This window comes from Pogona vitticeps, chromosome 6 (genome assembly GCF_051106095.1).
Source record: "Pogona vitticeps strain Pit_001003342236 chromosome 6, PviZW2.1, whole genome shotgun sequence".
In the NCBI taxonomy this organism is placed as follows: domain Eukaryota; kingdom Metazoa; phylum Chordata; class Lepidosauria; order Squamata; family Agamidae; genus Pogona; species Pogona vitticeps.
The window spans coordinates 19,248,910-19,393,088 of record NC_135788.1 but is presented as its reverse complement, the minus strand read 5'-3'; the positions used below and the strand labels follow the sequence as shown (position 1 = coordinate 19,393,088).

General features: G+C 40.1%; 1 protein-coding gene across 4 annotated transcripts; it reads left to right on the top strand.

The window, feature by feature from the left end:
• Positions 1-22,571: 22,571 nt before the first annotated feature.
• ARMC3 (armadillo repeat containing 3) lies at positions 22,572-101,895 on the top strand. 4 transcript variants are annotated; one of them, XM_073003058.2, is made up of 20 exons: positions 22,572-27,336; positions 29,614-29,677; positions 35,603-35,651; positions 43,953-44,070; positions 46,583-46,708; positions 47,982-48,050; positions 48,303-48,472; positions 50,746-50,940; positions 51,731-51,914; positions 61,885-62,037; positions 62,158-62,263; positions 72,218-72,467; positions 72,936-73,072; positions 74,225-74,393; positions 77,127-77,227; positions 79,895-80,011; positions 83,405-83,482; positions 88,739-88,939; positions 95,741-95,903; positions 98,014-101,895. In XM_073003058.2, exons 3-20 carry the CDS (start codon positions 35,604-35,606, stop codon positions 98,221-98,223), a joined length of 2,595 nt encoding a protein of 864 aa, XP_072859159.2. In that variant the 5' UTR covers positions 22,572-27,336; positions 29,614-29,677; position 35,603; the 3' UTR covers positions 98,224-101,895. The 4 variants fall into 4 exon arrangements, with proteins under 4 accessions (XP_072859159.2, XP_072859157.2, XP_020657344.3 ...); XM_073003056.2 differs by having other exon boundaries at positions 48,303-48,478; XM_020801685.3 differs by lacking the exon at positions 29,614-29,677 and having other exon boundaries at positions 48,303-48,478.
• Positions 101,896-144,179: the final 42,284 nt, after the last annotated feature.

Below are 144,179 nucleotides of genomic sequence, written 5' to 3'. Positions count from 1 at the left end.
GTCCTACATGTTCTTTATCAGCTTATAATGTGGTGACTGTCACCTGAGTCTAATAAATTGACTACTGTGCAACCATTCTGCGGGGCAGGGTATAAAACTGTCTGCACGCTTACCATGGCTATAGGGGCTGCCATGATAAGCATCTGCTTTTCAAAACTGTTGCCATGTCACCAATGGTAGCAGTAGCTAGAAGAAAATGGTGGGAAGAAAATTTAGATTCTAAACATTTTTTTTATTTGTCTGGAGAATATGTTGGCAATAGTTAGTGAGAGTTATTTGCAACAGTCAATCCAGTCTTTGCACCTGCTGAGATATGTTGTACACACATTGCAAGAGTTCACAGGGACACACAAGAGAGAAAGAAACACCCATTCCAGGGCCAAGACTGGAAAGCAGGCACTAATACAGACAAAGAAGTAGAAGGGGTTGACAGAAAGAATGAGAGGTGAAAAACACAGCGGGGTTGGGGAGAGGAAAGTAAAGGTGTTCCATTATTCTCTTTTTATACTTACTATGTGACAAGCAAATTACTATGCAGAGTTACGGATTCTGTAAGCACAAAGAGGGAGCTATCAGCCAAAACATATGACTCACTTCACAAAAATATCCATATTGGCACCATCTCCCAAGGCAAATCCCTAAACCAGGAATAAAGGTCTTGCATGTGCTTCTTTCTGCTGTTGCATCCAAGTAACTCACCCTTGCAGGTGGAGAATTGAAATTGGGGTTCCCCCTATTATGAATTGGAAAACCAATATACGTAGTACACTCATTTTGATAATGTGCCTCACAGCTTTTCTGCATAATCTGAACTCTGTTGTTTGTATTGAAATGCAGTTTTGTCTCCCATTTCATCCAAAATCCTCTTGGATAACTTAGGCCAGAGTAGGGGAAATGATATCACTATCAATGGCAAATTGTCACTAATTAAAGACTCCCTACTTTGAGGCTTCATTGTTTCAACTTTGTCTCATTGTGCATGAATTGGGCCTGGCCTGGAACTGAAGCAGGGACCCTTTTATTAGCAGCAAGCTGCCATCAGTGGTGACATAATTTCCCCTGTGCTTGTGTGTGTTACCCAAAAGGATTTTGGACATATATTTCAGGTTGCCTTGATCCAACTGAACTTAGCTGCAGGGTACACATTATCTGGGTTGGGGATGGGAAATGGAAGTAATATATCAGTGTGAATTAAGGAGTGGGGAGTGACTTGACTTTGAGCATGCAGCTAAGATCCACTAGCTTTCTTTCTTTCTTTCTTTCTTTCTTTCTTTCTTTCTTTCTTTCTTTCTTTCTTTCTTTCTTTCTTTCTTTCTTTCTTTCTTTCTTTCTTTCTTTCTTTCTTTCTTTCTTTTTATACCCCGCCTATCTGCTCATTGCGACCACTCTAGGCGCACTTACAAAAGACTTGTTCCTGGACAAGATGAGAACTTCTGAAATCAAGATTGTAGAAATTGAATTAAATTTTTCCCCTTGTGCTAGAAAATAATAACCCCTTGACAAATCTTGAACTGTGTGTGTATTGATAGAGACCTAATTAATAAAAACGCAAAAAAGATACCCATACTATGGATCAGTTCAATAACCTGTATTTTTGTACTCTTTTCGGGTTTATGGCTGCAAGATTTCTGTCACGATGAACATCTGCATGTCAACATTTACCACTGGCACTTCCATCCCTCTCCTGTTAGTACATGCTGGGACTTACAGGAGTTTTCCCACAAAAGATAAGATGGGAAACTGTGGAAGCTAGTACTCTGACTGTTTATGGGAAAACAAGAGACATTAAAATATCTTAAATTGTATCCACACAATCCTCCCTGCTTGGACACAGTTCTGTTAGATGAAGGCACTTCTCATACCTGTGCAAGGTATAAGCATGCTGAAACCCAACATCTGCCATTCTCCAAAAAAACCATTGCCTCTAACTGTTTTGAGGATCTTTCATGCAAACATAGTAAGAGAAAGTCATACTTCTGTCTATTATTAATCCATATACTCCAATGCATACTTGCCTAACTGGCTTCCCTACATATGCTTTCGGCTACAACTCTCATCATCCCCCAGACAGCTTGGCCACATAGGATGATGAGAATTGTAGTTCAGGAGATCTGGAAGGCATTGTGTTGGGGAAGGCTACTTTAGCCCAATGCCAAGACAAAGCACAGATAGTATTTCCACAGCTACCCATTAATGAATTCTGCCTCTGATTAAAGCCTGCCATTTTCTCTGCTCAAATTTACACTTCCACCTGCCATTTTACATCTTATACCTCAATATTCATCTTCCACTCTACCCTTCTTTCTTCTCCTTCTAGGTTTCTAAATCTATTTCTTTCCAGACTATTTCCCAACTAGATATTTTTGTACATGCACTTTATTCATTTATTTTTCTTCCAGCTATGTTTTGTGTGAACTAGTTTTTGATTTTTCCACATGGCAATATATAATAAGTGCTATTTTCACACCAGCTCATTTATACACTAGAGACAACCCCAGAACCGTCTAAACTAATCAAATGGCAACTGAAAATAACAGAACAGAGCCTGAATCATTGCTGCTTTGTTAGTGATTCACAGAAATGCAACACCACAGCAATCTGGAAACTCATGTATGGTTCCATAACACTCAATGGGCAGAGGAAGATTCAGCTTTAGATCACGAAGCTGAATGGGAGGTTTAGGGTTAGGAAAGTCTTACAGTTTTGCTGCTCCTGCATTGAATTTTGTTTTGAAAACCTTAAATGCTTTCCATCCCAAATAGGAGGCATTTGAGGATATGACTACACTGAAAAAAGTGGGAAATACTATGATTTTGGGGAAGGCCGATTTGCATTTTTCCCCTTTTGACCGCATGACACACAGGAAAAAACAAATCAACTTTACGTTCCCCCAGTCTGTAGTTTTCCTCCTCTACCACTGGGGCTTCTGCTTTTTTGAAAAGGATTTATTTGCATTGATTCAGAGATGTGATCACTTGAACAGATGCAGAAGAGCCACCATGCAAGTACAGTTACACACTCAGCTGGGGACAATCTGGGATAGTCTCTAGGACCCATGTGTGAAAACAGCCTCTTGTTTAAAACATGGAAAAACAAATACTGATTATCATACAAGGAAAATAATATTTACTGTTTATTCTTGAGTTTGACAAGGGAATTAAGTCTAAACTCCTTGGGACTTGCTGTGGTGAAAAAACATACACATGATGAGGTTGTTAATTTAACATAAAGTTGGAAAAGGTGCCACAAGGGGCAATCAAAATACACAAGGACAACAGTTCCTTTATTGTGATGTCCTTGTGTCTGAAGAAGTGGACTGTAATTCCCAAAAGCTCAAACTGAAAATAAATGTGTTCATCCTAAAGTTCCTACAGTACTTTTCCTTTTTAACAGCAAATGTTAAGATTGTAGAGGTTTAAAATTAAGCTGTTATTTTGTGCACACTTTCTTGAAGTAACCACAGAACAGAGTGGGACTTTGAGTTACCAAGTCAGCTGTTTCCCATATCCTGGGATGTCAGGGTGAAAAGCTAAGATTTCACAAGGACAGGGCCTATGTGATGTCACAGAATGTTCTACAAAAAGCTTTGCAAATTTCAGTGATGGTGCTCCACTCCCTGTCTTGCTCTCAATGATACCAAATGTACACACTTACCAGTCTCCTTCCTTCCTTCCTTCCTTCCTTCCTTCCTTCCTTCCTTCCTTCCTTCCTTCCTTCCTTCCTTCCTTCCTTCCTTCCTTCCTTCCTTCCTTCCTTCCTTCCACTTAGCACACATACAAACATATTCATATGAGACATGGCACCAACTGGGAATGAGTGCAGATGTGTGCCCAGTTGCTTCACATAAAGAAACTAAACTTTCAACTCACTCTGAGATTTGTCTCCCTACCTAGAGAAACAGAAGCATAACAATTCCGCCTGGTTCCCTGAGATGGTGCAAATGACAACCTTATGTGGGAGAGATTTGTGAGGAAACAAGCGCTGGGGCCAGGAGTTTGAATCCCCTCTCCTGGGAGAGGTGCCTGCTGAGATCACCAAAGCTTGTGGGGCTGATGTGATTGCATGCCCTGCCACTTGTGGCATTTACCACAAACAATCTACTGGGTGCTTTCATTTCTGAACCCCTTTACTCAGTCCCTATGGCATCACCATTTTTACATGGTGCTCACATTGAGAATTCAACAATCATATGGGAAACAGTGAGTGTCGTGCCTCATGCTACTGCTTCATTCCTTGTTGTGGGAGCGGAAGTCACAATGAGGCATGAGGGAAGCAAGTGTGTTTTGTACACAGGCCAGGAATTTGTAGCATTCAGTATTCTTTAAAACTGAAAGGCAAATATTTTATTTCTTTTTAAGAAATGGGGAAATTTTAAAGGGCTGTTTTTAATTTGTTAAAAACTACAGCTATAATAGTGACTAATTACTTGGAGGCTGCTTGAAGTGTAATAATTTTACTTTCATGTACCAAAATAATTTGTCTAGCCTTCAGTACTAACTCTGCAGCTTGGTTTCAAGGGAGAAGATACTGGTATTTGCTACTGTGCCTCAGGCAGCAATATGTCTTGCACTGCTCCTGCTCATGGTTATTTGGCACTTAAGCCAAGCAGTAAATAACAACAACTGAGTTCTGTTAGATCACAGAAGTATGTGCTAAATATAGACCGTGGATGAATTTGGCTGCTGGAAAATGCAGCTTGAGTTTTGCTCCCAGGTGTGTTATTGCTTCGCTCTCCAAATTGCACTAGAGATGTTTACCACAATCTCAATGCCAACAACAGATGGTGGTGTAATATTCTTCCTCATCCTGTCAATTTGTTATTCAAGTAAACCTCAGAGATAACTTTTAATGCTTTAGAACTGAATGGGCAAGAAACACAGACAAACCTTTTTCTACATCAGTTCTCATAGCAGATTATTTTAACAGATTCAGATCTATAAATACATATATAAGAAGTCGAGAAAGAAAGACATTCAAAAGCACTGCAGATTTAAAGGCTGTTTAGAGCTGGTATAGCTTAGTGGATTGTAATGCCAGGGGCTAGGAGTTTGAATTCACTCTTGGGAGCAGCACCTGCAGAGAACACCAAAATTTGTGGGGCTGATGGGGTTGCCTGCTGTGCCACTTGTACAGCCTTAAGCAAGCTGCAAAGCTCCAGAGAGCTACCAGAAGGAGCAAGTGGTAAAACTTCATGTCTAGAAAAACTACTGGGAAGGTCACCATAAATCAGAATTGACTTCGTGGCACATAATTATTTTTGCAGAATTTCACCCCTAAAAAGTGGGATATTGCATTTTAAATTTGGTTTCACATCCAAGTGGAAATAGTCTAAAACAGCTGGGTTTGCCCATATCACCTAGCACTGGAAACAACTCCTGAAGGCAACTATTTCCCTCTTATTGATGGATTTTGTGTATTGTTTTCTCTCCACCCTGAATCCACATTTCAGGTTAAACTGTGTCAGCCTTACATTTGTTAGGATTTTTTATTAAGTTTTCATCTTTCACGTTGTACATTGGTGCAAGACAAGATTTCAAATACATCCATCTGGTCTTTGTCAATTTATCTGTCTGCCTTTTGCATAGAACTGAGCTGGCCCAACGTAAACAGTTAAACTGGTTGTCTGCAAGGAGGGAATACTCTGTATTACCGTGTCTTTGCAGAGGCAATAGGACCAAATGGCTATAGAAATATTTTACTAGTATAGAACACACTGAAATATATCTGCAAGGAAGAATAGCTGATGAAACTGCTATTTGATAGGATAGTTAATCTGAATTTTGACTTGATGGAAATTATGGGCAAGACATATTTGATGTCTGGATGCAAAGGTACTACCTACTGAAAAGCTAAGGTGTACAATGGTGCTGTAATTGTAGTTCTAGCTGACCATATTTGTTAATACTCTGTCTTATTTTTAGTCAACTCAATTCTTTTAAAACGCAGAAGCTGGTAAGGCAGAGAAGTATGGGAGAAAAAACCAAGAAAGGAATAAAAGTGGTGTATCCTAATTTACACAATAATCTTATGCATATTTACTCAAAAGTCTGACTATATTAAGTAGGGCTTATTCTCTAGTAAGGGATGCAGAACCTTTTGCTCTCCACATGTGTTGAATTACAAGCCCCCTAATCCCTCAGCTTTGGCATGCTGAGCAGGACTAATGGGAGTTATAGATTGCAAATATGGGAAATGAAGAGTTCCCTTCCCTGGATCTGATCAGAGTGTTTAACACTGGAGCTTCAGCATACCATTCAGCTTTTCCTGATTAGCTGAGAATTTTGAAGCCCAGAAGCCAAATTATAACATTTACATTCCTCCAGATGAGCGAATCTTGGAGACCTACAGCATCTTTGCAATCTTTATTTATGAATGTACAAGCAGAGTACTTTGGGTGTAAACAGATTTCTAAGGCGTGCAACATTACATTCTGGTCCAGAGGCATTTTCTCAGAGATGGCGACAGAACCCCAAGGTATTGCTCAGCCATTTCAGAAATGTTCCCCACTTTCTCTGCTCAATTTAAAATTGCAGTAATTTTTTAAACATGAGAAATATCACACACATAAGGGTGTGCATACTCATGCACGCACACAGAAAGACATTCTTTTTTCCACCCAACCTAAGCTTCCCTGCAGTCCTTGGGGGCTTTATCTTTTGATGCTAGAGCAGTGGTTCCCAACCTTTGGTAACCCAGGCAGTCCTGGACTGCAATTCCCAGAAACCTTCACAACCAGTCATGCTGTAGCCATCAACCCTTTAATGTTGTAGAACTGAATGGGCAAGAAATACAGACAAATCTTTTCCAGTTCAGTTATTATTGCACGTTATTTGAATAGATTCAGATATATGAATACAGACATGAGAAGTCAAGAAACAAAGACCTCTCAGAAGCATCAACCCTTTAGTTTATTATCTGACAGAGATGTGAAAATCTGTCAGTTTCATTTTTGTTTTGATTTTTCCCCTCAGAATTCCACTGGGATTCTCACCCAATTCAAGTTCCTTTTTGGGTTGGAAGATGTTTTCTCCTCTCTCTCTCTCTCTCTCTCTCTCTCTCTCTCTATGAAATTTGTTCATATTTTCAGTACACACGTTTCTTAATGCACACATTTTATGCACTTGTCCCATTGATTAAAGAGTGTTTGTGTGTTACTTCTCCAACGTATACATCTTGAGTTGCACATCCAGCATTTGTCCGTACAGAATTCAAAAAACAAAACAAAAAACATCCTGCTAATGACGTTTCCCTCCCAATTATAAGAAATTGAAAGATACCCACACACTTACAGAAAAAAGTGTGACCTTCCAAGGCTTAAAACATCTAGACCATGTGTTTTTTTCCTTCCACATTTTTCCCTTCCTCAACTGTTTACCATTTAGCTAGACAAAGGCTTTTGGAGAATTTGAAAGCTTGCATATTTTGTTACAGACAATTCTAATATGTGTATAACGCTATTCTGTGGATTTTGTATTTTGTTTTATTCCCATGAGCCAACAAATCTATATATCTGTCTATCTACTTGGAAAGTATTCATGAATGGGAGATTGGGGCTATGCTATCCCTTTAGCTAAAAAAAAAAAAACATATACTTGATCATCCTCTCATCCCTTCTCATATTTTATAAGTGATGGTCTCATGCACACAGTTCCTTGGAGTAAGCTCTCCCATTTATTGTAATGGATAAAGAGGCAGGGCTGTTGCTATATGCAGCTCTTGCAGAAAAATAACCACCTATAATTATTTCTTCCAAAGAAACTGTTTCTGTTATAATTTAACATCTTGGGCCAAATGTGTCAGCACAGCAAAAATATCACCATCCCTACTGTCAAATGCAATGTAATTTTATGCCAACAGACTCCAGCAATCCTGCAGCAGAGCTAATTGGTTCTTAATTTGTTCTATTTGCTTCTTCTAATTGTCTTTTGCTGCAGCAAACGTGAATGTAAGAAGAAAACATACTATCTTTGCTCAGCATATAATGTAAGGAAAATGAGGAGAAGAGTGACTATTACTTGCTTTTGCATTGCATGGATGACACAGAGGAAGAAGAGGAACAAGAGGCGGCATTTTCATTATAGGTCAAATATATTGGATGTCTCCAGTGTTCCAATATGTAAAATATATTTTGGATCAAAGATTTTTCTGGGCAAGTTGCAAAACTACTTTCTTTAATTCAGAAAGAGTAAAGAAAGTTATGATCCTTAAAGAACATTTCATAATAAGCTTAGAACTGCAGAGTTGGAAGGGACCCTATGGATCATTGAGTCCAGCCCCTGTTAAGGAGGTGCAGTGGGAAATCAAAGTCCCAACCTCTAGCTCCACAGCCAGAAATATAAATCATTGAACTATCCAGCGTTTAAACTTGCAATACGTAGCTGTATCAAATCCATTTTCTCCTTGTCCTTTTCTAACAGATAAATCTGAGGACATCTGAGTGTAACAGCTCTTGCCAACATTGTCAATGGTGAGGAATTCTGGGAGTTGCAGTCCAATGATGACTGGAAGGCTATACTTTATCCATCTGTAGGCTAGATGGACTAGCAAGCTGGCCTAAGTTACAGATGTTTCCTATGTTGTTATAATAATTCTACCAAGATATTTGCCTACGCCTAGAAGATAACTCATATTAGAGCAAGCCATCATATGCAAAGAAACATGGGGGAAAGGCTACACTGGGATGGGAGAATCTATGGCCCTTTGGATGTTGGACTCCCATTTTCATCAACTCCCGCCAACTTTACCATGGCTTACAGGAGTTATTGTTCAACCACATCCAGAGGGACTCAGATTTCCAATCCCTGATCTTCACAGGTTCAGTTACCTGCCATCCCCTTCCAAGGTAAAGTTTTCAAAGGAGGATCCTTAGCTTTCAGGGCCAGATGGCATGGAGATGTGGACTATCTCTGAAGACCCTCTTGAACAGGCAGGGGACGCACATCCAAAGTCAACAGATGAGATAAGACCTCTTCCCAGGCCAAGACAGCAGCACAGAAATAAGGCACAAGAAAGGATGGAAATGACATCAGGAGCACGGGCTTTGTCATGAGGTTGGCTTTCCTCCTACAGAGTGGTTATGCCGAAGAACCTACATCTGAGATCTGGGTACATCCTAAGTTAGCTTGGGAAACATGTTGGAAACATTGTATGACCTTGCTTTCCTTATTCTTGTTAAAACCTTGCCTTATAGACCTGAAGCTTTACTTGATTTCTGGCTTTAACATGTGCTGTACCTTTGGCCATATCTTTGGACTGCCCTTTTCTGGACTGGAGACTGAATTGGTTGTTCAGCTTTTTTCTAAGTGATGGTCTTATGCATACTTCCTTGGAGTATGCTCTACTGAACATAGTAGAACTAGGGTTTCCAGGCTGGCAGCATCACATACCGTGAGATTTCAGGACCAAAACCTGAGATAAGAGGAAGGCCCTTATAAAATCAGAGAGGATGGGAAGACAAAGGTTAAGAGGAAAGCGAGCATAAAATACATGCAGATACCTTTCTGCTGATCTTGTCACCATCTGGCAATGGACCAAAATGGGTCTCCAGTCTTTAAACATACTTCATATAAACAAGAAATGAATGTTAGCTTCTACCAGTTATATTCTCTCTGAGATTCATCTTCTAGCCTGGAGACCTGGAGATGTTCTGCAGTCCCACAAGACTTAAAGTGACCCCCCCCCCAAGACCTGGCAACATTACTTTGGACCCCATATGGGACAGACAAAAACAAGAGTTTCACCTGGTAGGAAAAGGATGTCTCCCCTGTTTGCCAAGATCTACCCTTTATACATTGCATGGTACAGATTTTCATGTAAACTGGATATGAATGGATTATTAAAGAACGTATCAGCAGCACTTAAAAAAAAAAAGAACCCTGTTTTCCGGATCAGACTAGAAGCCTATCTGGCCCAGTGTTTTGCTCACACAGTGTCAAATCAGTCATCTATAAAGAGCCTGCCAAGAGAACATTATGCCAAATGCAACTGCAGCCTCTTTCTCAGGTTCCCCTAAAACAGATGCACAAAGACATCCTGCCTGCAGTACTAGACATGACATAGAATCATCCTAACTAGTAAATAAGTGACACCATTGACCAAGTCTAATTCTCCCAAGACGTTTTGATTTTTTTGGCTTGTTTGTCATCAGGGCCATTGGACCAGTAGGCTGACATTGCTGCCCCTCTTAGTCCTGCGGCCAGATAGGATGTTTCAGATGGAAATCTTTTGAAGCATTAGATGCATTTTGAATGGTTTATTATCCATTCCAAACAGCCCAGTGTCACACGGCGAAATGTAAACAAGCTTCCCCACTGGTAGCATCTGTATTCCATTTCTTTCTGCTCTTACAGATAAGGTTTACTTAAAAGAGTATCAAGAAAACGAGACACAATTAAGGAAAGAAAGAAAAACATGTTAACAAATATGCAATGTGGATCAGTTTTCAGACAGCACTGTGGACGTTTTTTGTATAACATGTCTGGATATAACTTTATTTCCAGACTTATGAGGAAAGTGTGTGGGAGGAACTGAAAATAAGCTCTCATATGGTTGTTTCAATTGTGACATCCAGCGCACTGAAAAAACAAGCCTGCTCTTCTCATAATTTTGTAATGCTGCTAACTGAAGGTAAAGCTTATGTCTCTCCTCCAAAAAGGTTCATTAGCTTATTTCTGCACATCAGTCTCCACAAGAACAAGCAAACCCATTTTTGTGGTCAAACTGGCAATGCTTTTCAATTACTGAAACAACAGAATTTAACTGAAATATACTAGTGGAAACAGTTTGGTTTGCTAGAAGAGATGCTGGAAGATAAATTTGAATTAAGCTTGGATCAACAAAAGAAATTAATAATTAAACTGAATCAATTCTGCTGCTACCTAGTTTAGGCTTTCCCCAACGAGGTGCTCTCTATGGATTGTAAACTACAGCTTCCATTTTCCTCAAAACAACACCTTTCGCTGGTGATGTGACTATGGAGGTTGGCTGACCAACCAGACACAGAACTTTTGTTGCTTAATTTATTAAACTGTATAGGAGCCTCTGGAAGAACGATGACTCCCAAGATGCACTGTGACTGGAAGGGAGGAAAAGGTGGAGGAAATGGAAGGTAGAGGAAATGAAGTCAGCATAGGAGATAAATAACTGGAAAGCTCTTCTTTAAGAGACTGAAATCTAGAGGTCCACAAATCGGTGTTTGTGAGGTGCAAGTTCTAGTATTCTGCCTGCTAAATTCTTGGCAAATTTTGGCAGTTGTAATCCCAAAATATGACAAACCTTGACAGCATCTTAAAAAGCAGAGACATCACCTTGCCAACAAAAGTCCGAATAGTCAAAGTTATGGTTTTTCCTGTAGTGATGTATGGAAGTGAGAGCTGGACCATAAAGAAAGCTGACCGCCAAAGAATTGATGTCTTTTAATTGTGGTGCTGGAGGAGGCTCTTGAGAGTCCCCTGGACTGCAAGGAGAACAAATCTATCCATTCTAAAGGAAATCAACCCCGAATGCTCACTGGAAGGACAGATCCTGAAACTGAGGCTCCAGTACTTTGGCCATCTCATGAGAAGAAAAGACTCCTTGGAAAAGACCTTGATGTTGGGAAAGAGTGAAGGCAAGAGGAGAAGGGGACGACAGAGGATGAGATGGTTGGACATTGTCATCAAAGCAACCAACATGAATTTGACCAAACTCCGGGAGGCAGTGGAAGACAGGAGGGCCTGGCATGCTCTGGTCCATGGAGTCACGAAGAGTCAGACACGACTAAATGACTAAACAACTAAACGACAATGACAGCGCTGCGGGTTAAACCACAGAAGCCTCTGTGCTGCAAGGTCAGAAGACCAGCCATCGTAAGATCGAATTCACGCGACCGAGTGAGCTCCCGTCACTTGTCCCAGCTCCCGCCAACCTAGCAGTTCGAAAGCATGTAAAAATGCGAATAGATAAATAGGTACCACCATGCTGGGAAGGTAACGGTGTTCTGTGTCTAGTCATGCTGCCCACATGAGCACGGAAACTGTCTTCAGACAAATGCTGGCTCTACGGCTTGGAAACTGGGATGAGCGCTGTGCCATAGAGTCAGACACAACTTGACTAAATGTCAAGGGGAACCTTTACCTTTACCTAATCCCCAAATAAGAAAGAGCATACCTCTGTGCTTGAATCTTTCCTTCCCACACATTGTTGTCCTAATCTAAATTAGGGCTTTACAAATTCACTGGGAAGTAAGAATGCTAGTAAGTCCTCCATACCTATGATGTATTTACTGAAGTATCTAGTTAACTCTGAAAACAAGGAGTAACATAGGGTTACCTTTCACATAACACCAATCGTTACATTATAGTAGGAAAGCCAATACCTCTCAGCCTTCATACTATAGCATTTTTAACATCATCATTAATCTGCTCTGTCTGGAAACACTGTGCTACAAACTCTGTGACTAACACCATTGCTCAATGTGACGGACTCATTTAGATCAGCTATAAATTATTAATTGGCACTGTGTTGTCAGTGTGAACATATTGTGCTGCATAATAATAACAGCACCAACAGCAGAGGAGCTGCGCTGAATCTGCATTATTGATAAATAGAGAAGAATGTTCCCTTATAATTACGCATTACATTCTAAACAACAATCTGGGAGATTCTTTGTTGCAGCCAGTCTTCGCAGGAACTAAAAGAAAAGTGACTTAATGGCATATAAAAACAATATATTAGAGAAAAGTAGCCACAGACTCTACTTTAGAAAGAACAGTCTCCTCTTGGAAGGATCCCCAATCCTCTGTTTGGAGGGCTACTCAGTTAAAGGTCAGTTTATAGATAAAGGAACAGAAAACAGGACAGCATCAGGAACTGTGAAGCTGCCTATCAACAGTCAGCACCTAGACAGGAGGCTGGACAATAGATAGCACATCATTAAGAGCAAGGTGGGATTTTCTTTAGTTCTGAGAGACATCTGTTTGTCCTAGTATTCTGCCCTGGAATTTACAATCCAGTGGTCTTTCCTTTTTGTTTGATCATCGGAAGGTAGTCTGATTACTCTGGCTTACACGGTTGAAGAAAATCATGCTGCAGAAGTTTAGAAAACAGACCATCTGCTTCTAAATGCAAGCGGAACATTTCTCACTTATTTTGAGTAAGCACATAGGTTATTTTCTTAGGTCTTGACTTACTACAGTAGAGTATTTCCAGTTAAACAATAGAAATTATCCTCAAATTTGCATGTGTACATATACTTTATCCCATGCATACTGTATTCAAATCTGCGTCATTTTTTGTGTTATTTTTTTTCCCCTGAAAGTGATGTGTAAATGGCCACTCTACATTGTAATGTAATGAGCACTGGTTCTAAAATTATGTAAGATGAAGATTTCTGAAATTTATCTGATACCAAGCTGAACATTGCATCTTCATTGGTCTTGTCCAAAAAAGGCAGCAGAGAGGCTTAATCCAAATCTTAAGTATTGTAAAAAGGCCAATGTATCAACAGGAACTTAAGCTCTTGTTCCTAGTGACTTCTACCACATGATTTTACTTTGTCAAAGAATTAACCTAGTAAAGAAACTAAATTGTACTTAGATGGCAGATTAAGAGTTCTGCACACATAACAGTAACTGTGCCATCTGTTTGGTATTGCAGAAAATTATTTTAAAACTGATGTTTATTAATGAATGTGTCAGTGCTTTATGTATGTACATATGCGCATGTGCACATGCACTCACACATATACATGGTGTGCCTAAACTGTACTGATGTAAATGTTGCTAATATCTCTCGGGGGCAGTAATCAACTTTCAGAACTTGCTGTTTTCAGAATGAAATGTTCTTAATATGCAGAATTACAGCTGTAAAAGACATTTCCATAAATGTTGCTTACAAATGTTGCAAAGCCACTGGAATACTGTCTATTGTTTTATGACATATTCATTGCAAATGGCAGAGGGGAAACTTTACAAGCAAAATTTTTGTGTTCTGTAGTTGCTTTCACCATTGTAGAGGTTGGCTTTTTTAAAAAAAAGATTAAGGGTAATGTGTGTATCTAGATCGATACTCTTGAAAGGATGATAGCACGCTGAACATGCATTTCAAAATACTGTACAACCTCTTGTTTTGATTATGAACTTTAATAAAGTTTTATATAAGGCAATCTCCTGGGGCAGCTAAAGTGGCCATTCCCAATCTTGGAGATGCTTGTAAAGTGTCCAAAAGCAACTCCTGGCAGCAATAATTTTGAGGAGAAACAGGGAAATATAGCAAGATTATACAGTTACTACTTGTTCCACTCTAGAAGCTCTGGAACAGACAAAGAGACAGACAGGATGGGACCTAACATCCCATTTTCCTTTTTCCATCCTCTTTAGTCCAAAGAATCACAGCAGGATATTTTCAAAGCGATGCATCTTAATAATAGTAAATGTGTCCTGTCAAGTCAGTTCTGTCTTACAGTGGCCTTTTCTAGGGTTTTCTAGGTAAACAATACCCATAAGTGGTTTTCCATTCCCTTCTTCTGGGGATGCCCTGGGACTGTGCAGCTTGCCCATGACCACACAGGCTGGCTCTACACATGAGAGGCACAGCGGGGAATCAAACTCCTAACCTCTAGCTCCACAGTCAGCTACCTAAACCACTGAGATATCCGGCCAGCTATATTTTTTTTAAAAAAAGGCTCATGAAAATATTAAAAATAATAAATCATCATTTAAAATATTAATATAACAGTTTGAAAGGCCAAGCTGAAGAGGTGTGTCTTGGCACTTACTGCAGGAATGACCATTTGTAGTTCCTAGCAATATACTGTACGTGTTACACGCTGTTCGGGAGGAATACAAGGAAATTCATCACACTAAAGTGTTGCTGTCACAGATCTTATCAATAGGATAGCCAGAAGTTGTTTGTTTGTTTGTTTGTTTGTTTGTTTTCTACTACTTCCAGAATTTCCCAGCCAGGATGCCCACTTCAGTGGCAAAGAAAGGACCTTGTGCTTCTGAAGGGTTTGCAGAGACATTGTGCTTTCAGCACTAGGAAGACATCTACTCCTGTTACATATTTATTTTCTTGGAATCAGTATCATATTGGGTGGTGTTTTCTTCTAGGAAAGTGTGAACAGTAATGTATTCTCCCCTGATTCACTGAAACAACCTCCCCTGATTTACTGAATTAAAAGGTAGCCATGTGGTCCAAAAATAGGCAATACTGTACCTTTATTTAGGTTAGGTTAGGCATCCTTCAGTCTCGAAAGACTATGGTAACGTGCTCTGTATGGAGGACTTGGAACAGTGTCTAGTGTGGCTGAGAAGGCCAATTCGAGAGTGACAATCCGTTCCACACTGAAGACAAATCCAATCTGTCCCCTGTCCAGCTCCCTGGTTTTGCTCGTTTCAGGACTGCCTCTTTGCCTCAGCCTGCTGTACAAGTGTCTCTTCAAATTGGGAGAGGCCGTGATACAACGCCTGCCTCCAGGCTGAACGCTCAGAGGTCAAGGTTTCCCATCTGTTTAGGTCTATTCCTAAGGCCTTCAGATCCCATTTGCAGATATCCTTGTATCGCAGCTGTAGTCTCCCTCTGGGGTGATTTCCCTGCACTAATTCTCCATACAGGAGATCCTTTGGAATCCGACCATCAGCCATTCTCACGACATGCCCAAGTCAACGTAGACGTCGCTGTTTCAGTAATGTATACATGCTGAAAATACTAAAAAATCATCATACGCCACACACATCTCTCTTAGATGGAGAACTGGGTTGTTACACTCAATCCACAGCTGCTTCAGCTGTAACCATAAAACAGCAACCATACTATTTCCTGACTTATGCCTAAGAGCGACATGCCTGGCGAATTCCATCTTACCAGGAACTTTTGGACTTTGCATCTAAGAGTAACTTTCCTGGCAAAATCCATCTTGTCATGAACTTTTGGACTTAAAGTCCTTCACACCGGTACAAACCTAATGAAGTGGTTTTTTAATCCATGAAAGCTCGGGGACTGTATGATGATTTTTTTTTTTACTGGTCATAAAGATATTGCTTAGTTTTGCATTTATATTTCCCCAGATCCAGTGGTTTCCTGACATACTGATCAGCCATGAGCCCACTCTGGCTGGAGATGATGAGAGCTGCAGCCAACACAGCTAGTGGATGCACCTTTAACTAACACTGTCATTGTGCACAACTGTAGTCTGAGCTATACACAGGCAGGGATATGTAGGTACCAACTAATCCATTCCCATTTCTTTTATCTTTCATCCCCCTCACCCCCACCCATGATTCTAAACCATTCATGAAACAGAAACAAAAACTGTCGAAAGAAAAAACAATTACAAGATTTCTAGATCAGTGGGTTGACATATTTAAGAATAAAAGAGCCAAAGCATGACCCATACTTGATCCAATTAGGTTTTCACAATAACTATAATGATGATGATGATGATAAAAGGGAAAAAGCAATGTTTATGATTACCTGCTTTTTGCATTTCTGGCATAATGGGAGGGGGGGAACAAACCCTAGTAATCATCTCAATTGGCTCCCAACAATAGCAAATTATATGGAGGGTTAAGCCATGGTTCTTTTAAGCACATCCCATCAGCTTGATTATCAGCAGCAAACTGCACATAAGCAATGCTTTCCGGGCTTATGAGCACATATTAAAAATGAACAATATAATTTTTAAAGGAGATTAAAGAATAACTGCACAGAACACAAGTGTTTTGTTTACTCCAGGTACTTATAATGGGTCCCAGCAACTAAAAAGGAAATAATTCATAGCTAACAGCATACAAATTACTACAGCTGAGCACAGTTTTCATCATATTTGTGAGACTGGCCTGTGGCTGCTTTGCAGGAAGAAAGTGGAACAGAATTCCCCTATTATTGAGGCACGAAGGCCTATTCTGTTAGCTTTTACACCTAGTCTTTTTTGCACCATTTTGTCCTTACGCCAGGAGCGATTTGATGCCACTTTGCTTACATTGCTGGAAATTTAGCTGCTGATCTGGTTTTGTTCTTCCTTCCAAAGGCTCCAACATTCTTATTGAGATAGGCCTCAAGAGGATCCACATTGCAGATGACTACATGTAGAAGCAATATATACTTAGCTAGAAATAGTCTTTACCACAGTGCCAGTGCAACAAAGCATCCAAAATCATGTAGACTCTTGCATAGAAGTTGAGCTCTGAAAAGCTATGTCTTGGACTACAGTTCCTATAATTCCCCAACTAGCATGGGCATGTTGAGGGGGACAGTTTGGGAGATGTAGTCCAAATCCACCCCCTACTTTCCCAAGGTATGTACAGAGCCAGTGATAATGAAGACATAAGACATGCATACTGCGGGCAGCTGTCTCCAAGTCTAGAAGGTAGTAGGTAAAGTTAGAGCTTACGATGCAGAAAGTTCAGGGCTTGGAAAAGGGTTCCAAGTTTAGATCATTTAAGCAAAAGATGGAAGATCTGCATTCATTATATCAGGAAAACCTGAGATGATGCAGTAGAAAAAATTTCGGACTTGGTTAAGGTTACTTGTAGCATGTTTTCATGTATATTACTTTCAACAGCCGGTCCTTCAATTTGGCTTTGACTGTCTTTGTGAATACTTCACTTCAGTCCTTTAGTGATCCTAGTGGAAGCACAATCCTATGCAGGAGTACGTATTTGGGAGTCTTATAGCATAGAGTAGATGAAAAGCTACATATTGTGTGTGTGTGTGTGTGTGTGTGTGTGTGTGTGTGTGTGTGTGTGTGTGTGTGTGTGTGTGTGTGTGTGTCCGTGTTCACATTATCTTTGCACAAAGATAATGTTAATGATATTCATGAAAATGCACAACAAGGGGGTTGTACATTTCTTCCTATTAGGTTCTTTATTACCAATCTTTTCAAGGTTTTATTATGCAAGGTGAATGAGGAAATGTTAGTATGATATGTTAGTAGATCATATTCATAACTTACAGCTGATCATGAAACAAAGTGATTGATGTCTCTGGAACAAATATATACAAAACTTCTCTCAAGTGCACAGTCTGGCAAATAATAATGCCAGCCCTGATTGTTCAGGAAATGAAAGATGGCTTTGTGAGCAGGGTGCTTTGTGCTTACGAAAGATTATTTTAGAAAGGAAAAAACACAGACACTTCACGCATCTTGTTATCTCTGAGGTATAGAGGGTTTTTCAATGTTCAAGCACATGTTGCTTTTTCAATTCTTTTGCAAAATAGTGACAAAAGTGGGTGTTCCTAAAAGTCACACTTGATTTCTTGCACATGAGTCCAAGCTTAATAAACTCATTTTAATGCTTGCTCTCACCAATTAACACATGCTTTGTTTTTGGAGAGTAAAAATACAGAGTATCATTAATTTGCAGGTTTAGCCCTAGAAACCTGGAAGGATTGCCTGCACACACTTTCCCTTTTGTAAAAGAGCCACATCTATACTTCTAAGAAAATTAGTATGTTTATTAGAGAAGTACACTTGTGAAAGGGAAAGTGACAGAAGTCCTAGTTCTAACTAACTCAGACTATGACTACCCTAAGGTTTGTGGGACAATGCCATGTCGCTTCCTGTTCCAAGTGTTGGAAAACCTTGAGTTGCCCCTGGTTATTATGTCTTGAAATAATGCTTGGCGATAAAATAATCAATAGATAGGATTCTGCAGATGATTTAGGGGCAAATGCACGTCAGTCTCTACCAACACATCCTAGGTAGGATTCCTTTTGCTCTTGCCGTGCATGCCAGCATGATAAACAGGAATTCCTATCAGTTGGCTATTTGTTTTCAAACATCACTTTACACTGCAAATAAATTGTTTTCTCATAGCACTCAGTGGTGATCCATGAAGACATTCCAAAAATAAATTGCTTTTAAAGGGTCAGACAGAAGGCCTTGCTCAAAATAACACTGGGAGAGAAACCACACTATGCATGCTTTTTAAAAAAAATAAGTTTCTGTAAATGGTAGCCTATTTATGTCACCCAGGATCTGATGTTACTTTATTTGCTGCCTACAAGAACTGAATAGCATTTCTATTCAAATGGAAACATTATTATTTTTCAAAAAGCACTTTCATCTTTTTACCTTGCATTCTGCTGGGAAAAAAATGTTGATGTTTCCAGTGAAAATTCATCCTCATAGACTTTTCATTTAATATGGTGATGATACCCCCACATACCTGCTCTTGTGTGATAGTCTACTTTTTGTTGTTTTCAAAGCAGGTGGGAGTTCTAAGGAAATGAATTCTGCCGGCACTTTTCTCAGCAGGGGAAATGCTGAAGCTAGATCTATAATAACCTCTTTCCCAGCATTTCTATGATGATGCAAATAAAATGTGAAAATGGATGGGTAAATGAAAATCAGGGACAGAATGGAGAATAAAGTTTTTCCCCATCATCCAGCTATGAACGGTTTCCTTACTAATTGGCTAGTCCTCAAGAGTGATGGTGGCCAGTGGCATTCAGAGCAATGAAAATATGTTTGGTGGGCCTGGCTCAAAGGTTTGTACGTTTCTAGATGAGGAGGCTAAAGGATGTGAACTATCGGCTGGATGCAGATTTAGAGAACATCCATTGAAATAAATGAGGCTTTAGTTAGTCATGACACTGGCGGGCTAGTTCAGTGAGTTAGGGCTGTCCTGCGAGTACAGCCAGCATGGGTGGCCCTGGGCAAGCTGCACAGTCCCAGGGGTTCCCCAAAAGAAGGGAATGGTAACTCACATCTGAATATTATCTGGAAAACCCTCAAAAGGGTTGCCGTGTCAAAACTGACTTGATCACAGGTTGTTGTTGAAGAACTGCCGAGCTAGAAGGGACCCTATGCACTATTGAGTCCAGCCCGTCAAGGAGGCTCAGGGGAGAACTAAGCTCCCAACCGCAGCCAGATACCTAAACCGCTGAGCTGTCCAGCAGTTTGACTATTTAGTTATTACTACATCCGTGTCCACTGTGGCATAGTTGATCAAGTGTTAGCTTAAATCTCTGCTTAGTCACAGAAACTCAGGGAAAAAAGGACTGGTAAAGCCACTCCTTATAAATCTCCCATATCTTGCATTAGATTGACTTAATTTGGATGTGACTTCATAGTAAGTAACAACATTTGGCTCTAACTTAATGGCTATTCCCTGGACTTTGAGCTCCATAAAGAGCCATTCCCCTCTTCAATTTTAAGAAAAAATAAAGGTATACAGTAGGACTCCCATATCCGTGGGATCATTATCTGCAGGCTCTTCTGGATGAAACCAATGCCCTGGATCGATTCCAGTCGGGCTTCAGGCCGCGCCACAGCACGGAAACGGCACTGGTTACCGAGGGAGGCCGACAGGGGCAAAATGTCTCTGCTGGTCCTCCTCGATATCTCAGCTGCCTTTGATACCGTCAACCACGGTATTCTCCTGGGGAGGCTCTCTGAGTTGGGAATCGGTGGCCTGGCTCTTTCCCGGCTCCATTCCTTCTTGGACGACCATCCCTAGAGAGTGCAGATTGGAGAGAGCTTCTCGGCCCGTGGAGCCTCAATTGTGGGGTTCAGCAGGGTTCAATTATCTCTCCAATGCTATTTAGCATCCATATGAGGCCACTGGAAGGGGTCATCAGGGGATGTGGGGCTTTGTGTCATAAGTACGCTGATGATACTCAGTTCTACATCTCCTTTTTTCCAACAACAGTGGATGCTGTCTCGTCCCTTGAGTGCTGCCTGGAGGCTGTTCAGCAATGGATGCAGGTGAATGGACTGAGGCTGAATCCGGGTAAGACGGAGGTCCTTTGGGTGGGTGTCCCAGACATCAGTGGTCTGGGAAACTCCCTTTCCTTTGGGGGGGTGTGACTCTTACCACAAAGAGTGAGGTTCGCAGTTTGGGTATACATCTGGACCCGGCGCTCACCATGGAGACCCAGGTGCCAGTGGTCCGTACAAAATGCAGCAGCCAGACTTCTTACAGGGGTGAAAAGGTACCAACATATTTGCCCAATGCTGGATGCCTTGCATTGGCTGCCCATTCGTTTCTGCGTTGATGTCAAAGTTCTTAAGATTACATATAAAGCCCTAAACAGTTTAGGACCTCGATATCTAGCAGAGCGCTTTCTCCCACCCAGTTCTGCCAGAGTCACTCATTCCAGCCAGGCTGGCCGGCTGAGGGACCGAATGCCAAGGGAGGTCCAGAAAAAAAGAACGAGGAACAGAGCCATCTCAGCAGTGGCCCCTCGCCTTTGGAACAACTTGCCAGTGGAGATCTGCTTGGCTAACTCTCTGGGTGTTTTCAGGAATAAACTTAAAACCTGGTTATTTGGGCAGGCTTTCCCTCCTGCCATATCTTAATTTCTTATGCTTTAGCCACCTTGGATCTATTATATAAAATATATGTTTTTGGTTTTACTGTTTTTAAATTTGTAAACCGCCCAGAGTAGAACTTTGGTCTAGATGGGTGGGACAGAAATCAAATCAAATCAAATCAAGTCAATAAATAAATTCGCTTATCCACAATCTGAAAATATTAAAAAATTTAAAAGAAACAAAAACCAGAAAAACTGTTTTCACGTGCATTACCAGAACTGGCCATTAGAGGGAGCCAGATGACTTATTGAAGAATACATCGCATGTACTGTATCTGGCCTGCCTTCGTGGTAAGTTCTGGTTATGCATGTGAAAATATTTTTCCCCTTTTACCATGTTGTATATAAAGACAGTGCTTGCTATTACCCACAGTTTTCAGTATCTCCGATGGGGCTTGGAACCTATTGCCAGTGGATATGGTGGTCCTACTGTATATTAAAAACACAGCAATGAAGAATTTCTAGAAGCAATTTCAAATACAGTATTACTATAGTATCTACATGGTACTAATTATGTAGTGCCATTGGTACATAACATTCTCACATTAATATTAACATTATGCTTTTGCTTCCCAGTGTCAAAAAACGTACGCTTTAAATTGTCAGTCATGGCATTTTGGATAATCTCATCATAAGGTTTTCAGAGAAAAGAACAAGATTTAGCTTAAACATCACTGCTGTTATTACAGTGTCTTCTTCTACTATTCCTGCTGCCAATGGCGGTCTTTCAGGATCTTCTCTGTGCCCATCAGCTTGGAACTATGAATTATCTTCTGCTGATGTAGGCAGCAGCTTCCACTGCTGACAGAAACCAGTAATTATTTGAAGTGGCTGCTGATGTGGGTCTTTGTGCTCCACTTCTCCCACCCAGGGCCGAGGTGGCAGGGGAGAGTTAGGTAGATATGACTTTCATAAGCTTGGGACTCTTGATATGTTGCAAAGAAGACTATTATGGAGCCGGATGCTTGAAGCACAGGGTCTTCTTCTCCCTCCTTTATTATATTTCCAGGATCAGTTTTAGTCACTAGCCCAGTCTTTCCCATTGTCTTGGAGGTTCCTTGTTAACTCCACTGGGGCTGGCACAAAGTTCCAAGATCCAATTGGATCAAATCATACACTTCAATGATAGCTTCTACCGTCAGGTGGCCATCATGCTGACGGTTTCCCCAAGATCTCTTTCTGGCACTGGCGTCAAAGCATCTCTTCTGTATTAGAGTAGAAGCTGGTTATGGGGATGTAAGCTGCTGCTTTTAAAGGCACTGTGCGGAGGCTGGAAAGAGGTAATGTAAAGCCCCTGCCATGGCACCTCCTTTGTGGGAGACAAATCTTGATGAGTACATTGATCCAGGGGGCTTCAGTAAGAGTGTAATTGTAGACTTCTTTCCTAATCAAGGCCTCTTCCTGCTCCTCTACTACTTTTCCTCAAAGCTGGTAGGACCTGGTCCTCATCCCTTGCCTCTGGCTGCCTCCAGCTCTTCCATCTTGCCAAACCCTTCCTAGTTCCTTGCCCTCTACCTTTATCCTTGCTAGCTGGGTGCGGAGATCTGCCCACTTCATTGCTTGAGTGGCTCTCATTAACCAGTTTTGCTTCCCAGTCTTGGGCCAGCCAAGTGGCACTTGTTGGGCATCTAGCAGAAGGCACGCCAACAGTGAGAGTACACCTCGCCAGGAGTGTCAGAGGTGACTGCTTCGCAGGGTCACAGAAGAAAGTCCAAAAACAGGATTATAGTTGAACATTAAGAAGACAAAAATAAGGGGTACAGAAAAATTATCGAACTTTGATGCTGACAATAAATAAATTAAATAGTTTTAAGATTTTCTATACCTTGTTGCAACCTGACAATAAATTAATTAAATAGTTTTAAGATTTTCTGTACCTTGTTGCAACCTGGAGCTAAGACTTGGAAAGACAGCTAGAAAGAAATTGAACAAGATTAGAGATGGGACTTTTGTGTTTTAGCAAAAGGGGGAAAAACAGGAAAGAGGCTTTTTTTAAAAGTTGTTTCTAGTTGATTCCCGAGAGCCTCAAAAACATAAATGGTGTGTCTTAAGAAAAGAGGTGTATAGTTAAGTTTACTGTTATTTCATATTTCTTTTGTTTAACCTTTCTTTCACCCTGTCAAATCACCTAATAATTGTTCCATCCACTGTCATCATGAGGGGCACTGCAAAGACATGGTGGTATGACCAATGAGTGTGTCAATCCCCAATCAGAATGCCTGGGGGGAATGCTGAATGTAGAAAGGTCTGGAACACAGGGAAGAACTTTTGTTTTGTTTTTTGCTTCACCATTTTGGATTCTTTCCTTGATTTTTGGGAGATTCCCCCTCCTCCCATTTCTTTGGATTATTGTTGTTACCAGGCAGGCTGCCTGTGTCTCGGGAGTTTTTGAATTTCAGATTTCCTTGAGGATTCCTCCCCACCACTTTTTGTCTTTTCTTGAATTAATTTTGCTGATGCCTTCTGGACTCCAAGAGAAGTCAGTAAGTTCTATATGAACCAGGTTGAGACTAAAGGTCCTATTCTGACTTCTACAACTAGAAGTGCAATGGAACCAGGGTGGAACTTTCCCCTTGCAGATTAAATTTTGGGAAGTCTTCAACACGGAGGATTAATTTATCCTATCATCAATCATCTTCAAGCACGAATTTAACAGTCTTTTTATTTCAAGAAGCATATGGTTCTATGAATTAAAAGCTAGTTTTGTCATCTTGCCTTTTAATAATTTTGTTAAGTCATTTTAATGAACTTTCAGATGGACTAGAATGATATAAAATATTTAAATAAGTATATTGAAATTAAATAATAGGCTAGTGATGTTCTGGTACTGCTGCTTGTGTGTAGTCTATGTGACAAAATCAGTTATACGGGATTGTTTATTTTTGTTTTCTAAAAACGTGTTGGTACACAGAGTATATAGGATTTCTATGATGAGAAAATGCCATTAATCCTTTAGTACATATTGTCAAAAGCTAGTGACTTGTTGACAGCATAATATGAAAATGATATTCTGGTAAATGATTTAGGAATGAGATGTGAACCAGGATGTTTTCCTTTTCAGTCCTATTTACTCAGTAGATTTAGCCTTTTAAAAAATTGCCTATTTCACAACATCTCCTCACCCCCAAAATAAAGAGGTGAAGAAAGAGATTCTCACTCAAGGAATTTGAACAAGGCTGTGTTACAAGAAGTTAAAAAAGTTCCTTCCAAATATCAGTTTTCTAACATTCCCATGATGATATTTATTTTGACAACTAAACCCACCCCCAGATGAATGATAGGCTTAAAGCTGTAGACATTCTCATACACAACATGCATACCTATTGACAACAGGGTGAACTAATATTCAGAAAGCTCTCCTGAGGCCATTTTCATGTAAATACATAATACTGAGTTCCCACTCACATAAATGCTTACTCCAATGTGATATTTTACCTCTTAGATCAGTCATCAGAAGCACTGATATTCTCCAGATTATGTCAACTGGCTTGCTTTACATGAGCAGTATTCTGGCCAAGTTGTCAAACCTTAGAGGGCTCATGGTAATTATTTTTATTTCATCTTTTCTGGATTTATTTTCTTCACAGAATATTGGAGCAGTAAACATTTCCAAAGGGTCTGATGCAGCACCATAGTATCTGCCCATTTAATAGCTGGGAAGCAAACAATCTGTGAAGTAATGTGGACCGATTCCATCTTTTTTCATGTTCATTTGATGATTTTGTTCAACATGGAGATACAGTATACACTTGGAATTATCTGTAATTATTTATGCATTTACATTATTTAAATGTTATCTTTCAAGACAAAATCCTCCTATGGTGGCTTATAAAAGACAATTACTGTAGTTGATTCTGGTGGGACTGGTAGTGGTGATTTTCAGACATTAAAGGCTCCCCCACCAGTCCAAGTACTTCTTCAGGTCAAAAGGGATCTTTAAAGAATCTAGAAAATTGAGTGGGTGTGTAGAAAGTTTTTACTTTAAAAAAAGCTGTGACTTATGACTATCAACCTCACATTCATGGCTTTGCCTCAACAGGATTCTGGCCCTAGCCTGTTTCAGCTAAAAGCAAAGGAACCTAGTTTGTCTTCTAATCCTATTACAGAATTTTCTATATAACAGTATACACAGTAGGGCCGTAATAAAGGAAAACATTTATGGAGCCTCAGATCCTCTTACCTAGTTTTCTTGTATAGCACAAACAGAGTAACTTTGGGAGGCAAACTGCTCCAAGTTAAGAAACCACCAAATATACTGTTAGTCAGTGGTCCCCAACCTTGGGCCTCCAGATGTTCTTGGACTTCAACTCCCAGAAACCCTGGCCAGTAGTGATGGTGGTGAAGGCTTCTAGGAGTTGTAGTCCAAGAACATCTGGAGGCCCAAGGTTGGGGACCACTGCTGTTAGTTGAATGTTGAGTCAAACAACTCGGTATCCAACTGATAACATCTATGGTGATTTCTTAACTTGGAGCAGTTGACCCCTAAAGGTTACTAGTTCTGTTACTCCAGCACAACTAGGTAAGAGGATTTGGATCGTATTGAAATTTTAAAAAACAAAACCACATTACCTTCACCTAAGGCAATGAGGGATTTCTTTCAGTTTGAGTTTTGTGAACTGCTGTACATTTCTTCAAACTGATTTCTTTCAGTTCCCTTTTGTAGGTAACCCAATGTGCTTGAAAAAATGGATTGCAGTCTCTGAAAGGTCACACTGAAATAAATATGTCAGTCTTAAGACAGCTACTTCTTTGAAAATTAGCATGTTAATGGCATGGAAGCCTTGTTCTCTATTATGCCCCATGCCTCTGGAGCAGTGAGCTAAAATTCCACAAAAATGCACACCAAATAAAGGTTGCTACAAATCCCTTTGTATTTGATAGTACAGTTCCCTTCTTGTGTTGTTTTCCAGATGAAGAATCCCTTCCTTTTTTGGACAAAAGGTACTGTGAATGTTAACAACTAACATTCTATCACATTTCTTCATAACCCCTATACTATTATTTTCAGAGAAGTAGTTGTGTTAAGAGTGTCTCTGCATACTGACAAAATTAAAGGGAGAAAAACGAAGACAAAATATTGTGGCACTTTAACAGACATTAGAGGTCCACTTGTATTATCTAAATAAGAAAATATGATCCAGTGTTAATTCTTAACACATTTTTGCACCAAATAGGAATATATTCTTTTTCCCCCGATCGTGTTTGTATTTCTACAATGCAACAATATACACAACCAACTCAGGGACCCATTGATATATTATATTACGTTTTATGCGCCATAATGTAATGAAACCGGTTTCCAAACCGAGATGCGAGGGGAGAGCTCAAAGCTTTGGAAACCGCCAGCCTGTAGAACCACTGCAAATGCGCCAATAAAAACATAATTAACTACACAGAGATAAAATCGGAGAAGAACAGCTATAATACAAAACAACGGGATACTGTACGATTATATTTCCATCCAAAACCCAATAAATAAAACACCTTTTAAATTCAGGACACTAAGTACTAGTTTGCAAAAGCTTTGTACTGAAAGCATTGCATTGCAAGCAGACCTGAGCTCTTAAATGTTTTGAAAATAAAATCATTAAATGATAATCATTAAAATCGTAGCGCACAGGAGTCGTCTGCCCCGCAACGTTTTATTATTACGAGTGGAAGCTATTGAGAAATCAGAGGCGGGACACAATCCTGCTGTTTTCTATTGTTCTCTTCTGAGAAGTCTCTGTTTCCATCGCTGGGAGCGGGAAAATGGCGTCCAAAATACACCCGGAAGTTTGTCTTATAGATATAGGAGGGTTTCTTTTTTTTTTCCCCAATGGTCCGATAATCGGCTTTGCCCGATTCTCCCTCCGATGAGCGGCTTGTCTTCCAAATGGCGCAGGAAGCTCCTCCGACGCATGCGCTCTGCGGTCTCGGACGCGCTGGTGTTGCCTAGCAACAGGGAAAGCGAAAACGTGCGAACGGGGAAAGTGAGAAGCAGGATGGGGGTCTTGTGAATGTAACTGTTCGTAGACAGTCAAGTGCAAGTCTCGCAGAGTGAGTGACGTTTTCCGGGGGGCCTTGAGGTTTGGGAAGCCGTCTGAAGAAGAGTGTTTCTGGCTGTTTGTGTTCTGCCTCCGGCTGGGTGCAAAATATTTATTTATTTATTTATTTATTTATTTATTTATTTATTTATTTATTTATTTATTTATTTAAACATTCCTAGCCCGCATTTCTCCTCAAAAGGACCCAAGGAGGCTTACAGTATTTCAGCAAACAATTTAAACACTGGTAGGCGAGGGAGAAAAAAAACCCTAGCCTTTCCTGTTTTATTGCCTTCTGTTGGATCTGAGATGAGATGAGCAGAAATCTTAGTTAATGACTTCCTTGAGTGTTTATTGATTCTTATGTAACTTCATCGGCAGAAGTTTCATATGGATAAAATAACAGTTCGGAGTTCTAAGGACTGAGATGGAGTTTCATTGTTTTTAGAAATGCATGCACTTCATTTGTCACAGCAAAGCACCTCAGGATAGTCCTCTTGTAAGAAAGTGTCTTTGCGGCAGGTGGAACCACAAGTACAGTACTTGGACTGCAAAATAATTAAAAGATTTCTTAAGAAAAAACCTCTCTGTCAGGTGTTTAGTTTGTGAAAGAAGTTTAACTGATCAAGTAATCTACTAAATGCTGCCATCTTAATTATTGCATAATTATCATTATTTATGTAATAATATTGAAGATGAAACATTTATGTAATAATAATCAAAGGTGAAATATTTAATAAATAAGTATGTTTCTGCTGGAATATTAGTGCCTGTTGGAATCTTGCTGTTAGGGTATGCACAGATTTATGATCCAGCTTTAGATAATTAAAACTGCAAATTAAAAGATACAATATATATGGCTATATTCCAGGGGAAATTTGCTCATGTGCGCACTTCCACCCTCCTTTCTGTAATAAACTTGTAATCTAAATCCCACATTGTCCCAGTTTTATTTTGATCACAGCTTGTTTTGTGCAGTAAACTTATGGGACATTTTGCTGATTGCAATAGAGTTTTATGTTTTGTCTTTTAGGATTTCATTTTGGTGATTATGCTGGCAATTCACTTATCTTTTGACAAAGGAAGTGGTCATCTGGCAGATTGTTTGGCAAATTATATTTAAAAAGCTGCAGTGATTCTTACCTAACATAAAAATAAGTGTGCAAATACCAGTTTGACTCATACCCATGATTATTCAGATATAAGAAACAAAGCAGGAACTCTAGCAACAACAATTTTTGGGGACCATCCAGAATCAGAAAAGCAAAATGAATAGAAACTAGTTTTGGAATCAAAGGGGGACACCGGGATTGAATAAAATGTAACCCTTCCTGTTAATTCATTGAGTTATGTCCCTTGATGAAGAAGGGTTTTGCCAGCAGAATACAATGCTGGCTGAGAGCCAGAAAAGAGGTGGAGAATAAGCTGAATTATGTTAGATCTACCTAAATTTCCACAGACCAGGGACACAATCACTATGCCAGCACAAAGACAGGCCCAGGTGAGACCCAACATTCCTGGGCTGGAAGAGGTTTGGATTCAGCAGAAAGAACCAAGGTGGTCAGCTGGAACTTGACCACCTTGGATGTTTTGTGCCCTAAGGGTATTGCACTCCCTGGTAAAATACATAACAGTCTCCAAAATTTTTATTAATGCTCCTTTAGATTCTGCAGATGGATTAGACAGAACAGAGGGGCATTAGTATCAGTAAACAAATGAAGATATTTTGACTGCATATTTTATTCAGTGGAAAGAATAATGTTAGAAATGTTTACCCTCACATTGAAACTGAACAACTGGAGAATTAATGGTGCAGAATGTTGGTCCCGTATAACACTGATCCCCTCCCCTTAATAAAATCTGCCTGCCTCTGGGCAGCAGTGTGTGATTTCAGTATTGTTCCTCTGTGAGCAGCTCAAATAGTTTTGTTTTTGCTTGAATTCAAAAGGCTGTGTCATATTTTAAAAATATGCTATACTCACTTGGCTTTTTATGCACATCTCTATCTTTTTATATTCAAAAATGAGCACTGTCCTTGCCAACATCATGAATAAGGGATAATGCCGTCTTTCTGAGAACACCACCAGCAGCATGATGAGCCTTGGTTTAATGAACAGCAGCTTAGCCAGTACTATATGGGGACAGAAGCAAGGAAGATACCGACATGGAGGAGGATTTCAGGGGATTTAGAAAGTAATGCCTTTCTGAAGTGTACATTTTTCTAGTTCCTAACAAATCAGTTGAGGTCAGCAATTGGCTATAATTTCTTGTTCTCATCTTTGCTCCTTAGGGCTGCCTTAATATTTTGAAAGGACACCCAAAGAGGAGAAGACTGTGTTGTTGTTTTTTGAAAGGTGAGATTGAGCATAGGCATGAATATATGCAGAAGAAAATATGCACAAGAGTCATTTTTTGCCTGAGTAGGGATGCCATATCAGAGACAATCTCAGGTCTCACTTGTGAAAGCCAATTTGTATATGTCGATTGCCATTGTACACTGCCTGTTATCACTGAATCAGAGGTCTGGGGGAAAAATTAAATCTAGAGACAAAAATATCAAGCAACAAAACATATAGAGCTGTTTTATCCACAGAATTATTAGCAATCAATCTACCTCAGCTCTTTCTATTCTGATTAGTAGAGCTTGTCCAGAGCAACAGGCAGAGAAGGATCTTTGCCAGCCCTGCAATCTGAATCCATTTGAAGGGATTGAACCCAAGACCTTTGGAATGCATAATATATGTTCTACCACTGCGCTATGGCTCCAGACAAAGACACATATCCCTTGGTGTTGCTCTGATTACCTGAACATACTTGTTGCCATGCCAGTGTCCTCCTTGTTAGCAGGAACTGATGTTTGACCCTTTAACAGGCATCTGCCCCAGTTACATTGAATATAACACACACATGTGTGTGTGCATGCATATGTTCCAAAACAGTGCTGTTAATGTATATGATACTTTATAAAGCAACATAAGGACATCTCTGCCTTGACAGTAGGGAAGAAAACAGGGGGAAGAAGGGGAGAGGTTAGTGTGATAAAGGAAGTCCATGCACAGTGGATCTCAAGGTTTTTATTAGATAATTACTAATTCCATATCTGTTAGGGTTGACAAGTCAATTCAAAGTCAAGCAGAGGACTTTATTTTTCAATGTACAGTGTTTTCCAAAAAATAAGAAAGGAACCTCACGTGTTTTTTGGAGCAAAAATTGATATTGGGGCTTATTTTCAGGGGATGTTTCATTTTTTTATGTACAACAATCTACATTTATTCAAATGCTGTCATGTCTCTCCTGGTTGCTGCACAATGGTGGAGGTCGGGGTTTGACTTATGTAACTGGGGCTTATTTTTGGGGTAGGGCTTATATTACGAGCATCCTGAAAAATCATACTAGGGCTTATTTTTCATTTAGGTCTTATTTTTAGGGAAACAGCTAGTGCATGGGGTTTTATACTTCCTCAACCTCTGGAAACTAACTATATGAGGCTTTCCTTTCACACTGTTTTAGCTGAGTGTGGTTGTCTGTGTTTTGTTTAGTTTTGTATCCAACCTCTGCTGAAGTTGTTGATGCATGTTAGATGGATATTAATAACAAATACAAACACTCTTCTATGGTTGATGACTTCTCTTCCTTTTTAATTTCTTGATTCCTCATTCTTCTGCTCGGTATTTTGAGCAACTTTGGCACTTACACCAAAATTGTAAGTGCCAGAGTTGTAGACTTTTAAAAAGAAGTCCTGTTGATAATAAGCTGGAGAAGCCTGCTAATTTCTAGTTTGTGGAAATGGATTTACACTTCAATGATTGAGGAGTGGGAGAAAGCACTGCCTATTTTTATGTATTCTTATACAGTACCTAATTGCATCAAATTTTAGTTACATGCTGCCTAACATAAGAGTCTGTGCTTTAAAAAACAAAATGGTGAATTCTTTTTTAATATCAGTCATATCGTAAAACAACTAACCCATAAGTTCCTACATTATCCCACCTTTTAAGATTCATCTGGAATAGGTACGATTCTGCTTGTTACTGCAGTAAATATGAACCAAAACTCACAATTAGAACACAGACATTTTTGACTTGAGAGATGGAAAACAGGGCTTAATCTAATTACACTGACACTTCTTCAAACGCTTTTTAGTTTATGTGACCCTTTAATATGATTTGCTTTTAAGGCAGGCTTTCCTAATTTTCTTGATAAAATTGCCCTGCTGTTAATTTAAAATAACTGATTGAATAGCTGCCATGTTCCATTTCTTTAAGGTTCGTACTAAAGCACTTTTTCTTAAAGCCTTTCCCTCTTGGGAGGAAAGATTTCGCTGTGCTGCTCAGCAAGACATTTGAAGTCTCACACATCATTTTTATATTCAGATTGTTTGTCACAGCTTGTGTGCTCCTCAATAACTGTTGTATGGCTTCTTCTAGAAATCTGGAATCTGCCCTAAGTACCCTGTGACTGTAGAGTTTAGGATATACTTTACCACACACTGTCATTTATCTCCATTAAATTTATTTCACAAATGAATATTAGTACTGTATATTTAGAGCTGTATCAAAATACAATGAGAATATATTTCCTTTTTGAAGTTGCTTACAATAAACACAAGACTTATTTTCATACTTTTCAACAAAGGACTAGTGTCACAGCCTTTGTGGCTTCACTTCAGATGAAAGATGGAATGTCTAGGATTTAATGGTAAATTGAAGCATGATTAAAAGTCTGAGAGTGAAGTGCTGAGATTATGACTATATGCTCTATCCGCACAAACCACTATGTCTCTGATGTGACATTACCTTGCTGGCCATGGCCACTGTTAACCGCTGGAGACCTCATGTGGTGTAGTGGTTAAGAATGCTGGATTGGGATATGGGTGATATATGTTCTACAGTGGGGTCTTGACTTGAGAACTTAATCCGTATTGGAAGGCGGTTCTCAAGTCAAAAAGTTCTCAGGTCAAATCTGCATTTCCCATAGGAATGCATTGAAAACCATTTGATCCGTATCTGCTCTTTTCCGTCCATAGAAACTAATGGGAAGCGGCTATTCCGCCTTTGACCACTAGAGGGGGATATTTTGTTTCTTTTTTTCTTAGGTCAAGAAAGGTTCAGGGAAGGCAGGGAAAATACAGTCCAGGCAGTACAGTACCAGGCAGTCCGAAGACTGTCTCCCAATCCACTCTCTAAACGCTGGGAGGAGTGAGGAAGCAGACAGGCACCCTTTTCACTGGCCAACAGTTAACTGAAAGTTCAAATTTTGCACTTTCCCTGCCTCCCACGTGGTTTTTTTCAGTTCTTAACTCAAATCTAAGTATGTAAATCAAGTCAATATTTTCCTATGAGAGTGGTTCTTAAGTCAAAATGTTCTTAACTCAAGCCGTTCTTAAGTCAAGACCCCACTGTAGTCCCATCTGAGCCACATACTGGATGATCTTCAACTAGATGCTCTTATCAGCCTGACCTATCTCACAGGGTCATTGGGAGGATAAAGTGAGGAGAATTATGCTGCTGTCTGCATTACCTCTTAGAGGAAAGGCAGGATATAGGTGTAGCTAACAGTATATGAATAAATAATAACATTGAGTGTGTTTAATACTAACCAGAATTTGAAATCACTGAAGAAATTTGAAGAACAATTAAACTGATAATCTATCTGGCAGAACAATTAATATCACTGTGGTTGCATGAAGCATATTAGTGTCCCATGATCCCTCCGTAATAAAATGCTAATTATTAAAACAGAAAGGTAAGAAAGGGTAGTGGGAATTATATTATCCCATCAAAATATTACATTGAAAGGTTTTGGGAAAATGCATCTTTTTAAAAGAGAAGCATTAATAACAATTAGGTGCTGTCAAGCCAATTCCGACTCATGGTGACCTTTCCAGGGTTTTCTAGGTAGAGAGTAGTCAGAAGTGGTTTACCATTTTTTCTGTGAAGCTTGCCCAAGGCTACAAGGCTGGCTGTTCTCTGAGAACCACAATGGGGAAATGGATTCCCAACCTCTAGTTTGTGACCAGGTATCCAACTCATTGAGCTGCCATGCCAATAGAAGCATTACCTTATGTGAAAACATCTAGATCATCATAGTAAAGTAATAAATGAGCTAATTTAAGGAAAAGCTTTGTGATTTTTTTGATGAAATGTTGAAAAGAGCTGCACTGTACTGGACCAGAGGGTTATCTAGTCTGGCATTCTGTAAGTAAAGTGGTCAGGATAAAATAAATCCAATCTTGTCATAGATCTAGTTGAGAAAAAGGTAGTGAGATGAAAAAATTGAAACCAGTTAGCCATTGGTGCTGATATTTCCTTTGCCAAAGAAATTTTAATACTTCCTGAAAACAATCAAAGGTTCTAAAAATACAACTGTGATCTCTCTCAAGGAAAGGGGATGTTCACTTGGCAGTGAATAATTGCTCAGTAACTCACCTTACATCCCTCTTTTACAGGACTTTTCTCTTGAGGAGGTAATTGCCCTCAGAATTGACCTCTGATTTCTTGACAGAAGGAGTAGCAGCACATCTGGCAGTGCTTTCACTTTAATGTTTTGCTGACTGCTGTTTCTTGAGCTCTAAGTTTTTTTCTTCTGTCACATGTGTTTTCAAAACAATGGGGAAATAATAGAAAGTACTGTAGCTCTCCTTTTCTTTCTTACTGTGAGTTCACTTTTACAGTGAGTACTGAAGGTCAGTCCCTTGAATTATTGAATACACATTAATGGGATGTATAATATGATGGAGTCTGTACATGTGAGACAACATTGTTGTGAAAGGCAAACGTCAAAAGCTGTTCCCAGTCATTGGTGGTAAATATTATGAGTGGGAAATTACCTAAAAAAATTTCTACAGAGTGACTTCATCTACAAGAGCCTCGTGGCGCAGTGGTTAAAATGCTGTACTGCAGCCAAAACTGTGCTCATGACCTGGGGTTCAAATCCCAGGTATCCGGCTCAAGGTTGACTCAGCCTTCCATCCTTCCGAGGTCGGTAAAATGAGTACCCAGCTTGCTGGGGGGGCAATGTGTAGCCTGTATAATGAAATTGTAAACTGCCTGGAGAGTGCTTGTTGAGCTATGGGGCGGTATATAAATCCAATAAATAAATAAATAAATAAATAATGCTTGAACATGACCAGGCTTTAATTTATACAAGCTGTGATGATCCTTAAGATTGCAGTCTCTCGTCTTCCTTCCTCATACTCCTCCATCATAAGTACCAGAAATGTCTACATTGACTTCAAGGGTCCTGGCAAATCATAGTTTGCCATTGTATCCAAATGCAGTGAACAATTGTTTGCACACATCAGAATGTGCCACATTCAGAAACAACAGCAAACTGTGGTTTGTCAAGAACCTGAATTTCAAGTTAAAATTGCAACATGTAAGAGGAGGAGAGAGTGCTGAGCCCAAAATGCAGTGTTCCTCATGCACAAAATGTCAAACCTCATTTTGGAGTTATAGTTTAATGCATTTATTGAATGTGTTATTCTGATTTGTCCTATCAGCTGAAATTCAGTAGCACAACTTAGACCCCATAAGGCTGATGTTGTAATCAGCCATTTTGGTTTTCAAAAGATAAACATTTCTGACCCCACACCCTATGTCCCAAGGCTCCCTTGCCATGTCTTTCATCCTGAGGAAGACATTGGTGTCCATAGGAATGGGGAAATCTCACTGCCACTGGGATTAATTTTTAAAAATTGTGGTATTATGTGCACCTTGTTAGATAGATGTGTTGCTGTTTTGCTATGCCACTCACTTTATTTAACAAAAAAAGAGGAAAGTTGCCACAGCTCACTGAATGTTAGCCCCAGGAAAAGATGGAGAAGGGGAGTGTCATTAATTGAAAGGAGACCAATTTGGAGGGATCCAAAGACCTGTCTGGACCCTTCTCATGGGAGAAAAAAAATACTGATAAATGTGAAGAGAAGGATCGCTTAAGTGAGAGATAAAATAGATCATACTAAAGAAAAGAACCTTTAAAACCTAAACCAGACTGCCCCAACTTCCCCTGAGTGAAGTAAGAGGTTTTTTTATACAAGTGGGATGGAGCTGTTGCTATTAATTTAACAATGGCTCAAAAGAGGAGTTGCATCTGGCAGCCCAAGAACTAATATATTCTTGGCCGTTTGAATCCAGTGGACTTACTAAACCTTGAAAGTATTCCTCATGCCAGTGATAACCATCGCTTTCAACTCAGTGAATTAGTACTAATCCTTGTGTAAATTGTGTCCACTCAACATTCATTGTCTGCTTATCATCTCTCCTTTTATTTGTTTTTAGAATGGGTAAAAAAATTAAAAAGGAAGTGGAACCACCTCCCAAGGATGTGGTAAGTTTATAAAATACAGCTTGCTGTAAAAAAAGTTTCACAATTACAACCTCTGAGCTGGCTCTTCTTTTTCACTCTTTTACTCCCACTTACTTCCCTTTATGGCTCTAAAAATGTCTTATAAAGATAACTGTATTTTTCCTGCAGTTGTGTAGTGTGTGTAAACAGAAAGACCAACCACATTGATTTTTATGAAGAATCTTGCCTTATGTAGGCCTCAGTTTCTTATAAATTTGGAAAGCAAGCACCTCCTGAAAACTGTTGGCTATTCAATTTATTTTGATTGTAACTATGGTATCAGGAAAGATGTGTCAGGTGTCAAAATAACTTGGTTGGCCTAGTTTACTTTGCACGTTGAGGCTGTGCCTCAGGCCAGAAAATATCTTTGGCTAGCCTTAAGAAGAGGAATATATAATAGGCTACAAATTTTGTGTTATTGCTGAGTAACAGTAGGGATTCAGCCCTTTTATTTTTAAGCTTTCACCTCCAAAAATATCCGTAAAGCGTGTGAGCATTAACTAAATTGCATTGGGTACCTTAGACATACATCCCAGTCTGAAGCATGTCAATCTTAGTCAAGAGAAGTGCAGTCGGAAGTCTCACAGGAAAAGTGGAGACTTTTAACTTTAATAGAAAAGTAACTTATAGTGGGCTGAAATCGAAATGACTAGATAGGCGGGGTATAAATACAATAAACAAACAAACAAACAAATAATGCAACCTTCTCTAATGGAATTTCTGTTCTAACGTTAACATTTTGTTTTAAGGAAAAATTTCCTGACTGTATTTTCCTGTTATATCACTATTGAGAAAGCTCTGAGAGCATTGTGAGGTTTCTTTAAGCTAATTGTCATGCTTGCTACTCATAGGACTGTGTAGAAAAAATGAAGTTTTTTTCTTTTTTGCTTCCTTTCATTAGTTCTGTTCAGGAATGCTTGAAGGCCCAGTTTCTCAAACATTTGTTTGCAATTAGGCACCCTGAAGCACTTCTGTTTATAGTGTGAAGAACTATGCTAGATGCATTAGTAGAAATGGCTAGTTTTGCACTACATCCTATGCATAGTTAGTCAACTAAGATTGGATCCAGACTTACACCTACTTAGAGGAGATGCACTGAAATCAGTGGAAGAGGAAAATCATGACTAATGTAAGCCAAGTTGATTTCAGCTTTTGTACTCTGAGCATGACAGCTTTGAATTTAAACCATATAGTTTTGGCATTTAGGATTATAAATACTTTGGTATGCATCTTAAATAGTCTGCATGTCTGGACATACTTATACAAGGGTAAGCTCCACTGGGCTCAAAGCCACTTACATGTGAGTCAACAAAGATAGTATTCATATGTTTGATACTCTATTGAAGCAGGTCATAGAAAAACTTAAATTTCTAACATCATGTGATATTAATTTCTTTAAAACTGTTCTTATACTATATCTGGAATATAGCTGATAGCATAGGTAAGATATAGCTTGGCCAGATTCAAGGTAGTCTTTGAATAGAAGACTGTAAATGCACTCAATTTTGTTAGTGTCCAAATGTAAAGCCTTCTAAAATGTTTGATACTAAATAAAGGAAAGATTTGCCCTTTCTTCAAACCATGTCAGTTTCAAACAATCTATTAAACAGAGTCAGAGCAGCTGGATCTCATCATGTAATTCTCTCTCTTTGAGAAAGGTCAGGAATGGAAATGAACATTTTGTGTTGCTTCCAGATGGCTGAACAGGAATCATGTCATGACAGTACTTTGACCAGCCTGGCATCATGGAGAGCTGCCCTTTGAGATCTGAACCTATGTGAAGGAAGCACAAGAAGGGCCGTTCTATTTTTAAAATCCACTGTAGCAGGGCAGAATCTACCACCCATGGGCAAAATTTGTTACTTTCCATGAATGCATTGGTTATACAGAGGGTTTGCTTTGCTGGGATTATTTTCTAGAGAGAGAGAGGTTTCCTGACTCTCCAGTGAGGAGAAAGGCAAACTGAAGTTGCCAGAAATTTCCTGGGCCGTTGCCCTCCATAGAACAATTAAGTCATTTATGTTCTTGCCTGAAGAATTCTTTCGATCCATGTGGGAGTTGTAATGCTTTTCTGGCTTTATTCATAATGTATGAAAAATCTTCTTAATATCTATCTGATACTATGAGCACAATCCATCAAGAGCTTATGCTGGCCGGCACTTGTTCATTTTAAACGGCTTGTGTGGGGAGATGTGCAAAATTCCTGCTGAAACAGCCAAATTGCCCAGCAGGAACAATATAGTTGGAGCTACTGGAGGACTGCAGAAGGGGACCGTGTGATGACGGTGGCAGCAGCAAGAGACTTTGTAGAATTGGTACTGGAGGGTAATCATTACCAGTACAGGAGCCAACTCCTATTTAGAGGCCATCAGGGATCCGCCAATGCACGATAATTGGACTTCTAAAAAGAACAATTGATTTTTTTTTTCAATTTTGGCATGTACATGTGTGTAGGAAGCACCTAGGCATGCTGTGGGTGCACAGCTATTCAGGAATGGACACAATCACATGAATTGTATGTGTGTGTGTGTGCACGTGTGTGTGTGGGAATAAGAATCCTGGAAGCTCATATATTAGCTAGTGTTTTTTTATATACAGTATATGCTCTATAAACATTTTTCATAGAAGAATGGGCTTTTGCTCACAGTAATTGAGCTGATTTTATTGGACCTTGCTCAGTAGTCACGTCTGGTGCAGCAGCTTCCACCAATATATAACTACATGAGAAAAAATGTTCTGGCACATTGCGTGCATTTTCATGTAAGATATACCTTCTTTTTGTTTTATTATACATATCTAAAGAAGGAAAAAAATCTATTTTGCCTACTGCAGTCATTACAGTCACTTTTTTGTACTTGTATGAAGGCTGCTTCTGTTTATTATCAAATAAATCCTTACACAAGAGCTTATGAGCTCCCCAGTAGCCTTAGTTTGCTTGCTATTCTTTCTCCAGTTTAGCAGTGGTCTTTTGAATTGACATGTCAAGTGTTGCAAGATTCCAGATAAAAGTGAATTATTGGTTTGTGGAGTGGCATTGTATTTTTCCCTTATATTATATTTCTTCTTCTTCTTTATTTTTCATCCTTTTGTGTCTTTAATAACCTGCTAGCTTTGTGCTTGCACCTGCACACTGAACAGAACCTTCACTGAATAATTTACAATGATCTCCATTCATGCTTCTCATGACCCTTTTGTGTAAGACCTTGTGAACTGGTTGAATAAAATGTATTTTAATGTAAATTATCTATGCACATATTAGTTTATGTTTGAATTCATGCAGTTTGACCAGATCTAGCTTGATCAGATTTGTACTCTTTTTGCTGCCAAGTTTACACTTGATTCTTGCCCGTAGCCAGGTGTCAGTAAACAAACATTATTTCATTTAAAAGCCCATGAAGATTAAGAGCTGTCAAGAGCCAACAATGCCTCATCAGCTAATTGTTTCATTGCCACCTATTTCTTTTTCAAGATCACTGGTTCTATGTACTAAATAACCAGTTTTCAATCTTACATCTGTTTGTCACAATTGAGCAGTGTCATGCTAGAGTGTAGAAGGATATTGGTAGTCTTTGGGAAAAGAGGAGGGCAATTGGTTAGAGAATGTTGATGCTGAAGTTTGAGTCAAACCTATAATATAATTGTGCACTGTCAAGTCAATTCTGATTTATGGTAACCCTTTTCAGGGTTTTCTAGGAAAAGAGTACTCAGAATTGGTTTGCTATTCCCTTCTTTTTGGGACTTTCTGGGATTCTGCAGCTTGCCCAGGGCTACAAGCCTTGCTCTTCTCTGAGAGGCACTGTGATGAACGGAACTCTCAACCTCTTGACCTCTACAACTTATGTAGCCATTTCAGAGATGGGCGATGTGCCCTGTTCTTGAGGCCACATGCCTAATTTTAGAAACTTCCTGTAAGTGATCAGTTCAGACGGATTTGGAAAGTGATCGGTTTCTCCTAAAGTAGCTTGGTGGATGGGAGCGATGTGTGTGTATGCATATGCTTGTGCATGTGCACTGGAGTGGAGAAAGGGATGGCAGATATAGTAGGAATGGACTGACTCACCTTTTGCTTTGGCCCTGTTGGAAGTGACTCAGTGCAATTCAGAATACAGAATCATATAATAATGAAGTTGGAAGGGGCCTATAAGGCCATCAAGTCCAACCCCCTTCTCAATACAGGAATACAAATCAAAGGATATCTGCCAGGTTATTGTCTAAATTTCTCCTGAATGCCTCCAGTGTTGGAGCACTCACCATCTCTCAAGATAATTGATTGCATTGCTGTGCTGCTCTAACAGGACATTTTTTCCTGATATTCAACCAATATCTGTCTTCCTGTAACTTGAGCCCGTTGTTATGTGTCCTACACTCTGGGATGATTTAGAACAGATCCTGCCCCTCCTCTGTATGACAGCCTTTCAAGTATTTGAAAAGTGCTATCCTATGTTCCCCCAGTCTTCTTTTCTCAAGGCTAAACATGCCGAGTACTTTCAGTCTTTCTTCATAGGGCTTGGTTTCCAACTCCGTGATCATCCTTGTTGCCCTTCTCTGAACGTGTTCTAATTCATCTGCATCCTTCTTAAAGTTCAGTGTCCAGAACTGAACACAGTACTCAATATGAGGCTTAATCAGTGCCAAATAGAGGGGACTTAGTAGCTTGTGGGATTTGGAGATTGTACTTCTGTTAACGCATCTTAAAATGGCATTTGCCTTCTTTTTTGTAACTGCATCACACTGTTGGCTCATATTCAGCTTGTGATTTACGACAATTCCGAGATCCTTCTTGCTTGTAGTATTGCTGAGCCAGATTTCCCCCACCTTATAACTGTGTGTTTGGTTTCTTTTTCCTAGGTGCAGTACTTTGCAATTATTTCTGTTGAATTTCAATCTGCTGTCTTCAGCCCAGTGCTCAAGCCTATCCAGATCATTTTGAATTTTGTTTCTGTATTCCAGGATATTAGCAATGTCTTTTCATGCGGGAGAGCAGAGAAAAGTCTTTGACAGATTTCCTAGACTGTTCTTTATCTTATCTGATTTGTGGTGATTTCCTGCAACCTTAGATTGCTATTCATAAGGTTGTTGGTGTAACTTCTTTCATTCTCAAGGCTTTCTTTCATCCTTCTAAGGAGGAAACATCTTTGTTCTATAGAGATGAAAGGGGCAATCATGGCTCCAAATATCTTCAGCTTTTAGGACTTCTGTCCCCTTTCCTATCAGAAGTGTATTTCTTTGACAAGAACAGGCTTTCTTATGTCCAAGACGTGTGGACATGATTCCTTTACAAAGGGGAAAGTGTGCTCCCCAATGATTAGTTCTGATGGTTAACTTAAATGTTTCTATTGTTACAAATTTTGGAAGCAGAAATGGAGAGAGAGGTTGAAAGATATAGAGGGAAAGCTCTCCCTTTTCCTTCTTGCTGCTACAACTGTCACTGCTGTTAAGATATGGCAAACAGGAGAAGGAATATATTTGGGGACTAGACACATGATTATAATGTCTCAGAGAATGAGATGAGAGGTGTTGGAAGCTGGAGTGTGCAGGACGTTTAATACTACTTGTTGGAGAATAGCTGTGTTCTCATGGTCTACTTGTAGGCTTACCATTGCATATCTGGTTGGCTCTTACCGAAATAAGATACTGGACTAAAGAGAATCTTTTCTAACATGACTCTTTGTATGGAAGTTCAGGGACCAAAAATCTATATCTTGTTTAGAATTGCATCTGCTTAACCTCTTGAGATTGAATTTGACTACAGGTAGGTGGATTCTTGTACCAGAAGTGCCTTGGGATCTGGTTCCAGAGCACCAAGAAGATTTCTACAACATTCCATTGAGAAACAATGTTTCCTGGGAAAGTGGATTCAAGATTTTGTTTTATTTTTGTTTTGGTCAACAAAAGGAAATACTACAGATACAGAACTTTACAGAAACAAGAGCATAGTGAAGCAGAAAAATACATGTTTGGGGTTTATAGTAGTGGACTTGGAAATACATGTAGTTATTTGGGGATTTTTTCCAACATCATCTTCGTAATGTGGGGTTTGGGTGTCTGAGATCATGGGTATGTGGTTTACAAGAGAATAGTTAACAGCTATAATGTGTAAGTGCTTCTGAAAGGGGGAAAACATGATCATTTGCTGTATTTAAGGGGCAGAAGAGTTCTTGGTCGGAATGATGGGGATTGTCATCTGGAGAGCATCAGATGGAGGGAGGCTGTCTTACATTAATATCTTTTTCTGTGAGTGAGCTCTGGTGTCACAACATGGAATTGCACAGTCCTGTCATACTGCATTAGGCCATTCAGTGTCTTGGAGACTTAACAAATATGAAGAATTTGGACAGCTAGGTTTGAAGGATTCCTAATTTATATTTTATGAGCAACAAGAAGGAAACTGAAAGCCTAAAGGATTTTGATGAGTATAACCATTTAATTCTACAAGGCTAATCATATGCATAGAAATTACAGAGAAAGATGATTCTTGGGATTTAGATGACTCAAACTGTACTGGTAACTTTAAGACTGTGTGCTTTTGATTTTTGTTAATTTATTTTTTATTTCTGTTTTCTAATTCCTTTTTGCAGGAGGAGCTGCTAGTGTTAAAAACTGGTCTGGGAGTCCACACATTCCTTTGGCAGGTGGTCAAACCACATTTCTTTTATTGAGCAGAGTATTAATTTGTGTTCCTGGACAAGTGGTGGAACATTTGCTCAATAGAAGATTGTGTGGGAAAGAGATACAGAGAGCTCTTTGGAATGAAAAAGCTATTTTCTTTGCGACAACCTCAGCTAACAGGGGAGTTAAGGAGTGTGGAGGAGATGTAAAGATGTTTAAAGTGGCGTTAAAATAGAGGTAGAGAGAAGGGTTACTAACTGTAAGCTCAGACAGAACCAGAAGAGGTACAAGTACCTTTTTGGGACATTCTGATAACAAGGAAGCATATTTTCTGCCCACCAGGAGTGTGTTAATGTTGGTTGCTTCTACCTGTGCTCCATACCCTACTTTAAAAAAAATACCATAAACTGCAAGTGATCTGTCCTCTGAAAAGAAGACAACCCATCTTGCTGCTCCTGGATTTTGTACTGTTAGGGAACTGGAAGAACATAAGCATATTGATGTGTTTAGTGATATTTCATCAGGCTATGTTGAAGGCCAATAATTGCCTAAAGACAGTTTACAGTTTTTTAAAAAGCAAACAAAGGATGGAGATGAATACAGAACATTCTGGTATTCTTATTGTATCTGAAAGATGTGTATTGTTTTCCTGGAGAGGGAGATTATACATTTCCTGTATACAAGCAAGAAAAGGATAAATAGCCTGGCCTTACAAGAAGGTACTGTACTTCTCCCCAATGCCACCCAGAGTTGTATTCACATTGATTTCTTTCTGTGAGTTTAGGATTGATGTTCTGGAGACATTTATCCAGTCCTTATCAATGAATCAAACTTTTTAAAAAGTTGCCAGAGTTTACCTGTGGACCGAGACATTTGCCTTTCCTGGATAAAGGGGATAATATTATCTAAATTTTAAAGCACCATGTTTGAACTCTTTAATATTTGTGGATATGATCTTTTTGTGGTTTTGGCTTTGTCTCTCAACAATTCTCAATTGCCATCAAAGTAACAAGCAAAGTAAGAATCAAAAGCTCATAGCATGTTCATCCTCCAGTAATAGAATTCCCTCAGAGCTATGTGCTTGAGTAATGAGACTTACAAATTATCTCTGCATTCTGCTTCTGAGGTCAATCAGAAAGTAATGCAAGCTAATTTGAAAAACATAGGAGTTAGAAAAGCCTATGTTAGGACAAACAGATGTCATTTGCCACTGAAGGGAACTTTGCTTCTAAATGCAGAGAATAACTGCTTTCTTTTCTTTCTTTATTTGTAGCAGAGTGTTGCACAATTTAAAATTATGGATATATATGAAACCAAAAAAAAGGTTAAAAAGTTAAAATGATTAGACTGTTTTTGACCAGAAGCAGACTACTTCAATAGCATTATCTTGGCCATTTGCTAGATCATCTTTTGTATACATGGTGGGGCATAAATTGCATGCACATAAGCTGCATTGATTTAATTTCTCCATAGTCACAGAAAATTTGATCCCAAGAAACCAGCCCCTGAACTCTTACAGTTGTAATATCATCCTCACATTTCTGCCCTAATTTGAGATATCACATTACGTGTCTAGTGTTAGATTTCTTTATTATTGATGATAGACTGTCAGAGTGAGCAGCTGGGATGTTTATGATTCACATTTGCTCGTGATGCTACCGTTTTGTTTTTCAGTTTGATCCTTTATCAGTTGAAAGCAAGAAAGCTGCAACAGTAGTGCTTATGCTTAATTCCCCTGAAGAAGAAGTTTTGTCTAAAGCATGTGAAGCTCTCTATAAATTTGCAGCAAAAGGTTTGTTTTCTGGTCATTACATCTCAACTCATGTCTTATATTTCCATGATTTAATCAATTTGCCTAATGGAAATACATTCATTAATAATTACTCCTACTATTTAATATTTAAGTGGTGGCAGTATTCAAGATACTATGCAGAGTTCAGAGTGATATAATTCCATCAAACTAGTTAAGTATTAGGACTGATCCTATCATTGGGCAGAGTCAAGTAGCTGCCTTCGGGAGCTAGTTCTTGGTGCTGTGCGATTGTTAACAATTTAATTATTCTTTTTGCATTTTTACTATCAGTGGAGATAGAATGTGTTTTAGGTGCCAAGATAATCTGACTAGCATTTAGTAAAATGTGTTATATGATTCTGTTGCTGTATAGTGGATTTTCATAGGAGGAGCTGTGTTTGAAGCGGCCACATGTCTTCTCCTAAAGAAGAAAGTCTACCATTTGAAGGGCTGCCAGAAGAAGCCTTTCTTTTGAAAGTGCCCTCTACTTGAAGTGTTGCATAATCTAAGTTCAATTTAATAATAAATAACCATAAGGAGAAAGGACAACAGACGCCTTAAATGTTGCTCATCAACATTTAGCATCTGGTTACTAGGCTGAGTAGACACTCATGGTCTTTTCCATTGGAGTAAGAGGCCATGTAATTCTGTGTCAGTCTAGAAATAATTTCTAAGGTTCCATCTATATGTATGGATTAGCAGATGCCATTTTATGCAAATCAGTGTCCTTTGGATGAAATATATCCTTCCTTCCTTCCTTCCTTCCTTCCTTCCTTCCTTCCTTCCTTCCTTCCAATATTTATATGCTGCTTTTTCCCTAAAGGATTCAGTGTGGCTTAATAGTAATAAAAAAAATCAAAGTTAAAAGTTAAAACAATAAATTATTAAAATATTTTAAAATAATTAAACAAATATCAGATTAAATTTTATATAAAAGAGCACAGTTAAAAGCACAAGTGAGTTAACATATACAAGTAACACAAGTAAAACAGAATACAATAATCCTATTTAAAAATCCCCTTGGTCAACCAGTCATTTAGAGGAAGGCCTGTCTGAAGAGAAGGACAGCAAAGATGGGGTCAATATGGCCCCTGTAGGAGGGATTCCAGAGTTTGGCAGCAGTAACAGAGAAGGCCCTCTCCTGTATCCCAAGCATGATCTTAATACCAGGGCAGGCTCATGAAGGGAGATATAGTTTTTAGATAGTTTAGACCCAATCCATTTAGAGCTTTATAAGTAAAAATCATCACTTTGAATTGTGTCCAGAAATAGGTTAGCAGACAGCGGAGCTGCTCTAACAAGGGAGTTATATATTCCTTGTAACCAGCCCCGTTTAAAACTCTGGCTGTGGCATTTTGGACTCGCTGGAGTTTTTGAACACTTTCCAAAGTCCAACTCACACAAAATGTGTTATAGTAACCCAGCCAAGACATAACTAAGATATGTGTCACCATGGCCAGACCCCTCAAGGAACAGGCACAACTGGCACATAGTTCTTATTTTGTGATGCCTATGTGGCTATTCTGTGTTATCCTGTTTCAGAAAAACAAAAAACCAAAGATGGCACCTTAGAGATTTAGCACATTTATTACACTTTAAGTCCAAATTCCCCAACCTGTTGTTGCTTTCCAGTGAAGATTCTGTGTTTGATCTTTGTAAATTCTGGTACAAACTGACTTGATCCATAATTCCTGTTACTAAAATGAAGATAAAATATTGTTGTCTGCTGGATTTTGCACTTCCAGTTTCAGTGTAGTACTTGCCTCAAGAAACATTAATTCAGAAATTCAAATTTTGAGAGGAAAAACAAGTTTGATTGTATATATCTGATATATTTATCTAAATTCACATTGAAATAAAACTTCAAAAACATAGTATGTATTTTGAAATGTATTGAAAAGTAAATTTGAAAAAAGGCAGATTAATGAAAAAACAGGGAAGAATGAATATGTGAACGAATGTACATAGACGTGGTTGAGCAGAAATGGACTGAGCTGCACATTCTTAGCTTTTAAGTAGTGTTGATATTGATCAGAATAATTGATATTTATGCTAGCAATTTATAGCACGCTGAATGTAAGGCCGCTAAATAGGAATAAATACATGGTAGAAGTTGTGTTTAAGTAAAAGTAAAAGATCTGCATGTATTACATTAGTCAAAAAAGTGCAGGAAGGAAAAAGCCCTATACTGTACTTGATTACAGAAGTTTCATAAAATTATTTCCATATATGAAAATATGCTGGTAGCCATTATAGAGGTGATCCCATGTATACCATCTTTCTGTCAAAGGGAAACATGAACTGTCTCCCAAGAGAAAGAAAAAAACAACTGATGTACCAATAAATCTGCACTTACTTGAATCAAGAAAGAACAGATGCCCAGGACCACCTGGCTATCTGACTATTACCTCTCTAGTTATATGTGTTGACAACCCTTTTCATTTTTAACAATATCCATTTCAAAATTCATCTTGTTGTTTGACATTAAAGGGCATTCACATATGGTTTTTAGGTGAAGAAAACAAGCTTACACTTCTTGAACTTGGAGCCATGGAACCATTATTTAAGTTAATTTCACACGAAGACCCTATTGTCCGCAGAAATGCCACCATGGTTGTTGGGATCATGTCATCTCATAGTAAGACTCACTTCTTTATGAACATATGCAGTTCAATTTGCTATCTATACTGACCAGCATTAATTGATGAAAACATAGTGTAGTAGGACCCCCTTATCCACAGGATCAGTATCCGTTGATTCACTTATCCATGGTCTGAAAATATTACAAATATTAAAAGAAAAATCCTTTCCTTGGGAACTGTAGTTGGCCCTTTGCCTTCTTTCCTTCCACTGGTAACTGAAACCTACTTCTTCAGTAAGTCTTTCAAGGAATTCAGCAGGCAACTGTGATGGAGGGTCTAGCAAAGCTGGGCGCTTTTGCTATTAATCCATAATGTGTGAGATGGTATCATGGACATGGTGACATTCCATGTGATTAGAAGTTTGGGGTTTGGGCATATGTAAATATAATTAAGCAACCCTCTTCTCTACTTTATATGATCAGAAACTGAGGTTGTGCACTTGGTGGACCTGCCAACCTGAATGCCCACATATTGTCTTAGTATTTGAGTTAAGATGTGTGCATGAAGGCCAGCTTGTTAGATTGAATCTTAGATTCGGTGTGTGCGAGTGAGATCTATTTGGATTTAATTGCTATGGATTTTGCATGAGTTCATCATATTCAAATGTTATATTGGTATGTGCTATAAGAGCAGGAACAAGTGCATGCAGTTAGCTGACCTCCCTTGCTTTACCTAGAGAGAGTATAAGGGGGAAATGAGGTGAAAAAACATGGACCATGTGAATAATTCCTGTCCAGATCTGATAAACTGTATAATAAATCATGAAATGATAATGGGAACAAGAATACTGTACTGCATTTGATATTATATTTCTCAATTGGATTAAATTTGTTGTTTCCCCCCACAATTATTTAAAATGGTAACAATCCATAAAGCTTTCAAGAATGCTTTTTTTAAAAAAAACAACTTAAGAATGAAATCTGTTGTGTAAATGTTGCCAAAATTAGTAACTGGGTGATTTGTTTTCTTTCTTTGTTGAAATATTTTTGTTTATATGATGTTGTTCGGGAAAATAAGGATATGAACTTCTATTTTGGCAGTTGCTTGCTTTTCAGGGTCCCCCCCCCAATTTCTTGTCATTTTGTTTTCTATGTCAGCTCCCAGAGAAATATCCATTACCTTTGATGTTCCTCTTAGACCAATGTGTTTATTTCACCCCTTGTAGAATTAAATAATAGTATCAAGCCTGTGCCATCAGTTCTGATTGTGCAATATTTCCCTACAATTAACAGAATGTATGGCTTCATATCTGTATTTGTTTCATTGCAGATGATGTGAAAAAATCATTACGGCAGCTTAATGCCACTAGTGCATTCATAGCTCGCCTAGCACCAGAAGGTAACCAGTAGAGCCGCTTTGTGTAAATGCTTATTTGCTTATATCATTTGATAACAGCTTTTTGTAGGGTTGTCGTGTGTTGAGACCTTTTAAATAACATTTATTTGCTTGCTTGAGTATTGCAAATTGAGATGAGCCTGGATTAAGAGCTGCTATTTATTGCGTTTCCGATAATTTTTTGTTGACAATCAACAAATGAACATTTACTTGGTGGTTAATGTCTGACTGCACTATTTCATTTTTATGCTCTAGAAGATGTAGTCATCCATGAGTTTGCCAGCCTTTGTCTGGTCCATATGGCAATTGAATATAACAGTAAAGTACAAATATTTGAGCAAGGTGGATTGGAACCACTTATCAGATTGCTGGGAAGTCCCGACCCTGATGTTAAGAAGAATTGTGTTGAATGCATCTATAACATGGTACAGGTGATGATCCTCTCCTTGTTTTTTAATTGCAAAATTATATACCCTTTCCTATAAATTAATATCCAGTTTGTGATTAGAAACTGAGTGGGCCTTAGTTGTTCTTTCATTAACACCAATTTTTTGCAGCTACCCCATTCTCAAACATATTCCACCCTCCTTATTTCCTAAACATGGGTAGTCTTCTACAACCTGTCACTTTCCATACATGTTGGACTGCACCACCCAATTGCTTTTTTGCCTGGGGATGATGGGAGCTATAATTGACCACAATTGGAAAGATGCAAGCTGGAGGTGGTTGATCTTGGAATCTGCTATATAGTCCAATACTGTGCTTGTAGATCTCTCCGCTTGTAGATCTACCCTTCCTTTCCAAATCTAACTGGTGGTCAGCATTGTCACCAGCTGCTCAAGATGTGAGAATCTTTCAGTCTCAATTGTATTTCTCTGAATCAGCCCTGGAGGGTTTTTTTTCCATTCTTGTTTCATGTTGACTAATGAGACTTTGCTTTTTCTTCCTATGTTAACATTCATACACACTTTTGTTTATTTTTCCAACAGTGTGTATTTAATTGTACATTTCACATCATGACTAAGAGAGAGTTATATTTTCCCAGCTGTATGTATTTTAGATATTTGCATTTTTAACTCTTCACATAGTTTTGTATGGGTTTTGTTTTTGCAAAACGCCTTTCAGACATGCAGATTCTCAAACTTGGGAGTATTTCATTTTGGAACAAGTCACGTTAAGGATGAAAAAGTTGCTCTTACTGAGACTATTGACTCCAAAAATTATTTTCTCACAGTATTGCTCATATTGCTGATCACATTAAGTAAGAGGAGGAGTTTGATATCCCCATTTCACTCCTAAAGTAGTGCTGTTATTTTGCATGCATGTCTTGGCTCTGCATGCAGGTTCTGAACACTGGGTGGGGTAGTGACATCTGTGAACTGTAATGTGAGGATTTCTCTTGCATTGGGTTGAAGTGAGTTATGTAATGGCAGGTCCCATTGATTCCACTGGAATTTGCTTCCAATTAAGTGTGCTTAGCATGAATTAAAACAAACTGTATTTGCATGTGTATAAAGCAAAGCATTTTGAATACAGAAATGCATTAAAATCTATCATCCTTTCATTTTACAGAAAAATTATCTGATCCTTCCTAAGGGCGTTATGGCTGCCTTAGGAAGAAGGAATGGATCAGAAATTGTTTTTGTCTTATTCATTCATAACGCATCACAATTGTGCACATCTTCCTAACTCTTGGTAAATGCTTTTGACAGCTCCCTTTCATAAGGAAAGGAAGGTTATTGTAATTGGTTACTTTCACAATCAGTATTAATGTCACCATATGCTGGTTGGCAAAAGAATAGCGCATTTGTACAGGGGTTCTTTTCAGAGTCTAATAGCCTGATCCATAATCCATTGAAGCTGAAACACTAAAGTTTAAGCCGATTTAGCACCATTGACTTAAATGGTACCAAATTGGCTTAAGTCCAAGCACTCCAACTGACTTGTGTTGTGGATCGGCCTATGAAGTGAATCAACTAAGTAATGAATTCAATTCACAGCTCAATCTTTTCTAGGGCACCAGAGCATGTCTTTATTCTAAATCACATTTCGCTCTTTCCCCTCTTTTGCTATCTAGCTGTCTTTGTTGTAAGATATATCTGGACAACTGCACCTGGTGCTTGCTGAGACTGATAGGGGAAATTGTATGGAAGCATGCTCAGCATGGTGTTTTGTAACTTAAAACTTTTTATTTTTATCCGTTTTAATACTGCATAGCAAGCAGCCACTCATTTGGGGTGATTTATTGCTAGAATGAGATGAAATATTTAGTGAGAATGTTTTCAACATTTAATTGTTCATTTGTTTTTAAAAAAGAAGGAAACAGAGCTGTGAAGAAACTGCAGAGAAGTATGTAAATATCTTCCTGACACTCAGAGTGATCAAAATGCATTGCATTGACTCTCTTCTAAAATTAACACAACGTGCTACCAGTTTTTCTAAGTTTCTTCCTGAAAAGTATGTAAACTATTGCATGAAAAGAACATGAAAATGCATATTGAATTATCTAGAAGTGAGGCTTGCTGAGAATTGTTCTGTTTAATGTATCATTTTTGACATTGGAAACTTGACAACAGACTAGAATGCCATGTTTCAGCATTTGTTCTTGTAAGGTCATTTCTCAAAAGCCCCAATATGTTAAGTATTACTGTATTATGTTTTCCACTCACATCATTTTTGTTGGGTGTTTTTACTACAGGATTTTCAAAGCCGTGCTGCAACTCGTGAACTAAATGTGATTCCTCCTTTGCTGGAACTTCTCAAGTCCGACTATCCAATTATTCAGTTGTTAGCTCTCAAAACTTTAGGTATAATTACCACTGATAAAGAAACCAGAGTGATGCTGAGAGAAAATCAAGGACTAGATCACCTTTTCAAGATACTTGAAACTAAGGTACCATGTACATGAAATTAGAACTTGTCCCATGGTAGAAGAACTGACTTTTAGGAAATGAATAATTTCAGTCTGCAAAAAATCATGTGCGAGAAAATGCAGTAATGTGTGAGAAAAAATCCCGATGTACTTTGTTTCCGGATGAGACAGAATATATACATTTATTATGCTGGTGTTTTATTTGATGACACAAAATTTTTGATATAAAAAAGGCATTTTTGTTTTAAAGTTCATTATATCTGGCTGCAGTTGGGATTATAGAAAATTTAGGGTTTTTTTAAAAAAAATAAAAATCTGTTAATTTACCACATTTATCTCAAAGTTAATCCATGAAGCCTTTTTCTCATCTGTATTGATGGAAATATTAAGATATCTGTTCTTCTGTCAGAATTTTTGAAATACTTTCCCTTCTTGTTTTAATTGTTCCAAATAGGCTAACACATGGTTGCTTATATCTGCTTGGTAGATCCATATATCCATTTTTGTTCACATAGATCTACCATAGAAAAATGGTTGGGTCTAGTCTGACTTTTAAAAAGGTTACAGAAAGCCATATTACATAATTGGGCAGTATTTTCATAGGGAAGGTATAAATAAATTTTTAAATGGGGGCAAACAAATGACACACATTGTACTACACAGGTAAAATCCAAAGAAACAAAACAAAACAAAATGAAAAAGACAAAAGCATGTGGTCCCTTGAAGACTATTATATTTGTACTACCCAGTTAAGTAAACCATTTTTAAACCTTTTAATCCTTCAGAAAAAATCCTTCTCTTTATATTTTAGGAATTTAATGATCTACATGTAGAAGCTCTTGGAGTAGTGGCAAATTGTCTTGAGGATGTGGATACTATGCAACTGATACAGGAGACAGGAGGTCTCAGAAAATTACTTGCCTTCACTGAAGTTTCCACTCTTCCTGAGTTTCAGAAAAATGCAGCAAAAGCCATTGCTAAGGCAGCGTATGATCGTAGGTTGCTTCTGGAATTCTTACAGTATAAATTAGGAAAAATCTTTAGAATGTATTTGTGGCCAAAGTTTTCACTTCATGATTAAAAGATTGGATCCATGAATTGATGGTGTAGGGGATGAAAGGTATCCTGCCTTTAGGCTGGTCAGACCATATCACAGGCTGGTCATTAGAATTTGATATATTTGGGCAGTTGCCAGGACTCCTGCATCCCAGCAACACCCATTAGTGATTTTCTGCCCAGATCCATCATTTAAAAACATTGCAGCCTGGAGCTCTGAGCAGTGGTGGGTATGAGAGACCTTCCTGCCCAATACGTCACATTTCTCCTGATTTAGCATCATCCTTGGATATTGTCAATATGCTGTTAATATTAATTTTCATTTTTGTCTTTTCTTGTGCTGGACTAAGCATCCTTAGTCCCTGGATGCTGATTGTAACACTGCTTAGGAGTGCTACTGCCTGCAGTTTTCACTCTATGCAGGGCCTCTCCTCAAATGTGAAACCAACTGTGTCAGGTCTCTTCCAGTTCTTAGCCACTGTATAGTTCCGTGACATGAACGTTTGTTATTGTTCAGGAAGAGCTATAGATCAGTAGCAGACCCTTATCCCATGAGTGTATCCCACATTCAGACCCCAGCATTGCCAGGTAAATCTGGAAAAGAACCCTGCCTAAAACCCTAGATAGCCACTGCCAGTCAGTGTTGACGATAGTGGTCTAGATGAATCAAAATTGGGACCCAGTGGCTAAAATCCTGTTTAGGACAGCAAGTTGCAACTAGAGTAGGCCCACTGAATCAGTCAGGATCTGGTGAGTCACCTTCTCTATAAAGTTCCATTGATTCAGTGGGCCTCCTCTAGTTGCAAGTTGCTATATTAAGCAACAGGCTTTCAGCCAATAGAAGGAAGCTTCCTATATTTCTGTGAAGCTAAGCCTACAGCATGTAATGCCATTTAAGGGATGAGATACATTGCCTCTCCCTCATAATACAGAACAAATGAGGTTGTTCATTAGGAGAACCTATAGCTCCATTCAGTATATTAAATCAACCACAGCAAATGCTCTTTGAATTTTTTGTGTTGTTGTTTTTAATATATAGCCCTTTTCTATAGATATTGGTTGGAAATAAGTCCTAGATAAATATACATAGGACTGCTGCCTTGCAGTACAGTCACTCAGTGGCTGCAATCTTTTATGCTGGTGTAAGTGTAATTACTTAAATCATGGTGGTGAACCACTGCTAATTGACAGATTGCTACTTGTGTTCCTAGTGTGTGCTAGTTATGCAAATTTTCACATGACTGAGAATTCATTCAGCAACTTGCAAATAAATGACAATTCACTGCTATGATTTGTGCAATTATATTTACACTGGCATAAATCTTCAATAGAATTCTGGCCCATGTGACTTAGATGAGTATAAGAATTTAACACACTGGAGATTAGGTATTCCAGTCATGTCACAAACTAACACATGCATACAGTCCATACACCTCTAATTGAAATCTGAAATACTGTACTGCAATGAAGAACTTACTAAATTTTCACCCCTTCATTTATATGCAGCATGTGTGTTAAATATTTCACAAAAGAAAAATTGTTGTCTCAGATTCCAATCTTGTGTGTGTGATGTAAACATACAACTGTGATTTCAAGGTGTGTTTTCCCTTAGCAAATATTTTTCATTCCCAAGATTAAGGCCTTCTCATAATCTTAGGGTTTGCTATCTCAGGCAACTAGGAAGCTGACTTTTTTTTCTTGCAAAGCTACAACAAACTCTAAAACAGCATTATAGATCATTGTCCCCAGTGGATTAACCACTTCGTTTTATCCTTTTATAAATATTCATTTTATAATTCTTTGTCTATATGGACAGTTCACTGTGTTTTGAATTCATTGTGGAATTCTGAAGCAAACACACTGCACATTCCTAGCTGGCACTCAGCCTGACAATGCTGTTTAAATATGTCTCTGAATTGCATCTATATTGTGATTTGTCAAGCTGCCATCAAAGTACTGCAGTGCCATATAACAAAATGTAATAATATAAAGAATAATGTACTCTTCGTTGTCCATAATGGGATTCTGAGTCCCTCGAGGGACTCTGGTGACATAAGCTGTGACAGACTTGGAGGATTCTTATTTCCACTATCTCTCGGTTATTAGTTATTTCTAGCATCTCTAGCATTATTACTTTAATTTATGTGTATTTGTTGTACATAGCTTCTAATACAGAAAAGCTTCTAATGTTGTGCTATATATTAGCCTTCCAGTATTTTACATATTTTTCTCTGTTCCCCTGTTCAGCAGGTTGAGGTTTTAGATTTATTTATGGGAGCTAATGAAACCATGGAAAGATTAGAACTGATATCAGTGTGCCAAGATATGTTTTTTGTTGTCCAATTCATCATACAAGAATAGTAGCAGCAGATCTATGTAACTCTGATTCTAAGCACCATAAAGCAGAAACTTGAATCAGTGATACTGTATATATTTCAGGTTCTCTTTTGAAACAATATTCCTAGTAGTAGCTACTAGATAATCTATATGAAGTCCCAAACAGGTAGTCATGTTACAGTGGACCCTTGACTTACAGACGGCTTGACTTACAGACTTTTTGAGTTACAGACTTCTCTGGCCGCAAAATTTAGGTTTGACTTGCAGACAGATTTGACTTACAGACCAGAAAAAAAACAAAATGGAACAAAAACGGCCTGTTACGGGATTAATCGGTTTTCAATGCACTGTAGGTCAATTGAGACTTGACTTACAGACTTTTTGACTTGAGAACTGCCTTCCAATATGGATTAAGTTCTCACGTCAAGACCCCACTGTAATATGGTATAGCAGAAATACTGAAGATTCTTGTGGTCCCTTAAAGACTAGTCTTCCAAGTGTCAGAAAGCTCCTCATTCTGTATGATGTAGTACTTCCATGATCTGCCTTTCCTTTCTACACGTAACTGCTTAAATTCCAACAGATAACCTCCCAGATCTTCTCTTTTTCTAGTATCCCTAAATTGAGAGGAGTGTCTTCTAAGGATGTCCAGTACCATCCAGTCCCTTTTGAAAATTGTCCAGAATGCTGGTTGAGTCCATCAAATTTTCTATTGGTGGCAGCTGTCTCAGATTTTGTGCTTTTCTATGCTTATGGCTGTACAATGAACACCATTGTTTGTGATACTTTTTATAGATTTTATAGAGGTGACTTTTTGGGATACCCAATGTGGCATAGTGGATAGAGTGATAGACTAGGACTCAAGAGGCCTGGGTTTGAATCCCCACTCAGCCATGGAAGTTTATTGGGGGTGTGGAACTAGTAAAACCACTCCTTAAATATTTCAGTTACCTTGAAAGTCCTGTTGAGGTCACTGTAAGTCAATTCTGACTTGACAGTATATAACACAGATTTTATGCAAGGAGTGAGAAACACATAGCTCTTCTGAGGTTGCTGAGCTGCATTTTCTATAAGCCTAACTGCCAATGGTGAAGAATTTTAGGAGCTGCTCATTGCTGGTTTGTGGCCAGTCCTAAGGATATGATTTGTTTGTTTGATGCAAGACTGCAATCCTGTGCATGCTGACATGGAAGTAAACTCAGTTAGAGAATCACATTCACTTATGTGATCACATAAGGGCAAGCAAGTAATCATTTACTCCTTTCTGTGGTTGCAAAACTGGTGTGTGACTGGCCGAGTGGCTAAATGCACGAGGGGGAAAATGCTGCATGATTGCCCTTCTCGGCATGTTTTTTCATCAGTTTGAATTGTGGCCCATAAACCTTAATAGCAAGAATCCTATTAGCAATCACAGAGTATAAGTATGCCACAGATGTATGATGGCTCCAGAGATGTACATAAACAAGAGATCACCCCTCATGCATGTGCAAGGAAGTCTTCAAAATGCCCCCTTGTGCTATTGACATAAAAAGACAACTGCAAGTACAACAAAGCCGTTGCACTGTGGAAAAAACAAACTAGATTTTGGCCAAAATAAACATGCTTAAAAACTAAACTGCACATTGCATAAAGAGAAATCAGACTTTCTCTCTAGCAGACTTTCTCATGAAAGCTGCCTGAGAGCTGACTGGGATAAAGGCAGGGTGGGGTGTTAAGTCAGTGGTTTTTTTAAAATTTGAATCTAAAAATGTGTTATGACTACTTTCAGATTTCCTAGGAAAAGAAACATATGTTCCTCCTTCCTTTCTTCCACTTTCTTTTGCTTTGCTTTATCCCACAGGCATTATTAAAAATTTGAAAGTGTACTACAGGTTACAACAGATTCCTGACAAGAACATCTCAGATCAGGATTCTGTTACTTATGACCCTGTTCTTCGGGTTATAACTGTCATTACCAATGATGTATTTTTTATTCCCTTCTTTACACATGAAATCACTGTAGTTTCACTATGAAAGTTTTCTTTTACCTTTGTGACAAGCTAACATGTGTTTAGCTGACAAAAAGAAAAGTGAGAGGTTAAAGGTATCAGATTGTCTGCAATGATATGCAGGTGTTTTTGATCCTTTTTCTTCCCAAGGAGCAAAGGTTTCAATCATTTAGAAAACTGTAACCTAATATAGCAGTACCCAAAACATTCAGGCAGTTGCAACCTGCAGCTGCTTCAGTTTCTAGGAAAACAGTGGAAAAAAATCATATACACTCTTATTAAAACAAGCACCACGGGGGGGGGGGGATGGGACTTCTAAATATAAATGAATATGATTCTACTGTCAGTAACTTTTAAAGGCTGTGGTATTCTTCCTCTCATGTCATTTCTTATCCACAAGTCATGATGTAATAGGAAATCTTTAGTAGGGGTGATTTTGAGTACATGTAGGTAAAATATTCTGTTTCTATAGAAGTATAATTCATTCACCTTAAGTTATATAGTAGAGTTGTTGAATAATAATTGATAGCATTATAATCACTTTCTAAATAATCCATTTTCAAACCTTAGGGACAGTATTAGTTTGTTTAACAAATCAGAGTCTGCTCTAGATCATGACCTTGGGTTTGTAAATGAAAATAAACCAAGCTTTTCAAAGGTGGAAACAAATTTTGCCCATGTTCTCTTCCTTCAAGCTTAGGAGAATGTGAGCGTGAGGCTGAGGTTTGTTCATCATAATTTTTGTGCTTATGACCATTTAGTATTCCGGCAATCAAGTGCCTTCTAGCTATTTTGAATGACAGTTCCTCTAGTCCCAGAATATGGGTCATACTGGCTGGGGCTGATGGAAATTGTGTTCCAAAACATCTTGAGAACCTCAGGCTGCCTACACCTGTGCTAAACCAGGGTTTACTGTAATTTGTGAACTTGGCTGGAGAATAACAATGTGTAGTGAGTGGTTGGGGGGCTTAGTATATGCCCCACCAAAAGAACAAACTATTGACCACTCCACAACCCACTGTGAGGAATTTCCATGACACTTTGCAGATAAAGTCACTCGGATCCGCTCTGACTTGGATGCTGTAATTGATAGACCTAGTGAATGTAACTTTGGCCCTGGCTTGTACTGTTTTAATGGATACTTTTCAGTTGGTGCAGCCTGATGATGTGGACAGGATTCTTGGAGAGGTGAATGCCACCATATGTGTGCTGGGCCTTTGCCCTTCCTGGCTCATAAAAGGAGCCAGAGGAGGAATGGACGATCGGGTACGGGGAGTGGTAAATGCCTTGTTTCAGCAGGGTAGGATCACTGCCTGCTTAAAGGAGGCAGTAATAAGACAGCTACTGAAGAAGCCCTCCCTGGATCCCAATGTATTGGATAACTACCGACCAGTCTCAAACATGCCATTCCTGGGCAAGATACAGGAACGTGTGGTGGTTTCTCAGCTCCAGGGATTCCTGGAAGAAGCAGATTATCTAGACCAATGTCAATCTGATTTCAGGCCTGGCTATGGGACAGAGACAGCTTTGGTCACGTTGGTGACCTATGTCGGGAACTGAACGGGGAGTGTGTCCCTGTTGGTTCTGCTGGATCTTTCAACGGCTTTCAATACCATCGACCATGGTACCCTTCTGGACCATCTCTCTGGGATGGGACTCAGAAGCACTGCTTTACAGTGGCTCAGTCCTTCCTGGAGGAGAGAACTCAGAAGGTGGGGCTGGGTGACTCCTGCTCAATGCCCTGGCCATTGTCCTGTGGCATTTCTCAGGGTTCTGCTTTGTCATCCATGCTTTCTACATGAAACCACTGGGAGAGGTTGTCTGAAGTTTTGGGGTTCGGTGTCATCAGTATGTGAGTGACACCCAACTCTATCTCTCCATTCCACCTAATTCCAGGGAACCTGTCTTGATTCTGAACTAGTGCTTGGCATCAGTAATGGGCTGGATGAGGGCAAACAAACTGAAACTTATGGTTGTTGAGGGTTTTTTGGGCTCTTTGGCCATGTTCTGCCCTAGTGCAGCCCTAATTGTCATCTGCTGAACCGGTGTATAGCATGTCAATGAAATGGGGTATGAAATTCACAATTCAAATGGCTCTTATTTTTAGTTTCAACAGTGAAAGCAACAATTGATGTTATTTCCTTTTAAATACAGCTGATACAGGTTTGGGAAAATGTAAAGGCAAGTGGAGAAGGGGCGACAGTGGACGAGATGGTTGGGCAGTGTCATCAAAGCGACCAATATGAATTTGACCAAACTCCAGGAGGCAGTGGAAGACAGGAGGGCCTGGCGTGCCTCCATGGGGTCACGAAGAGTCAGAGACAACTTAATGACTAAACAACAACAGGTTTTTAATTGGGGAAAAACATTTTAACTACAATAAGAATAATAAGCACTTCTATTCCAGTTCCCAAGAAACAAATAATTCACTGTATCAAAAACAAATTACTAAAGATTGGAGACCCCTAGAGACCATTACCAAGGATTACGCACAGCGTTGGCAAGCATCAAGCTAGAGGCAAAGTCCATTACATGTCAAGCCAATCTGTAATCCCAGTTAATGCCATCTCCAGAGTGTTTGTAGTTACACACCATTGGTGTGGCAAACCTTATTTCTGCTTTAGTTCAGAAGTCTCTCAGTACCATTTGAACTCATGCAAAATGAAACAGACAACAAAACCAAACATAAACTTTACTAGAAGGCTTATCTTCGATAAAGTTTTATATTTGTTTATTTGGTGAAGTGTAAAAGTGGATTAGAAACAGAAATAGCTAGGCATCTAATGCCTTTTTTTTCAAAATTTAGAATCAAGTTTTTGCTATGCATATTCTGAATAGTTAATCAACCCAAATTATATATGTATTTCAGACTTTTTCAGAAGTACCCAGAGTACATAAGTATACTATTGAATTCTCCTTAATGATTCAACACAATATGTTTAAGCTGAGGAGTTGGTTTGCCTTTTTAATGCAAACATGTAGGCAACATTCCCCATTTTCTATTGGGAACAGGAAAACGTCTGAAAGTGTTTTTTTATGCAAATGTGGAACCTTATTTTCAGCTCAAATGCATTTTCATGCACTTGTTTATTCATTTTATTTATGACCAACATTTCTCCCAATATAGGAACGCAAGGCAATGTACATTTTAAAAAGACAAATACAGTTGAAGTGCAATATTAAAAAGCAATTAAACATATCACATTTTAAAACAACAATCAAAACAATTTATATGACATTAAAAACTCTCACATACCTGAAATTAAAATCCCTTCTATGGCAGCCAATTAGTTGCTAAAAGTCTGCCTGAACAGAAAAGTCTTTGCCTGTAGATAGCAGGACAGCACAAAGGGGGCCAGCCTGGCATCCCTTAGGAGGGCGTTCCACACCCTGTGAGTAGCCACTTTCTCTTGTGCCCTCACTAGCTATGCCAGTGAGAACGGCAAGACCATGAGAAAGGTCTCTACAGATCTTAAAGCCTAGGAGGGCCCATATAGGGTCTTTTGCTTCATTTGTTGAGATAGTCTGGAACTAAATCGTTTAGGATTTAAAAGGATCACAGTCTATGATTTGAATTGTGCCCAGAAATGGACTAGTGCCAAGTGAGGTTTCTGTACAAAGGGATTTCAGTACTCAATCAGTAGTTTAACTGAAGCAATCTGGACCTGCTGAAGTTTCTTAAAACTCTCCAAAGCATCCCCATATAGAGCACATGACAGTAATCTGTATGGAATGAAACTAAGGCATACATCACTGTAAGCAGACCAGACACTTCTAGGAAGAGGCATGGCTGGCATGCTACTCATAACTGTGTCAATGCACTCCTGGCCACCACTGTGACCTGGGCATCCAGTCTCAAAAATGAATCTAGGAGCACACAAAGGCTGTGAACCTTGGTTTTCAGGAGGACTGTAACCCCACCCGGTACAAGTTGAATACACATTGCCTGACCTGGCTTTCAACTGACCAGGAGTACCTCTGTCTTGTCTAAAACCTCCATTTGTTTACTTACTGATGCCAGACACTAGTTTAGAACTAAAAAGCTTCCTGCAATGGAAAGGAGAAATAGTTATTTGCATAATGGTAGCCCCACACTCCAGCACTCTAAACAATTTCTCCTAGCAGTTTTATGTATGTGTGAAAGAACAGGGAGAACATAAGAGAACCTGATGGGATGCCACAGGCCAGTAGCCAGCATATTGAACAAGAATCCCCCAACATCACCCCATTTCACTTCTTTAGGAAGGTCCAAAATCATTGTAAATATGGTGCTTCCAAGACCTATTCTAGAGCAGTGGCCAAGAAAAATAACTGAGATCGGTGTTGCCAGAAATGCCAGCAGAACCAACCAGGACATACACCCCGCCCAGTTCCTAGAGTAGGTTATCCACTAAGGTTACCAAAGTTGCCTATCATGGCAACGGAAAATGCCCCAACAGCCATCAGGAAATAATTTAGATCCCTTAGGTTCCACTTTCCCAGCAGAGGCTGTGAGTTCTAGTGAGTTTAAACCACACAAGGTAATGATGTCCATAACAACAGAACTACAGAGAGCTCTTCCATACCCAGATCACAGTACTCCTGCCCAGCACAGAATACTAGATTTTATTTGGTGTAAATAATATTAAGTAATCTTCCAAATTAACTTTCTTTAACTCTGACAATATCAGATTATTTGAGCAAAAGAGAAAGAACTATCCAAATGCTCATTGGCCATTTGATGGGGGTGGGGTGGGGAAGTGGAACTATGTCTACATCTTTGGTTATACTTGTGCATCCTTGCAGCCTTAGACAAATCTATGGAAGGATAAATTATGAAGTGCATTCAGAGTATAATCATTTGCTCAGTTGTCAACAGGTCCTAAAGGATCTGTGACTCTGATTTTGGTGAGAACATCTGGATATGTGGTGCAGTAGTGTCCTATCATGGAACATCCACTAGCGCTGGGTTTCACATGATAAAACAAGACATTTGTGCAATCTTCTTTCCATTGGTCTGGATCCTGCATGAAGAGTGGAGGAAAATGTGCAAGAGACGCAGTGAACTAGATTGCCGTGATAGCTAGGCCATGTTTTAATTTGATTTGTACAGAACCTGTCAAATACATGCGTCTCTACCGGAAAAGTGACCTTTTAATTTTCATGTACATGGCACCTATTAGGACTAATTGAGGGATGGCATTATACCATACAGATCTAGTGGGTGGGGGAAGGCATATGTGTTTCTGATTCTGCATAAATTCAGAGATTCTTTTGTAAAAAGGAAACATAGTCTGTAAGTGCTATTAGTTCGTGTATTTATAGCTAGTAATTGGGATGCATCCTTCTGACCTGTTCTTAAAGCTTCCATATTTCTGAAAACATTGTCAAGATTGCATCAGGATCTGTATGAAGTTTAAGGGCTAATTTGAGATGAGCGTACCTTATCATTCTGTTTTTTGATGTTATACTGAACAAAAAGCCCCTTTGCTTGTGACATAATCAGTATGAAGGCAATACTTTAATTTTCATCAGTTTTCCAGTATATTCTACCAAATGTTCATGTTGATAACGACTCAGTATTGTTGTTGTTCTCTACATACAGCTGAAAATAGAAAAATCTTGAATGAACAAGAAGTTGAAAAATGTCTTGTCACGCTTTTGGGAACAGATAATGATGGAACGAAAGTCGCTGCTTCTCAAGCAGTTTCTGCTATGTGTGAGAATTTGGCTAGCAAACAAACCATTGGAACTCTAGGTAAATCATTCATACTGGAGATGGAATTATGATGCAGAAGAACGTGTTTACTGATCTGAAATTTTGCCATTGCTAATTTGAAACAGCATATACACTATTTTTTTCTCTCTCTCTCCAAAGGAATTCCCCAGCTAGTTCAGTTGCTAAGCAGCGACAATGAAGAGGTGAAAGAAGCTGCTGCTACAGCTCTGGTTAATCTGACGACAGCTCATCTTGGCAATGCAAGGTAAGCTTGTGATAAATAAAGTGTGTGATAAATAAGAGATGATTGGACACTTTAATCAAGACATATATTTTACTTTCATGTACTTCTGACATCTTGTACATTGCTGTGTTGCTCCCATTTTGCATTACATGCTCATATCTGTGCTATTCAATGAATCATCCCTTATTAAAGGTCTTTACTATAAATATTTAGCTCCAGTGTAGTTACACTAGCTAGATTTACTGTATCTTGGTGATCTGGAGGCACATGCATTTTTACTAACATGAAGCCTTGTATATTTGGAAAATTTTGGGAAGTTGTGCTAAAAATGAATAAAATAAATAGTGGCGTTTCTACCTTACTTCCCTGAAGACCAGGAAAGTGTAGCTATCCTTTTCCAAAAGGAAGTCTGTTGTCTTTCATGACAACAAGTAAGTACAGGAAGACATGTGACTGATTATATCAAGAAAGTTAATTGTGGTGTGGTGGCATTGATGGCACTTCTCCAAGGAGTACCTCTGATGGACATCTGTCATGTTGGTACATGGTCTTGCCATCTACTTTCAACTCACATTATGCCCATGTGAAGGTGAATGTGTCATTTGTTAGAACAGTTCTGTCTTTAGTTTTGGTGTAACATTTCCCCACTTCAGTATATGAGCGTGTCAGTTACCCTTATACATAAGTCATAGAAATCCTGAAAAAGAACAGGTTGCTTACCTGTAAATGTGAGAGGCCAGCATTTAACTCACCCAATCCATCCTCCTCCCCTCTTGATAATTCCCTGTCTTAACTGTTTGGGTGGTAGTTTCAGAACTGAGAGATCCTTGCTGAGGCACTCTGGAACTTGCACAGTAGAGGTGTGGTGGGGGCAGGGTCTATAAAATGATACTCAACTCTATAATGTTCCAGATGTGGCTCTACACAGGTGCAAGACCTTTATGTAGGAGTTCAGGGTAACCATTTGAAGAGACACTGTTACACATAATAGATCTGTTCTTCCTTTTATCTGTCCCAGATCGCCTCCTTTTAGCTTCAATGAATGACCCTTCTTGTGCTCAGTGAAACACTTTTTGTGTTGTAGAAGAAGAAAAACTTTTCCCTACCTAGTTTCTTTATACTGTGCACTGTGCATAGTTGTGCACACTTCCTTTGTGTCTCTCCTTGCTCTCCAGGATGAATAGTGCCAAATACTGTAACCTTTCCTCATATGAGAACTGCAACTCATCCGCATCTGCATTCTAGAGGTGTACATGACCAGAGCTAAAAGTGTGTGGAGTTATGTAATAAAACAACAACAACATTTACCTCTGGTCTATGTAGGGTTCCCTTCATATGTGCAATGTAATGTAACATTTCTCATGAGAAGGAAGCTGTTGCTATATATTGTCTTCCTCTGCTGTCGAGGAATCTTGGGGGCAGTTACACAGGTTTATTGAAGCTAATGAAAATGTCTATCACTATGATGTTTATCACTGTCCTATGTCACGCAGTTAATGTATTCTGTAAAACAAAAGTTTGGCAATTGAGTTCAATACGACTGCTATATGTCTCATTTCTTCCCTTCCTGATTCCACTGTGAACACTGGCAAGCATTTCCACAACCCTGTAGAAGAGAAAAGGAGACAAACGGTGTAGGTTGTCTTGCCTGAATGTACTCCAGAACCAGAATTTTTGACTAGCACTTGGAGAATGTTATCTGGGGAGCCAATATCAATTCTTGCATATGACCATCACAACTTCTTTACAGTATTGATGCATTCATTGTACTGTGTTGGTAAAACCTGATGAGATTAAGTAGGGAAGGTCATAAAATCAATTGTTAGGATGCTTACTCACATATGTGCATACATAGGCACTTTTCTCCCTCATTTATTTCCATCAGTGTCAGCTTATAAGGGCCTCAGTCAGAATATAAAAAAGCATGGCAATTCAACTTTTGAAGTACTTCAACCAAAGAAATATGAAAAAAAGGTTCTTGGAGTACGTGATGTGATGCTGTTCTAAAAGCCAAATTGGGTAACCAATCCAATTTGTATATGTTGATTTCTAGTCCTTCCTCCACCATACAAATTAACAGAAATTAATATGATTATGGTTGTTGTGGGTTTTCGGGCTCTTTGGCCATGTTCTGAAGGTCATTCTTCCTAACGTTTCGCCAGTCTCTGTGGCCGGCATCTTCAGAGAACTGTCCTCTGAAGATGCCGTCCACAGAGACTGGCGAAACGTTAGGAAGAACGACCTTCAGAATACGCCAAAGAGCCTGACAAACCCACAACAACCATTAGTTCCTGGCCGTGAAAGCCTTCGCAAATATATTAATATGATTATCTTAATTCACTCAACTAACTGAACTCATAGTTATAGAGCTAGTGGCATTAAGACATCGTTTTCATTGAGAGTAGTAATACTGCCAGAATTTTCAGATTGTTACATTTTATTTATTTATTTAAAATATTTATATGCTGCCTTTCTCCTAAAGGATCCAAGGTGGCTTTATTATTGCTGCACTGCACTTTCAAATCTTTAGCTGAAATACTGCTTCTTCCTGTGGTTTCTTGAGTGGTCACCTGTGAACTCACATAACTCTGCTCTCCTCTTGGTGTCTTGTTCTGATTTACATCTTGGGCAGTGGACTGGAACTGAGAGGCTCAAGCCAAGGCATGCTGAATCATGCATGCTTAGAGGACTGAGGGCAGAGTTTCCTGCCTGAACTGCTCAGCTCTAGAATGTTCCAAATTGCCCATTGTGCAGGCGCAGAGACCTGTTTCTGGGAATTCACAGATGACCACCCAAAGAATCACAGTTACCACAGGCAACCGGTGGTTGTTATATTTTATTATTGTTGTACAACATCGTCAAATCTTTAGATGAAATACTGCTACGCTGTGGATTGCTTTCTTCTCCCATACCACCTCTGTTTAAACAATACGACACCAGTCACAGGGAAATGTTGTAGAAGGATGTTGTGTCCGAAAGAGTGGCTGATGGCAGATCTCTTGACGCTTATAGTGGTGGGATAATGATATTTAAAAATGGAACTGGACAAATTAATAGGTCACATCTTCCATTCATTGCCCAGTTAGTCTCCTGGCCCCTGAAGATGTTAAAAATCTCTTCCCATCATATTCTAAAAAGTAGTTTTTTCTGCTTCACATCACAATAACCCTTTTCTGATGAAAAGGCTTGGCTCAGTTCCAGTTCATGATGCTGAAAAAAATTCCACTGTGGAACAGTTTACCTAAATTAGATTTTATCTACACAACCTTCAGAATAATAATTGAGTTTAAACTCCAGCTTTATAATGGTTCAAATTTTGTTCTTAAAATGATATTGAGGATATTTTATTCCCGACTAGGCACAGGGAGAATAGAAAGATTTTATCATAAACATATTAGATCTTTTATTCAGTAAAATAATATACTCATAGCCATGGAGCCATGAAGTGCTACTGGATAAATCTTTTTCAATATGAGCAGTATAATTGCTAATTTAATTAAGGATAACAGATTCGTTTTTTATTATAAGTCATCTTGGTGGGTCACCAACTTACTTGACCCCAATATGTAGTCTCATTAGAAATATACACCAGTTCAAAACATTCTTATACAGAAGGCGTGAAATACATACCATGCCCTTTCAGTTTGTAACATGTTTCTTATGCAGTTTAAGCAGCAGTTGTGGCAATGGTTACATATTTCTTTGTGGCAATTTTGAATGGGGAGCTAAGGTGATCATTCAGGCATGTGCAGAAGCACATATCTTAAAATGGCTGAATTATCAGTTCAGTTAAAAAATGTCCAATATTTTACTTGGCTTCTGATCCATCATACGGAAAATATAGCATCAAGAAAAGGCAGTGCTGCTGTGTCAGTCCGTGTTATCAGTGACGTCTCTCTCCACATGGCCTCTTCAAAGGGAGTCAAATTTGAACTAAAATATAGTAAGTTATGTCCAAATTTAAATGTGTGCCCACTGGGAAAGATGCAAGCTTGTCCTGCAGTGATCTTTTCTCTGAATTAATTAATATGATCTATGTCATGTTTTATTTTCATATTTATGGATATCTCATTTAATATTTTAAGCTTCAGCACAGGTTTTGTTTTGAGTTGGACTGTTTTTAGGCAGAGATGTGTGTTCTGTCAAGTCTGCAACAAACATGCACAGACTCAGCAGCCTAGCATTCGGTATTCCTTTGGCTGTAGCAACATGTCTTGGTTTGCCACACATTAGCTTAAACAGATGTAGGCAAAAGAAAGCATCACTTGAAATTCCCAGCACAAGATCTTTAAGGAAAGTGGGCCAGATTTTCTGCCTTCAATATGAAGAGCAGATTCCTGGAAGAACTGTAGTAAATATGAGCTATATTATTTGGCACCTTTCCCAATTTAGATGTAAGCTTGACTGAAAATCTAGCCTCACCATGGCGTTCCAACTACTGTTACACAATCTATGGGTGTCTTTACTGTTATTATGTGTGTGTTGGTTCTTTCACTGTCAGATTATGAAATAATCAAATCTATACTAGGACTTTAATCTAGATTTCAATCACTGATGTACCGTATTTTTCGCTCCATAAGACGCACCTTTCCATAAGACGCACCAATTTTTTAGGAGAAGAAAACAGGAAAATATAATCTGTTTTCTTCGCTCCATAAGACGCACAGACTTTCCACACCCCTGTTTTGTGGGAAAAAAGTGAGTCTTATGGTGCAAAAAATACAGTAATAGAACTCATATTTCTGTAGAGTTTGTATTTTAATTTACAGCATGACTGCCATCTATTGGTCATTCTGCCATTCTCTACTGGTGCCACATTTTATTTAGGTTGAGTCATGCGTTGACTTTTATTAATGCAGAATAAATGTACTATACAAGCTGTTAAATGTATTCACGTTCTTAGTGCCATTTATATTTTAACAAGCTCCCAAACTCTGTTAACATAAACAGCTTTTGTGGAATGAAGATTAGGACAGAAATTGACTGGGTTCAAATTATCTTCATAAATATTAATTATGCTTAGTAAAGTTAACAACCACAGTGCAGTCTTTATTACATAGAGGTTACCGGGGTAGATGAATTTGATCTATCCTGATTATGAAGGGTTAAAAATTGCCTTTGTTCTCTTGGAACCTTTTATGTGGAACTAAAAGCTGCCCTAAACTAGGTTTTTGATAAATATTTATTATTTGTATCTGTTAGCTATACATAGGCTAACACGGATTCATAACCAAAAAGTGGTTGCTTATAAGTTGATATTCACCAAGATGTGCAACTTGGTGGCTAACTTATCTTTTGAACTGCAACACTCATTAGTCGTAGCCATCATGCTCTACATTAATTACTGTAATTTAGTTTGGCATAAAGGTAATAAGCAAGGAGTGTGGGCAAATGCAGTTTTAATGTACTTAAGGCTTTGTCACACTTGGGCGTCAGCAACAGGGAGTTAAAACAAAGGCTTCATAGACACAGTGCTTTCTCCTACAGAGAGCTGAAGACAGTGAACAGAGGTAAGAGATGCTACTTTTAAAAAAAACACCCTAAAATATATAGAATACATCAGGCAGGATGGGCTACTCAGTGGCCATGCTGGCTGGGGCACAATGCAAACTGTAATGCAACTTTTAGGGATGTGCCATTTTTTTTTAAAAAAAAGTAAACTCCCGGAATTCTCCAAAAATTGGGAAAATCATACAAATCTGGCTTTAACTGAAAGTGAGTTTAGTAAAGACAGTTCTGTCAGGTGGAATGGATTGGGGGTGTTATTTTGAAAGTCTTATTGCAGAGCAAACACAAAAGAAAGGGCTTTGAAACAAATGAAACACCAGTATTGTTAAGTGTCATGTTAGGCGGAGGAATGACACTCTTCCAAATGGAGTGGCTGGAATCTCTTCATCACCATAATTACTTGGAAGTCTCCAGCTGTTTACGTAAGTAGCACTTTGGAATTCCAGTTTATCAGAAGAACAAGGATGGAATCTTTTATGAAAGGTGGTCAGAAAGCATTCTTGTCCATGTTCCATTTGATGTATGAGGGCCATGCTGTAATTAAATTGCATGGTGTCAGTAGTGCAACTACTCTCTTCTACTGGTCTTTCAACTTAATATCGGACTTTAATATTTATGGCACAAAGAGTAGATGGTCAGAAAAGTCGCAAGCCATCTCCAGAGTGACACTGGTTCAAAACTGCAAGCATGAATTGTGCACTCATCAGAAATGCCTCACACCCATTGGAAATTTCAGATAATAGTGACAATAACTACATCCTCCCACATGTACCCCTCCAAGCAAACCTATCCATTCTCTAACATGCAAGGTTAAAGGCATCTTATTTATCAACACTAAAATAATGCTAGAAAAGATATACTTTTATGAATAACACATAAGTATTTGTGTGGAACAGTGTTTGTGTCTATTAAATATATGCCTATAGTATTTGTAACTATTCAACAGAACTCTATTTTTGAAGATGATTTGATAATTTATAGTACTATTTTTGTACATTCCACTGAATCCTACATAGTAAAGATGACTTGATGTTACTTATAATAGTACATTAATTGTTCTCCATAAGTGAGCTAGCTATGATTAATACTGTATTTACATTCTTGAAATTTGGGACAAAATAGCTGGTCTTTGTTGTTGCAATGTGACTCAACACTGACCCCTAGTGTCAGACTGGAAAAAAAATGGTAGTAGGCAATAGCACATCTTTTTAGGACAGGACTCCATAGAAGACAATCAGCTCCTGACAACGGGCATATAATCCTTCCTTCACTTTTGTGGGACTTTGGTCAGGGAGGTTGGAAAGACCTAGATTTAAATTTTATTTTTTTTAATTTATTTTTTAATTTATTTTTATCCCGCCTATCTGGTCGGGTCAGGACCACTCTAGGCGGCTATAACAAGAAGGAGAAAAATCCTTAAAACACCTCAAAGGTTTCCTATTGTGGAAGAAAAGATTATTTTATTCTAGCTATAAAAGCATTACTCAAAAATTAAGTACCCAGGATTAGGATCTTTTAAAAATAGGAGACCTCTTGGTATGGGATATGAATATTAGCTTTCTAAAAGGAGTAGGAGTAAAAGCAATAGTAGAATATACTATATGATTTGTGTGCAAAAAGTTTCAGGTTCCATTCCTGGCATCTCCAAGTGAAGTGTCAAGTGTCTGAAATCCCAAGGAGATGGTAGTGGTCAGTGCAGACAACACTGATCATAGATTGGCCATCCACTTCTATAAAGTGCCAGCACTGGCTTCTCAAAAGGCTCCCACCTAAAGTCAGTATGACAACAGTTAAAAGCAGCTGTTTTACTTCACAAAGGTTCCCTTGGACACCCTGCACTTTAAAAAGACAACCAGGCTTTTTCCCTTACTTACTCACTGTATCATTTGTGGTTTATCCACAGAGGTCATTAGACTATCTCTACTTTATATTAATAACTAATTCATGAATGTGTCTTAGTTTAGTAACCATTATCTACCTCTGAGGCCTCATCCAACTTGTGCTTCCAAAATTACTGTCTCTCAAACTGGGGGATTTTTTCCCTAGTTTCATAAAAACACTTCAATAGTTGTAAGTCTTCTGCACAGGTTTCTGTGTGCTTATGTTCTTACACATGTTAAATGCAAATGCTGTACCTCCAACACATAACTTGTATCTAATTTTTCCCTACCTACACACCTGTCAGTTATCCAACTGTGTTTTCTCTCCAGCTTGCCTTCTATGTCTGATTGCATGCCAAAACAAAAACACCATCCCCTAGAATCATAGCCAGAATTCTATCACTTATGATGGTGTAAGTCCAAAAGTGTAAATTTCAGTGGCAAATTGTCACCAGTTAAGAAGCTAAAGCTTTTATTTCTTGTTGTATGCCTAGTCATTTGACTGATGGCAACAGGAAATACAAGCACTGGCTTCTTAATAGACAAAATCCTGTTGCTTAATGTCAACCAAATTATAATTTTTAGTCCATTTCTCCCCAGTAGACAAAGTGTTCTTGCTATGATTTTAAGGGCCATGAGCACACACACATACCAGGCCAAAGTGTGTTTGTGTGCCCTCTGAGATTGCAGGGGGGGGCAGTTTGTTTACCGAGCATGAATGGATTGAAAGTTATAATTTGGTTTACATTAAACAACAGGATTTTGACCAATGCCATCTGACATATGCCAGTTATTATAAATAATTCTGGCCCAGAAACATTTAATAGGCAGTGTAAATTGTAGTTTGGAGATATGATTTTGAACTAGAAGATATTAATAGCTACTTTGGAGTGTGATTTTCATTGATGAATAAGGATAAACAATATATTACATTTGATATCTGCTAACTCGAGAGTGAGATGCATTGTGCTTAATGAGAGTTATTTCTTCTGCAGAGGGTTGCACTGTTGTGTTTTTTTAAAAACATAATCACACTTATTATTGAGTAAGCTTCATTTAATACATGAGACTTACTTTTGAGTAAATATGCATATGTACTGCTGCACCACTAGGAGGTAAATAGGAGAGCACATTGATAATTGAGAGTTCCATCTGTATATTTCCTCTGTCAATGCCTTTGCCAAGTTTTGTTGAACAAACAGATGAGCCTAGTATAAAATGACTATGAAATGATAGTCAGTTGGGCATACGCCTTATGTTGTTTACAGAAATAATATTGTGAAGCCACATAAGAGGAAGAAATTGATTGCTTATGCTACTGTACAATCATTCAAAGTGAAGAAGAACTAGAATTAGATCTATTTATAAGCGAATGCTGGCGACAGTCACACAAGATTTTGGGAAAAAAGACATATTATTGTTTTGAGCAACCCTCATACTCAGCTAAAGGAAACAGAGAGCTGATTGTTGTGTTTTCCCCATCATTATCAGTTGATAATATTCAGGAAACGTGCTTTCAATATAAATGATTCATAACTTTGAGAAGAGAATAGCATTTCCTATTATGTTTGACATAAATGCTTACTTGAGTAAGGTAATACTTTTCAATTAAACAGTTTTAAAGAGGTCATGACATAAACTCACCATATTTTATTCCCCCTCTTGGCTGGTTCCTGGATTTTTCTTTTTGTAAGAATGTGTCAAGCCATATTCAATCTCAGCTTTCTCTGAGAAAGTAATAAACACACATAACTACTATCATTTTAGAGGAATATTTTGCTTCATTGACTTGGCTTTGTTAAGATGGGTGAAATTGTTAAATTATAAATCATTCTATTATTTATTTTGAATAAAAATATATTCTTGGGATAGGATGCTATGAAGCAATGTTTTTTGTCTTTTAAAGGCCCATCCTGAAGCATCTCTTTTCTGTACATGTCCCACAAAGTGTCTCTTCTGTATGTGGGTTCCAGCTGGATGCTTTCCATTTTTCACAATCTTATTTCAAATAAATACCAGCTCTTCTTTATTTTCTTCTGTTCCATCTCAGATTGTAACATCATGAACCGTCTTTAGCAACACAGTATGACTAGGATTTCAATGATGGACCAATGGATCATTATAAGGAGGTATACTGTGCCTATGCAGGCTTAATCCTACTAGGCACAGTAGAACGTACTTTCAGAGAAGTGTGCATATGATCTCATAGCTTGCCATAATCTGCGTAGCTGAGGAAACCACTCACACAAGTGCTCAGTTTTACTAGCTAACTCCTACATTAGTTGGCACAGGATTGCAGCCTTACAGAACAATCTTACATGTATCTAGGGAGGAATGGGCACTTTTTGGCCCTCCAAATGTTAAAATATACCTCCTATCAGGCCTGGCCTGATAGGCTCAATGACAAGGGCTTTAGTGTCTGCACCGGATTGTGCTGTGAATGTTTCAACCCTGATATGTGGAGCTATTGAACTTCTGAAGTTGCAGCAGTCGGTGTGGTTTATGTGTCCACACTGAGCATGCTTTCTTTCCCAACTTAAAACCTAACTTAGCTTGGGGTCCCCCCCATTTTAACCACTTTTCCTAGTGCTGTTGCTGAAGCTGATGGCATTGAACCACTGATCAGTGTCTTGAGCGCAAAGAGAGATGGGGCTGTGGCTAGCGCGGCCACTGTTCTCACAAACTTGGCTGCCCAGGAGCCATTGCGTCTCGCCATTCAGAGCCACAATATGATGACTGCGATCGTTGAGCCGCTGCATTCCAGCAACAGCCTTGTGCAGAGCAGAGCAGCTCTGGCTGTGGCTGCCCTTGCTTGTGACGCTGAGGCAAGAGCTGAGGTGAGGCACGTGCTTCTACATTAACTATTTTGTCTCTTTTGGTTCGTAACGTACAAGGAATTCCTGTGGCACTCTTTGCATGGTTTCCTTTTCTATGGCCAACAGAAAAGAATGTGTGAGGAAGGTCCAACTGAGGTACAGCCTTCATTGTTTAGCCTCAGTTTAATTGTTCAGCCTCTTCTTAAAGTTAAGATTGTTTTTAATGTTTATTCAATTGTATCTTGATTAGCATATAGTTTAATTTTTAAAAATCTTTTATGTTCTTAATTCTACTCCTTTTAATATTCTGAGGCACCTTGAATCTCCTTATTGGAAAAAAGGTGGCATATAAATAATAAATAACAGAAGGCGTTTAGTGGCAATCTTGAATGAATACAGCCTTTACCATGAAGGAACCATGTAGAAATGTATGTGTGTGTTGTGTAAAAGGGTGTGTATGTACATCTCTCACTCTGCCTGTCTTTTTAGTTGCGGAACTCAGGAGGTCTAGATCCTCTTGTGAAGCTTTTACATTCTAAGTATGATGAAGTCCGAAGACATGCCTGCTGGGCTGTTATGGTTTGTGCTGGTGACGAGCCAACAGCAGCAGAAATGACCAGGCTAGGGTGAGTAAAAAGGGTGCAGAAGATGCTGAGAACAGAGGTTATTTTAGCTCATATATGTGGATTTATAAGGGAGTCTCAAACAAAATGTTGAGTGTCTAGGGTGTCTGTGTTTGGTATGTCAGCCAGCCAAACGTGAAGTTTCCAGAAAACTGCATTCTACACACGGCCCTCTAGTTTTCTGTCACCCCTTTCCTGAGCCAGCATTCCATGGCTACTGAACATGTTCAGTCCTCACTAAAACATTTTTGATTCCACCACCTCCCATCTTTCTTAAAATGTTTTGTTACCTGTGCAAACCAAGCCTGATCCCGTTTATGCAGGGAAGGGTGCTATTTTGGGTACATAGGAATTCATCTTCAGAAAATTAGTGTGTAGCATAACTGGCTGCATAACTGAGTGAGTTAGGTATCTGGCTGCAGAGATTAGAAGTCGAATTCCTCTCTTTCCTCATGGGAGAGGAGCTAGCCTGTGTAGCCTTGGACAAGCTGCATAGTTTTCAGTATCCTGTACCTAGACAACCCCGGAAAGGGTTGCTGTAAGTCAGAATTGGCTTGATGACAGGTAATTATTATTCTGTTCTATAGTATATTGGAGTATGGGTTATGAAATGAATATTTCCAGTTTTTAAATGAATGTAAATAATATGGAGAAAGACTGTTACCAAGTTAAGTTATAAAGTAGTGCTATTCTAGTTACCCAGGCAAGCATACTCTCTCAGGACTGTAGCTATTATGCAACTGTTGTAGTACCGTATTTTTCCATGTATAAGACGCCTTCCACTTTTCTAATCCGAAATCTAAGTGGGGATTAGCAAGTGTAGGGGGAAAGGGATCAAAGCGCTGCAGGATCACTTTGATCCCTGCTTTCCCTCCACTTGTTTTTGTTCTCTCCTCAGCTTGCTTCTGTGTATAAGAAGACCCTCAATTTTTAGTCTAAAGATTTTAGACAAAAGTATAGCCTTATACATGGAAAAATATGGTATATGCAATACCAAGAGAAGGTGAAAGTGACAATTAATTTAGGCCATACTACTAATTCAGGTTGAGTCTTTATGTAGAAGAATGATATCATGGTAGAAAGTAAAGCTGTTGTATTTCAAATTGGGTCAACTTTTAAAAATGTTTTTACCTGCTTGCTTGTTTGTTTTGGCAGTGCTTTGGACATTCTTCAAGAAATTAACTTGTCTATTGGGCGAAAAAACCATTTTAGTGAAGCTGCTTTGGACAAAATACTGGACCACAACCTTCCCCAAAAATACAGTCAAATGGGCTATTTGTCCTCCAGTAATATAATTACAGATGGTTTCTATGATTATGGACAGGTAGTATCTTAAAAATCTTCTTACTTTGACAGGAAAACTGGGTCCTGCAAACATAATGCATCCACAGTACCTGCAGAGGTCATAGCTAGACAAGACTATATCCATGAAATAATCCCTTGTCTGTTCCTCTTTCCCATCCAAAGCAATGCATTGTGATGATACACCATCTTTTATTGTTATGAGAATGGGCTCAGAGGAGTCTGAAACTCATATTGTAGCCTCTCTTCTGCTGCTCTGGTGTGCAAGGAAGAGCTTAGAAATTTTGGGGTTCTTTAAAAAGTAACTGCAGTTTTGCAATATGGAAAAATATTCAAAAGGTTACTTTTTCATACTACAGTTCCCAGAATCCACAGCCAGCCAGGGGATTCTAGATAGTCCAGTCTGGAAAGATTATTTTTCCAAGCACTGATTATGTCCAAACTTGAACAAACTGTGATTACTCTTAAGAATGGTTTACTGAAGCAATTTTCAGTGAGTGATTTTTATGATAACCCACAGATTAAGGTTCAAATCTAACAGCAAACTACGACCATTGAAAATGAAAGCAAACTGGTGAATTCCAAATGCCTAGGAGGAGAGAAGACACAGCATGCACTCTGAGGCCCTTTTCTGCAATGATGTGCCATAATTGTTCATTAATATCCAAATATACCCATGATGCAGCATTACATTGTCACTTCCTCAGAATTGCCATATCATTGTTCTCTCTCTCTCACTCATTGTCTCTTTTGCTAGCTCACTCGCAAGCTCTCTCTTGCTTTGTGTGTGTGTGTGTGTGTGTGTGTGTGTGTAAAAAACAAAACAGTTCTAGAAGAAAGAGGAACAGAAGACTGAAAGCATCTTTAGGTGTAGGGTGTTTTTTTTGCTGGGGACTGAATATTGGATGGCAGAACTGCTGCCTGGCAGAAAAATATTTGCCTCAAGTTACCATAATTCTTTCTTTACATTGTTAACTTAAGCAAATACCGTATTTTTCGCTCCATAAGACACACCTTTCCATAAGATGCACCCATTTTTTAGGAGAAGAAAACAGGAAAATATAATCTGTTTTCTTCGCTCCATAAGACGCACAGACTTTCCACCCCCCTGTTTTGTGGGGAAAAGGTGCGTCTTATGGTGCGAAAAATACGGTATTATAAAAATGTTGCAAATCTCCAGAAGTGAGGAACACAATATTAATGGCTCTTGAGGCACTTCCCATAGGCTCAAGTTGCTTATAAAAATCAAGCAATGCAATCCATACTCTAGATAAGGAGAAAATGTCTGTTAGCTCTCTTTAAATTGCTAGGAGTCATAATGCTGGTGTGAGTCTTGGAGGAACAGAACTAAAACAATGTGCTTTTCTGATTCGCTTTAGTTACCTGTTTTTAACACACTATTTTTATATCTGTTACACATGTTTATAGATAACCAGTGTGGTGTAATGAATAGAGTAATGGAACAGGATTCATGAGACCTGGATTAGAATCCCCACTCAATTATAGAAATTCACTGGTGGTGTGGACCTGGTAAAACAACTCCTTAAATATCTCATTTACCTTGAAAGCCCTGTTAGGCTCACTATAAGTCAGTTCCAACTTGAAGGCACATAACAAATATATGTTTATATATGTGATATTTTCTCTATTTTTAAAAAAGGCAAAAAGAAATAGGGCTTAATCTAACAGTAGTCTCAGACTGGATTGCCCATTGAATCAATAGAATCTACACATGCGGTGATTTACCAAGTTCCAATGGTTCACTGGGTCCACTCTAACTGGAACTAACAGTGGGATTTATGAATTTAGAAGTATGAATCTATAAAAACCTTTATTTTGTACATCTTAATAATGCTGCTTGTTAAAATAATTGTCTTATAGAGGCGCATTAAATAAGCAAAATCATTCAAAATATTAACAAAAGTGAGAGTGTACAATTTAATTTACTTATTTTTACAAAATCTGCCTTTTCTATGCATAAGTTGATTTGTCTGCTCTGTGAGAGGCAGTATTCCTTCCTCGTGGCGCAGTGGTTAAAACGCTGTACTGCAGCTAAAACTGTGCTCACGACCTGGGGTTCAAATCCCAGGTAGCCGGCTCAAGGTTGACTCAGCCTTCCATCCTTCCGAGGTCGGTAAAATGAGTACCCAGCTTGCTGGGGGGGCAATGTGTAGCCTTTATAATTAAAATTGTAAACCGCCCGGAGAGTGCTTGTAGCGCTATGGGGCGGTATATAAGTCCAATAAATAAATAAATAAATAAATAAATAAATAAATAATATTAAATCATAGTTTAATGCTGTGTGCATGAGCAGAAAGCCCCTCCTCCCCATGTGACGCCCTTCCTCTCCATGGAGGAAAAATGGATCAGGATTCAGTGTCACTTTTGCAAGTTTCCTGGCTTGTTTTCTGAGAATCAGAAATTGTCATTAAAAAAAATCTAATCAGTTACTGAACAAACCAACATCAGACTCTGGGTTGCTAAGCTGGCTTGTTTAGCAAACCAGAATTTATTTCACAATGTTGGGTTTCCAAATAACAACAGATGAGAAGACAACTGAAGTGAAGTGGAATTCATATTTGTTCTTCCTCCAGAGCAAGTGGGAGGAAGAGGAGTAAAGACCATGTGAAACTGAAGCTTTGTGTAGGCTCAGCCTATGGTGAAGCATTATATGAAAATGATGCCAGTGCTAACCTTGTCCGTTCCATTGAGGGGGAATTTGATTATATCTTGTTTCATTCTAATCTTCCAATAGGTAAAACTGGGCATAAAGCTGTTATCGTTAGAAGAACTCAGCGCTCAGGAGCTTAATGACCGTCGTGCTATAATCTTAATAAATGCTAAGTCACCTGAACCGTGAGTCTGCTAAACACTAATCTGTCAGGGATTGTGTGTTGCATGAAATTGAGGATTATTTATTTTACAAATAGGGCCACCAACAACATATTCCGAAGTACATTTCAGTCCTGCAACCTTGTCTTCTTTCCTTTTGCCCTCCCTTTGTTCTCCTTTCCCACCACCATCAGCATTCCAGGCCCACAGAGCATGCTCAGTCCCAATTGGACCGCTTTGAGCTTCCCTAGTCCTGGGAAGATGTTTGCCCGAGGATTTTTGTTGTACTTCTGTAAACGTTGGGGTTCCCTCAAGGTTCTAATGATCCCCTCTTCTGTCAGTATGGTGCTGATTTGACTGCATAAGGATCCATATTTTGAGCATGTTCATTATAGGTAGGCCGTAGCTTTGCAATTACTGCCTAATAAAACCTACCTTGATCAGCAGCAGCTTGTTTGAGGCAAAAGAAAGAAAATAACCTGGAATCTCCTGTACACACAAAAAGGATCATCTTTACATTGAACAAGTTCATTCATTTTATATCTTATGTTTATATTCTGCCTGTAATGTAAAGGCAGCTTATGCGGAAGCTGATATCGAATTTTTAAAAAATCAGCCTCTGACCAAACAAACATAATTGAAAAGAAATACCAATAAAACCCAGCTAGGTGTAGCTCCAGAGTGCCTCTGCACCAGATAGCTGAGATAATGTTCCATTTCTGTGTCATTATAGAAGATCAAAATAGGCTCTGAGGGGCTGTGGTGCAGCCTAGGTCTACTAAGCTTTCATTCTCTCTCAAATTTGAACCCCAGAGTAGTTAGGCAGAGATTACTCTCATTATATTCGCGAAGGCTTTCACGGCCGGGATCTAATGGTTGTTCTGGGTTTTTCGGGCTCTTAGAGCACAGGTTGCTGTCCTCTGAAGATGCCGGCCACAGAGACTGGCGAAACGTTAGGAAGAACAACCTTCAGAACACGGCCAAAGAGCCCGAAAAACCCACAACAACCATTACTCTCATCATTAGCTGTGGGCTTTGTACCATCTGCAACTGTTCCCTATTTTATATTATTATAAGGACCCAATGTAATCAGTCCAGGTCTGATCTGCTCCAAAGGAATCCCTGGCCTGGAAACCACTGAAAACCTCAGTTGCTGTCTTCTTCTCTATATCTAACACATCCACATGGAGAGCTGCCCCAAAGACTTTTGTCTGTCAGCTTGTTGCTGCACTGCCAATTGCGGTAAATAAAAGGAAATGTCCAAGGACAAATACAGCCATAGGCACAGAAATGGTAGGAAGAGGAAGAAGAGGAAGACGGGAATATGCCAAATATAAAAGGAGCAATAAAAGGGCAGAGACATTGTCTGTGAGGCATGATGATGTATAGTTTCCTATATTTTAAATATCATTTCTCTTTCAAATACTCCACACAAACCAACCAGAATGATGATAGATCTGGTTGTCTTAATCCCAAATGAGATTGTACAGTTGTTTTGTCAAGGCTAATAAAAACTTGTCCTCAATTCAGAGACAGTGAACATACCAAACCTTTGTGGAAGAGACAGTAAAGCAGAAAATATAAGCAAAGAAAGCAATCTCTTGTCCCTTCTGCTTGCTGGCAGCCCTTGTAGAACAGGAGTGGACAAACCCTGGAACCAGTAGTTAGTTGCTCAGCACCTCCTGTGATCCAGGTCTCTGCTGAGGCTCTTTGACTCAAAACACCCAGCCTTTATATATCTTTTTGGCACCCTAAATGTAGGTGCACCTGTTCACTTAGTATACGTAGGTGCTGCATGCTATACTAAACCTCTATGCTATAATGAATGTCTTCTGCGTGGATATTGCAACAGTTAGCATGTCTTCAGAAGTGAAGCTCCCTGAACTGGGAAAATAAAATAAGATGTGTGGTTTGCAGTTTTATATTAGTGATGTGGATATCTATTATTCTTTTATAGAAGCCAAGGTTTGGCTGATACAATGGTGCACAGCAATGTGCAGTGGTGCAGCTAGAAGCAGTTGTAAAGTCTTGAATGAGAAGAGGGAAAGATAAACATCAGTTGCCTGCTTTACAGCTGAAATGATATACATGGTCATGTAAAACTACAGTGGTGCCTCACTTAACGATTGCCTCACTTAATGAAGAATTCGCTTACCGATGGGTTTCTTTGAGGAATTTCCCCCATCGTTTAACGATGTTCTCTATGGGGGATTTTCACTCAACGATGTCTGTTTTCGCTCCTGTGAAAGTGTCTTAAACTGTTTGAAACCTGTTTTAAATGCTTGCAATCGTTAGTCCACCTTGTGTAATGTATGCAGACTTAATCTGGTGTTGTTCTGAGTCTTCGTTAATTTTTGGTGTTTTTTTTCTCTCTCATTGAAAAGCACTGGACGGACGGTCCAATGCTTTTCAATGAGAGAGAGAAAAAATCACCAAAAATTAACGAAGACTCAGAACAACACCAAATTAAGTCTGCATACATTACACAAGGTGGACTAACGATTGCACGCATTAATCCATTCCAATTGGAACGGATTAACCGGTTTTCAATGCATTCCTATGGGAAATGGTGTTTCAGTTAACGATGTTTTCACATAACAATTTTTTTTATGGAACCAATTAACATCGTTAAGTGAGGCACCACTGTACTTGGCTGCATTACGGGTTATACAGTGTCTTTTATTGTTTCAGTGAAGCCTCAGCTCTTTCTGTTCTGTCGGAGGAAAAAACAACACAAGAGACATCTAACAGCCGAACTGGGTCTTCTTCTGGCAGCACTATTAGAAAAACTAGCAGAGAAAGAACCACGTATGTATTTGAATTTTATAGATAATTCTTTTTCCCTCTGAATGTGATAAATTATGTGCTCCAAGGAAACTGTGAAAATTCAGAGTAAAGAAATACATTGCTGTGTTGCCCAAAGATGTCTTGTTACCAAAAGTGTAACCAAATACTTTCCTGTCCCATTTGAAATCTTGCTGTACCAATTCTGACATGAGTTCCTCTCTTCATCTGTTCCTCTTCTCATCATCATGATATGGTTTTTGCTACATATATGTAGCTTCATCTTGCTTCTTGATTTGTGTTCTGATTCTAAACTCATTTAGCGTTAATGTGGCCTTAACCATTCCTTTGGTTGGTTTTCTCCTTTTAAAAACATTAATCAGCCATGGGGAGAATTTAGTTCAAATTAGAATGATGGCTAATCTGTCTTTGCACTAAATGACCCCCTTCCCAAATTATCCTAATGCTGCTGTTGCAGCAAACAGGAGCTTTGAGAAAGGAGGATTTGGGGCAGGAAAATGGTTGTGGTGTGGGAAGGATTAGGGGCAAGGCTTGGATTAGACTGAAGCTTAAGTGTGTTTCAAAAACAGAGGAAGATCACAACTGTAGGATTCAAAAATAGGTTTATATCACATCTGATTTAGAGCTTAAAGTTTATACAACCTGCATCTTCTAGGATGCATAATGTCTTTTTCCCAGGCATAGATTTCCTTTATATTTGCTCATCTTTGAGCATATTCTCATTAATTGTTTCTGACTTAAAAGTGGGCTGTTGTTGTTTTTTTATAGATAGCAACCTTCCTAGGCTTCAGTGGTCCTCATTCTCCATCTTCTTGAACATTCATTTTTTATTGGGAGGGGAGGTGGGAAGCTCACCAATTCCTATATGTTAATGTCATTGATTAAAAGAAAAGCATGAGGTACTGCCAGCTATTTACTGGACAATTTCATCCCCATATCCAATAAATGTTGCAAGTTTATGCTGTCTCTGAAGGGTAGGTAAAGGTAAAGGTTCCCCTTAACATTTAGTCCAGTCATGTCCGACTCTAGGGGGCGGTGCTCATCCCCGTTTCCAAGCCGTAGAGCCAGCGTTTGTCCATAGACAGTTTCCGTGGTTGAATCTATGAAATAACATACTGTCTTATCAATCAGTGACTGAAATCCAGCAGTTAGTCACTACTAGAGTAGGCCCATTGAAACAGTGGAGAATTGGTAAGTCAGTTCCTCCATAAGTTCCATTGATTCACTGGGACTACTGGATTTCAGGCAATGTATCATATTTTAGAAACATGTAATAATTAACATTGTCAGCTACATATAAAATAATCCATAAAAGAAAGAATACGGGCCAAGATATGAAATATATGTGCCTCCAGGTGTTCTTGGCCTTCATGTGGCCCTGCAGATGTTGCTGGCCTGTAACGTCTATAGTAACTCACTGCTGGCTGTGCTGGCTGCTTGAGAATGATGGGGGTTCCCAAAACCTGAGCTCTCAGAGGGAGAACCCTGGCAAATTATCTTTTTGGCCCCAGTGAGCATGCCCATAGGCAGTACTTTTCAGGATGATGGGAATTATGGTCCATTACATCTGAAGGACACTAGGTGGGGGAAGGCTGGCATAGGCTGTGTAATTCTGCAAAAGATACCTGGCAGTACTTGAGTCTTCCTTCCCCTACTGGGGATTTCCTGACATGGCAAAGACCATCCTCCTGCCTTTTTTCTCATCTAATATAATCACTCAAGAGTTTTCCAGACATGAATTTTATATAACACTATACAATATAATAAAAAAACTGTTAGATAATAATGACATCAACAGACATGTTTATTTCCTCCTGATGCAGATCTTCATTCAAGCGTGAAATGAAACGTATTTGCCATTCTTGCAAAAAACTTTTATTTCTGTACTTTATTGTCAGTCACATCTGGTTTGTAGCACTATGGACTGGCTGTTTCTCTCCTCTTCTTCCAAGCCAGTTTTGTGTGTGTGCCTGCAGATGCACACAGGCATGTGTTTAATACTGAGTAAATTGCTATGCTGCTCGTCCACACAAAGCAAGTTGCACTGAAGTGCCTTTGAAAACAAAGAGATTTTTAAGTGATGATTTCCTGATTCAACAGATCCTACTAAAGTTATTGGAGCCTCCTTCTCAATCACATATATAGGATTGCACTGTAATATTTCATATTGATTTCAAAGAGACCTAAGTACAACTGACCTATTCTAGACCCAGTTCACTGTTCATGCTGCCTCCTATTGTTGCCATTGCTATTATGTTATAGGCTTTCCTTTCTTTTTCTGGGGCAGGACTGTTTGTTTTTAAGGCACTGGGGAATAATATTAAGAAGAGGGAGGAAATTTTTTTTGGCTTATATAAAAGAATACATTATTGCCAATGTTAGTATTTGGCTAGCTCAAATCTATTTCCTTACCCAAAGCAAGACACCTTTTCTGGTCCAGCAATAACAAATTATATTTCATCTCTTCTCCATTGAGTTCCAGAGGACTTACATAGGTTCCAGCAGTCTCTCATCCAGGTGTTATCCATACCTGGATCTAATTATTTTGAGTCCATCTTCATGATGACAAATGACTGGTAATATCTCCCTACAAAGTAGAAATCATAGTGCTTTGAAGGCGCAAGAAGAGGCTGGAATAGGTGATAACTTTTTGGTCAGAAGTCTCTGATCTCAGCTGAACCATTGTTTTTCTGTTGTGAACTATGAGTGAGATTGCAGTTTACCTTTCTGATACTCTGATGATTATCATACTGTTTCTCTGTTTACACCCTGCTGTGTTCCATCCACAATAGTGGCTGTGATATAACCATATGTCAAGGGAAAGTGTCGATTCACTGATGTGACCATTTTCAAAACTATTTTTTGTGGTTGAATTCTTCATAGGGAATTGCTGCACCAAAGATTCTTATTAGAGGACAGACCAACCTTTGTCCTGCACCAACAGTTTCCCCACTCCCTATGCAAATCAGTGTTGACCATGGTACTTCTGCTGGATTATGTAATGATGGTGGAACTCGTGAGAAGTTTGAAAGTACTGGATATTGTTATACTAAATAGAAGCTAGCTTTACAGCCTACATAATAACTTCTTTCAGATGCAGATGAACTAATTTATGTTGATAGCTGTATCTGTTTTGATGAGCCATGTACATGTAAGTCACTGGAAAAAGCAAGAGGAATTGAATTATTATAAAACAAGGCATAGGAGCTAATTTTCAGTATTTGATTTAGCATGCAAGAGGGCATGGTGTTCCATCTTTGGGTTTTTCTTGGGAGGTATCTAGGGGTTCTTAACATCATTTCCAATTGCCCTTTATGTGATGTGTGTGCAACTCCTTAAGAATTCCAGTGCCTTACTTTAGTCAAACAGAAATAAGATACTTTGTAATTTTGATAGGTTGATGGATGAAAAGCCAGAATCTCCAGGGCGATCTTCTTCAATCAGTAAAGGAAGCGTTAGAGAGAAAGGATCAAGGTACTGCATTTTTATTTAGAAGTGCAAACATTTTAACAAATAGTTATTTTTATTTTATCATTTTAATGTACCATCTGTGTTCTTGGTGCTTTACAAATACAAGTTTTGACAGTTTTCAAAGTGGTAGGTGTGTTAGTCTGTGCAAGCATATCAAACAAGAAATGGGGGGGAAAACCCCAAAAAACACAAAAAAATAAAGAAGACAAAAATGTTGTGGCACTTTAAAAAGAAGGCTACATTGACTCACACAACTTGCAACTTGTTTCTACTAATCTCTTTCACTTTGTCATGGGGCCATGTATACGAATTGAACTAGGAAGCTATAAATTGCGGGGTGTATTGGCCAATTTGTCTATATTCAATTGTGCAAAATCAACTACCTATGATTTTAACTTAACTTTCATTTTCCGGTCCAAGTAAACATGGCAGCACCTCCAGAAAAGTTCAATGTGGTAGAGCATAGGACCATGATCAAGTTCCTGTTTCTCCAAGGGAAAGGTGGAAAGCAGATCCATGATGAAATGTCACAAATTATGGGTGACAGTGGCCCTTCATATGCGACAGTTAAACGTTGGGTTGTCAATTTTAAAACTGGCCATTTCGGTGTTGAAAGTGAGAAACCCAGTGGAAGGCCTGTTTCTGTCTCTGTGCCTGCAAATGTGAAAGCCATCCATGACGTGATCATGGAGGACCGCCGAATATCAGCCAAAAATATTGCTGTATATCTGAGAATATCACGTGAGAGAGTTGGTGCCATTATCCACAACAACTTGGAAATGAGAAAGCTGGCAGCAAAGTGGATCCCCAAACTCTTGACAACCGAACAAAAGTGTGGAGTCATCTGTGGCTGTTTTGGAACATTTTGCAAGAAATGAGTCAGATTTCTTGGGCAAACTGGTAACTGGTGATGAGACATGGATTTACTGTTATGACCCTGAGACAAAGGAAGAGTCTAAGGAATGGAGGCACAGTGGTTCTCCCAGGCCAAAGAAGTTCCGAGTGCAAAGGTCAGTACAGACGCAAATTGCAACAGTTTTTTGGGATAAGAAGGGAGTTCTGCTGGTGGACTACCTCCAACAGGGTTCAACCATCAATGCAAAATATTACTCTGCTTTACTGACGATATTGAAGCAAAACATCAAGGAAAAACGTCGAGGAAAGCTCTCCAAAGGTGCCATCCTGTTGCATGACAATGCCTCATCACACACTGCAGGTGAAACAATGGCAAAACTGACATCCTTAGGCTTTCAAGTGATGCCCCATCCACCCTATTTTCCTGACTTGGCTCCTTCTGACTATTATCTGTTTCCCAAACTCAAAAAACACCTAAATGGACAACGATTTGGGAGTGTTCTGGAGGCAACTAATGCTGCAAATGAGTGGTTACACCAGCAGTCGGAAGAATTTTATTTGCAGGTACTTAAGAAGTTGCAGGACAGATATTGTAAGTGCATTGACTTCCTGGGAGAATATGTAGAATAGTGTGGCAGTTACAACTTCCTAGCTCATTTTTTTCTGGGAAAGGCTCAATACTTATCAGCACCCCCCTCATAAATGATTGCCATATAGTTTCGGTCCTATATCTAACAAACTGGACTGGATCAATGAAAGATCACATTAAAATATAGCAGTTAGGCTTTAAGATGACAAAACATTTTTGTCTTTTTTGTTTTTGTTTTGTTTCGTGTCTAACCAGTTTGACAGGTAAACCTTATCAGGCTTACATGATAAAAACAGACAGAAGACAACAGAGGAAGGAGAGGGAAATGAAGGCTGGGTAAAGATAGAAATGGCACATATATTGTCTATTACATTATAATAAATGTGCCTATTTCTAAATTAGGCTTTCCTGCTCTAGTTCTAGCCAAGTTTGCCAAACCATTTGGAGCTTTCAGTCGTGTCAACATTAAAAAAAAACTAGTTAATGCATAACCATAAAGAAAAAATATTAATTCTGTTTTATACTCTTATGTTTTATTTTATAGCTGTACCATTACACAGGCACACTTTTGAGAACATGCATATTCTTAAACTCCTCATTAACTTTTGACAAGACCACTATGGGACATCTGAATTATGTAGAGCAGGTTCTCCAAACTTTTCAGTGGGAGGGCCACATCATATATGCTCCACATTTTTGAGGGCTGAAAATGTGCATGCCCAGCCACAGGCACACATGCACCTGCTTGCCTGCCAGGCCGGATAAAAAGGCAAGGTGGGCCAGATGTGGCCCATGGGCCACTGTTTGGAGACGCCTGGTGTAGAGCTATAGCTTTAAAAAGCACTGTCCAATGTACTAACAGGCCAAAATATAACTGTGTACTTCTGCCAGTTCTTCCTGCTTCCACAATACTCCTCAACCTCTACTCCCTCCTGAACCCTCACCCCTGTGCACTGTAGAAAACTGCTTAAGTTAATTGGGAAACCCTGAAGGACAGGAGTTTAAGGTATACAAGGTAGAAGAGAGGGAAAAAGTCAGCAGTTCCACTGGCACAGGATTCAAGATGTTGAATCTTGACCATTATGCATTATGAAGATGCAAATTTATTTGATTAAGCACATTTCGGACCAGCAGTATGAAGTGACAGTGCATTATATATGAAAGTACTATAATGTATGTTTTCAGGGATTTGAGGTATTAGGATTCAGCCAGCCAGGCAGCCAGCCAGCCAGCCATTTACCTACCTACCTACCTACCTACCTACCTACCTACCTACCTACCTACCTACCTACCTACCTACCTACCTACCTACCTACATACATACATACATACATACATACCTACATACCTACATACCTACATACCTACATACCTACCTCTGCCTTTCTCCTTAAAAACACCCAAGGCAGTTTACATCAGTGAAAGTCAATATTTAAAGCTGAAAACAATGAGTATACAATAGTAATTTCAGTGGGTCCCAAACTTTTTGACACCAGGGACCGGTTTAGTTGAAGATCATTCTCCCAAGAACCGGAGGGTGGGCCATGGGTGCAGGGAGCAGGCGTGCTGGTGGGTGTCTATGCATGCATATGGGAGGTGGGCAGAGGTGCATGCATGAGTGTGGGGGCAAGTAGGCATCTGTGCATGCGTGTGGGGCGGGCATGTGTGTGTGTGCATGCAGGAGTGCATATGTACATGCGTGAAGGGGGCAGGACTGCATATGGGCACACGCTCCTTCAGCCCTCGAAAATCTGTCTTGGCGGCCCAGTCCTTCCAAAGCCAAGGACCAGTACTGGTCTGCGGCCCAGGGGTTGGGTTCCCTGTTTTAAATCATTAAAAGCTAAGAACAATGAGTATAAAGAGGCAGCTCACATTATTAAAAGACAATATTAATGCTAAAACAATAAGTATGTAAATACTAAAAAGGAGCAAACAAATACCATTCTGAGAGATGGTAATCACAAAGACTCAGCTAGAGCAGTAATGCATAACAATTCCTCTAAAAGGCACTTATGTAGCTGGCCACATAGCTAGTCACTCATGTAGCCGGTCATTGAGAGAAAGCTTCCCTGGTGCATATCAAGCTGCACAAAAGTTCATGTAGGACTTTTGTTGTTTTTAGCAAGAAAAAGGTCCTCACAAAAAAGCATAACTGCATCCTATAACTTTGGGAAAGGGGAAGTGCAGGAGAAAACTGTGGTTTCATGAATTACAGTGGAGAGTGGCCTTGGAGATTCCTGTTTTGTGTTAGCCTGGCTCAACTGCTTTATCACTGTTTAGCTGTTGGATTTGAGGTTTTTTGTTTTGCAGGTTGTTTGCTTGCATTTAAGTTTTTACTTTTTAAAAAGGCAGAATTTGCATTTCTGTTCTTCAGTGACCAGTAGTACATGGACTCTTTTACTGTTCTGCTTATGCAACTTGCTCCAATAACACAGCAACTGAAATCCTGTTGCTTACATTAAAAAAACTGTAACTTTTAACCTACATATTCCTAACTGGGAAATAAAGTGTCTGACATGATTCTTAGGGCCATGTGTATGTGTACCAAGTGAGCAGGTACATCCCACCCTAAGAATTGTGGTGGGAACTCTTTACTTCCAAGCTAGAAATGATCTAAAATTTATGAATTTCCTTGCAATAAGCAACAAGATTTCAGCCATTTTGTTAGGTCTGACATATATTCATTGCCAGAAAAGAAGCAGAGCATTATAACGAGAGAGAGAGAGAGAGAGAGAGAGAGAGATGTAATTTCTAAATGGCATATAATGTAAATTTGGAAATTATTACTATAATCTAAATAGAAATATAGTATGTCTCACCATAATGGGGAGGACTGATTGGATGATCTTAGTGCCCATCTGTTCAGTCTGCTATCTAGAGGTGATAATTCTTGAAGCTTGTAAATAAATAAAAGTAAATAAATAAGTAAATCGAGTTGCCTAGGATTTACTTCTGAATATTGTCTATATTTTGGGTTCTATTGTTTCATTAAAACAAACCATCTTTGGGCATGAGGGATGAACAGTGGTTCCAGGGTTGACCCAAAAAATGTATCATGAAGTGATGGTACCTATAATGTGGCTATCATGTCAGTCCACACAACATTTTTACATGATTTGTAGACTCCCATTGCTTACGAACTTAACACTTTGGTCTAAACCCAGTTGTTAATTTCATCTAGAATAGACACGTTGAATCAATGGAACTTACGTACATTGTACATTAGTGACTTCCCATTAATTCAGTGGGTCTACTCCAGTTGGGACCAGCAAGTGGTTTCAGGCATATATATGAGAAGATTGATGTACTTCTGTCTGTACCTGTCCCCATTATTACACAGTGGACAGATTCATATGGTAAATGAGACTCACCTTTTTCAAACTGCTGCAGTCTTTCTCAGGGCTGTTAACTGTAGCTGTCTATGTATAGTTTAGATGACAATGAAAACTTGGGTAGGATAGAAAGGAAGGTATTTTCTGAAGATCTCTAATTCTTGAATATTATCACTTGCCAATTGACAAAATGCACCAGGAATTTAATTCTTTTGTTGTATGCATTTGTATGTGTAAGGAGCCAAGTCTATCTAGAAAATACTGTGTACTGTACAGAAGTATTTTTGAGAGCACAACAACTTCCAATAGAACATAAACACCATGTGTCATATCATTGCAAAGAGTAGCTTGCATTTTCCAAGCAACAAGGGCAGGAGAACATCTTTCTATCTTCTGAAGCAGGCAGGTCTTGCCCTTTATTAGTTAAATAGGGATTTATAGAGAGAAACTAATTAAAAAAACCTGTGTTACTTTTTTCAAAAGGAAAGGGAAAGGGAAAAAAGAAGAAGAAAAACCAAAGGAAGAAGAAGTGGAGCCAGTTATGCCTAAAATTGTTGAAGAAGTTCCTCAAAAAGTTATATGGCTTCCTCCTGTTGACCACATTTTAGTGGATTACATCTCCGAAGTTTCCAAAATAATTCTACCATTGGCAACCACCAAAGAACAGGTGGTAACTCTTGCACAGTGAGTACCAGACTGGATTCGCTATCCATTCAAAGTAAATAGTTGAGGAATTCATTTCTTAATCTATGGAGCAAAGTTTCCATTGTGACCTGTTTTGCCTTGTCATACTTCAATATAGTGGGTTTTTTGACATGCACATGAGGAAGCTTTATGTTTCATATAAAAATGTGAAGATAAAACTACGAAGTAGTTAATAAAATTGGTAAACATGAGGCAGGAACATCTGCCTTAGAAAATGAACAGAAACAGTCACTAACAGTCATTGGATTGTGCAAAACTCTTCAGAAAGTGTATAAACATACAGAAACCAACAGTACAGAAACTTTTTACATTTCACATTTTTAAGTGAACAAGTGAAACTGGAGGCAGTCAGAACTGTTCTCACATCACAGCAGCAGTCTTCTAGGATGAGGAGGAGGAAGAAGGCAACTGGGCACTGCTGGTAGAAGCAGCAGGTTCCTCTTCCTGTCTCGGCCTCTTCGTGAGGAACCTCTCCATAGTCAGCTGCTTCTGCTGCCTTTTCAGCATCCCTCTGAAGGGGGATATGACCCTTGCGTCAAACATGCTAGCAAGGTTATGTGCCACAGCCTTGTCCGGGTGGTATCGCTGTGCTACAGTCTGCACGTTTTGCCACTGGTCTAAGAACTCTTTCAGTTTACTGGTGGACAGCTGTTCCTCCCCTGGCTCTTCTTCATCTCCCAAAAAGGCCTGCTCCTCCGTAGCCTCTGCCTGCAGCTCAACCAGCTTCTGGGTGGACAGCTCCTGGTCATGGCCCTCCACCAGTTCACAGATGTCCTCCTCTGTGACCTGGAGGCCCATGGTCCTCCCCAAGGCAACAATGTCCTCCATCACTGTTGACTCTGGTGCAGGCACAGAAACACCAGAGTCACTTGTTGCCACACAGTCTGGCCACAGGTTGCGCCAAGTAGAATTAAGATTTCTCTGGCTAATCCCATTCCAGGCTATGTTGATCAACTTCAAACAGGTGACAATGTCAAAGTGGTTCCTCCAGAAATCACGCAGGGTGAAGTTGGTGGAATCGGTCACCTTGAAGCAGTGCCTGAAAAGCTCCTTGGTGTACCTTTTTTTGAAATTCGCAATCACCTGCTGATCCATTGGCTAGAATACCGGGGTGGTGTTAGGTGGCAGAAACATGAGTTTAAAGAACTTGAACTTCTCCAAGTCTTCCTCAAGGCCTGGAGGATGAGCAGGAGCATTGTCCATGAGAAGCAGGGACTTCAGCGGCAGGTCATTGTCCAGCAGGTACTGCTTGACAGCAGGATCAAAAGCAAGATTGACCCAATCCACAAACAGAACTCGTGTGACCCAAGTCCTAGCGTTGTATTGCCATAACACGCTCAGCTGACCTTTGTTCAACTTGTGCTTCTTGAAAGCCCGTGGTTCTCTGAGTGGTACACCAGCAAGGGCTTTATCTTCAGGTCCCCGCTGGCGTTGGCACAGAAGAGGAGGGTAAGACGATCCTTCATGGGCTTGTGGCCAGGCAACTTGCACTCCTCTTGAGTGAGGAAGGTCCTTTTGGGCATCCTCTTCCAAAACAGCCCGGTCTTATCGCAGTTGGAGACCTGCTATGGAAGGTAGCCCTGTGTTGTCATGACCTCCAAGAACTCCGTGGCAAAGTCCTCAGCCGCAGGAACATCGGAACTGGCAGCCTCTCCATGCCTGACCATGCTGTAGATTCCAGATCTAGTTTTGAATCTCTCAAATCAGCCTCTGCTTGCCTTGAATTCTTCTAGCTCGGCTGAGGTTCCTGGCTCTTGCTGCACGAGGTCTGCATACAAGGCCTTGGCCTTCTCACAAATGACAGCCTCAGTCACTGTGTCCCCTGAACACTGCTTCTCTTGCATCCAGATGAGCAGCACCTTCTCTACCTCCTCCAGAACAGCTGGCCAGTTCTTCACGATCCTGGTGACTCCCTTGGCTACATCTGTGGCAAGGATCTTCTCTCTCATCTTAAGGATGGTACCGATGGTGGATGGATTCCTCAGGTACTCCCTGGCGATGTCTGTTACTCGCATGCCTCCATCGTGCTTCCTGATGATCTCTTTCTTCATCTCAAGTGTAATCTTCTCCTTCATCATCTTCCCGGCCTCTGCAGAAGCAGGCTTCTTGGGACCCATATCAGCAGCTGCTACATTCACAAAAACAAAAGGCAGTGCTTTACATCCACTTCCCACACACCTTCCCACACTCCTTCCCACCACTAGCCAAAACTGCCCTGGACAAACAAGTGGCATAAACCCCACCAGCACAAGCTAAGCCCACCACCTTTCCTGTGCAATTTACCAATAATAATAATAATAATAATAATAATAATAATAATAATAATAATAATAATAATAATAATAATAATAATAATAATAATAATAATAATAATAATAATAATTGGCATAACACCCCCACCAACACAGAACAAATGCACACCTACCTTTTGCTGGCCAAAAAGTTCTGAAAAACTTCAATTTCACCAAAGACCACACCAACTTCTCCAAAGACAGGATGCCTCCACAACACAGACCACACCAAACACAGGATGTGCCCACAACACAGGCCGCAGTTGCTCCTCTTGAAGTCAACTTTGAAACTGCACGTGGAAAAGTGAACTCAGGATGCATTAGGGAGGCTTTTTAAACCTTCCCAGAATAATGCACAGTGCATCCTGGGTATTAACGGCTGAGATTTGAACCAAAACAAACAAACAGAAAACCTGAAGACAATCATCTGTAAAATCATTTGTCTTGCGAGTCATCAACCCAAATGTCAAAAAACATTCGTCTTGCAAAAATCGTCCATAAAAACATTTGTCTTGTGAGTCATCAACCCAAATGTCAAAAACATTCATCTTGCAAAAATCGTCCATAGAAGCATTCTTTTTGCGATTCATCAACCACATAGCCAAAACCATTCGTCTTGCGGGTTTTTCATCCCGCGAGGCGTTCGTCTTGCGAGGCACCACTGTATTAAGCTGACTATCCAAGAAACGTTCTCCTTCCAGGCTTCCCTCTGCTGCAGTATCCATTTCTGCTGCAATGGGTAATTTCTGCCCCCCTTAACATAGAGCATGCTAAGAGTACAAAAGCATTCTTAACATGCTCTATCAAATTTAAACCCTCTCTGTACATCAGGTCTTTATCAGTTGTAGACCTCTCTAGGTGTTCAGGGGTCAGTGAAATGGGATTCTCTCTAGCTTTTGTAATACAATCATTTAAAGTACTATCTTCCTTCTGTTCACCAATACAGGAAGTATTATTAGGGGTTTTCAATATAACCTCATCAGCCATTTCTGCTACCTCAGGGTTCTTCTCTAAACTGGGGCATCCCTGGTTTGATTCAGAGGTTGGGGATTCCATTTTTCCCTCAGGGATTGTTAACTGCTCTCCCAGGGAACATGTTACTCTACAAGCACTCTGCACATGCTTAGTGAGAGCTAGCCCAATTAAACAAGGTGCTGGAATTTGATCAGAAATTGCGACATCCCAAATTCCGACCCAATCTCTATAGTTCATCTTTACTTTAGCCATAGGTAAAGTCACTGGAGTAGAATTTATTCCCTTGATTGTAACAGTTTGGTTTGGAAGTATTTGTTCTCTAGGAACCACATGAGGATGACACAAGGTTATATTGGAGCAGGCATCAACCACTCCCACATAAGACTTCTTATTAATAAGAATTTCCTCACCAGGGTTCTGTACTAAAATATCTTCTGTCTTTACAAGAAAACATTGAACAACCTTGGCTAGTGGCAGATCAGAATTTTCTGTCATGCTAGTTGCCATGGAGACAGAACCATTGTTACAACTTTCCTCAGTGGCTTCTACAGTCTTCAAGCAGCAAACCTTTTTGGTCTGACCATCACCTTTTCCATTTTTATTCTTGTTTTTCGTACAATTTGACTGAATATGTCCAAACTTTTCGCAGTTATAGCACTGTCTTCTTCACTCACTCTGAGATGATCTATTAAACTTTTCCTCAGGGTTCCCTCTCTTCAGAGGACTAGGCCCTGACAACTCAGGCAAGGCACTACTCTGGCCTTCTTTCCCTGATGTTTCACTGAGGTAATTTTTTTGAAGGTTCTCTTATTGTTGTCCCAGTTTTGCTTGTTAAATTTTACCTCAGTTTCACCTGCTTCTAATAGATTTTTAGGATTTTTGTCTTTAACTAAATTCCCCAGGCAAAATAGAATAAAATTGTTCTAACCCAATCACATTTTTCATCTGCTCTAGAGAAGTGGCATTTTCACGTTCCATCCATTTGTCCAAACAATAAAGCAGTTTAGCCCCTGTCTGGGAATAAGATTCTTCAGGTTTTTTGGTAAGGGAATGAAATTTGGTAAGGGAATGAAATTTTCTCCTCAGGTGTTCTGCATTTATGCCAAATCTAGCATATACCATCTTTTTATATGCTTCAAAATCTCTAGCCTGCATCAGAAGCATCTGAGAATACAGTTCCACTAAATCTCCACTTATTTATGATCTTAGCACTGTCATCCTTTCTTCGTTCTTGATATCAAAGTCCCAACACGCTCTCTCAAATGAAATAAGGAAAAATTCAGGGCAATCTCCTTTCCTATATTGGGGAAATTTCTTTAGGTCGATCTTTGACAGATTTCCCTCACTAGAAATGTTATTGTTATTGTTATTCTGAGCAGATAATTCTAATTGTTTCATTTATATTTGAAATTCCATTTCTCTTTGTCTTCATTCCATTTCTCTTCGTCTGCTTTTTTGCTCAAATGCCATTTGTCTGGCCTCTTGCTCATCTTAGAGTTCCTGAGTTTTCTTTTCAGCTCTGGCTTTTCCTCAAATTTCCATTTCCTTGAGTGCTAGCTCCTTAGCTTTCTCCTCAACTCTGGCTTTAATCTCCAGCTCCTTAGCTTTTTCTCACAATTCCTTCAATTTATTCTTGTTGTAATTTCCATTTCTCAAAATCTTGGGTGCTTAAATCCCTTTGTCTCTCTGAGGCACCCTCATCAATTTCCTCCTGTTCCATTGGAGTTAAAGGGTCTCCATGTCCCTCCATTTCTTGAGGTAAACTCTCTGCCTCACAACTTCCCTTTTGGCAACGTTTGGGGGGCATGTTTACTTCTGAGATGATTAGTTTTCACTGATTGTACTGATTTTAAAAATGAACTCTTTCTGCTTTTAATCCCAGTCAGTGAAATAATTTTATATCTCAAGCCTCTGCTTTTTCTTCTATCTCCTCAGATCTGCTCTGACCTCTGGCTTCCAATTTTATCCACCAGCACTCCCTTCTCTCACAGCCTTGGATTATAGGCTAGCCCACTGGTGTTCCAAATCCTGAGGTAAATAAACAGGAATTTTTCCTTCAGAGTCATTCCTTATCTTTATTCCCCCTAGATTTGGGATCAGAAGCCCCACCACTAAGCTCTTCCACAAAAGCTCTAGCAGGTCACCCGCTTCTTCACCACAGACCTCTGACTAAAAAGGTGTCCTTGACTCAGAAAGAATTCACTTTCAACTCTGGCTTTACTGGATTCTTTCATATTCCACTGCTGGACACCAATTGTGACATTTGCCCCTTGTGGCCTGTTTGTCTCCCCAAACACAGAGCTCACAAAAGCAAACCAAAATCTCTTGACACGCTGCCACCTGTTGATTTCCTTATCAAAGTACTTTACTTAGGAAAGACAAAGGTCCATTCAGTACTGACTTCTAATAGAACAGGTTTATTGATTACAGATGGTTTCTAGGATAATTCATAAGCATATTCTTTCAGTTTCACCAAGCATCAATATTTATTCATTTTATTTATTCATTCATTTTATTTATTCATTCATTTCATTCAATTTATTTATTTATTTATTTATTTATTTATTTATTTATTTATTTATTTATTTATTTATTTATTTATTTATTTATTTATTAGATGTCTATCCCGCCCTTTTAGACAAAGTCTACTCCAGGCGGGTTCCATTAAACATTGTAAACTAAAACAGTTAAAAACAATTCAAAACAATAGTTATTAGTAATGCTTAATAATGCTCAAGATGGGAAAACAGAAAATTATAATAAAAATAAAGTATTGACAGGAGGGAAGGCCTGCCTAAAGAGCCAAGTTTTTAATTGGCTCTTAAAAACAATATTAATCTTCTATATTAAATATCACAGGTTATTAATCACTCCTCAGACCCCAAACTATCCTTCTCTCAGATTCCTAACACAGACTCCTCTGACTCTCTGATTGACTTCTCTCAGGCTCCGCCTTTTTAATATCTCTCTCAACTCCGCCTCTCAACCATATTAGCATAGAAAATGAATAATACATAACTTATTACCTAACAAAGGGTGAACGCTACACTCGTCTATTTCTTTTTTGGGACAGACTGCTGTGCCACCTCTGGAAATGGTGGCTCTTGTAGATGTCCAGTGTTATCCCACTTTGTAGCATCAGTGTGATATCTTTCTAATCCCAAACAAATTGCAAAAGGGAAATCTTTGACAATATTCTATAGGGACAGGAAAATTGAGAGGTGGGGGCTTATCCGGAAATGGAGGGGCATCTGTACCTTTTCTTGAAATATATTTTCCTTTCACCTATATTTTTCATGCTACTTTGAGCAGCAGAGAAGCTGCAGTTGGTGTTCAGTCCAGACCACCATTTTCCTCCACAACATCTCATTTGGAATACTGCCCTGTTAACTTGATTCCATACTAGGTTTGTGAAATAGAGTTGTCGAAACTGAAAGAAATATCATTGTAAGAACAGTGTTAATAAGCCTGATGAAAGTGCTCAATTTAATTCAACTTGTCGGCTTTTAAATAGGTTTGTTGGTGAAAAGATGGGTGGTCCAATTGAAAAAGACAAGTTACATGAATTCAGCTGGGAACTTCATATAAGTGAAATTAAATTTGAACTCAAATGTAATGTTGTGCCTGTTGGGAAGATCAGCAAAGGGACCTTCTACCACCGAGCTTTGCTTTTCAAGGTAAAGCAAATTACTTAGAATTACAGAACTGTTTTAATGGCACATGTTTAATTTTTAATGAGCAGATAGCGCATACAAATGCACATCCATTTCAGTATGAACTTGTCATACTGTTCAAACATTATTTGTATATCTTGGTCATTCCGAGTTTAGTCAGTACTGATTTCCAAAAAAAAAAAAAAAAACCAAACAAACAAACAAAAAACCCACACATTCCTGTACTATAAAGTATAAACACCATTTAAATCATTAGTGAAGAGATGTGAACAAAGCTAAGACAAGGCTATGCTGTAAGACAAATAACCATACTTGGGAAGTGGTATAGTGCCATGACCTGACATTCTCTGGGCAAATCTCACCTTTACTGTGGACCAACTGAGAGGCTAACCATTGTGTCACAACCTATCTGCAATATGAAGATCACAATATTCATCTGCCTTACTGTGTTGTTCTATGGATGTTACTGTTTTATTTCTTTATTTAACATACTGTATTTTTATTCCACCTTTCTCCTTAAAAAGAACCCAAGATAACATTTGGGAAGTGTTTTGGAACAGCAATACATACACCTAAATGGGAAAGCAAAATCCTTTCTCCTATGTTACTAGTTTCCCATAGACAAGGAATTTGTGGCATGGAGGAGCAGTTGGATATCACTGCCTGTCTTCTGATGTGGCGTAGGTCCAGCCTGGACAAAAATACTGTGGTACCACATTGTGTCACAGGGAAGTTTATGTAAGCAGGAAGTAATGTTTTCTTCCAGATAAAAATATGCACCCTTCCTCATGTGTGGAAAAACAGTATGTAAGGAAAAGGGATAGGCATCCTTCTGAAATGCTGATTCACAATGCACAGCAATTTTGTTTTGTTTAGATTAAGGGACATTTAAAAGTCAAATCCCCACCTACAGTCAGAGGTAGTATAATGTAGTGCAGTACTGCTCCATCCTGAGAAATGGATAAACTGGCCCATAGTCACCCGCAGTACCACATGCCTTTTCTGTGTCCTTGGATCAACCTTTGGAAGCTGACACTTCCACTGCCCCACTCTCTAGAGGTGTCTTCTGTCTGCAGCTGTTCACCTAGATGGTGGTGCAAGTTTGTTCTGCTTTGTGCTGGTTTGCTCCTGTGCAGGATCTGCTCGTGAACTGTGTTCCACTTTGTAAGCATGTGTCATTTAAGTTCCTGGTGGGCATTTTTCTACTGGTCATTCTCCATGCCCTGTGCATGAGTAAAACAAGGAGGAAAGGGAAGAGAACCTGAAGAGTTAAGGAGAGCGTGGATAAGGAACAGGGGAGGGCAGTTTGTTAGGAGTGATACATCAGCAGTGATTCTGGATGTGTGTGGGCAGATGGTACCAGGATGACTCAGAATAACGCAGTACCTCCAGCAACAAAGATCCTCCCCCTCTATGGATGCAAATACCAGAATGATCTATTCAAATCACCACCAACAAAAAACCCCAGAAGTATCCAGAACAACCCCAGAATGAATGGAGACTAGACATGGGATATTTGTATTCATATTCCTGCAGATATGAATATGAATATCAGCATCACAGGTGCCTGGAAAATGTAGTCCCTCCACCCCCAAAACTGGCAGGTCCAATTACTGGTCATTCCCATCATGCCAATTGCAGAAGTAGCCCTGCTGGCACTTCCCTGCCTCCCTGCGCAACTGATTGCTCAACAGCTGAGCAAAGAGATTTGTCATCATGCCTCCTCACCAGAGAGGTCAGATATGCAGAGAAGCGATGACTAGGCTATTTCGATTACTGGCATGAACAATGTGGGCTGCGCATGTTGCATAGTGACCAGTAATTGGACCTGCCAGTTCGGGGAGTGGGGACTGGACTTTCCTGGTGCCGATATTTGTATTCGTAATCCCCAGGGATATGAATATGAACGTCCCATTTCTAATGGAGACAACAACAGTGGGTGGACGTGGTTATTTTCTTTTTTCCTACCTCTACCATATTCACTTTTGTGTTTTTGTCCGTTAAAGGGCAGTATGTTAAATTGTGAACCATTGAGAAAAGGATATTCTATAAGTGTGATAACAACAGGCAAATATCCTAGCAGATATTCACATCTGTCTCCTTCCTTCTTTAGGCTCTGGCAGATCGGATTGGCGTTGCCTGTAGCTTAGTCCGTGGTGAGTACAACAGAGCATGGAATGAGGTCAAATTAGTGGATGACTCTCCCTTGGGGATACCTGGACTTCTGCTTCCTCCTCGAGTATTTATTGTAGATCTCATGTATCAGCTGGGCAACCTGATGAAAGAAGGCAGTCCAGAGGCAGATCACTATCAACGTATATAATGTTCTTTTCAGAGTTCTTCAAATCCTAAAGCAGATTATCAAACAGTTGTATTACATCTGTGCAGAAAGGTTCGCCAGGCTTATTTTCAATGCTGAGCTGGGTGCCAAGCATTATATGCACAGACCAGCATGGATGGACCTTTGGATCCTTCATTTTTCTGAAAATCTAATTTTTGCATCTCAGAAACCTCATTAGGCATCATATAGAATTTCAGGATGAGTCCTGTTCATGTTTTTGATTCACTGTTCTGAATAAAAGGCAGTTATCAGGTACATAAAGAGGAAGACTGGTTATTTTGTAAACGAATAAAATAAAGATGGCTGTTACAAGAATTAGATCTCAACATCCAGCACTCGGGTCTGCGTGTAGCCTTGAAATGGAAACTGTGTGACGAGTTGGCACTGCTAGCAAAACAGTACTCTTCCTGTATTATGTAGGGACAGCAATCTTTACAAGCTCTTTTCCTTCCTACTGTGCACATGGGCAGATGACCTCTCCATCCCTCCAAACATTATTCTCTACCATGGTTATGGGCTGACACCCATTGACATAGGCATCCTTCAGTCTCGAGAGATTATGGTAACATGCTCTGAATCGAGGAGTCTCCTCTCCAGAGCATGAAGCCTGGGTAAGGTAATATGGAGGATAGGCTGTTACCCAAGCAGCAGATTCCCCCCTCTCCACATTGCTGAAATGGTCCAATGGAAAGGCAAGAGCCAATACAACTGCTTCCAGCAACGTCGCAGGAGTTGGCAGAACGACACATGCTGCCTTCGGGACTCCAGCTCCGGATTTTGCCTCGAGGTTAACTCCTGAAGCCTTTTCCATGAATGGATATAGCCACAAGGCAGTGGAGGTTTGAAATCGGAGTTTTCCTTCTCCTAGATGGGCTGCCTTCCATGGCTGACGAGCCCCACCTACCCCACCCATTACAGTAACTTTAATAACCTTTAAAGGGGATTAGACACAAAAACATTTTTTATTTATTTATTTATTTATTTATTTATTTATTTATTTATTTATTTATTTATTTATTTGACTTGTATACCGCCCCATAGCACTACGAGCACTCTCCGGGCGGTTTACAATTTAATTATACAGGCTACACATTGCCCCCCCCAGCGGGCTGGGTACTCATTTTACCGACCTCGGAAGGATAGAAGGCTGAGTCAACCTTGAGCCGGCTACCTGGGATTTGAACCCCAGGTCGTGAGCACAGTTTTAGCTGCAGTACAGCGTTTTAACCACTGCGCCACGAGGCTCATTATTTAGGAAAAGCCCATCAGTATTAACTAACCATTATAGGTACTGTATATGCAACCTCTATATTCCAGAGATCGGGTTTTTCTGGAGAGCTTCTGGACTTCCCAGATACAGCCAGTTGGTTATTGTGGAAAAGAGGATGCTGAAATCCATGAAATCTTGCCATGATCCGGCAAAGCGTTTATGTTCCTATTAGCACGATCAAACTGTCACCATCGATGACATGTTGGGTGGGGAAGTTGTAACAGATCATGTGCAGCATACTAGGTGTAGATATGAATCACGAGGTCAGGACAATTTTTGTTTGCCATAATGTTACTCCTATTGTATTGTGATAGGTTTTGCTCAAGAACTAAGAGCCATTTGCATTTTTATGAAAAATCCCTTCCATAAAGATACATGACCAGCGACAAAAGTCATTAACATTTTTGCTGTGTTCTGCTCTCTTCTTTTCTTCTATTGACCATTTGAATTTAGCAGTGCACCTACAGTCTGTACATTTTTACTCTGCCTTTTCCTTAAAAGGATCCAAATTAACTTACATCATTAAAAGACCATATTAACGCTAACAACAGTCAGTATACAAATACTAAAAAGGATGAAAAAACCCATTTAAAAAACTATAAGCAACACAAAAACACATTCAATGGAGTAAGGTATGACAACTAATTAAAAAACCCTACTCAGGCAGCCAGTCACTCAGGGAAAGTCTGCTTGAAGAGAAAGGTCTTCACCTGCTTTCAGGACAGCAAAAATAGTGTGGGCTTAGCCTTTTGCAGGAGGAAGTTCCAAAGTCTGGGTACAGCAACAGAGAAGGCCCTCTCCCGTGTCCCTGCCAACTGCATCTGAGAAGCTGGCAGGACCAAGAGAAAGGTCTCTCCTGATTATCTTAACATTCAAACAGATTTAGAGATGTGGTCCTTGAAATAACTTCAGCACAAGCCATTTGGGGCTTTATATATTAGAATGAACATCTTGAAATCAGCCCATAGATGAATGTGATCATTTTAAATATGTGATCATTTAACCTCCTAGAGTTCAGCTTTTTAAGAATCTCTAGAAGCAAGCGATTTTGCTGGTGGGATCTACCAAACCTACCAGGCACAATTTTAAGAGAAGGAGGTGGTCCCTGGACTATGTTAATCACTTACACCTCCCCAAAATAATAGTTTGGAACAGCTTGGTTTGGATAATAAAACTGCCTCACTTGCTCAGTTGGAATTTCATGCATCTTCTTTGATAGGCTGGGTGTATTTGAAAACTCAGGGCAAACAACGATGCTTGAGATGGCAGGATCTAATCTAGAAAAAAAGTGGGCTTCTGAATCCATCTTTTATGAAATAAGTATTTACCCTCTAAGCTTGACCCCTCTAGATATATTGATGTTTTAAATGAAGGAATCTCAGGAGAGAGGCAAGACAAGCAATTGGATTAAATATTTCATATGAGCCTGAATCAACTCAGAGTTATGAAAGGGAAAAAGATGAAATGCAAATGGGAATCTAAAATCATTATCAAAATGCTGTAGCCCTTATATTATCAAATATTATCAGTTCAAAGTGATTTGAAAATGGGCTTTGAAATATCACTGCGGGCTTATATCATAAATACTCTGTTTCTTTTTGGACCTTTTCTATCCTCCTGGGGAAAATGTCTATAAAAGAGAAAAGGGGGAAATGTTGCTTTAATGAAAGAGCTTGAACTCCACCAAGGAATCAGCAGCCACATAATGAAGAAGAATTAGGAGGAGGAGAATGCAAGATTTTATTATTGCCCCCTCACCATTGATAGCAAATATGCAGCTCAGCACAGCACATTGTCTGCTGCTGTGGGAAGGATTCCAAGCCGATTCCCTCACTGCAAAAAATGGGATACTTTTAGCACAGAAATCAGTCTGTCGGGAGGAAGAGCCATTTAGCTCTGATTGGTGCATGAAACATGACATACGCCTGTCCTTAAATCATTTATATTTTACTTTTTTATGATGCAATTGTGCATTACCTCTTTCTGCATTTGTAATTAGAGGATGTAACAGATGGCCTGAGCCCAGATCATGGTGATAAATCCATTCAAATAATGTACAGGGAAGCTGTTGTGGACAAATGATTCTTTGTCCAGTGCTTTGTTCCAAGCCCTGTATTCTTTGGGAACACACAGAAAGTGAATATTATTCAAAAATAGCCTTATATCAAGGATACAAGCATTTCTAGCCCTCTGAAAATGTTCCTCTTGTTTGTAATAATATTGGGTGTTTATTCCCTGGCCCTTGTTTATAACAAGAGGCTCAATGAAAGATTGTTTTAGGTACTAGTCTGGTAGAACTCCTGCCAGACTGAATAATTTTTTTTCCAGGGGAAATCATTTTATGTAGTGGTAACATGCTACTGATCACACACAGATTTCCTTTGCCTTTGGTGGAGTTATAATGTGGTCCAAAGGCTTGAGGAACAGGTTCCAGCTATCGCTGCTGGTGACTGCTTAGATGGTTTCAACAAGTCACTGGGAAATTGCTGACAAAATACCAGTTTGGGGGAAAGTAGGTATATTGGTCTGATGCAGTAGCCCTTTAAAGATAAGCAAATTTTATTTAGCATAAACTTTCATGGACTGCATCACACTATCTGACACAGCTATTTATCAGCAATCAAAGATTGGCTGAATAAAGTCCTTGAGGCTGCCGAAAGAGACACCCTGATAGGCAGACATCTATTGGAGGGGAGAAAAATGAGGCTCACCCCTGCAATGTAGTTTGTCTGTCTCTCTGTCTCTCTCTCTCTCTCTCTCTCTCTCTCTCACACACACACACACACACACACACACACACACAAATGCTTTAATTTCAAAAGGTAGGATTTTAGGATATTCTACCTTATATGTGAACCCTAGACAAGACACCACACACTGTGTTGGGATTCCTGGGCCTGGGTCATCTTTTTAACATTATTGAGCCAAATGGATGAATAAATCAATTTACATGCCTAGGGAGCTTTGTTAGGCATGTGCATGAGAAGGGCCCTTAACATTCCTCTCAGTATTGTATTGCTTGCTCTTCAGATATTTTGTACTATAATGGCCACAATCCCTTGCCATTGACCAGTCTGGTTGAGGCTTTAAGGAGTTTAAATTCAAAACATCTGGAGGACCAGAAATTCCTCAACCCTGCTATATAGTTATTCTTTCTATGTAACAAAATGAAACAAAAACTGAAATTGTGCAGCCAGGGACTAAAAATTTTGTTTCATGGTAAACAGAATATCATGAAATGTATAAGGCATATAAATTACCCTGGGTGTAAATGCAAATAGGCTATGGGTACTCATGGGGACAAAGAACTGAAAGAATCCTACTGGTGTTTGCATAAGGCAGTGGTTCAATTAGCCACATTTAGTCACAGCCATGTGGTCCTTACACAATACAATGCTGAAACATGCAATACCTTTATTAGAACACTAAAATAATTATGCCCACTCCTTCAGGCATACCGCGGTGTCTTGTTAGTGTAGAGAATGTAGAGTCCCAAAAGCTCATGATAGATGGATTTGCCATGCTTGTTACCTAGATTTTGTTGTTGTTGTTTAGTCATTAAATTGTGTCTGACGCTTCGTGACCCTGTGGACCAGAGCACGTCAGGCCCTCCTGTCTTCCACTGCCTCCCGGAGTTAGGTCAAATTCATGTTGGTAGCTTTGATGACACTGTCCAACCATCTCGTCCTCTCTCGTCCCCTTCTCCTCTTGTCTTCACCCTTTCCCAACATCAAGGTCTTTTCCAGGGAGTCTTCTCTTCTCATGAGATGGCCAAAGTATTGGAGCCTCAGCTTCAGGATATATCCTTCCACTCAGGGCTGATGTCCTTCAAAATGGTTAGGTCTGTTCTCTTTGCAGTCCACAAGACTCTGAAGAGTCTCCTCCAGCACCACAGTTCAAAAGCATCAATTCTTCGGTGGTCAGCCTTCTTTATGGTCCAGCTCTCACTTCCATACATCACTACTGGAAAAACCTATAGCTTTGACTATGCGGATCTTTGTAGGCAAGGTGATGTCTCTGCTTTTTAAGATGCTGTCTAGGTTTGTCATCGCTTTCCTCCCAAGAAGCAGGCGTCTTTTCATTTTGTGGCTGCTGTCCCCATCTGCAGTGATCATGGAGCCCAAGAAAGTAAAATCTGTCACTGCCTCCATATCTTCCCCTTCTATTTCCCAGGAGGTGATGGGACCAGTGACCATGATCTTAGTGTTTTTTATATTGAGCTTCAGACCATTTATTGCACTCTCCTCTTTCACCCTCATTAAGAAATTCTTTAATTCCTCCTCACTTTCTGCCATCAGAGTGGTATCATCTGCATATCTGAGGTTCTTGATATTTTTTACGGCAATCTTAATTTCGGTTTAGGATTAATCCAGTCCTTTCGCATGATGTATTCTGTATATAAATTAAATAAGCAGGGAGACAATATACAGCCTTGTCATACTCCTTTCCCAATTTTGAACCAATCAGTTGTTCCATATCCTGTTCTAACTGTTGCTTCCTGTCCCACATATAGATTTCTCAGGAGATAGATAAGGTGGTCAGGCATTCCCATTTCTTTAAGGACTTGCCATAGTTTGCTGTGGTCAACAGTTAAAGGCTTTTGCATAGTCAATGAAGCAGAAGTAGATGTTTTTCTGGAACTCTCTGGCTTTCTCCATAATCCAGCGCATGTTAGCAATTTGGTCTCGAGTTCCTCTGCCTCTTCGAAATCCAGCTTGTATTTCTGGGAGTTCTTGGTCCATATACTGCTGAAGCCTGCCTTGTAGGATTTTGAGCATAACCTTGCTAGCATGTGAAATGAGTGCAATTGTACGGTAGTTGGAGCATTCTTTGGCACTGCCCTTCTTTGGGATTGGGATGTAGAGAGATCTTTTTCAATCCTCTGCTGAGTTTTCCAAACTTGCTGGCACACTGAATGTAGCATCTTAACAGCGTCATCTTTTAAGATTTTAAATAGTTTAACTGGAATGCCATCACTCAACTGGCCTTGTTGTTAGCCGTGCTTTCTAAGGGCCACTTGACTTCACTCTCCAGGATGTTTGACTCAAAAGTCAGCAACCACACTATCTGGGTTGTCCGGAACATCCAGATCTTTCTGGTATAATTCCTCTATATATTCTTGCCACCTCTTCTGGATGTGTTCTGCTTCTGTTAGGTCCCTGCCATTTTCGTCCTTTATCATGTCCATTTTGCACAAAAGGTTCGTTTAATATCTCCAGTTTTCTTGAACAGATCTCTGGTTTTTCCCGTTCTATTATTTTCCTCTATTTCTTTGCACTCTTCATTGTTGTCTCTCCTTGCTATTCTTTGGAAATCTGCATTCAATTTTCTATAACTTTATCTCCCTTGCATTTTGTTTCCCTTCTCTTCTCTGCTATTTGTAAGGCCTCGTTGGACAGCCACTTTGCTTTCTTGCATTTCCTTTTCTTTGGGATGGTTTTTGTTGCTGCCCTCTGTACAATGTTACGAGCCTCCATCCATAGTTCTTCAGGCACTCTGTCCACCAAATAAAGTTCCTTAAATCTGTTCTTCACTTCCACTGTGTATTCATAAGGGATTTGGTTTAGATTATACCTTAGCCCAGTGGTTTTTCCTACTTTCTTCAGTTTAAGCTTGAATTTTGCTATACAAAGCTGACGATCAGAGCTACAATCAGCTCCAGGTCTTGTTTTTGCTGACTGCATAGAGCTTCTCCATCTTTGGCTGCAGAGAACATAATCTGATTTTGGTACTGCCCATCTGGTGATGTCCATGTGTAGAGTAGCCTCTTGTGTTGTTGGAAAAGAGTTTGTGATTACCAGCTTGTTCTCTTGACAAAACTCTATTAGCCTTTGCCTTGTTTCATTTTTAACTCCCAGGCCAAACTTCCCTGTTGTTTCTTTTATCTCTTGACTCCCTACTTTAGCATTCCAGTCCTGTATAATGACAAGAACATCTTTCTTTGGTGTCAGTTCTAGAAGGTGTTGTAAGTCTTCATAGAATTGGTCAATTTCAGCCTCTTCAGCATCAGTGGTTGGTGCATAAACCTGCATTACTGTGATGTTGAAAGATCTGCCTTGGATTCGTATTGAAATCATTCTATCATTTTTGAGATTGTATCCCAGTACAGCTTTTCCCACTCTTTTGTTGACTATGAGGGCTACTCCATTTCTTCTACACGATTCTTGCCCACAATAGTAGATATGATAATCATCTGAATTGAATTTGCCCATTCCCATTCCATTTTAGTTCAGTGATGCCCAGGATGTCAATGTTTATTCTTGCCATCTCCTATTTGACTACATCCAGCTTACCAAGGTTCATACATCTTACATTCAAGGTTCCTATGCAGTATTTTTCTTTGCAGCATCGGACTTTCCTTTCACTTCCAGGCACGTCCCCAGCTGAGCATCCTTTCGGCTTTGGCCCAACCACTTCATTAGCTCTGGAGCTATTTGTCCTCCGCTCTTCCTCAGTAGCATGTTGGAGGCCTTTCGACCTGAGGGGCTTATCTTCCAGCATCATTTATTTTAACCTTTTGTTTCTGTCCATGGAATTTTCTTGGCAAAGATACTGGAGTGGCTTGCCAGTTCCTGCTCCAGGTAGATCACGTTTAGTCAGAACTCTCCACTATGACCTGTCCGTCTTGGGTGTCCCTGCACAGCATTGCCCATAGCTTCTCTGAATTACTCAGGCCCCTTTGCCATGACAAGACAGCAATCCATGAAGGCGTGTTACTTAGTTAGGAAATGTGCAGGATGTATTGGAGAAGTATTGTATTGAAGAAGTGGTCACTGATCCACAAAAGCATCACCTATTCCTGCATTGTATTGTATAAAGAGCACATGCTCTCATGCTCTGATTTAAAAACAAAACAGGACAGCATCCTCCATTAGACGGCCTTTCATAGTGGAAAAGTCTTTGGCAAATGGCAGAAATGCAACAGAAAAGGGGCCAGCCTACTTTTATTGAGAGTTCCATGACCTGGGGGTAGCCATAGAAAAAGCCCTCTCATCCTCAAAACATGCTTATTAAAATGGCAGGATCAAAAGAAGGACCGCTCTACTTGTAGAAACCTGAGAAGGCTCATATGGGGAGGTACAGTCTGATTTCTAAATATGTAGGGCTTTCTAAATTACGCCCAGCACTTTGAATTCTTCCTGGAAATGAATTAGTCACCCGAGCAGAAATTACAACAAGGCATTTTTACTTTCCTTGCAACATATTCATTCTGTCTTCATTTTAAGAACCAAAGCCTTCTAAATGTTTTTTTTTTAAAATTAGTTTGTGATTCCTAGAATACTGAATCCTGTGTATATAGGATGTGATACTCTACGATTGCAGGATGTACACAGAGATGCCTATATAAACTTTATTACCTGGTTTTGACTGGTTGCCAGCATTTCATGTTGTTCAACAGAATGGCTCAGCATGAAGCCGGAAATGTCTGAGCTATAGATGGCTATGGGCCAATGGATTGCAGACCTCAGATAGTTGCTTTGTGCTTCTGGACTAGCTTTGCTCCTCTGACACCTGCTTCCTGCCATGTTTAATCCAGTTCTTGGCCCTGCTTGGCTGCTGCCACTCATCTTTTTGGACTCTAATCAAATGGCAAGAAGCCAGTTTCTATCTGCCAATCACAAATCCCATTCTTTTCTCCTGTAGGTGACTGCAACAAGTCTTGGCTACATCCACTTGCTTATTTTCTTTCATTTAAATTAGCATTCTGTCGTTTTAAAACTGGTGCAAAGATGCAAAAGAAAGAAAGAAAGATCTTTTAAGCACGAGGCTATTGTGCTCATCAGGAGTTTTTCTCATACATTTGCAGAAGTGGAATACCTACAAATCAGATATGAATTGTAGAGCAGTCTGTATATTGAAAGAGCCAGTGTGGTGGAGTAGGTAGGGTAGATTGTTGGATAAGAGGTTCAAATCCCTGAGTGGGCTTGGATTTATGGGGGAAAGGAGGCAATGGAAAGTCACTTCTTGAATATCTCACATACCTTGAAAACCCTATCTGGGTCACCATAGGTCGGACACACCTTGATGGCACATAATTTATGCTGGACATTGCTGTAGAAATTACCATAATAATTCACTGGCACGTGTTTGTGAGGCTTCCAGGCAAAACTCTGAAACCCAAAGGACCTGCCTATTACCCAGCATTCTTTTGCCACATACTTCTGCAAGCCAAAATCCATTCTCAGTATAAGTGTACCAAGTGCAGGAAGAGCAGCAGAGAAGTAGATGGGGGGCGGTTTACCTCAGTGGCCCATCCTTCAAAAAAACCCATTCTTTTACCCTTATACCTGATGCAATTAGAATGGAGAAATAATATGGACTGCATTAAAATCAAGAAATATAAAGAATTTGGCATATACTTCAGAATCTTTCCGGCTGAAAACATACAATACTTTGTAAATGATGCTGTCTCTTTCCACATGGCTCACTCACTTGGCTGAACGATATATCTTAGCATCTGCTAACATAAAACGTGTGTGACACTGAGGTTGCCCTTCAAACCTGTTAACCAGTCTGTGCCAAGGTATGATTACATGGGGTGGGGTGGGGAAGGTATTGCTGCATTGAGAAGATTCTTGCTATCTGCCACCTACTCTTTCAAACACCCACCCACACACATTCTGTTACTCCTCCTGCCACTTCCAGAAGTATGACTCTTGGAAAACCCAACAATTCTTCCTGTTCCTCCCCTCCTTCCCCCACCCTTAATCATCACCAAGATGATGTACTTCTGACAAGCTGTTCTTCTCTGGATTTCAGCTGCATCAGTCTTCTCAGATTAGTGCTATTGGAGAAATTCTTCAGGTTGGCATTTTTGTACAAAATTTACTAAACTCAGGCCAAGTGAACTGAAAAGTGAACTGGAACATAGTTGCCTGCTGAAACAGGACACTTCTCAGGATCTTACAATCTGGTTTGTAACTGAAAAAAAATGCAAACACCAATGTATATGTATGGGGGAAAATGTATGTTGTGGAAAGCACACATGAACATTAGGGACAATATGCTGTAAAACATGTATCTTGGGGGAACCTTTAAAATGTGTTTATTAGGGGAAATGAACATACAGTTATGTATATTTTTGTGTTGTTCTCTTTTGCTGAATTTGGTAATGTCAGCAGAATGCTGAAAGTGCCCCCAAAACAAATGTGCAGAGAAGGAAGTGTAAATTTGGCCTGAATAACATGCATCAATTTAGTAATGAAAAGTCACTTGTTATATAAAATATAGATGTGTTTTTCTGCAATGCAACACCACGCGCCACATGCCAACCTATGCCGATACTCAGCCCTGCTAGGGTGGCTGTCCTCTGTATTGTGACTTTTGTTGCAGGAAGAAGATGGTAACGTTATGGTAGTTCCCTCATCTTTTGCTTTTAGCTATTATTTCCTAATATATTGTATTTCTTTTTTTAAAAAAAATTAAGAAATCATTTGAAGGCTCCTGATGTATTGTTGTGTTCACACTGAAAATAACTACTGTTTCATTGAAAAAGTTGACCATTCCAATCAAACAGACTGATTTGGCTCAATAACTTCACTTATTGTTTATTAAACTTCTTAAACTTTATTAATAAGATCAAGCTTTCAACAGGAAAACATGACCTGTCATCTTCAGAACTGCAAACTGCATACTGACTGCATTGCATATGGTGATATAGGCTCAATGTGATTACATCACAAAACATTCCAGGTGTACTAATTTCTTAATCAACTTTCTGCTGTCCTGATGAGATCAATTATAGGAAGCCAAGAGCCACTACGTCTTTGCCATTCCTCCCGGTTTACCACATTATTTCTCATTGAAGACTCTCTTACCAGTTTCAAATTCCAAGAGTGTGACTGAAACAGCTTTGTTGTTGCATTAAAGCAGATACTATGCCCAGTTTCCCAGCCGTGTTATGCTAATCCAGACTTTTCTTCCTGACCCAATCTAAGATAGTGTTGGTGGTCTTTGCATAGAGTTTGCTGCTTCATTGTCATACTTACACTTTTAAGCTTGATTATATTATTTTGAAGTCATGTCAACATAGAGTATAAGCAAACTGTGACACATAATGCTGTCAGTTTACATTGCCCCCTTCAGAGCTAATAAATACAGTATTCAATTTTTGCAAACATGCCTTAAAGTAGTTCTACAGCACTGGCCTGATTCATGCCTGTAAACTCATGCAGTTTTCCTGTTGTTTCAAGCTTTGTTGAATCAATGTGTTTCCAATAACTATTGGAAGCAGAGTGAAGATTCACTCCACTCCTGCTACATACTGTAAAATCATTACATCCATAATTAACAGCATGCTCTCTCTGAGTGCTGAAGCAATCAGATTTAATCATTAATTAAACTTAGTGGTAGGCCTCTTTCACTGCATAGTTTTCATGAACTTTGACTCAAGATTGGACAGCGATAGATGGGTCTAATAATTTGATCTGCTGAGTGCCTTCAACTTCCATTGAATTTACCATCTATTCTTAGCATGCAAGTGATTTATGCCAAGTGCAAATGATGCAGCAACCTTTTTTTTTAATGATAGGGTTAAATTGCTCCATGAGAAAATGTAGATTTGGTCAAGATAGTAGCCATCTTCATTCATCACTTCCCAAATAAAATATGATGATTGCTTTTCTCTTCATTTAAAAATGTAAGCATTAAAAATGATTCCCCTTATATCAGGTTATGCTCATTGACTTATCTGCTGAAAAATGCCACTGCCAAAAATGATATTACATATATATTCAGGCAAGGTTTCATGCTGTAATTATAAAACCACAGAACCTGCTTAGCTGTTGTGATCCACCAGCCATCCACTTGGAGTACAAAATCACCAGGTTCCTAGTTTGATTACAAAGCCAGTGTTTGAAATACAAAGTCTTAGGAAAGCTGGTCCCCATGATGTCTGGTTTTTGAAAAATAGAGGAATTAGGAAATGAAGAATGAAGACGGCTTCATTGTGATATCATATGTTTTGAAACTGTGACTTCTAAATAGGGTCTACTTAGTACAGTACTATTTCATTGCCTAAGGCAGGGCAGTGAGTGATGTTCTCCACCAACCTAAGTCAAAATAGCACTTAAAGCCAGCCATGTTGTTTTGGAACATGAAGCAGAAAATCCTTCAAAGACCTCTCCCAATCCCTGGTGTGACAAATATAGTACTTACAAATAAATATTTGCTGCCTTCCCACAACATCCTGTTTCTTGAGCCACTGCCTCATTCTACCTTATGGCAGGACCATCCTCTGCCTGAACAAGGAATCTCAGGGCCAAAGTGCATGTAATGGTAAGAATCCATGAGACATAACTCATGCCATTTTTTCCCTTTCATAACAGGTATGTGAAGCCCTCTGTTCCTATTTTAAGCTTTTCCTCAAGGCCTAACAACAGCTTCAGGGGGGGATTGCTCTAAATTGGAGGGAATTGTGTTGGCAACCACTAGCCACAACAAAGCAAAGATTTTTTTTCCAATTCAAAAGAAAGGCCAATGTTCTTTCAGTGGGCAACTGCATTTTTTATTTCAAATATTCCAAAATCCGTATTGCGAGGACACCATTACAAGCCAACCAAAACAGTACATGCTGGGGAGAGCAAAAATACAGTACACCGACTTTTAAGAGAGTACTCTCTCCATCAGGCAAGGTGTTAGAAATAAATATGGAGAGGGATACATTGTTTTGTAATTTTTAGATGTGTCACCTCAGGATGAACCATAGTGTTTGTTCTCTAACCAGCCTCAGCTCTCACTGCCTTTGCTTGATTTGAATTATGTGTAAGCTTAAAGAGTGATCAAATGAAAACGGGGGCATCATTCCTGTCCCTTTAACAGATGTGTGAAAGGGGAAATTTCAGCAGGTGAACTTTAGCATCTCCTGAGATTTCTTCTTCACTATTAAAGGTACAGTATTTAGACCCTTCAAATAACCTGGACCCAAGCTGTATAGGGCTTTTTAGGTAATAACAAGCACTTTGAACAGGGCCTGGAAAAAGACTAGCAGTGAGTGAAACTGTTGTAACTAAGATATGTGTCACCATGGCTAGGTCAGATATTACAAGGAACAGGTGCAGCTGGCATACCAGCTTTAACTGTGCAAATCCACTCCTGGCTGCAGCTGAAACCTCGGCATCCAAGCTCAGGGTTGACTCCAGGAGCACATCCAAGCTGCTGAATTGAGTTTGAAGGGGGAGTTTGACCTTATCCACCAATTTATTACTGTTATTATGACTTATGGACCAGGGCTTGTAAAGCAATGTTGGGATAGGATCAAGGCCATTTACAGCTGGGGAGAAGGTGACCCATCAGCCACTTTCCAATCCCAGCCCAAAGGCTTATTTCTCTTTAAATCCCCAGTAAAAATGCTGCCACTTTGCACATGCTCTAAACACAAAATACTCTGGTACTGGGGTCGTGAGCAGTGAGGCATCTGGAACCAAAGGTAGCTTTGCAAAACTGAAACCTCCACACCACAAGTGGCCGGTTTCTAAAAGGTTAACTTTATCACAAGCAAAAAAATTGTGAAAAGTGTAAATCAATTGGGTTGCATGGACTACTTTTCATAATTTCCTATACAAGGCATAAACTAGCAACAGGTAATCTTTAAAAAATGCAGTTACCTGACTAAGTTTCCTAACAGCCGCAGTTTGGCAAAAACCTTGGCGGTCCTACTCACCGATATAGCTTTTTGGTTTTCCTTCCTAAGAATCCATCTCTTTGTTGGGATTAAATCCCACAATCTCCTGGAAAGAAAAACAACCCTTGTTTGACCCCCCCCCCCCCCAGCTCTACTTAAACTCCCCAGTGCAGTTTGTGTATTCCCTGGGAATTCTGGCCTAAAGGGAACTTCAAAGGGCTTTTGATTTGGGTACTTAGCTAATCTGCCCCTGAGGTAGAGGCCAGCTGTTTACTGTGTGTATTTTGCAGGTGAAGAGAAAGGGCCAGCTTGCGAATGGCTTCCTTCCCTTCCTGCACCAAATCCGTGTGAATTTTTGGTAACACCTTTATTATGTCCCTGGCATCTTAACCGTGAGTCGTCGTCCCCCCCCCCCCCCAAATATCTTGACAGGGCTAGAGTGCCGAATGAAACCGGGGCCTGGGCGAAATGACTGTATATCACCACCCATCCCTTCCTGCTTCATTTGTCTCCATAGATTCGTGAAGAGGACTCAAACGTCGGAACGCGCCCAGTTGGGACAAAAGGGCGCTTATTCTTAAAAGCGCCGCGTGACCAGGATTACAGAAGAAGAAGAAAAAAGAAGGGTGGAAAGGCTGACGTCTTGAATCTCTGCCCATCGTGAAATGGAGGAGGAGAGAGCTCCTGGGAGCCTTTCTTATGCGCCCAGTCCGCTCCTCTATGTCTGGGAACGCGGGATGAGGCGGAGGAAAGAGAGGCCAAGGGCGGGGCTGGCCTCTGAGGGGAGCCTGGCGGCGCAGCGGTTCCGGAGGCTTCCCGGCTCGCAAGCGCTCTTGCTGGCGCCGCTCCTTCATCCAGCGGGACCGGAGGCCTCTCGGAGCAGCGCTTGGGTCAAGCTTCCGAGTGGCTCACCCTGACCACCCCGGGAGCTTCTTGCAGCAGGCTGGGCTTGGACCGGTCGGGGCGGGTCAAGCAAGAGCAGGAAGGGAGGCCAAGCTAGCCAGGAGACGGTACTGTCCTGGGCGGTGGGCAAGGTTTCCTTCTGAGGACGCCTCCATTCCCTCCTGGAAAGAGCCTGAGGGGGTTCCCGCTGAAGCGCTTATGTGTGTGGCAACAGAAAGAATCTGTATTATTTCTCTTAGAGCGGGAAGCACGGTGGCATATAGACCTGCAGCTCATGGTTTATATAATTTCACTCCAGATGTAGGAAGAAATGCTGGCTTGAGTTGGAGGATGGACAGCACCATTGAGAGAAAAATGCACTTCTTCGGTCTCAGTTCATCTTTCTGAAATAGTTCTCACTGCAAGGGCGGCTTTGTTCTGTGACTGTAATGGAGGATCTTTTCATTGCACTAGAGGCCCTCTTAAACATCTCCCACATGAAAATGAAAGTTTGACCATTTTATAGTGATTTCCACTAGTGTTAGAGTGAAGCTTATCACCCTGCAGATGTTCCAAACACATCTTGTTTCTGCAAGCTGTCAACTGTAATTAAAGGTCTCTGTGCAGCATATTTTCCTTATTTTGGATGCAATTCATATTTTCCTCCCAGTGCAGTCTGGCATAGAAAGACACCTCTTGTTCTCCCATCATCCCAGATAAAGGTTCAGATTCTCCAGGGAGATATGATGAATCAAGCATTACAACTGACTGGCAAAAGAAATTGACCCCAGAGTCATTCTGTCACTAGAGTAAAAGGAGCTGAAGCATTACATTCAAAGAGATGGGATATATGTGCTATGTAAATCTGTTGGAACTTCGGAAAAGTCTCTGTGGACAGACTGCACCGCCCAGTACCCTCCAACAAATACATTCGAAAAGTAACTTTTCCAAATTCTGGATAATAAAATATGACTGTCGATCATAGTGGCAATTGGAAAGCATTTTTATGAGAAACAAGCCATATGCGATTGGCCATTCCACACACACATGTTGGCTTGTCTCAGACTTGTACAAAGATGGGGGGGGGTTGGGGGCATGATACCAAGCCTGAACACCATTTTGCTCTCTTTGCAGCTGCTGTTTGCCCAGTTGGGCTGTCTAAATAATGTAGGTGGGGCAAGTTCATGGTGAGGTCTAAGTAAAACTTTGGGCCACAGTGAGTAGTGGAGTATACAGCAAAGCCCCCCCCCCCAATAGAGCAGAGCTAGCTTTCTGCCTTTGGAGGTAAAGTAAGTTAGGTTTAATTACTACCATTTCAAAAGCCCTGCTTTTCCAATGCCAGTATAAATCAGTGGGTTGGAGCATGGTGTTTGAACTCCTACTCTGGGAAAGGGGACAGCTGAGATCAATCAGAGCATGTGTGGCTGAGTGTGGGCCTTCTCGGCGGTGGCTCCTCGCCTCTGGAACAATCTCCCTCCTGAGATCCGCGCGGCCCCCACTTTGGGCACTTTTAAAAGTCAATTAAAAACATGGCTATACATTCAGGCCTTCCCTCCAGTTAATATCTGACTTTTCTGTTTATTCTCTCCTTATGTATTTTCTATTCTATTGTTGTGTTGTGTTTATTATAATATGATTTATGTAATTTTTTGTGTTTTTTTGTATTATTTACTGTTTTTACTATATTGAAAGCCACCTAGAATGGTCTTTTAGACCAGATGGGCGGGGCATCAATCAATCAAATAAATAAACAAACAAACAAACAAACAAACAAATGGTGCAGCATTGTCCTGTGGCCTTGGGCAAGCTGTACTGCTTCACAGCACCATTAGAAATAGGGACTGGTAAACAACATCTGAGTAGTTTATAACTAGCCACATAACAATTATGATTTTTGTAATAAAGCAAGTCCAAACCTTAAATTTACTTAATTAGTAGATATTAGTAAATTATCTACTGCTAGATAAATAATGTGTAGAGCAGATTAACTGGGATTAGAGTGGAAGATAAGCAACAATCAGAGGGAAATCGCAGTTGGCATATCTCTTTGAAGACTTTTAGTGGGATCCATCTGTCTAGCATAAAGCCTGGAATGTTCCACTGTGTATGTTGCAATGGCCCATTATTCAGTAAGAAATTGTAACTTAATCACACTTATATCTGTTCTTTTTTGTGGTCTTCTGTGATCCACATATTGGGTTCTGTGCCTTAGCAGAACAAGCCTAAAGAATGCTAGCCTCAGCAAAACAAGCCTAAGGAACATTAGCCTCAGTAGGCTAACAGTAGGCTAACAGCTAACCCGAGAGATCGGGTTGTAAATTCCCAAAGTGCAACTGGATATTCCATGTGGCATCTGAGATTAGCACCTCCCAATTGATTAGCAAGTATGGACCTTGAGGCGCAAACACACACACACAATATTTCTGGATGTATTATATTGCTTTAAGTTGCTTTCTCCAGCTCAGATTGAATACCAAAGATGGAGCCATCCAGGATAAAATTGCTCCAAAAACAAACAAAAAACAATGGGGTACAGTGGGGGAAAGGTTTAATGTTGCCCTTTCCATATGAATTGCTATTCCACACACTTTTTCCTATTTCCCACTTTTGCCTGGTTGAATCCTTGGCTAAAATGTATAGCTTTTAGCCTTTGGTCTGGCCATAGTATCACTGTAGTTTGTCTTAATAACCCATTATGTGGACAGTGAGCAGTCTGTATGTCTGGTGGTACAGGATGACTGATGGAAAGGGCCAGTTTATAGGTTAGAGGTAAAGTCTGTCTCCATTCTCCCTACCCAGCAGAAGCAAGGGCAACTTGCATGTAAGTAAGAAAACGTGTGGGGTGGACAGAAAGTTGACTGGCATCTATTGATAGATCACAAGATAATTTGCAGTAGATCAGTGGTGGACTACCAGTGTCAGTGGTCCAGACAAAACGCTCCCTCTCCTTCACTGCAAAGTGATTGTCCCAGCTAAGAAAATCTGGAGGAGAACCAGATGGGAAACTTCGGGTGTGAAGAGAAAGTGAGCTCATTTCTGATACTTAAAGTAAGGTTATGGAAACAATATGAAAAGGTTACAGTATTTTTTTTTTCTTGATGCTTCCCAGAACCTCTAATCCTTTGTGTGCTTAAGTTTCTTCATTTGAGAGCAGAATTCCAAAGTGTTAAGCATTCACTTTTGAAAAACAAGCTAGAAATCAACTTGGTTAGAAGTGACAGCAGGGGGCGATTGCTGCAGAAGGCTTGCAGAAAATCTGTTTAAAAGCAAAACTTTTTTTAAACTTTCAGTATAAGGCTGTACAATATAAGGTAGGTGTGGGGCAAGGTATGCTATACGAGGTTGTCAGCACATTTACCCACCACTAGGTGCCTCTAAAGAGCACTGATTCTACAACGCTCAAACAAACTGAAAAATTATATTTTCATTTTTCCCTTTACAGGTAAATAAAGAAAAATACATTGAGCCACTCCCAAATAAATATACTCTCAACTTTTATTTTCTTTAAAAGGAAAAGATGTAATTAAAATATGTGAGCCTTTTTTCATGGTTTTCATGTTGTTGTTTCTGGGAGCATTGATGGAAATCCCAATGTACGTACAAGCCAGATGAATTATAATAATTAAACTTAATTAGTTTTGAAACCAAATTTCATGAACTAGTTGCTGATTCCGTGGGACTTTGTTGTTGTTTTGTGCTGTCAAATTGCCTCTGACTTAATGGCACGCCTATGAATGAACAAAGTCCAAAATGTCCTGTCCTTAACAGCCCTGCTCAGCATTTGGAAACGCATTTGGAGTCAATCCATCACATATCTGGTCTTCCTTTTTTCTTGCTGCCTTCATCTTTTCCCAGCATTATTGTCTTGCCTTTTTTTCATGATGTACCCAAAGCATACCAGCCTCAGTTTCATCATTTTTGCAACCAGACGTAGTTCAGGCTTGATTTGCTCTAGGACCCACTTACTTATGTTTATGGTAGTTCGGGGTATCTGCAAACTACCCTCTCTTCTACAGCTCTTGCTCTGCTCTTCCCTTTGGGTTTCCATTGCTATTCCCACCTGACCCCACATACCCATACCTACCAAAATCAAGAGATTGATCAAAGGATTTCCAGTCTCCTATTGAGTTTGTGCCCTTTGGGTTTTTGCATGCAGTGTTTGTCAGGAGACCTTCAGAGGATCATCATCGTTTTAGGACTACAGAGCTCAAAGGGATCCTGTGCATCATTGAGTCAGCATCTGTCCCCATAAACATAACTCTAACTCTCAAGGTCTCCCAACAAGCATTGAATACAGAAGTTAACAGGATACAACCTGCATGGGAGACCAGAAATCCTTTGATCAATCTCTTGATTTTGGTGGGGATGGATATGTGGAGTCAAGAATGTAGCAATGGAAGCCCAATAGGAGTAAAAGCTATAGAAGAGAGGGTGGTTAAGGCCATTTTTGCAAGCACAATTACTCTACTCCAAGCTTCCTACTTATAGAAAAGGGATATGCATTATAGTAATAACCTTCCTTACTAGTGTATAATAACATTTTGTTAATGTTCTATTTTGTTATCCTTATTAGCTCAGAATCAAAGTACGATTCAGAACACGGTGGCTATCCTTTTCAGAAGCCTAGGGATATGCAGCACAGATGAAAGCAATATTAGTATCTGGAGACGGTCTAATAATTCATTAGATCCAGCCACACAGAAGTCATTTGCAAAAAGGTATACTTTGAAAGAAGCATAGAAGGTGCTTACATGCAAGTGGTGTGTTCCATTCTGGTGTTATTTTGTGAAATGCTCATGTTTGATTTACAGCCACATGAATCTATCTAAACATATGAAATTAGTCCAAGGTAAACCTGATAAAGGAACTTCTGGGACTGATCTTGGGCTTAGTAGTAGTAGTAGTAGTAGTAGTAGTAGTAGTAGCAGCAGCAGCAGCAGCAGCAGGAAGAGGTGGTGGTGGTTAAGGCTGAAATCATCTACACACAATCATATTGGATTGATGGCAGAGTAGACATACATTGGATTACATTGTAGTTGAATATACTACAGTGGACCCTTGACTTACAGACAGCTTGACTTACAGACTTTTTGAGTTACAGACTTCTCTGGCCGCAAAATTTAGGTTTGACCTGCAGCCTGAGAATTGACTTACAGACCAGAAAAAAAACAAAATGGAACAAAAACGGCCTGTTACAGAATTAATCAGTTTTCAATGCACTGTAGGTCAATGGAGACTTGACCTACAGACTTTTTGACTTGAGAACCGCCTTCCAATACGGATTAAGTTCTCAAGTCAAGCCCCCACTGTATATTTCTAGTGGGAGTAGTTTCCATTGAAGACAACAAGATTTACTTCCAAGCAAATGTTCATAGGATTAGGTTCCATACATGAAACAGTCATGCAGGAAATGGGTGATGATGCTGATATTTACAAGACTATGTTCTTCTGGAATCAGTACTAGAAATCCCAGTGGCTATTCTGGCTGTCTCACAAGGATAGTCAATTTAGTGGGACGCTGGTAAAAATGACAATACTTTGCTCTCCTCACTTTTATATTTTTAGTTGATTCTGATGCAGTGTTCTCAGCAAACATGTTTCTTGACATAGGAGACTATCTTATTAGAGAGGGCTTACCCAGGAGAAGTCTCACTTTATTCCTGGAGTATTTAGATACACACAGAAACATTGAAGTTGGAATGGCTAAGTTTTGGGACACGGCAAGTATCAGTTATCTGGCAGATGCAGATTTAATTGGCCCCTTTGGCTATGAAATCAGTTTGTATAATTCATGTAGATACGCTTTAATTTAAGAAACTGGCATTGCAATCAAGTGTTTTCCTCTCTTGCAGTGTGATGCCCATCTGGGCCATGTGTTCAATGATGGTCCCAAGCCATCTGGGCAGAGGTTCTGCATCAACAGCGTTTCATTAACATTTATACCAAACTGAAGCAAGTGAAGCTTGCATCTTTACATCCTATGTGGATGATGCTTTAATGTTCCAAACATTCTTTCCAAAGAGGGCTATCTTGAAAATGTATCAGAAACCAGGTGCCTGTAGCTAATCTGTTTGTTTTATGTAAATACAGTGAAGACAATAATTAATTAGCATGCATATATTTGATGCCAAGCCATTGATGTGAGTGGTGCCTCTCGGTGTGCTCCCTATATGCAGCTCTTTCAAATGCACTGTAGGCTCTTCCATTAAATCCAGCACAGACAGTACACCCACGCATACAAAGGAATGTATATATATATATTTCAATTAACCAAGTATCTTTTTGGTTGCTGATTAATTATCTTGTTGTGAGTTGACCTAGTAATCAGTTACATGTATGCAATTTGTATATTTTTAAAGCTTTAACTTAAAATTACATGCTGAAATATAAAAATAAAATTGTATATTGTTATATGCCCATCCATCATGTTGGAACTGAGTTCTAGTGACCCTAGCAAGGCATTCTAGGTAGGATATTTAAGGACAGGTTTTGCCAGTTCCACTCCCCCAGTAGGCTTCCATAGCTGAGTGGGAATTTGAGCCCTGGTCTCCAGAGTCCTCCTCTGTCAGTCTAGCCACAACACCACATTGAATATGTAATAAAAAATGTAAAATAACAATAAATAACCTTAAAATGGAAACCTATTATTGAAGAGAAAGGCCACATCTTATGTTTCATCAAGTTGAGATACAGTGGTGCCTTGACTTAAGAACTTAATCCATATTGGAACGGTGGCTGTAAGTCAAAATGTTCTTAAGTCAAAGCAGCATTTCCGTTCCAGCTGTTTTTTGTCCTTATGTCAAGGCACGGTTTGTATGTCAAAGCATTAGTTCCCATAGGAACCAATGCAAAGCTGGTTAATCTGTACTCTACCACTAGGGGAAGAATTTTTTAATTTTTTCTTCTTCTTTTGACCTAAGATAAACTTAGGTCAAAAAAAAGGGCAGGCTTTTTGGTTCTTAAGTCAAGGCACGGTTTGTAACTCAAAGCAATATTTCGCATCCGGAACTGTTCGTAACGCAAAATGTTCGTATGTCAGGCACCACTGTATTATAATACAGACTACAGTACTTCTTACTTCATCCTCTACAGAAAACCTACATACTTAATTCCCACTTGAGATTGGACAGTTCCCATCCAAGAACCTTACAATCAAAACAGTAAAAAAAAAAAAACACCCTGAAAAAATTCACCGCCTAGAACACAAAGGAAATAGTGAATGCCATCAGATCCCCTGAGAGTGAACATCTAAGTAATATTAAGAAACAACAACTGCAACCCCCCTTGTAATCCACTTTGTTGAGCAGAATCTCAAAAATACCTAAAACTTTGGATCCTTGAGGCTATTCCTACACATGATGATAAGACTTTGCTTAGAAGGGAGATAGAATAGATAATAAGGTTGCACATATTGGTTCCTGGAGGCCTCAACAAATAGAGAGATTTCAAAACCCCCCCTTATAATTTCACTGCTACTCCCCAGCACCCCTGGTGATACCTATTCAGCCATTCCATGCACACCAGTCTGGCCTTGTAACATAGATGTGCAATTATCTGTGCATAAAAATGCTTCTCTCTTGCAAAAGAACCCAGGCAAGATGGAGGTTCTGAGGGTGGGTGCCCCCACTGTTGGCAGCTTGGGTGACTCCCTCTCATTTGGGGGGTGACCCTTGCCACAAAGAGTGGGGTTCGCAGTCTGGGGATCCATCTGGACCCGACGCTCTACATGGGGCTACCTTTGACGTTGACACGGAAACTCCAAGTGGTGAAGAATGCGGCGGCCAGACTCCTTAGTGGAGCGAGAAAATACCATCACATTTCTCCTATTCTGGCCACGCTGCACTGGCTGTCCATTCGGTTCCGTGTTGACTTCAAAGTTCTGATGCTTAAAAGGTTCAGGACCTTGATACTTGGCAGAACGCTTACTCCCACCCAGTTCTACCCGTGTCACTCGCGCAAGTCAGGAGGTGAGGCTGAGGAGCGTGACGCTGAGGGAGGCCCAGAAGGAAAAAACAAGAAACCGGGCCTTCTCAGTGGTGGCTCCTCGCCTCTGGAACAACTTGCCTCCTGAGATTCAAGTGGCTCCCTCGCTGGGTATTTTTAAGAATCAACTGAAAACATGGATGTTTAGGCAGGCCTTCTCCCCTCCCAGTTAATTCCTAATTTCTGTCCTTCCTTTTCTGTTATGATTTATTTTGTCTTTCCTTCCATCTTGTAGAAAATTTTCCTAATTGTGTAAACTGATAGATAGATAGATAGATAGATAGATAGATAGATAGATAGATAGATAGATAGATAGATAGATAGATAGATAGATAGATAGATAGATAGATAGATAGATAGATAGATAGATAGATAGATTAGTTTACACAATTATATATAGTAATAGTATTTATGGGAACCCATTGTTAAATCATCTTGTTGAAGCTTCTTGAACGGAGCAAGAACAGGCCTCTCACACACCTTCCTCCAATATAGGTTACATACTCTAGGTATCTCTGAGGAAAACAAACATTACAAACAGAAATGGAGACAGAGTCTGGTCATTGTAAGTTGAGTGCATTTTGTGGTGCTGTCTGTGTCTCTGGAGATCTGATTGCCAAGCAGAGAATCTGCTGAAAAGTTGAAACTATGCCTCCACTGGTTAATTTGCAAATACTCAAAAATTACCAAACAGCATAAGTTTTCTGTGATCCCATTTCAAACCTTTTGATATTTTGATGCAGAGGTGTGAAAATTAGATGACCAAACACATAAGCTAATGATAGAATTTGCAAATGAATATAGGCATCACATCAAAATGAAGAGTGTGGAAGAATACATCTAGAAGCTATTTTGAATCAAAATTAAAAACATCTACATGTTTCAATGACCAGAACACAGGAGTTTGCCATCTTTAAACATTATTTTTCTAACATAAATTGGAGTGGAAATTGCAATTGAATGGACTGCTAGTCTCCTGCCCAATAGATTTCAAGCATGCTTTTGTTCTTTTTAATACTGTAGTCTTTTTCAAGCTGCTTGTAGGGTATCCCTGATATATATTGCTAAATCTTCTCTTCTGTTACCCACTGTAAAATGGTAATACCATGGCTCAGCACACAGTAGGGTTGAAGCACTTAGCACATCAGAAGTGCTACAGAGAGAAGAGGTTCACAAAGCTCCTAAATGCAGTAGGGCCCTCAGTATAAAGTTAGCACAAATGCTATGATGATCGTAGATGCTCAGAAAAGATGTTAATATCCTCTAGCACTTCAAGGCAGTGCATGTGTGTATGTTTTTTTTCCAGCAATCTCTGCAAACAATTGAGACTTTAGGGCACTGGTTCTTAACCTTTTTGAAAGAAACGCCCCCTTGAGCCATTGAGGAAGTTATCATCGCCCCCCTCCCCGCGGTGATATCTTTCTTATTTGTTTGTTTGTTTGTTTGTTTGTTTGTTTGTTTATTTATTTATTTATTTATTTATTTATTTATTTATTTATTTATGACACTTAAATCCAATGACCCCTGAAAACAAAATTCAATTCCAAGAAAATGAAATGCCCCCAAAAAGTAACATTTAATGATTTAGTTGCAAGCGAATTTTAAGACGCAAAAAGAAATATAAAAAGGGCATAAAAACAAACCACAATACAGGAACTAAAAATTTCAAGACAAAAATTCTGAAACTAAATTAAGATTGGAGGCAAATATATATTCATGCACACTGTAAAAAGGCTGAAGCCATCTTAGCAGGTTTGGCTTGCTCCAGCGCCCCCCCTACCGCCCCCCTTCTGCTCCAGCGCCCCCACGCCGCCCCTTTTTGTTCTACCGCCCCCCTGAAAAATGAAATCGCCCCCTGGGGGGCATTATCGCCCACGTTAAGAACCACTGCTTTAGGGTACAGATTAAAGCTACATAGCAGGTGGCAGTCTAATTGTGATCAGTTCTGTGTCTGCGCTGCTTATTTTGTCATCTGAACTGGCCCACAGCTGGCTCTCTCCCCTGATTATCTTCAGTGCTATTAGTCCCAGGTTCAAAGGAGGTACAGTCATCAGGTTCTCAATTTGCATCCTATGTGGGTAACTGAGTGAAAGGCAGTGGCCTGTTTGATTTGAAGTGGCATCAAAAAAAGAAGTCATTTAGACAGCTGCCATGTTTCACATTAGGAAGGGACTGAGCTGAGGAGCTGGGTATCTACCAGGGTTCCAGAACGAGTGCCCTTTTCAGTCTATTCAAAGGAAAGCACTTGTTATATAATTTGGGTATTAGTTAACCCAATGAGCCAGAACAAGCCTGATACTCCAAGCAGGAAACAGTGGTTGGAAGAGGGATAATGTCAATCAAGGTTGGCATATCCTCCACTGTATCTGGGATGGCACCAGGAAGCCACAAGAAAGTGGCTGAAGGAACAGGATGACAAATGGAGTAAGTTCATCCCTCCCTCTTACAACCTACTACCTCTTTTCATCCACAGAAATGATGAGAACTATTTGCAGAATCTGGTCTTAACAGAATTAATGACATATTATTCCTGGCACTTTAGTATTTTTTTAAAGCAGCCTCCTTTGAGAAAGATCAAATCAAAGTATGTTGCTTATATATACTTAAAGCACTCTCTGGGTGGTTTACAATTTAATTATTCAGGCTACACGTCCCCCCCCCCCCATATTCATGAAAATAGCCAAAATACTAAACTGGCAGTACGATATACTGGGCAGGCCTATTCAAGGAACCTCCTAACAAGGATTAGACCAAGAAACACTCCAAAAACTGTTTTACAGATTTATAACAAGAGCATTTAACAACTGAGATTCAATAGAGGAATGGATCAACTAGAAGAACAGTGACAACAATGAGAGATCCATTAATTCCATGGGTACCCTAAGGATGAACTGGTTTTACTTGATATAAGAGTTCATGACTGGAGCAAGATACAAAATCGGTGAAAGTTTATGCCAAATAAAACTTGCTTTGCTTTAAACTGCCTCAAGACTGTTTTTGCTACAGGAACTAGGATGGTTGCCTCCTGGAGGTTAATTCCATTTTAACACACAAGATGGCACCAAAGAACCAGTTTATCCCTATAGGCATTATTTTGCTTTTCCCCATTGCCAATAGTGGAATAACTAGCCTATAATATAAGCTGGGTCAAGTTAGTGTCTTCTATTGTAGTGATCACTTGATAGATATGCTTCTGGGTTATATAACATTCTTTGTTTGGGGTAGAAAAGGTGAATTAACACTGGTTTACTTGTGTTTATGTTGACCTCTCACAAGCATTAAGACAATTTCCTACCAACTTAGATGTGGTCATTCCACATCTAAAAATATCACTAATCAGACATTTTGACTCCCATATGCTACAATAATGTCATATATAGTAATTATTGTTATTTGTCCTTCACTGTTCCAGTGAAACGCTACAAAGATTGAGTTACTGTACTTTGCATGAGACTGGAGAGGTACAAGACTTCTATTTCATATTTATTTTATTAGAGTGGTGCCTCGCTAGATGATGATAATCCGTTCCACTGAAATCGCTGTTTAGCAAAGTCATCGTCTAGCGAGAAGCATTTCCCCACTGGAATGCATTGAAACCTGTTTAATGCATTCCAATGGGGAAGAATCGTCATTGTCTAGCGAAGATTGGCCATAGGAAAGCTACTTTGTTAACCGCCGATCAGCTGTTTAAATAGCTGTCTTGTGAAGCATAGGTCCCGAAAACACCCGTTTTGCGAGTGCTGAGGGAGCTGTCAAAATCGTTGTCTAGTGAAAATCGGTTTGCGAAGCAGGGACCAAACATTGTTCAGCGAAATATAGGAATCACTGTTTTGCGAATCGCTATAGCGATCGCAAAAAGTCAATGTCTAGCGAAAAAACTGTCATGCGGGGTAACTGTCCAGCGAGGCACCACTGTATTAGAAATGGGTAAGCAGAGTATGTGCCCAGTATGGGGTAGTGGGTAAAACAATTGACACAGAAGACCCGAGTTCTAATCCCTGCTCAGTCATGGGGTCTCAGTGGAGGGTTTGCATTGGTTAAACTACTCCGTAAACATCTCACTAACCTTGGAAACCATATTAGGGTCACTATAAGTCAGATGTGGCACATAATGGCAACAAGGAAAGCACAAGCAAAGTCAAGAAAGGATTCCAGCAAGGCAACAGATCCCATGGAAAACAACTGCAGAACCACCTAAGATTTCACCACCAATTTTAGCTAACAATATAAAGCTATATTTATATAGCTATTAATAATCTCTTCTCTCTTTGCTCTGTCAACCACAAACCAAGTTTTTCGGCTCTGCTTTTCCAAGGGGGTGATCACACAACTGAATGCAGTCAGGTTAAGCATCCCACTTTCTCACTGTTGGTTCCGGGACATTGACATATCTGTGGATATCCTGCAGATTCACATCTCCGCATGTCTGTGGAAATTATTCCTCATTGTTCCAGTACCATTGCTCACACAATGGATATAAGCTGCAACATTCTTGCATGATGAACCATACTTGCTTTAACATTCTCTTCCGCTTCTATTTCCCCCACCCATTTCACTTCCCAGCAGCTGCTTGCAAACTATACATACATACATAAATACATACATAGTGGTATTTGAACTATTTTGCACAGATGCTAAAGTTGAGTTTTTCAAAAGTTTGAAGTCTCTGCCTGTGCCTTTTACCCATGTGACCAATGAAGCATTGTAATAACAGGATGAAAATTGTGGGTTTTTTTTTTCAATTTTCTTCATAGGTAGGACTAGCTTTTTGTGGAATATGTCTAATTCTAGAAGATCATTCCTCAAGGAAAACTCAACAGCACACCAATGCCCTATTCATATTGATTTATGAGTAAGATTGTGTTGTTCACTGGGCTTATCTCTTTAAGAGAGAGACTTTCTCCTATCTGAGTAGGTGGGATTTTCTCAGAGATTCAGCTAGAATTAATTGGGAGAAGTTGGTCTGCTTTGAATAACAAGACAAAAATATTATGCTGCTATTAACTGTTCACTTTATTTGTATGGTAGGGTTTTTTTTAATCAGAAACCTTGTTTCATTCAGTAAAGACAGATTTCTGTTCCACAGCACTGATGTCTATGCACTTCTGTATCTCAAAAGTAAGAAAAAAGATAGAACCAATGCCAAATCTTTGGATTAAAGCAAAAATTTGTGATTCCCAAATCAAGGAGATTCAGGCCAGAATTCAACCTCTCCCAAATGCATTCAAAACATGGGCACATTGGTAATACCTTTCCTGTACCTTAACCCATTAAAAACAAGGAGTGAGCTTTATTCTGGGATTTCTTAAAGAAAAGAAAAGAAATTAGCTGTTTACAGGGAAGCACAATATTATTTCCTTTGTTCAAATACAAATCAACTGTATTAGATTATACTATACTGGACATCTGCTGTTTCTCAAATGTGTATCAAATGTCAGCACTATAATGTTGGAATTATCAAAGTCTATATTTTATTTCAACTTTTCCACACCTCTACTAACATGTTTTCTAATAAAGGGTTGTTCTATGGGAATATCTGTAGTATTTGCTTGTGGTGGAAGTCAAGGTACAATAACGGTGGATCATTGTGCTTATGTTTTAAGCTAGAAGAGAAAAATTGCTCTGTATAGAAAAGACACTTGGTGAGATATCTACAGAAAAGAGTTTTGTGGATGATACAGTTTCTTGAATTCCTGTGCATTGTTTCTAGACAAGAAAAACAGTATGAGGACTGGTACCACTAAGAATAATAATGGTTAATGTAGTCTTGTGCAAATCCATCACCACCATTGAATGTGATAATGAATGAATATATATAGAGAAGTAAACATACCAAGAGGTAATAATGTGAGTAATTTACTTTGGGAATTGTTCCTCAGTGTGGCAATACAATTGCCCACACAGTGGATATAAGCAGCAACATTCTTACATAATGGAATATTGAAAGAAACCAAATGACGGATATACTGTACAGTGAAGGAAATACAAAGCATTTGTATGTAAGAGACCAACGGGCTATTTTTTTTGTAAAGGTGACTTAATAAGATATTCATACAAGCTATTTCTGATCAGCTGTTCCATGTGTGTGAAAGACAGACAGTTTCAGGCTAAAAGATGTTGGTGTCCCTTATGTTTGTACATTTTGAAAGTATTCAAGAACATTAACATTTGGACTCCACAATATCTTCACTGTGATCAAATGTTCCAACATTTCCATTCCAGAACAGGAAAGTGGGAACAGAAGGAAATTATAATTCTCTTGCCAGAGAACTCAGTTTTTGATCTTATGTGCTTCACAGCTCATAACAGAACTGGGCTATAAAACATGGGACTAAATCCAGTTGCTAGTTCCAAAATAGAATAGACCCATTGAATCAATGGAATTTAGACAAGTGTTGACTTAATTCCCATTCCTTTTATAATCTACAGTCATTGAGACTAACAATTGGATTTAGCTTAATTTGTCTCCTAGAAATCTGAGACCAGATCTACACTGGTTTGGCCTGCCCCAGTTCTCCCTTCAAAAGTTGAATCTATGCCAATCCTTGGAAGAGTTCCAAGCTGACTGAAACCCATACTAAAACCACTAGAAAAATCCATTTCCTGATTCGTTTAATATTTAAAATTCCATTATGAAATAGCACAACATGTCCATCAGCCTTGGAGATGTTTGTCTTGTGGTGAGGGATATAAATACCATCTTTACCAAATGACAACAATTTCCCTCCTAAGTAGGCAGAAACATGCCAAGCATGTAATCTAATGACGCCAAGCAGGGATGGCATCGTTCCAAGAGGGAAGGGAAACACAACATGAGAAATACCCAGCAGAGGGATGAAAAATTAGGACACAAGCTGTACAGACCTGCACAGCATCCCATAGGAACCCTGGCACTACACAAAGAGGGCACTGGATTCACACTGGTTCTCTATGGCTTCATATGCCAGCTCAGAAGGCTTGCCCCTGCTACCACAGCCACATAGCTCTGATGAACAGGTGCAGCCCCACCCAAACAATCAACATTAGAGGACAAAGGAGAACAAATAAGCATTAAATCCCACCACAGTGCTACTCATCCTAGTAATCAGAGACAGGTGGCATGGGATAATTCTTTTATCTACAAGACCCTGACTCTCACATATTGGTGGAGCATACACTATGATTAAATTATTGTTCTTCACAGCCGCATGTTATGTATTGAGATGATTTATGTAGCACAGCAAATCAAAATCTAAGTGGAACAGATTGAATAAATACTGAGGCATGTCAATTACCAACTGAGAGCCTAATCCACAATTTAGCTAAATCAAAATGTTTGCATTTAAATAGGTTTAGTCTGAAAGTCTGTATATATTTACCTGGGATTAGGCTTGCATCTGAGTGCACATGCATAGGGTTTATCTTTTTACCCCATGGTTACAATTCTGCATTCTCTGTATGTGTGTATAAGCCAAGGTGAGACTCTGTAAATCTCTACCTGTTCTGGACATTCATTATGCATATGTACATGCACAGAAATGGAGCAGCATAAATTAATTTTTGAACTTGAGTAAGTGGAAGGGACTGTCTGGATAGCTCAGTTGAGTATATGGCTGCAGAGCCAGATCCAAGAGTTCAAGTCCCTATTGTGTTTGACTGGAGAACAGACAGCCTGTGTAGCCTTGGGCAAAATGCACAGACCCAGAGCACCTCCAGAAGAAGGGACTTGTAAACCACTTCAGGGTAGCCTATAACTGCAAAACCTTGGAAAGGGTCACTATAAGTTGGAATCAACTTTATGGCACATAATAGTTATTACTGTATTATTAAATGGAAGGTATACTGCCAGCCAGCTTGCAGTACAGCAATATCAGAACTGAGAGCTCAGTGGTTTAGGTTTCTGGCTGCAGAGCCAGAGGTGGGAGTTCGATTCCCCACTGTGCCTTCTCGAGAGGGGCTGGACTTGATGATCCCATAGGGTTCCTTCCAACTTTGTAGTTCAAGGTAAAGGTAAAGGTTCCCCTTGACAATTTTTTTGTCCAGTCGTGTTCGACTCTAGGGGGCAGTGCTCATCCCCGTTTCCAAGCCATAGAGCCAGCGTTTTGTCCGAAGACAATCTTCCGTGGTCACATGGCCAGTGCGACTTAGACACGGAACATTGTTACCTTCCCACCGAGATGGTCCCTATTAATCTACTCACATTTGCATGCTTTCGAACCGCTAGGTTGGCAGGAGCTGGGACAAGCAACGGGCGCTCACTCCGTCGCGTGGATTCAATCTTACGACTGCTTGGTCTTCTGACCCTGCAGCACAGGCTTCTGCGGTTTAGCCCGCAGCGCCACCACGTCCCTCCTTGTAGTTCAAAGGTCATCATTATTATTAACATAGCAATCTTAATAGGGCTTCCAAGGTAAGTGAGATATTTAAGAAGTGTTTTAACCAGGTCTACCGCCCAGCAAGTTTCCATGAACAAGCGGGGATTCAAACCTGGGTCTCCTGAGGCCTAGTCCATCACTCTAGATGCTAAACCACATTGGTATGAGACCACTTAAAAACCAAACAGTCAACACAAGCTTTTGGGAATGAAAAAAACAACACTTCTTCAGGCATGCACCAGTAACTTGAGAACAGTGCAGAAAAATGAATGTCCCAAAAATCCATGGCAAAAGTTTGCCAGACAATTTCTTAAGATGAGTTTAAAGCTAGTTATAGCCAGGCTTTGGGGGTGTGGGTATCCCAGCAAAGGACGGGCGGTGTGCTATATCTTTAAAAATAGACATATTATGTGTATAATGCATGCGCCTTTGGATAGTGGCCATTGACTTGTTCAGGTTGTCTAGAATTTTCGGTAGCCTAGAGCTCGGAAAAGTTACTTTTTAAGACTACCGTTCCCTGAGTCTCCCAGCCAGCATGACTACTGGCCATGCCTGTTCTAGCCTGTTCTAAACTCAACCAGTAGATCAAAAGGGGGGAACCAGTGAGCCTCCAAATGCCATTGAAATCAGTCTTCCATCATCCTGCTAACAGTTGGAGATGATTGGCGTTTTATTTCATGAACTTACAGCAGTTGTGACAAATACCTATCTAGATGTGACAAATACATAAATCAACACCAGCTCTTCAAATTGCATCAGTTGGTCATCTTGAAAATATGTTTTTACAAGTGATACTAATATTTTATGCAAGAACCTCCAACCCTTCAAATCTGCTCAGAAATGAGCAAACTCCCTTCTAATAGCAGCCAAGGAAACAAACCAACCGGGGTGGTTGCTGGATTGACCGACCTTTGTCTTTTCCTATAATCACAACAAGAGAATCCACTACACATCTACCAGTCCACATAATCAATGGCAGCACCACTTAACAGTTCAGGGCTTTGCAGGCCTGCAAGTTGTAACACAGAACTGAGCTGTGCTTCACAGCCCAGAGAATTGTTATAGAGAATTGAGTTTGGAGTTCTGCTTAAAAAGCAAAAAAAGAACCAACAAACCTGCAATTTTCAAGTCTGTTGAACCTTCGTCTAGAAAACTGAGAGCCTATGTGGAGCAAGTTTTTAGATTTGCCTTGCAAATGCTAGATGCTCCTGGGCAAAATATGTTAGCTCAGGGCAATATCTTTATAAGCTACAGCATCCCGTGACAGCTGAGGGTAGGGAAAGCCTTCAAGATGACAATCGGCAAGAAGACTGTTTACAGTTCACAATGTATAGGTATATTACAGCTTGCACCACTTTACCTGGTGGCATATATAGAGCTTTGAAATATTGCTTCTTTTAAAACTTGAAGAATTTGGAAGTTGTGGATTTCAGGAGCTGTAATCCAAAAATAACGTTCCTCAGCTCTGGGGAGATGTTCCCCACTCTGTTTTCTCCACCTGCCAGAGAAGGTCAGCCAGGAATGAGGTGAAGGAGCAGACTGAAATTCAGAGGAACTGTACTGGGTGTGGGAAAGTGTATGCTTTTCATACTAAATTGCAAAAATATACAACAACTCTGAATTTGTTTGTGCCTTATGCAGTTACTACACAGAAGCCTGGTTCAAAAGGCATGGATATTCAAGAGGATATCCACCAAAATCAATGTGACTTAACTAAAGCCCTACTGCTTCCATTGGATCTACCCTGACTAAGCTTGGATCCAATACATTTATTCTAAAATCCCATTGATTCCAATTCAGCACATGCATGCACTATGAGAAAGGAATTTGGCTTTGGCATAAGTGAAAGAGCCTTATCTGCAGTGAGATAAGTACTGCATCTCATATTGAACATTAGAAACGAAAAACTTTTATTTTTTACATTTGCTTTTTAAAGATCTTAGAAGGATATAGAAGAACACTGTCACAATATTTGAAGCATTTTACCGAGAGACTCTGCAGTTCATTCTTAAAGCATTCTATGCAAGGAAGTTAAGGAACTATATCTGAAGAAGTGGAATGTAATCCATATAGGATTGCCTTGCTCCAAATGCAACTAGTTAGTTTTTAAGGTGCCACAAAACTCTTTGTAAGTTTTGCTGCAAGAGACTAACACAGTGCCCCCTCCCAAATATTTAACTGTAACCCCAGCAAGCAACAGAACAGCTACATAATGTAATGGAAAATAGCACTCCTAGAAGGTTATGGGCTAGATCCTACTGACAGTTCCAGTTGAAACATACCAGAGGTGGCAATGAGCAATTAAAAGGTCATATATGGCTACTGAAGCCATATTTTAAGTCCTCAGATTTACTGAGCAGAGGGGGCCCCTCTCTCATTCTAGTTCTTTCTCTCTCTTTCTCTCTAATATGAAACAAACACACACAAGGTTTTCTGTTCCCAAAAGCAGTGTTTATTTTCTTATATCAAAGAACATTAGAGACACTGCAAATTAAAACAATCGGGGGGGAAATCAGCAGCAGCTGAACACACCCTGAAACAAGCTGGACATGAAATTCTATTTTAAAACACAGAAGCACTGGACACTAGCAATCATTATGTTAAACTACACAGGGAAGCCATTGAAATCCACAAGCATCAGCAAAGCTTCAACTAAAAAGAAGTCTAAAACTCAACAAAGTCTGACTCCCAGCACTGAAAAACACAGCCTGCAAAAGGTCAACGAACTCTACCCAGCCACAAGGACCAGTGATCACTGCACAGAAAAGACCAGCTAACAACACCCATCAATCACAGCAACAGATCATCTCTCCCCCTTATCACAACAATACACCCACAACAAAAAAACATGCTAATCACCATAATCACCCAATCTCCTGAAAAGGACAAAAAGCTGATCCCACAGCTATAAATACTCAACTATCCCACAAACTGCACCAGAGCACAGACAGAGTTCTGACTCCTGTCCTCTGAAAATGCTGGCCACAGAGACTGGCAAAATGTTAGGAAGAAAAACATCAAGAACATGGCCAGACAGCCCAAAAAACCTACAACAACCATTTTTTTGAATTTTGCATGAGAGAAGTTGCCTTCCCCGACGCACTTGCTCAAAACCAAAACATAAAAACTGGATGCCTGATCACTTCCTGTCCCTTCCCATTTCTGGGCCATTTTTGTAGTGGAGGGGGCTGGATGGGTGTCAGTATTTGGTCCCCAGTCTCACCAAAGCTGCTCCCTTCCAGAGGAGACCTGCAAGGGCTATTCATTCAGTGGATCTACTCTTGCTAGGACTAGTATTGGATTTATCCTCAATAGCACAATTGAACTGTACTCGGTATAGGCGAATGTCCAGGGACCCCATTGTGAAACAGGGCCTTCCAAATGGTCGTGCAGAACATAGCAGCTAATCAAGATGGCAGCAAATAGGCTCAGCAGCAGCACTGGAGCTGTGATATTGCTCACTGCAGCCTCTTTTCTTCTTTTTTAGAAACATTTTATAATTAAATAAGAGCCTGGTGGGTGTGAGCATTTTATTACTTTTAGATTAAGATGGTGCCCATGGTATCTCCCCTGCCTGGAAAGAAGGAGAACAGAGACACTTCAGTTGTGTGCTTCACAGTGCACATAGTATGCATGGCCATCTGATGCTATCCCCAGCTATGGCTGAGGGCACAGGGAATTGCTACAGTCTTCTGAGTCTTCAAGTAGGGAGACACATCTTAGGGTAAGCATCACTGGAGGAAAGTTTGTCTTTCTCTGTATGGAGTGTCTTTAAAGCCTAGCCCCCAGTTTCCTACCCATTCGCAGTTGGTGCCAAGGCTTACTGTCGGGCCCTCAAAATGATTCTCTGCTTGCTTTCCTCCCAGCTCTTGCCTGCCCCAGCTCCTTGACATCACAGAGCCATCATCTGATTGACATTTCAAGGCCCTGCCTCCAGGTTTCAGGTTTGGGCCCTGAAATATCAGGGAACAGGGTGGAATCTACCCGTGCCCCACAAGACCATTAAGTCCAGGGCCTTAAAGTACCTACTGTAGATACAACTCCCAACACCTTTACAAATCTTATTATTATTATTATTATTATTATTATTATTATTATTATTATTATTATTATTATTATTATTATTATTATTATTATTATTATTATTATTATTATTATTATTATTATTATTATTATTATTATTATTATTATTAATTTGATTTATACCCCGCCCATCTGGTATATTCTACCACTCTGGGCGGCTAACAGCAACATATAAAATTAAAATAATATAAATCCATTGATATCATTAATAAAAACATTTCAAAAGATATAACAAATGATAGATAGACAAGAAAAGTTACATACTGGCGGGAGGGAAGGCCTGAAGGTAAAGCCATGTTTTCAGTTGGATTTTAAATGTACCCAGCGTAGGGGCCACGCGAATCTCAGGAGGGAGATTATTCCACAGGCGAGGAGCCACGGCCGAGAAGGCCCGGTTTCGAGTCTTTTCCCTCCGGGCCTCCCTTGGCGTCAGGCTCCTCAGCTTCACCTCCTGGCTCGCGCGGGTGGTACAGGTAGATCTTGGTGGGAGCAGGCGTTCTGCCAGGTATCGAGGTCCCAAATCTTATATATCTATCTGACAAAAGCAAACATAGACATCCACAAAGTTCCAAACTGGAACACATGTTACATCCTTTTTCTGCATAACTGAGAAATTCTCGGCTAATGGGAGACACATTTCAATCTACAATACCAGAGGCATAATCTGAAACTGACACCTCTCTTCTGAGTTTGCACCCCCTTTTTTGAAACTTTTAACAGAAGAGCCTGGCAGGCACTTCTGGTCATGATTTTTCAAACTTCTGTGTTGTTGTTTTTCTTCTGTGCCATCCACAGGTCTGTGGTGCCTAGCCTGATAAAGATGTGTACGGGGTTGAAAGCTAGCCTATGATTATGATTTTTAGTGCTCTGATTGTAGGTACCATCTACCCTTGCCTTCAGATTGTGTGCAGTGATGACTCACTGCTTCTTGTCTGTTTTCTGAATATTGTTATCTCAGGAGTGTCCCCTTTAAGGTAAAGAGATTGATTCTTCTTGCATCTCACAAGAGACTTCCATGCAGTCCTCACTTTGGCAGCTAAAATATGGAAGGCTAGAAAGGAAACCCTGGTGGTCATGAAGGGAAGAGTCTATGTGCAGGTCTGTCATTCAGCCCCCTAATTTCCAGCTGTCTGCTTCTGACCTGTTTGAAATAGATGAGGCATCCTTCAGTCTTGAGAGACTATGGTAACGTGCTCTGAATAGGGGTCTTGGAACAGCGTCTAGTGTGGCTGAGAAGGCCAATTTGAGAGTGACAATCTCTTCCACAATGAAGACAAATACAATCTGTCCCCTGTCCAGCTCCCTGATTTTGCTGGTTTTGTGACTGCCTCTTGGCCTGTTGAGCAAGTGTCTCTTAAAAAAATAACCCCTTCCTATATTCTGGAAAATAATGGAATGATCTGCAGTTCTTAGGTTATTTGTAGTATTTACAGGGAAGTTTATAATGGACTGTTTCAATTCCCTTTCCTAAGAGACTAGATTCTTCATTTCCCTTTGTGTGTTTGTGTTTGTGTGTTGTACTGTGTTTGTTTTGTTCTCTCTCACACAAAAAACTTCTGCCACAAACTTCACAGACCACTGGGGTCTGATTATTAATATCAGAGAATGTTAATTAAAATGTGCAAAGAAAATGCCCACATTATTTTTGGCATTCCAACTCCAGAGATGGCAGGAACTGAAACCGATCTGTGGATTGCACAACCAGTGGCCAATCCACGACCCTGAAAGGGCTACAGTAGGATTTTAAGCTGTATATAAGCCTGTGTGCTCCTGCCAACCTAGCAGTTCGAAAGCATGTAAAAATGCGAGTAGATAAATAGGTACCACCTCGGTGGGAAGTTAACGGTGTTCCGTGTCTAGACACGGCCACGTGACCACGGAAACTGTCTACGGACAAATACTGGCTCTATGTCTTGGAAACGGGGATGAGCACTGCCCCCTAGAGTCAGACACAACTGGAATAAATGTCAAGGGGAATCTTTACCTAAGCCTGTGTGTCCCTGAAGTTACGCAGCACACTAGTCAGAAGGGAAGATGGGAAATCTCACCACTCAAATACTTGATATCAAAAATTTTTGCACTAGAGTTTGTTTGTTTTGAAGTGCTATTGCTCATTTGCTCCTCAGAAAAGATGCAACATACCTCCTTCTGTAGGCTATGTTTCTTTCAGGCCTAAGTTCTTGTCGCTGGGAAAGTATGCCAGCCATTGACTTAGTCCAAATTTTGCACCTGGAAAGAAGCTTTGCTCCATCTCCAACAGCAGATCCTCTAGAGTTGTTGTGTCCTCTTTGAGATGGGAAATGGTTTTCCATATCAGCCAAATAAGACCTAGTTTCCATAGTATACTTTGTAGTTAGTGGTCTCTCCCTCTTCCCTGTATTCTCTCAGAACAAAATCCTCATTACAGTATTTCAAAGACTTACTGTACTCTGAAGTGTGCATGTTTACATCTGTATTTACTCAGACACAAACATCAGTAAGTTGAATGGGTCATTTGTTGCCCTAATGACTGCAGCCATGCAGGGCCCTGTTCTATCCATAGCTACTCAGAAGCAATTCCTCCTGAATGAAACAATCCTTATTCCCAAGCAAGTGTTCATACCATGCAGTGTTAATTTTGTTTCCTTTCCCTTTTTTAAAAAAAACTGATAGTGACTTTCATCACAATCCTGTAGCAAGGAGTTCCGAGGGCTAGTTTTATTTTTTTTTTCACCTGCTGTCTATCAAATTCCGTGGATGACCCATGTTTCTTATATTAGGAGAACAGTCATGCTCTCAATACCTTCTCCTCTTCCAGTTTCTTACTGGCCTGGCCATTTAACCATTTGTATTTACAATTGTCTGGAACCAGGTGTGTAACGAAAGTCTGCAATCCTTCCTTATCTTGGCGCTCATTTCTGGATTTGAGAACTGTCTTTCCCTGATTGGGGGGCGGGGGAGGAGGAGAAATCTTAGAAGAACCAGAGATGGGGGAGGGAAATGATCAGAATCCTCCAGCTTGTAATAAAAAGGTGGGAGGGGGACACTTCCCATTTCTGGATCGATTGGATTATTTCAGGAAAACAGACGCTCAGCTCCAGGGCGCTGTCTCTTGTTACCCGGGACTGGAGGCGCTTGAAGGGTTGCTGCCGGCCGCGTCGCGGGGCTGGTGTGCCTCCGCAGACCCCTTTCCCTGCGCGCTCGGCGGGTCCCTTTTGTACGCGCACCTTGGCGCCGTTCTCAGAGCGCAGGTTGTTTACCAACAAAGCCCCAGGGTTGCAGCTTGTTCTCTCGTTAATATCGAAATCTAGATGCCCCCTTTTGGGCAAGCGAGGTTTTGGCAATAACCCTCAAAGCCTTTCACGGTCTCTTTGATGGGGCTTTTTTTTAAAAGCTCCCAATCAGTTTTTTTTTAAACACACCATTCCCCTTTATGTAAATCTGGGCGACCCTTTTGCTCTCTGAGAGCAGGTGCCTGCGGGCGTGTTAAGCCAACCCTTGGTCAGATTTACAAGAGGACACTGTAAAATGTCGACTTCCCCCTTTTTATTTTTCTCCCCCTACCTCCTGTCCTGGTGTGAAATCCAGTAACTAACAAAGGTGGTGATGAGGTGGGGGGGAGGCAAGTGTTGAGAAACGTGAATATTCAAAAGACCTTCTTTTCAAGCCTTTGGGGGTGATTTTGTCTTCTTCTTTTTTTTAAAAAAAAAAAGCCTATTTTGAAAAATGCCGGGAGGGCCCCGTTGTGTAAGAGAAGATGGAGAAGACAAACGCACAAAAAGATACCTGTTTGGCTTGTAAAGCGCCTGGAAATCACCCGTGAGCGACCATATATAATTTGATTTGCTAGGCAATCTGCGGAGCGATTGCCCATCATTTATAATGTTCATTGAGCATTTTGCTTAATTGTGTCTCTTTTTGTAAAGGACGCACGGCCCCCCTCCCGTGCTGCGAGGCGCACAAGTGGCCAGATTCCCATGGACCAGCCCGGCTCTTGCATCTTTGCAAGCTTTCCCAAGCGCTCCCGGCGGGGAAGGAAGGCGAGGGGGGAAAACCCTAATCGTTCCGGGCCGGCTGCAAGGCCGAGGCGCGCGCCAGAAGCGGCAGCGCGCAGGGAGAGAGGCGGGGAGGGCGGGGGGAAGAGGCTGCGAGCGAGCGAGCGAAAGAAAGAAAGACAAGCTGGCGCAGGTACGAGCCGCGCAGCTCGAATCCGCCCCGCTTTTCATTCAGCCGCTCGCAACCCGCAGCCCTTGCAGGTGCTGCTGCCTTTGAAAAGCGCCCCGTTCTCCCCCGCCCCCTTGAGGTGGCCCGCCGCTGTTCATTTTTTTTAGGAGAAAGGAAGGGGGAGGGCCCTTTTGCTGCAGCACCGCCGATTAATGGGGGTCGGGAGGAGCGGCGGCCGCAGACTGAGAAATGATCCCTCTTCGCGAGGTGGGGCTGGCGGGCTGCGCGCTAAAGACGCTCCCCAAATCCACCATCCCTGGGTGGTGGTGGTGGTGGCGGCGGCGGCGGCTCAGGTGAGGGGAGCGAGACTTCGCTGCTACCGAGAGGTGGCGCTCTGTGCGATAGACGAGCAGGAAAGAGGCCGGGCCGCCGGGACCTCCAAGGAAACCAAGGGCACCGGGGAGTAAGGAAGCAACTTGACTTCGGTAGCACCTCTGTTTTTCTCCGCTCGAAGCGAATCAAACCTTTCCACTTGCCTGCCTTAGGAAGAGCGCGGGATCGGTTACAGACCCACTCATTGATTCGAAGCTTTAGTATTCTCCCCCCTCCCTCGCCTAGGGCACACGGTGAAAGGGGGAACGACGTCCCATATTATTTTGCTCACATACCCCCCCCCGCGAACCTCTTTCCTTCCAGAGCAATGACGCGCTTCCCTAGGTAAAAGACTCCAAGGACTCGAAGTGCTCCAGCTGTCGGCGGTGGTGCCCTGAAGGCAGGCAAATCGCAGTCAAGCCGCGGGGATTTTGTTTGGATACTACCCAGCGACCCGGGCCACCCATTTCCTCTTCTTCAAATCCTTTTTTTTTAAGTCTAGGGGTGGAGGAAAGATCCCCCTAGATAGCAATAGGCCGGGAATAAAATATCCTTGAATAATAAAATAAATAGGCTGAGAGAGCTACAGCGCCGGAGTGCGCCAAGACGCCTTACGCCTCTTCTTCGTTTACCTCAGGCTCCCATCTCAGCCTATTTACTCGCAGGCGTGATAATAAAAAGTCTTTCTTGGTTGGAAACAGAACGAAACAGAAAACGTTTATCAAGTGCCTGAAGAGGGGCAAAGCTGATGTGAATCCGCCCCATTCCAACTTTAGTAACGACAGTTTTACGAAACAGTAGCGATTCTTTCACTCGTTAAGAGGAGCACTTCGTTTTTACTCCTCTCGGTTCCAAATCCCAACGCCGGCATTGCCGAAACCGGTTTATGAGGGACGAACCCTGCTTCCGAGAGCGGCTTTTGTGCCACCTTGGGTCACTCCAGCAGCCGTGTCTTGCGAAAGGTATACTAATCTCTGCTCCGGGATGATCTCTCCGGCAGGAAGACCTCCTTTCTGTCCTAATCCTAAAGCATCTTCCCTCAGAGTTCAGTGGGAAGGATGTTCTAGAAGGCCCTTTTCTGATCCTTGTTATTCGGTTTGCCTCAGCGCCCACAAATCGATGGCGTCCCATTTGTTACAGTCACCCGCGAGTTCTGTGGAGAAAAGAGGGAGGAAAGGCCCTCGCCCTCGCCCTCGCCCTCCTCCTCCTCGTTTCCCTCCCGCGTCCCCAGGCGCACAAGTGGTGGGATTCCCATGGACTCGGCAAGAGCGGCAGCTTGGCACTCGGGGTTGTAAAAGAGGGACGGGAGTGGGGGAGGAGACACAGTGACCCCGACTTGAAAAGCCTTGAAAGGAGGCTCTTTATGGCACATTACCAGCCGAGGGCTGCTCAGGTACCAGCTTCTCGCCAAGGGCTCGCTGCGCCACGCTAGGCCCGTGCTGCAGGTGCGCTCGCTGAGTGGCTGCCTTCGCGCCTTTGTGGCGCTCTTTTATTTGTGGCGGGCTTTTGTATCCGCCCCCCCCCCCTCGGCGCCTCTCTGGCTTGTTGCCCCATTAGCGCCGCTAGGCCTGAGGGCGCCCTATTGTGTAACGGATGGATCTTCTTTGCCCCTTCGCTGTTTCAGAGAAAGCTGGAACCAGTGGGATACGCAGCATGAGAGCTGCTTTAGGACTGACGCCATTGCGCCCAGACCTCCCTCCCTGTCAGGGTGGGGAGACTGAGAGTAAGGGATAACTCTACCCGGCTCCCCAAAAGAGTTTCAGAGAGAGCGCCAAATCTCCAGTCAGAACCTGAAATTCAGTCAGCAGGACCCACTTTTTTGAATGACCCACAACATTTTTGAATGACAGGTTGGCTCAGATATGTCTTCTGTCCAACACTGTGCTCTCATTTGCCGTGGTTCAAACAGGAATAGGAGGGCTACAGTCTTCTTAGTTTACAGCAGCTTCAAATTTGACTTGGTTAAACACACACTGTATGAGCTACCGCTTAATTCATGTGAGCCACCACTGAATCCAATGGTGTGCCACTGACTTTCAGCAGTGTGGTGTGTGGCAGTTAAAGAAAATATCATTTTGTTCATTGAGCAAGCCCTGTAGACGACATGCACCTTGTTTTAGAAGAGGAATGTGCTTTCTGGAGGCTTCAGAGGAGGCACACCTCTAAAACAAGGTGCACGATCTCCACATGGCTTGTTTTAACATTATAACTCCTAGTTGCTGCTGTGTTACCACATCTTAACAAATTTGGGTGGTGATGTTGAGGGTACAGCTCAGGGTGAGATCCAGAGTGGCTGCAATTGGCTAGCAGATCTGTCAAAGTAGCTCATCTCTCCTCTACCATGGAAATATTTAATAATTATGTGCTAGCAAGTCAACTTATTTGACCCTTCCAGAGTCTTCTAGGTATAAAGTGCATTCTGGTGTTGCTCTGGGTTTATTCAGCTTGCCCAAGGCTTCACAGGGGCAGGGCAGAGTAGCCCCACACACACTGGACACAACTGTCCCCTTTTCCAGAAGGCATAGTGAGGATTCAAATGTCTGGTCGTGCAGCCACTTGCTTCAATGCACTGAGTTCAGAGAGCTGAGTGGTCTAGACATTTGGCTGTAGAGCCAGAGATTAAGAATTTGATTCCCTACTGTGCCTGCTTGACAGGGGCTGGGCTCAATGATCCATAGGGTCTCTTCCAGCTCTGCAGTTCTAAGATGATGATGATGACACTAGCTCATGTGATTTTTTAAAACCTTGAATTTAGTAGTACAACTTCTGCAGGTTCTTTTTAGGCAGTAATGGATGTTGCTTCTGGTAGCTCAAAATGCAACTCATGAATCCTGCTGCATCTGAACGCCTTGCTTCAATTACTCCAAACTGACCCCTCTACCTTTTCTACAAACCCTTACCCTACCAGGACCATTGTTCCTCTTTTGGCTTCTGGGAGCGGCTTATAGGTCTTCATAACCTGATTCTGACCACCCCAGAAGCAGATGGCCAGACTTTTTTTTGGTCTTATCAACAGAAACTGAACTAGAAAACTTCGGGTGCTCCAGAAAATACAATAAATCAAATTGTCTTAAATTGTGTCATTTTCTGGTGTTTCTAGAAATCCTAGGAATATAGTAATGACAACAGTACCCTAGCAACTGTTTGCCCTCCATCAACGGATATGACTGTCTTGGATATTGCTCTTTAGACATTACAGCTAATAGTCCCTGATAGATATGAACTTTATGAATTTGTCTAATTCATATTAAAAGTCCCCAAAGTTTGTGGTGTGTCCTTAAATTCCATAATGCATATGTTATGACATTTAAAAATTATTTTATTTCTTCCCCAGTCTTCTACTACTAGTAGTAGTAGTGCTTACTACTGTATTCTTGTCACAGAGCTTAGAAAAATTCTTTCTTTCTTTCTTTCTTTCTTTCTTTCTTTCTTTCTTTCTTTCTTTCTTTCTTTCTTTCTTTCTTTCTTTCTTTCTTTCTCTCTCCCTCCCTCCCTCCCTCCCTCCCTCCCTCCCTTCCTTCCTTCCTTCCTTCCTTCCTTCCTTCCTTCCTTCCTTCCTTCCTTCCTTCCTTCCTTCCTTCCTTCCTTCCTTCCTTCCTTCCTTCCTTCCTTCCTTTTTAGTCTATGGCTAGAATCCTGTTCATAACCATGTAGCTCTCCACCATTCTCCACCATGCAGCTGAGCCGGAGACTGCCCTGCTGGAGACAATGGGCCACATGCTGAAACAAGGGCAAACAACATCAAATGAAGGCGGACTGTGTACAAAGCCTCCCAAGTTATTTTGGCACATGAGGTGTGTGGTGGTGATGGGCATCCTATGGCTGATGCACAACAAGGAATACAGCTGGTGGCTCCTTAACTAGTTGTAGTTCACTATTGTGATTATGCCATTGGTCTTAATGACATTATAGATAAGCAAGAGGATTCTGGCTGCTGGCAGCTAAAACAGAATAATAATAACAAAGGGCAGAATGTGCTTCACAACACTGGCAGAGGACCCATCATTTGCTCTAGCAGTCTTTATATAACCAGCTATTGGCCTATTAATAGACCAGGGGAAGTTGCTTACACAAAGATTAATGGATTATCTCTTAAACAAGTAGCATGAAAAGACAAACTGTGGTATGGAATGGCACCATCGTATTGCTCGTGTTTCGCATTTCCAAGAGGGGTATTTTGTTTGTTCTTTTTAAAATATTTCTATACTTAGTGTTTTTAGCTTTAAATATAGCCATTTGATGATGTACCCAGTCCTTTGTATACAGTACTCACCATTTTGTTCTTAAATATTGTCTTTAAATGCTGTAATTCACCTTGGGTGCTTTACTAAGGAGAAAGGCAGGGTAAAAATATTTAAATAAATAAATTGGAGTGGAGTCCTGGTCAAAGCAAATGAAAGGATGCTGCTCTTTTACAACCTCAGAGGCAGCGGCCTCACTTTGCTTGATGGTAGGCTTCACATTTCAGTCAGATAGCCTAGCTAGGTATCCTATGCTTTGTCTCATTTTTAAAGAAAGGTAAATTCCTCTCCCTTTAAAAAGTATTTGGAGGGGATGAATATAAGCCAGGTCTTACCGGCAGGCAGGGCAACACTGCCCTCACCTTACACCACAGATGCTGGAAAGTGGCAGCATGGTCTTTTATGAGACAGCAAAGTGGCTCTTTCTTAAATGCTTCTGCAACTGGCATTTAGAAGCATGGTCTTGGAGAAAACAAATAGCTTTCATGGAGCAGATTCAGTGATAGGCAAAAGCCAGACTTGGGGTGGGCATGGACGGGCATGCCAAGTATTGTGTTTGGTTCAGATTATTAATCTGTGAGAGAGCTCTATTAGAAGATCCTTCGTTAGCAAAGTCACACCAGTGTTTATTCATTCCTTGGAGCAATAAACCAGGCAGAAGTTTAAAAATAAAGAGGTTGTTAAAATTTATTTTAAAAGGCAAATACTATTTTAGACTGCATTAAAAGAAGTATAGTCTCCAAACCCCATGAGGTTCTAGGACCCTTCTATTTAGCACTGTTTAGGCCTCATTTTGAGTACTGTGTCTAGTTCTGGAAACTACACTTTAAGAAGAATGTCAACAAACGAGCAAGTTCAGAGGAGGGCAAGAAGGATGATCTGGGGACTGGAAAACAAGCTCTGTGAAGGAGGACTGAAAGAACTGGGCATGTTTAGCTTGAGAAAAGAAGACGGAGGGAAGATATGATCACACTTTTCAAATAATTGAAAGATTGTCATACAGTGGAGGGGCAGGATCTGTGCTTGATCCTCCCAGAGTTCAGGACACACACCAATGGACTCAAGTTACAGGAAGCCAGATTTCGGTTGGGTATCAGGAAAAACGTCCTAGCTGTTAGAACAGTACAGCAATGGAACCAATTACCTCCAGAGGTGGTGAGTGCATTTGAGAGAAACTTTGACAACCCCTGGCAGATATCGTTTGATTTGGATTCCTGCCTTGAGCAGGGGGTTGGACTCAGTGGCCTTACAGGCCTCTTCTAACTTCATTATTCTATGATTTTGAAAACATACTTGATAGGAAAGCCTATTCACATGCCACTGAGGGGAGCATTGCCCACCTTTCAAGAGGGACCACATATCATTCCATCATTCTCCAGCCTATTCTAATTCCAAAAAGCCTCCCCCTTGGGCATTTTGTGATAGATAGTGCAAGAGAGGTGGTGCTTCCAGAAAATTCTTCCAACACTAAGGACAACATTATTAAAGGTCCCATGGAGTTAACTAAAATGGTTATATCCATTATTGCAATCAAGATGACAACAGAGAGGAAAAGGAGAGGGTCCTCCCATTTCCACATTTGTTCTGGGTCATTAATTAGGCAAGTCATCAAGGTGGCAACTTACTTTGAACCCAGAACCCACATCTTCAAGCGAAAGTAGAGCATGCAAGGCAGGTGGCTCAAGCAAGCAAGCCAAGCCACACATTTCAATAATGTCTTGCTTGTTGAGTCATTTCAAAGACGCTGCCTCTAATATATCGAGGGAGACAGATAAGCTCTTCGCTAAATGCCCCGAGCCACCGGAGCAGCTCCGGTTGCAGTTCACACTGATAATAATTCGTGATGAATGAACGAATCGATTCATGACCCCGATCAATCCAAGAAGGCTTTCACCCTTAGCCTCTTTTGGATTTCCGATCTACTTTAGAATGGATTGGTCCAAATCCCAGAACGTTCCAAGAATTAAGCCTTTGTTAGCAGCCGGTTT

Excerpts from the sequence above, each read along its gene's own strand:
- ARMC3 (XM_020801685.3), top strand. The coding sequence starts at position 35,604 with ATGGGTAAAAAAATTAAAAAGGAAGTGGAACCACCTCCCAAGGATGTG. Across the intron at positions 48,479-50,745 it reads GCATCTATAACATGGTACAG|GATTTTCAAAGCCGTGCTGC; the intron begins GTGATGATCCTC and ends TTTTTACTACAG. Across the intron at positions 72,468-72,935 it reads ACGCTGAGGCAAGAGCTGAG|TTGCGGAACTCAGGAGGTCT; the intron begins GTGAGGCACGTG and ends CTGTCTTTTTAG.